This window comes from Podarcis raffonei, chromosome 7 (assembly GCF_027172205.1).
Source record: "Podarcis raffonei isolate rPodRaf1 chromosome 7, rPodRaf1.pri, whole genome shotgun sequence".
Lineage (NCBI taxonomy): Eukaryota > Metazoa > Chordata > Lepidosauria > Squamata > Lacertidae > Podarcis > Podarcis raffonei.
In genome coordinates, this window is record NC_070608.1 from 44,356,065 (window position 1) to 44,500,243 (window position 144,179).

Below are 144,179 nucleotides of genomic sequence, written 5' to 3' on the forward strand. Positions count from 1 at the left end.
TTTCCCTTTTAGCCTTCTGGCGCCCTGCAGAATTCGGCACCTGCAGACTAAAAGGGAAAAAACCAAGCCAACGCTCGCTCAGCGCGCTCATTCGGTGTTCCCCGGACTCTCGCCTGGCGCCCTCCAGAACTTGGTGTCCTGGCACCCCGCACCACTAGCCTCAATCGGTAAGACGGGCTTGGCTACTACACTATTAGCCCTGCCACTGTCAAAGCCCAGCTGCTGGCAATTTCCGAGGCAAAGGCAAGTAAGGAATACTTTGCATAAAGACTAGGGCCTAGTAATGCTTGTGCATTGGAAGAAACTCCATTTTGGAGAGGCATGGTGCACCCCACATTGCAATCTGTATTTTTGAGCTTATTCTGCACTCCTCAATCCCAAGCTTCCTCTTCAAAGGTCACCTCAATGTCTACAACAGATCTCAGTAGCTTTAACTGTTTCCCCACGTGAGTTCCCCAGATTAACCCCCTTTGTACATTTTTCCAGCTAAGATACTACCTCGGCTGTCTTCATCTTCTGCTAGTGGGTAGGTTTGCTTTGCTTGTAAGGGGATTTTCAAACCTCTTTCTTGAGTTAACCAGGGTTGGGGACCAGTCCTCAACTAGGAACACCAGGTTTTTACTATAGTTTCAGTAGCATCAGAAGTATTTAAATGTTCCACTCAGCTCCACTCAAAGAGCTTTCCACAAGTCTGAGGAGCAGAGAAAAAAATAATATTTGACTTGGAATTTGAAGCAGCCACTTCCAAGTTTGGTAGCAATATGCCACTTCTTCCTAAGGGACAGGTTTATAGAGTCCCCAAGGGCTTCACATAAATTTTTTTTTAAAATCTGCAGCAATAGTTGTTTTCGGATATCCATCATTGGGTATCCTCAGGCAATGAAAACACCAAGATGTTTTGCAGAAGAAAGGTCACAGGAATCAGAAAACAAGTCTCTTTAAATAGGATTTTATGCATTCAGAGCTATTCCTGCACAAACCTAGTACCATATTTAGGACAAAGGTTGCAAGCCTACACATATAATTTGCTCATTCATTCATACTTTGCCTTTCCCACCTGTAAAGAAGGGCTCAAAGTGGTTCACAGAAAGCATAGATTTAATGAGCAACCTATTTTTAAAAAAATACAAAAGCAGGTGAGAGAAATAGAAACATACTAGGGAGCACATCCTATTGAGCACTGGGATTTTCTGAGTAAACAGGCATAGGATTCTGCTGCAACTATTAAACTTGGGCATGAACAAATTAAGCTGACACCACAAAATGGTTGATTCAAAGGGCCAAGTGTAGGATCTTCCAAGTTTATCCAGCTGCTCTCCCATTAAAGAAACAAATCTCAGCTGCTGGACTATCCAATCCTAGAAGCAAGCTCATTTTCTCATCTAACAGTTCCCTTTTCAAAACTTGTTTTATATCTACACCTAATGGATTTGTAGGAGCTCCTAACATTAAGAAATGCTAGCTGACCGCAGGACCAACCCTCTGGCTATAGCAAGGAACCCATAACAATGTCAGCTAATAAAGAGATTTTGGGAATCTTTGTAGTCATCCTATTCAGACCCAAGCAAATCAAGTCCCAAGACCTCCAAATGAAAGTTACTGTTGTTATTGGAGGTAAGTTTATCGGCTTAAATTGCAGCATCAAGGAGTAAACTAGTTATCCCGATCTGAACAACCTGTCAGTCAATAATTTAAATAGTTTGATAATTAACAAAGTTACCACCAGGAAAGGACTTGGACCAAGCCCAAGCATAATCAGTGGAAACAACTGGTGTTTTGAGATACACCTCTGACCCAACTTGATTGGTTTCCTTCAATATCTGGTAGTTAAGCTACATTAAAATCAGAGGCACAGAGGCTTTTTGCACTGGTGGTACCAGTGTTGTGGAATGTCCTCCTTGCAGAAATACAGGCGGGCTTATTGGTAGGGGCATTTTTCTGAATCTTGAAGACATACCTGTTTCGATAAACATTCCCCTGAACTTGAACATTCTGATCTTGTTTTAACCCCTATACTTTAGGCAGGTTTGTTTCTGTATATTTTAATTGTGGGTGCCTTTAATGCTTTGATGGAACTGTATCCATATGTAATTTAAATACGGTCCCATCAAAACATTAAGAACACTCACAAGAAGAATTTAAACAACTAGATCAGAATCTTCACATTCAGGGGAATGACATCCCTAGGAGAACAGAGTTGCGAGTCAAGAAAAATTTGGAGGATCGCTGATTCCCTGTCCCTAGCATAAGGGATTACCTACTCACAAAGAACAACTGGAAGGTTAGAAGAGCCAATTGTGCAGAGCTGCAGCAAGTAGCCTTTGTCAGTGGGTACCTTCAGGGCTCACAGGGCACAATTTCACACAGCACACTTGCCCACCTCTATTGCAATGTTTGGGGATTGTTGGCTTGGCTTACGATGTGATAAGGTGACAGAAGACGTGCTTAATTCCTCCTTTCTCCTGGGCTTCCATGGGAGGAAGGCTATGATATACACTGGTTCTCATTAATAACATCAAATCAAACTAGATGTGTGGGGCAGTCATATAAGTTCACAAATGGCAACACTCATCTACCCTTATCTTATGGTGTTCTGCTGCTTTCAAGCCATTTTTCTGCAGCTCAGTTCCAATACCAAAGGTGAGCTAGGTAATGAGATAATTGCATAAAGCCCTTACAGGTCTAGTTTGAGGGCACATGGTGCAGTTACCTTGCAGAAGCTAAGCAGGTCTGAGTCTGGTCAGGGCCTGGATGAGAGACTGCCTGGGGGGGAGGGAGTTCCTTGATGAGAGGCAGGATATAAATGTAATTAAATGGGATGGGGGAGAGGGAAGAAAGGCCGGTTTCACTTCTCACACATGCACTTTTGAGGAAAAAGACCCCAACTCCCACCTTACATGTGAACAGTGCAGACAAAAATGCTTTAACACAAGCTATATGCAAATATTGAGCTACATTCTTGAAGTATTCTCTGCTATTGCGGACATTCTGCTTTGATGTGCTGACAGCTAGCTCTTCATGACAACAGTGCTGGATGCAATAATGCCATCTCTGATGTTTGATGGAGTAAATACTCGTTAACATTTTTAATAAAATAGTTATTTTAATGCAGTATTTAAAATAATTTTAAACATCTGTCAGCAAGACTGAATACACAACCAGGGAAATGCTGTACTTTACATAAATAGTAAAGCTATGCATTTTATTATACAATTATCTTTCTTCTTCTGTCTGCCTTATCCCACCAGTATCTTGCTGACATTTCACACACACAAATAATTCACTATGTAGGTTTAACTAACTTAGTTCAGTTTTTCTAACAGAGAAACTAACTAGATTAGAGCCTCTCAACATTCTGCAGTAGTCCTGGTGTCTTAAGTTAGACGGTTTCCCCAATTTGTAAGGTGGCATACCCAAAAGCTTTGAAAGCCTTTAAAAATAAAGACTTTAATGGTAAAGACATTCAGCTGCTATCTCTTACCCATCCCAGTATACACCCAACATTATACATTATGTGCACAGGGTAGTGCAGAATTTGTAGAAAAGTGCAAAAGGTGTCTTCATATGGCTCTCCACAACCAACTTCTTCTGGAGTGATTCACAGCAGGCAAACCGGCAGGCTCTCTTTAAAGTCCACCAGAACTATCACTTCAGCTCCTTGCAGAGTTTTGTGCCACAGCAGAATTTTTTTCCCTATTAATCGGATTTCAGAATCGCATCCAAACTTCCAGTTTAAGATCAAATCCCTGATAACTGTATGTCTGCTCTTTGATTCCCATAATGTAGGAAGCAGGAGATCAAATAATTATATTCTATACTTTACACAAAGCAGTGTTCCACACTGCAAGAGCCTCCAAGATAGTTCCCTGCTTTAAAGTCTGCACAGATGCAAAACCGAACGCATCCAAAGTCATTGTTATGCTGGAAATGGAATGGAAAGGGCAATCGGCCTGTGTTAAGTGTTCCACCAGATTTGCCTTTTAGATTTCGGCAACTACATTTCCAAAAGCTGCTCGCCCGAACTCTTACAGTTCCAGCTTGCTTCATCCGTCCAGTAGTACTGGCAGCACAAGCCATGCCACTGGGAAGTCCCCTTTCTTTGGAGGCAATAGATTGCAGATCTCACTTTGGCACTTCTTTGGCTTGCTCCCAAGTGGTTTCTCTTCCAGCTAGCTATAGCGAACTCTAAAAACTAGGACAGCTAGCGAGGTTGAATCCTGTAGGCAACACGCTAGCAAGCTGCTTGCCTGCTGGTTTGTGATTAAATACATTCGTCATACCACCCTTCCCCAACTGCAGCATTACAAGGCACAATATTCATGGGATAATATTGCAGATTGAAATACTGACACAAGTGTCGCTTATACTGAACTTCGCAGGCTCCTGAAGCCTTCTGTCTCCAGTGCATTCAGGCAGCATACATGTTTCTAGTAACCACCCTGTAGACTGTTCTAGGTGGTTCCCTTCGTTTAAGAAAAAAGGAAAAGGAAACAGGTGATCACTGTAAACCAAGGTTTCAAGATAGTGCAAACAGGTGTTCTTTGGCAACAAATGCTGGCAAGCCCAAACGCAAACTGCCTAGCCGTTACTTCAGAAGAGCTCGGTACAAGGCTAGAGAGTGCTTCAGCTCTTTTTCTTGTTCCATACAGAATATCAAGTCCCTGAGGCAGATGCGTGTTATTCGTGGATGAAGATTTGGTTTTGCAAGGCTGGGTGATCTGTTTAAGCCCTAGAACAGGAGAAAGGAGAGAAAAGGTGTAGTCATTAAAAATAAATAAAACTCACTGTACAACGTAAGTGCAACTCCAATAGGATCTTATACTGCATGAGCTTCACCCCTCATTATTTGCCCTAACTTTAGAGGTCTCCCATGCAAGCGATTGCTCGACGGGGCACAGCTGTCTTTGCAGGAAACACATGCAATTCAGTATGCTGAGACCCGTTTCTCAAAGAATTGTGTTCAGAGTCTTCAGGAAAAAATAGGATAAAGCTCTTAAATGGCCTCGTCCTGAATATCCGAAAGGAGACCTCAAAAAATTCCACCCCAGCCTTAAGATCTATTGGAGAGGTCCCATTATCAATACCCAGTTATTTAAGGTGTGACGGCCCATGTGCTGCTCCTCCATGGTAGTATATGGAACTTTCCTAGGGGTCGTGGGGTAGTCAGAGCCTCTTTCACTTTTAGGAGAACAGCAAAAAGCCTTCTTAGGCTTCATGTCAAGCTATCTCACACTGCTTTTAAAACTGACCATATAACCTTAGTATATGGTTTCATTATTGTTGGAAGCCACCCAGAGTGGCTGGGGCAACCCTGTCAGATGGGCAGCATATAAAATATTATTATTATTAACATTAGCTGCTTTAAGTGGGACAGAAATGTTTTTTTTATTTAATCCAAACCACCTTAAGGATATAGAACAAAAGAATTTTAGACTTGTTTAGAAAGTAGGGAAACAATACAAGCCAACACATTTAAACGCTTGGCGACTGGCATGAAGTATATCCATAGGAAATGCTACTGCTACTACTTTGACATCAGCAAACAGACTTAAGTTGATACCTGCTTTCTCTCCCAAAAGAAAGACTATTTCTCCCACTAACATGATACAAGACAACACCAGCTGAAAACTGAAATAAGAATGCCATCGTTTTGAAGCTTTCCATTTGTTCAATGGCTTGGAACAAAATAGGCATGGGAGAAATATCGTGGCCATGTACAGGGAGAGAGAGAGGTCCCTCTTGTCTTGGTAAGACACAAAAGGGTCACAGTTCAAAGTAAGACAGCCCCTTACGGGGAGGGGAAGCAAGGGGGGTGGCTAGCTTTGTAGCACAGCTGCCACTACAGGGTTGAAGAGGAGGTCACTCCAACAGGATGCAGCAGAAAGCTCAAGGCATTATTACAAATGAAAGAAGCCTCAGGGGATTCCTCAGCAATCCAATAGCCATGTCCTTCAGAAGTCAAATAACTTTAGGGAGGGGAAAGTATTTACTTTCTAAACAGAGACCAGCTTAGAGGGCTTAAAACTGAGCATTCACACACAAACCTGTTCATTCTCATGTAGCCCTTTGAAAAACAAAGTGTAAAGGACAAAAACCTCAAAATTCCCCATGAGCAATCTCCGTATCTGGATCCATCTCTCCACCCTTGAGAACAGTCATAGCTTGAGCTCATGTAAGGTTTACTCAGAGGTTTGAGTTCAGTGGGGCTTCCTTGTGGGATAGTGTGCACTGCAAGGATGGGGAATCTTTTCAACCTGAGGGCAAGCATGAGGGGGTTGTTTTTGATTTTCTTAAACCAGTACAACGCATGTGGATTATGGGTTTTGCCATATTCACAAAAGAGCACACATATTTGTGTATGCTTCTAATCATATGCAAATTTACATCCTCCCTTGCGTGGGGTGAAGGTGACAAACATAAATTAGGAGCCAAGTGCAAGCAAGCAAGCAAGGAATGTTTCTGACAAAACAATAATTGTATTTCTATACTAGAAAGGACTTCACCTGTTCAATTTCTGCCTGCCACACAGCCGTTCCAAGCACAAGAGCCCTGCTCTCCCCCCGGTGCCAACCCTAAACCATGCAAATAACACTCTCTTGATTTTCTCTGTAGATTAAGATAATGGAGAAAGACTGCCTGCCCTAGTTCTTCGCAGTTACTCAATACACGGCATAATTTCTGAAGCATATGTTACACCCTTTGCTCCGAAACCTCTTCCACTGCTTCCATGTTTGAAGGTGCTGGCTGCAATTACTTAGGGATTAAAATAAGTCACTCTGTTGTAAATCTGAGGAGAGTGTCTGAACATGTACATACATGCTGTAAACCAGTCCCAGCATAATTTAACTTGACTCTCTCCCTGTCATCTCAAGTTTTTACTGACCATATATCCCTTGGTTATTATATTTGTTCTGCTTTTTGTGTTGCCTTCATTTTAGCCTCTCTTTCACGGGCCCAATAAGTAGACTACTCATACCACTGGAGACAAGGTTGCCCAGTAATTTACATATCTTCCCCATGTATTCTCTTCTGTTCAAAGTACTGAATTTGCATCATTCACGTGTTGTCTCACAAAGCACAAATATAAGCAGTGCCTTTTTTGTGATGGAACAGAGTACCATCGCCTCTTTTTTTACTGGCCATGAGTGTTGGTTAAGGTTAAGTGAAGTTTTCCTCCAACATCTATTTAACCAAGCAACACTTGAGTCTCTCTCAGGGAACCTTCCCAAGGCAACAGATTTGAGCTTCTCCCACACTGGGTGTGGAGTTGTTTAAACTTTGTCAGGATGAGCCCGTCATTTTTATGATTATTTTGTATTGTCTTTCTTTTATATTATGTTTTATTGTACTTCTAAATGTTGTTGCATACACCCCAATATTTTATATGAGGGGCAGTCTAGAAATATTTTTATGAAGTAGATAAATATGATAACTTAATCAAATGCACACAATAGCCCATATAGCTTTTAGCTTACATGTAGAATTTGGAAACAGATGTGCAAACTGAACTCTAAATGGAAGATTGGCATAAAATCTGGGAGACTTATCCAAGCCTTTCATTATGTGCCAAAATAAAAGAACTGTCATGCAAAATCCTATCTAGGGCTCCCCCCAAAATAATAATATACAAAACCAGATTGGTCTCTGGTTTAAGCTGGTATGCATGTTATGTTTTTTAGATGCTTTAATTGCTTTAAAATGTTTTTAGATTGTTTAAAGTATGTTTTCATTTCACTTTAAATTGTATTGTTTAACATTCTGATGTTTGTTGCTCTGGCCTCCTTTGGGCGGCAGGGCAGGATACAAATTTAATAAATAAAAGTGTGCTTTTCCACATTGTGAGAATGTGAAGCTGTAGCAAGGTTTTCGTTTTTCCTGCTGCTGTATATGAAAGCTGATGAGTCGTATCACAGACACCATCCTTCCTCGAATCCAGCCAACAATTTGCTGCATTCTTTTAATAGTTAGCATGACAAATACAAAGTTAACAGACATTAGCAATAATGTTACATGGTTGATGTACTAAGCTAATCATCACTAGTCCAAGAAATACTCAAGGGCCAAAAATACAATTATATAGTATCCATTCTCAAGAGACGATCAGAAGAATGAGCATTAAATTTAAAGGTTCTGCAATTTGTTCCAAAAGCATTTATATAATGTTTTCTTATGCGTGTACAATACATACATGTAATGAAGTCATGCCAGGTAAGAGATCCACCCTTGTTTCTCATTTACCGTTGGCAGATAAGCTTGAGTTAGCCAAACAGTGGAATTTCTTTCACTCTCCCCATCAAGTCAATTGCAGAATATTCTCATGAGAAATCTACGCAGCAAACTTTGGCCAAATGAAACAATACAAAAAAAGCTCAACAGCTTTTGTGTCCGGATTTTTAACTTTTTGAAATATGGCAACCTTATGCTGTGCTGCATTTTGTTTTTTGAAAAAGTTTTAAACCTACACTGGCTTTTTAAAAAATATAAAATAAAACCAGTAGAAATCTCATGTAAGACAACTTCCTTTAAGGTTTTTATTAGCCAATGCAAGATTAGGGTTTCACAATGAAACCAGAATTCTGAAAACGAAACAAACTTCAGTTGCCAAGAGATTGTAAAGTGGAAAACATGCTTCAAACCAGAGAATTCTGCTTTTTTCTTCTTCTTCTTCTACAGGTCAAGTGCCCACAGCACCACTGTGAGGTGCTCCATCAATGTGCCATGTTGAAAAGCAACACTTATAAAGAACTTCAGTTGACCTTCTATTTCTTACTGGGATGAAAAAGTCTCCAAGACAGCTCTCTGACAGTAAAATAAGTAAATTCAAATACTATACAGCACTTTTGATTTTTAAAAAGGAGAATGAGAACTCTTAGGACACCTCATGGCATGACAGACATGTTTTCACTTGAACAATTTAGGAATAAATGTGTATGTTTATGATCCAATTATCTTCACTCATGCTGGAACTTCACTAAACTGTCAAAGATCTGCAAGAGACTAGGTATTAATATTCTGTTGTGTAGCTTTCCTCCCCCAACTTACATTGTGACATTTCTACAAGTCCTTTCAAATGTAACCAACAGAGTGTTTTACATATTGAGACAAATTACTGGAAATGTAGTGTCAGTTTACTCATGATTATGCCCAAGATTCATGCTTACATGTCACTATCTGTGGCTGCATCAGATCCTTAATCTGTACCTGGAGGTAACAAATACTGTACAAAATGTGTCATGTTAACTTAATAGACGATTATTAAACTGAAATATTCTGGCTCTTTGCCACATCATTTTAGGCAATATATCATCAACTAAATTATAAAACTCTTGACCCTTCACATGTCATCAACGTTTGTGTTATCAATATGTTTAGCCCAGAGCTACAATACAATTAGTCATTTAAATTGCAGATATCTTTCACACAAGAAAATAATTAAGTTCATCTCTGTACAGGAATGGCATTCTATGGGCCTGTGAGCTGCACTGCTTAAACCTATAAATGGCAGTCTAGAATATTTTAGCCAATTTACAGGCAAACATCTGACGTTGTGAGTGTGGCCCAAACTGACAACCTTCTACGAAATTCAGAGATGAAACTGAAACTCCACCATCCACTGACAGATGTGACATACAACACATTTGTTGCTTCCTAGTCTCTTCCAATGAGACTGTGTCTCAATTACAGAGAGTCCCAAGATGCACCAAGCACTTACAATTGAGGAGACTCAGTCAGCATGCAAGTCAAGGAAGCTGACAAGCTTCTGAACCCAGGAGTAAGGAATCTGCAATCCTCCAGAGGCTGTTGGACTATAATTCCTATCAGCCCAGTCAGCATGCCCTACGGTCAAGGATGATGGGGCAGCAGTAGGTTCCACAGCCCTGCTCTAGAATATACATTTGTCTGCACAATTAGCTGAAAGTCAGTCAATTTGTGCATTATTCCACAACCATGGGAGTCAGCGCTTAAGGGGGCTTGAACTGTTATGAAGACACAAGTTCCTTTCTGGCTACCCTGTGCCTGTGTTAAGGAGTACAGAACATTAGCACCACAATCATGGCAACAACCTGGTTGTCCCCATAGTTTTTGCCAATGCACCAATAGTGTCAAGTATGGTGCACACACTGATACCGAAGAGATAGCTATCAACCCTATTTCACATAGATATGAGCATATAGGCACAGTGCTGCAAATGTGATTTTTGAAGAATCAAATCAAAAGGTAAATCTTGCTTCAAACCTCTAATCTTCAGGAGAAGAGTGTCCAGGCTTATGCAGTCAAAATGGCAGCATCAACACAGAAGAGGGTACTCATAGGAACCCTGGGATTGGAACGTCACCACCAACTAATGTTCTATATGTGGCAATGAATGGGAAGACTTCCTTGGGCAGAGTTTAACTGCTTTCACAGGAAAGTGCCAAGGAGAAGTCTGGAAAAAGTGACCTGGCCCTCAGGTAATAATGGCAACCTTCCCAGGAGATGTCTACCCAAAACACTTGGCACGCTGGGAGGGGCATAAGCAACATAAACTAGTTCACTCCCCCCCCCAAAAAAAATGCTTTAGCTATCCATATAACTGTATATATATGAATTAAATGCATGCTTCTGGTGCATTACCTCTAGTTTTATTTAACACTTATAGAAAGATAAATAACTGGAAATGGTCAGATGTGTGTCAAACTGCTTAAGCTCTTTGACATTTAACAGCTTTAGAAAATAAGTATCTTTGCACTCGATGGATATAGTTCTACATATTTAAATTAGACATGTTTTCTCAAAATATGCTTTTGGTGATTCCTAGTGTGTACAGGCCCCCAAGCCATATTCTTCCATTTCAAGGCCATCCTTTCATCTCTGAACAGAACACTGTTTACTCATCAGGATGTTTTGCTTTCCTTGTTATGCGTATACTGCAAGCATTCTGCTTCTATAAAAAAAAAAGATTTCTCAGAGATTATTTGATTTAAAAACTACTTTACAGTCATAACTCTTCAGATCCATTTACAATACACCTCACCATTTCTAAACCCCAGCAAAGAACCAGGACACTTCAACACTGGTTGGAACAAACTGCTGGACCCTTTAGCACTCTAATATCCGACAAACTAAAAAGGAATTTGCACAGGAAGTCCCAGCATCTATGTAAAAGATTAAAGCTCCCAGAGATTTGTGTACTGTAAAATAATGTTACAACACATGCCACTCTTCCTCTCATGGTTAGAAATCTAAGCCTCTGCAGCATGGGCTGGCAAATATTGGTGGCCACATTCTCCCACTCCCATACCTAGTGATATTAAAGTTATGGCCTGTCTCAAATTACTTGGCAAAATTATATTCAAGAAAGCAGGCCCCATCACACTCAAATATTCAACCTGGGTCATGTTGCTTTTTTGTAGTTGAATACCAAAATATATTCTTCATACACCTAAAACTGTTAAGTCTTAACACAACATTGTGTTCCCACTTCACAGCTACACTTGCGGGTGAGCTGCAGTTGGTTGTCTCTCCCTGTTGAAAGTCCACTCTGGCCAACTAATTTCTGTAGTGCAGGGATAGGGGTCCTTCATGCCCCCAGATGTTGTTAGACTCCAGCTCCCATAGGTCCTTCCCAATGTGACCAAAGGCCAGGATGGTGGGAGTTGGAGTCCATCAACATCTACAGGTCCCCCACCTCTGCTATGTTTGGAGCATCACTCGTAGGTGCTTAGAAACCAAATGAATTAACTGACTTGCTACATATTTTATAGACACCCTTATAAAGATGCAAAGTGTAGGCATAGCATGCCTTAATGAGTGCTTCCCTTTATGTTGCACAAAATGTTGGATGCTATTGTTCTGATGTATAACTCTATTGCCACTGGCATTTTCATCTAGTGTTATGTAGGGTTACAGCACAAGTGTTTAATAAGGTAGGAACAGCATCAGTGACAGCAAGAATATGTCTAAGGGGCAGCCATTATATTATCCTCTAGAATTATAGAAAAGTAAAAGCTAAGAATAATTACTACCTTGCTCTGCTGTAGCCTTCACCTACTTAATAGTAAACACCATGATTTACCTAATGAAAGCCGAATGGTTAAGGGAGGGACCTGGGAAAGTTGTTATACCAAGCTCATGATTTTAAATCTTTTAGCAGTAATTAAGGTAGATAAAAGCTCATTCTACAGGCTGCAAGAAGATAGCCACTAATTTATTAAAATTTCAAGGCACACACCCAAGCTCAAAGGCAAGATAATATCCCTGTTGGTGGACTGATTCACTTTTGTTGGCTAGTCAAAAAATTATTCCACCATTCTTGCCCTGAGAAGCAAAATATTATACCAGAGCTCACTTGTCCCCTGAACATCCTTAAAATTCTGGGCAACATTGTTAGGGAACAGCCATTGGTTTTAAACATCCCATGTGGGTGTCCTCCATTCGAAGGCGATGGGTGCTCCAGTCCAACCTCATCGGGAGTACGCCATGTTAGCAAAGGCAAATAGGTATTTCAAGTGAACTTTTAAATTTCTTTGAAATAGCTGGCTAGTTTTATAATGTGGGGGGGGGGGGGGGTTGAAATGTATTCAGACGATCATTCTAGCTTTTTTTAAATATTTGTTTTATATCTAGACTTAACAGCAACCAAAATAGTTAGGCAGAAGAAGAGTTCTTGACTGACGGAAACCCAGGAACTTTCCATTCACCATCATGCAGAAGCAGGTGGGATAACAAGAGCAAATGGATTTTCTTTCATTATTCGGGAACTTATATATATATATATATAGAGAGAGAGAGAGAGAGAGAGAGAGAGATGAGATGAGATGAGATTCAGGATGAGAATTCTGAAATGCTGTGAGACATCCAAGATAGGTGGGAAAAGACTTGAGGCTTGCCTTAGATATCATACAAATGATGCCCATGACATTTGCACAACCACAGCCAATGGAAAAGACACTAGCCACCCCTGTCCTCTTGCTACGTTTTACTACAGGAGTAGTAAAATACCATTCCTTTTCAGAACACAACTCATAATCATGCAGAACTTTTCTGGATGCCAAGAGGCTGCTTCATTGCCGCTAAAACTGATAAATATCAAGTCGCGTGAAATTCCAACAATATACAAAACAGAAACACAGTTCAGCTGGAAGATACTAAACCAAGAAGGGTTACTGCACGTACCTCCAGTCCGGATGAATCCAGTGGCCTCTTTTTTCTTGGCCCAATGGCTGCCAGAGCTGCATGGTTAGCCTCCATTTGCTGCATTTGTGCAAGTTCTAATTGCTGCAACTAATTTAGGAAGAAAAGAGGAAGTTATGAGTAGGTTGATCTGCAGTACCCTGAAAGTCACGGCTCAACTTGAGTCAGTTAGTCTTAGCCTTGGCCAGTCTTCTACAGTTAGAAATTCATGAACCGAGTGTGTTCTTGTTTGCTTGTTATCCCATTTGTATAGCAATAAAAAGGTTCAACAAGAAGCATATTTAGGGACATCATTCTATAGGGCACTATACATTTGTTTTGGAAAAAAATACATACTTCAGTGGAATATTTACCATTTAAGAAAGTATGTAATAATCTCTTTAATATTAAGCATCCCATTCTCCATTTCCTATATTAAAAATACAATTTATTCTGAAAGAATCTATTAATACTATTTTAGCTTATGTTTCCTCCGTCTTGCAGGAAGCAGTTTTGATTTATGAATATTTACCTAAACCTCATTCTGGCTGCTATTTGTAATAGGCTGAGATGGCTAGAGCAATGCAGGTAGCCACCGCATACATCTCTTAGCACCAGATCACAAATACATACATGCAAAATACTTGAGAACTCTGCACTATGACAAGATGCAAATATATGAATCACTTCTACTGAGAAGTATTGCACAGGAGGTATCAAGTTCCAACCTGTTAAATCTGCCATGGCCAATTCACAAAAATAAGTTTAGTGCATGTTGCAGACAGACAGTTGTGCTATGTGAACCAGCTCCCATATGCCTTTACACCCTAAATTCATCCCTCGAGGGATGAATTCAGCTACAGCAGCTTACAGCAGGGATAGCTACATGCACTCCCGATGTTGTTGCAACTGCCATCAGCCCTGGCCAACATGGCCAATTGCCAGGGAGTATGGGAGCTGGGAATCCAAAACATCTGGAGAACCACAGGATAGATATGTTACTTATCCCTAAACCAGATGAAGCAATGTCCCACCAAGTCTCAAGACTAGTACTCTATAGACTTCTCAGCACTACTATATATTTGCTCAGAAGGCACAAGTCTTGAGATCAGAAGCCAGCCAGAAAGCATTTCAAGCCCATTTTCCCTTCTTCGATTTTTCCATCTGCTACAAGTACAAAGATTTTTTAAAAAACCTGTGTAAAGATCAAATTGCTATGAAAACGTTGCAGAAATTGTAAAATGGTCTTTGTTGCTGCTGGCCTTTTTAATAATAATATATAGGTTTTTTAAAAGTCTGGTCTTGAAGCAGTCAGGAGTTTCTAGGTGACACAATAACCATTTTAGTTAATCTGACCTGAAGCACAAATAAAGTGGAGGCACATTTTTTTAAGCCCTTCCCAATGGTGAAATGGCATTTGCAGCATAGCTGTAATCACATGAAGCAATTTTTAAGAAGGGGAAACTGCTCTGTTCTCCTGTTCAGTTTTAAGAAAAGATTTCCTTACCATCTCACAGAAATTGGATTTTTCCACTTTCATAAAACTTGCAGACACACACACACACACCACATTTCAGTACAAGTAGGAAGGGCAAGTATTTTAGTTTAGGAAGAAGTACATTGACTTGTTGCTTTTGACGCACTTAAACTCTTCAGATGCTAGGCAGTTGATGGTCACTTGAACTATTGTTTTATTTTGCCCATGCACCAGGGCATTCTGAATACTTAATGTGCTTTAATAAACAGAAAGCATTATCTACTTCACTGTGGTACAGAGCAAGCATTATCCACCTGATAGGTACAGAAATAATACATTCCAGAGGGCAGTGAAGGCTCCAAACAACCTTCAAGTGCCATTTTACATTCAAGGGAAGCTGGTTTGAAACCTTTAGCCCTCATAGGTTCATAATTTAGCCAGCAGAATTCCTCTCCATGTTGCCCTTCCAACAGGAGATGCAAATGCAACTAAACTATCCAATGACTGTTGCACCTATTACCACCTGTCATGCCATCTGATATGTAAAACGAGTGACATTAGTTCAGGTCAGATGCAATGGGAAACTAATCTCTCATGGCATGAATGAGACATGGAAAGTTTCAGGCTTGTATGCACTTCCCTCTTGTCTCATCTACTTGAACTTTCAATCCTGATTTTGAACTGTGCAGTTTTACATGGTGTGCAAATCTGACTTGGTGCATTCTCATGTAGGACAGTAAACAGCCCACAAAAAGAACAACTGCAGCTGAAAGTTTATAGGAACAAAGGCTACTATGTGGCTTTCATGGACTGATGGAAGGTTTTATTAGAAAATGTATACCTACTCCAAACAGAGAACTGTGCTAAGTCTGGGTGTCACAGTTTAAGGAGGCCTTTGGAAAAAAAACCTGTAGTGTGTCCAATAGGCAACCAGGACAAAAGGCTTGGAAACCATGTCCATAAAGAACTGTTCAAAGAACTGAGTATGTTTAGCTTGAAGAGAGTATAATGGAGAAACAGGATAGTGGCCTTCAAATATATCAGGCACGTCCAACCTAAAGTTGGTTGCGATCTATCAACAAGTATCAAAAACTGGCAGTGATCTACCACCCTCCAAAGTCATTTAAGTTAAATAAATAAATAAATGGATCTTTATTTCACAGATATAGTAGCTATATATGGATATCATTATGACAGATCCAAATAGCTACTAGATGGACAAGTAACTAAACAAGTGAGGAAAGTCAAACTATATTTTTATATTAGTTTGCACAGATCTGAGGAGCCAGCTTCTCTCTTTGTGTGTTAACTCTTTCCCTTCTGAGTTGCTTCCTTCCTTGTTCCGTGATTCTCCTTCGCTGCTTCTGTCCCCGCCCCCATCAAAGGGAGCCTTCCCAAGCAGCTCCTCCTTGCGCCTCCCTCTGTCTCTGGCAGCCGCCTCCTTCCCCATTGAGAAAGCCAGGCTAAACCCACCTCCCCTCTTCCAGCAGCATCACAGAGACCTCCCCCCACCTCCCTCGTGCCTCCCTCCATCTCCCCGCATGCGCTGCTCAGAGAAAGGCCCTGTGATTGACCAGAAACAACCTCGCGGTCCACCGAGGTCTCGCAATTGATGTGTTGTACATGGCTGAACTATATGAAGACCTGTCACACAGAAGATTGAGCAGACTTGTTCTCTGGTGCTCCAGAAGAGCAGTGCTAGAAATAATAGGTGGAAATTGCAGGGAAGGTGATTTTGGATAAGCATTAGGAGAAACTTCCAAATAGCAACAGCTTCCCCACTAACAGTGGAACAAACTGTCTTGGGAGTTGGTGGGCTCTCCTTTGCTGGAGGTGCTTAAGCAAAAGTGGGCAGGCATCCATCAGGGATGCTGTATGTCCTGCTTTTAGGCAGGGGGTTGGACTAGATCTCCAAAGTCCCTTATAGCTCAACCACTCTAAAAAAAAAACACCACACACAAACACACACAAAAAACCCAAACAAATACACAAGATGAAAAATGCAATAAAACCAAACACCATTTTACAGCCTATAATATTCACGTATGGACTCTGCAATCTTCCTGCTCTCTTTTAGACCTTTGTTGTCAAAAAGTTCAACTTACTGTCTAGCACAGTGTTTCCCAAACTTGGGTCTCCAGCTGTTTTTGGACTACAGTTCCCATCATCCCTGCTAGGTAGGGGTGATGGGAGTTGTAATCCAAAAACAGCTGAAGACCCAAGTTTGGGAAACACTGGCTTAGCAGCTTTTCCTGTTCCTGATTTATTTTTTAAAAAGAATGTATTCAGCCATCAGCTTCTCAAATTACTTCTTTGCTTGCTTCAGTTTATGCTCATTTATGAGAATTTCCCCCCTCATTTGGATAAGACTTCTATTTTTTAAGGAACCCTTCTTCCCATTTATAGCTTCCTTGACCTTGGCATTTATGCCTGCTTGAATCCTCTTGGCACTTGTTCATCACCATTCTAGTCTGTAGTACTACTGCAGTGATTTAAAAGAAACTTCAAAGCTGCCTGAAGAGGTCTGACCCACCTGACCCACCCCTTCAACTTCCTTTTAACTAATCCCCTCATTTGAGAAGTTTCATCTTTTGAAGGCAGGTGCAAGTGCTAAAATTTCCAAGCAACTTTCCCCTTACATATTGTGGCCACTTTCCCCAAGTGGTCCAGCAACACTTAAACACCATATCATGGGTAGGCAAACTAAGGCCCGGGGGCCGGATCCGGCCTAATCACCTTCTAAATCCAGCCTGCGGACAGTCTGGCCCCCAACAAAGTCTGTGGGGGGAAATTTGCTGACCCCTGCACTACATCCTGGGTACTGCATGACATTAGGTTAACACCTTGCCTCTTGCTCTGTGGCCTCCATGAGGAATGATTATGACTTAGAATAACTTGCAGCATCTTGAAATTTTGTCCAGCATTATCTTAAACCACATTTTACCTACTCAGTGTGAGGATTGTTGAAACCACCACCCACCACATCTTATGCTCTGGCTACAGGTAAGAGTTGAGAATGAAAGCAATATCTAAAGCTTACCATAAAGCCAGAGGAAGGGTGGTATTGGAAAGGAGAACAAATACCAGAAGGTCAAAGATGAGCTGTTTTGACCAACAGGTCAAACTTGTAATCATCAGGAATGGTTTCAACTTGGAAAGTAATCCCTTTTAGTTATTCCCATCCCAAAATCAACTTTGAAAGTTACGTCTCAAGTTCCGTTTCTACCTGGGGAAATGATGGCAAGGCAGCATGACAGTACCAAAGCACTGTTATCCATGGAGTTGTGCATATGCTGTTAGGAGAGGCTCAGAACTTACAGGGTTAAGAGTTCTGAGTGATGACGCCTCACATTCTGAGGGCGGGCTTAGAACACTGAAGGGAGTGGTTTCTCTGTGTTCTTTCAGTGTGCGTGTTAGCTCCGTTGAGAGAGCAAGCGACATGTCCGCTCTGTCGCCAGGAGATTTATAGATGTTGTGTTTTGCTAAGGAATAAAGACTTTAAGATAAGGAGACTGCTGCGTTTCAGCCTGAGTTATTGCCTTCGCACGAAGAACGTTCAAGCTTCTGTTCCGCTGTGTTTTACAAGCTCTGCTGAGTCAAAGGTCCCAGGGGGGAAGACCAGAGCGCAAAGGAAGTGTGCCGGACCCCCCGGACGAAATTGACCCTCAACAGGTTATGGAGATCAGCAATAAAGATAAGCAACGTTCGTGCGTGTGAGAGGCCTGCAGCCAAAGGCCAGCTGATGAGACGCTGGGAAGTGAAACTGCAGGCAAAGAGGCTGAGGAGCAGCCAAAGGCAGCTAAGGAGTAGCTGGAGCCAGCCAGGAGCTCGCTGGGAGGAGCTGGGATCTGCCGGACCGGGAGGTGCTACTCTACCTGTAAGTAGGCTGAGCCCCGGGGGAGAGATGGCAGACAGCCATGAATCGTCAATCCCTTTTGATAAGATGGACGGGAGCAAGGCCTGGGCCGGGAGAAGGCAGGCACTGAAGAAAGCAGTGGGAGCCAGGCCAGAGGGGGCTGAGAATTGCTCTGAGGAAGCTGCAAGCCCAGGAGGGGCTGGAAGTCCAGGAGGGGCTGAGGGACGCCCAGAAGGCCCAGAGGGGGCTGGGACTGTGTTGGAGGGCTGCCGGAATGCCCCTACACGTGAGCTGCATGCTGGAGAACAGCTGAGAGAAGAGAAAAGCTTTGCACCAGAGAATGGAGTTGCAGGCCATTCCAAGAGTCTTGAGAGTGCCCAGGCTGTTTGGCAGGAGCTGGAGGGGGTTTGCAGAGAAACCACAGCAGAAGCCAAAAGCCATTTTCCCAACGGCAGGAAAGCCTCAAGGAGGAGTGCTGCTGGAAAGGTTGGGGGGCCAGAGAAGACCAAAGGCAAGTTTGCAAAGTTTTCCACTAAGCGATGTTTTGTTTGTGCCTCGGCTGAACACCTGCGTCGCAACTGCCCACAGAGAGCAAGGGAGCCAGGGCAGGATGTGTTCAAGGTCGCTTCCCATGGGAACCAGCCGGGTTTCCATGGCAACTGGGCCTGCAAAGGGAGCAGGCGTGAGAAAGCTTATCAGCTGACTGCGTCGATGGCTGTTTTGGAGAACACCTGCAGCAAGAGCCCCAAGGTCGGGGGCAGCAGGAAGTCAGTTGCTAAGGCAACAAAGAAGGACAACTCCGGAGGGGGGAGAGTCCTACGTTGGGTTGTTGACTCGGCTGCGAATGCCCATTTGGTAACAGCGCCACCTGATGGACAAATGTTGAACTGCAAGGCTGTTTCAACTGAGAAAACAGTTAAATTTGCTACAGGTTCACAGGGACGTGTCACACTTCTTTGAAGTCTCTCAGCCCCACTCACCTCACAGAGTGTTTGTTGTGGGGGAGGAAGGGAAAGGAGATTGTTAGCCGCTTTGAGACTCCTGAAGGGGAGTGAAAGGCGGGATATCAAATCCAAACTCTTCTTCTTCTTCTTCTTCTTCTAACCCATGTTTCTAACATGTTTGTCTCTTTCTTACAGGCTGAATTGAAGGTTTATGTTCTCCCTGAGATAAAACATTGCCTGCTATCTGTACCGTGCCTTTTACTGGAGGGAGGGGGGAACACTCATGTTTCATGTGCATGCGTGTGGCACAAGAGAATGTCACATGGGTCCTGTGAGGACATTCAGATGTTATCAGAATGCACCAAAGGGTGCAAGGTAAGAGAATGTGGTGCAACCCTAAATTGCAGGGCTTGTAGAAAAGCCAAGAGCAAGGGATGCAGTTATCCCAGAGTGGAGAGGGTAACCACAAAGCCTTTTGAGCTTGTGCACGCAGACCTGTTTGGGCCTATGCCTCAGCCAAGTCTGGGCAAAGCCAGGCATCTGCTGATTTTGATCGATGATTTTACTAGGAACTCCTGGGCTTTTTCTCTGACAACGCAGGAGGAAGCAACGCAACTGATCAAAGCTTGGGTTGCTGAGGTGGAACTGAGGTTCTCCACCAAGGTGCAAGGGTTCAAATGTGACCGAGGTTCAGAGGTCACTGGGTCTGCTCTAAAGGGTTTCTTTCGCCAGAGGGGGATACGTCACAAGGTGACTTCTCCTCAGGAGAGTGGTGTGGCAGAGCTTAGGAGTAAAGCTCTGGTTCAAGCATCAGAGATTCTACTGGATGACTCTGGTTTGCCTCAAAGTTTCTGGGGGGAGGCAGTAAAAATGGCCAATTTCACGATGAACAGGTGCTACAATGCAGTGGTAGGTGACACCCCGTATTTCCTGCTTCATCGGCAGAAGCCGCTTGTGCATTTCTTTCGCACTTTTGGTAGCAGAGCCATGGTGCCTGTACCAAAGTTTCTGCAGCAGGAGGGTGGCCCAAGGTACCAGGAAATGATCTTCTGTGGATATGAGCCTGCGACAAAAGGGTGGAGATTCGCATACCCAAAAGGTGATCAGACCAAGCTTCTGGTCAGTAAACAGGCTGAGTTCTTTGAGCAGGATGGTTGGGCAAGGCGCAAAGCGCGCTCTAACGTTCACTCAGATTGTCTGTCTGACTCTGAGGAGGAAGGAGAGCCAGAGCCTGAACCTGCTGGTGGAGACCAGGTCCCTGAACAGAGTAGGGCGTCTCCACAGGTTGTTAAGGGAGTGTCCAAGAGTGAGCCCTCATCTCCTGTGCGCATAATGGAGAAAGCTCACAGACGTGTCAAGTCAGAGGGGGAGTCTTCTGATGAGGAAGACGCACATGCTGGCCCCAGTGGGTCAAAAGGAGCACCCCAGTTTGTGCCCAGGCGGTCATCGCGGGCTACAAAGGGAATTCCACCTGAGAGGTTTCAAGTCACAAATGCGTGGGTTGGTTTCGCACAGTGCGAACCTGAGGTTTGTGAGGTTCAACAGGTGCCTAACAACGATGCCAGGACGGGGCGGAAGGCAATGGGGAAGGTGTTGAACACTCAGAAGTCCTCTCAGAACGTGATTCGAGAGGGGGTGTTAGGAGAGGCTCAGAACTTACAGGGTTAAGAGTTCTGAGTGATGACGCCTCACATTCTGAGGGCGGGCTTAGAACACTGAAGGGAGTGGTTTCTCTGTGTTCTTTCAGTGTGCGTGTTAGCTCCGTTGAGAGAGCAAGCGACATGTCCGCTCTGTCGCCAGGAGATTTATAGATGTTGTGTTTTGCTAAGGAATAAAGACTTTAAGATAAGGAGACTGCTGCGTTTCAGCCTGAGTTATTGCCTTCGCACGAAGAACGTTCAAGCTTCTGTTCCGCTGTGTTTTACAAGCTCTGCTGAGTCAAAGGTCCCAGGGGGGAAGACCAGAGCGCAAAGGAAGTGTGCCGGACCCCCCGGACGAAATTGACCCTCAACATATGCAATATTGATAGATACAACCCTGAAAAGAACCAGAGTGACTCCTCCGGTTGAATGTGCTTCTGGTGTGGGCATGAGTATAGGTAACTGAAATGGCATATTACTTTAATTATTATTCCAATTCCCTCCCCCAGTACTGAATTTTGCATTGTAAGCTCTTTGGGGCAGGCAGCTCACCTTTTGCACTCTAAAGCACTACTGAACACTAATGGAGTTATGTATAAGGAAGTCAAAATGTTTCCATAACTGGGCACTGCACCATTCTCAAGTCACTCCTCCCAAGGTTTAGGGTAGTAAAATGCACAACTAGAGGTAAATATCCATTAAGAGTATCTTATAGGGAACTGCTTTCTTGATGGCAAAACTTAGAGGGGCAGAGATGAAGTAGCATTAGGCAAGTAACAATGGTAAGTTGTAAGTAATATGCATATTTTGATGTATAACGTCAATCCCACTCAACGCGCCTAAGGAAACCTTCTGATGCAGAGGGTCCAAATCCCCTCACTTATGCTCTCCTTGCATTCTGTGGGCATTCCTTTACTTTGGTTGAAGTCTGGTGCATAGATGCCGAGACCATTTCACAGGATTGCCATTTGTACTGCCTCTCCTCCTACATTAATCCAAACAACGAGGGCCCTTTAAAGCATTCATAAATAACCTGCTGCTGCTGCTGCTATTGGCACTTAGAAGCCAACCGTAGCAATGTTAAGCAACGACAAATTTGATAGTTCAAGAGGCACAGTTAAGAAAAAGATTGCTCAGAAAAAAACAAAACCACTCATTTACCACAGAGATCCTTAAAAATGGCATGGAATCAGTCAAGTAACTATAGAAACCAATTTCTTCAGCTCTGTATCACACATCTCACACCTCAATTGTCTTTATTATTGTCTGCTGTCAGATCCTTAATCAGAAATGTGAACAGGCTTGATTTATTCAGCGGGGAAAAGAATCTGTAGGTCAAGTAAAAAAAAAAAAATCTCACTCACACAGTCTTCAACCTTAGGTATTTTCATTTAATTCTGTTCCCAGTAGCTCTGGGGGCAACTCCAGTGAGATCCAATATTAAGGCTCAATTAAAATAAGCTCCAATTAGTGGAGCTTTTTTCTCTCCGGCTAGAAAAGTCAGGAAATGGATATTGGGAAATGTAAAAAGTCAGCTACTGAGAGGAGGCTGCAGCAGACATAAATGAACTTATTTGTTGATTTCTGCAGTTGCTATGCAGAGGCCTCTGGGAGTAAAAGCTTAACCAGTCTAAGCTATAAACTAAAACCCCTGCAGCTAAACATGAACTGCGTGAAACAAGGGCTCCATTCCAGAACAGAAAACTGCTGGGCCCAGAAAATTAAAAGCCAGAGGCGTTTTCCATTTAAAACTAAATCCCAGTACCGCCTCCCAGCCAAAGAATTATAAGCAGTATCAGATTTACAAAACGAACAATTACCCTGGAAAAATGTAGCCTATTGTACGGTCCCAGATGCTAAATCTCAAAGTGTCTTTTTCCCCCCCTAATCCCACATTATATTCCTACCAAACACACTGCTGTATAGTTTAGGCCTGTCTAGAAATAGTTCTTTGTAAACTATGAAAATAAAATGTTAAGAGCTCATAATTCATTGACCTCATTTGAAGTGCTGCCCTTGCCTGTAGCAGTTCCTGTCCTTCCCCAAGGCCTCTGCAAATGGTATGCAACAGCAAAATAAACCCTGACCTAATTGCCAGGAGAGGAGGGCTGCCAACCTTCCCTCAGAATACAAAGGCAAAGCGTGGGGACTTGAAAAAGTCATACCTCTTTTGCTTTCTGCTTTAATCGCAGCTGCTCCGGATCTTCTTTATTGGTACGGCTCTATCAAAAAGGAAAGGAAAGGAAAAGAAGGGGGGAGGGAGAGGAAGAAAAAGAAAGACGTTTAATAGAAATTACTAGCACCCAAACACAACATTATCTTTAAATATTTAATAAGTTACAATTTTCTCTTCTGATTGGAAACCTTAGCTGGAGGGAATGAATGCCTCAAGCCAGATTGGCTCTCACACACACACACAAACCCCCTCTCTTCATCAGGGACTCCATTCTAGCCCAGAGGAAGCTTGAACTAAAAATGATGCTAACATTGTCAGTCAGGTCCAGCCTAGGCATGATGATGTTCATGTCAGCAACAGACACTTGGGAAAATGAGAAAAGCAGCAAGGAGGGAGATAAAAAGATCCGGCACCATATTTGATGGGCATGCAGAAGACCTCCTTAAGGAGCCTATTTTTTCAGTTCCTATATTGGGCCATTTTAAAATAGGTCATTTGCAAGAGTTATAATAGGTTACGTTTAATAGGTCCCAGGCAGCTACCAGTGGATCATCCGGTAGGGGAAGGAAAGACTTCTAGGTCCATTAGCAAATTGGTGTAACCTTGAAGCTCCTAGCTCAGTGCATAAGCAACTTGCTGAAGGCCACACAAAGCTCAGTCATCCCCTGCGATCTGTAATGTCGGATAATAGGAATGTACCCTTTAAGTTAATTCTAAGGCATGTATGGGGAACCTCAGGCCTGGGGAGTCCAAAGGTGGCCTCTCCAGTCCTCTATCTGACCCTCAAAACTCTGTCCAGGAAACACCCATTTCCCCAGGCCATGCTGATCACCAGCCCTACTTCATACCTTCTTCTTGAGAGTTTTTGCCTGGCTGGAATCTGTCCTTGAACTCTGCTTGCTTGGTTGGAGTACAGGGAAAGGTGTGTGGGTGTGAACTGCCCTACTGTACAAAGGTAAAATTCATATTTGTTGCACCATTGACCTGTGGTTCCAGGAAGGTTGCCAGCAACCTTTGCAAAGCTTAATGCTGGGTCCTTGCAAATCATAGCCAGAATCCACCTGTCCCAAGATATAGTCCCCTGCCCAGTAGTTTGCAGGGGGCTAGAGTTACATCTTCATCAGACCCAAGTTAGACACACTGAAAGCTATATAAAGAGATAACTTCCTGCACTTCTATGCTTGGCTACTGAATTCTGCACAGACCCATGGACATGCAATATGGAAGTCTCTGGCAAGAGGTACCAGCTGCCAAAAACTGAGAAGTCTGGTGGGAGATGACTGAAATGGTTTAAGAATTGGAAGCAGAAGTGTCCTCTAGCTGCTGCTCATCCATTTTTGTCTTCAACATGAAGCAACAAAAAATAATAATAGAAGGATAGGCTACAAACTCCCCACCATCTAGTTCTAATTTTTGAGTGTTTGGCTCTGTCTTATTTCTGTTTTTAACAAGAGCAGCATTCAGTAAATGGTCTAGAGTCATACAGCCCAGACATAGGCTTATTACCAACAACTTTGAAATAGTGATAAATAGTAATATAACCAAAGTGTATGATGTTTTCCTATTTGCTTTTAACATCAATCTTTTTTTTCCTATGGGATATCTTTCCTAAGCATTTCAAGTGTCAAGGGGGCCCACTGGCACCACACAAAAAACACACAAATGCAAGAAGTGTCCATAGATTACAACATGTTTGGACTCAGGAGCCCTGTTTAGGGAAGTTTTTAATGTTTGAAGTTTGATTGTGTTTTTAATATTCTGTTGGGAGCCACCCAGAGTGGCTGGGGAAACCGAGCCAGATAGGCGGGGCATAAATACAATACAATAAAAAAATATTATTATAGAAAATATTGGAAAGATGGAGAGTAGTAGTCCACTGTTGCGGAAAAACTTTGCCAGAGTTTGAACCTTTTCGGTAAACCTTGGGATCCACAGAGTCCATGAGTCCCTGAATCCCTTCTCTGAGGTCCAACTTCTCAAGGTACCCAATTACTGTAAAATACCCATCCCCTACATGGATGTGCTTGTATAGTTCTTCCAGCTGCAGCAAACTGGCAGCAGCTAGGTCTAGGAATATTTAGCTGCCGTAAGTCTTCTGCAAATAACAATTCTCTCACCTTGGCTGCCCGGAGCAACACCTCTCTCTCTTCTTCATCCTTCCTCTGCTTCTCGATCTGGTCCAACTGCTCAAGAAACCGAAGCTGGGCCCTTGTATCACTAGTTATTGTGTACTTGTCATTCCCCTAAAAAGCGGGGGGCGGGGAGAGAGAATTTATGGTTGTTTTAAAATACAACATGGACCACTGGCCCCCAACCTAGATGTTAAAAGCAAGTCAGCTTGCATTAACGTAATAGACAAGTTTAAAATAAATTCAATGCACATTTGCTTACCAAGATTGCATCTGCTTATTTTATTATTTATTAAATTTAAATTCCATTAAAAGCTACTTTCCTCCAAAGTGTTTCCGGATTTTCAGTTAGCTTATCTATACTAGCTATTAAAACCAGCCATTTGCTCCAACCCTCCCTGCCACAAAAAACAACAACCATTTTTGCCTATGTCCAGTTTCAAGCTTCCAAGCTCAGAAAACAGGCCCAGCACTGAACTAAACTGATGCCTGAAGACACTTAAAGGCAGGGAAGAATGGGTGCATATAATTGGAAGCATGCTGTACCTCCAGTGACAGGCGTGCATGCTTGGGATTGTAGACAGTCCTAGGAGGAATCTCTGGAAACTCTAGTTAAGAGAGAAGCCTGGAACTGCTGCCAGTTAAAGCAGACATATACTGGTCTAAATGAACCAGTAGGTGGAATTGGTATGTGTTAGCTTTTTAGGGGACGCGGGTGGCGCTGTGGGTTAAACCATAGAGCCTAGGACTTGCCGATCAGAAGGTCGGTGGTTCGAATCTCCGCAATGGGGTGAGCTCCCGTTGCTCGGTCCCTGCTCCTGCCAAACTAGCAGTTTGAAAGCACATCAAAGTGCTCCGGCAGGAAGGTAAACGGCGTTTCCGTGCGCTGCTCTGGTTCGCCAGAAGCGGTTTAGTCATGCTGGCCACATGACCCGGAAGCTGTACGTCGGCTCCCTCGGCCAATAAAGCGAGATGAGCGCCGCAACCCCAGAGATGGTCACGACTGGACCTAATGGTCAGGGGTCCCTTTACCTTTACCTAGCTTCCTTTTGGTTATTGCCATTTCCATGACTGCATTTTATTCTTACAACTTAATAGCCAAGAACCTCCTGTGTCCATGATGAAGCATACTTTAAGGCAGATTTTAGATATAGGATGCCAATACAATTACTTTTTAATTTTTTTTAAAAAAAACCCACTGACTGGAACAAGACTGTTAGGAGACCAAGAAGCTTAATGATTATTTCCTTTACCTTACAGGTCATCGTACGATGCTGAGCAATTACAGTTAGTTTCTCCAGAAGCCCTCTTAATCTCTCTTGTGTAGCATGGGAGATCAAGTTCAGAACATCTGAATTAACTTCCGTAATGTCATGGCTTTTACCTGTGGAGGCAGAGAAAATCCATTACGTGTTTTAGTACTAGCTGATAATTGAAATAATTAGCACAGCAGGCATTCTGTTCCCCCTGGAAGTCATACCCATTATGAATAAAGGTTTGGGAGATTGTGATTTTCCTGGTAAAGCCACAACTTCAAAGATCTTAGACATTACATTAATAAAACCTAGCCTACAGCTTCAGAAAATAGACATTGTTTCACTTAGCCCCTAGAATCACTTTCCTTGCAAGGTCATTTATAGGACAAAGTTAATAAGAATACAGAAATCAAGGCTTGTGGTTGGGAGAAGGGAAGTAGTTGTAGCTGTAGAAATTAGTGCCATATTCGGTTAATTTCAGTAATTAAAAAAAAAACACAAAACCACACGCACAGTTACGTTTTGCCCTGTTTTGACACAGTGCTTGTTAAATCTTGACATGCTAATGAACTGAGTAGCTTTTCGCAACATACTGGGCCTTTTTCATACTCCAGTCCAGCCAACAGCATATGGCAGCTTGACCCAGTGTCTCAAGGCAACAGCTTGGAAAACAGCGAAGTCCAATAGGGCCTTAAAGCGGCCCCCTTTCCTCTTCACCCATAACTGCAGCTTGCCTGGGTGAGCTCTGCTTCTCTCTCGTTCTGCATCCCTTCACTCCCCCTAATATTTTCAGAGCAATGGCACAGAGGCAGACTGCTTTAAGGAAAGCTGCTTGAACCCTACACTAAGGCTAAGCATCTTCTCTGCCGTGCTCTGCAGTAGCCCATGTAACTAATGAAGGCTTCCTCTGGTTGACAACAGACCCTGCTTTCAGCACAGGCTTCGTAAGGTGTAGCAGCTGCCCAGGCAATTCAGTGCCATGGAAGCAAAATTACTATTAAATGCAGACCCAAAGGCATTTTCCTGAACCTGCACTCTCTCCCCTTCAGAGATTTGAGAACTTAAAACAACAAGTATACTAATGCAGAAAAGGCGTATTTCATGCCAAGAATAAAATGTACCCTCAAAATAGGTGTGCAAGGGGTTGCTGGCTGCTATCACGAACCTCGGCAGAGAGTAAGACAAGCTACTGTTTTAATATTAAAATGGTCACCTTTTACATTAAGTTGTTTATGGGCAGAAAGCATATTCCAACATTTGGTTTAGGCTGCACTTTACACTTCTGCAAAGCAGCTTCACTGTTGGTAGCTTGCAAACATTTGCGGAAATTAAGATGTTGAGATTTGGGAAAACAAAGAAAACTAGGATTTGTTTAGAGCAGAGATGGCAGATTTGCAACCCTTGGGCCAAATGCAGCCTCCAAAGCAATTCTGTTTGGCCCCTGGTGGCCATGCTAAATTTTAAACCAAGGTGTGTGCCCAAGTTTCATCCATGAAGGACAATGAAAAATGCTACTTGTACAGTATTAAATTCACACTTCTAATGTTTAACTCTTTGGGTTTTGCATGCAGAGTCCCCGTTACTAAACAGCGTCTGTGCTCTATATCTGAAACACTTGCAGCTAGATGATTTAGGGTTTGTAGGACCTAGCCACATAACTTCAGTTTGTGGCCATATGCTTCTGCCATTCTCCTTCCTCTGGCTGAGGCCATTTTGGGGCAGGGGAGAAAAGCTGGGGATCCAAGTCAAGGTGGTTTTGGAACAGACTTTCACATGACATACCGGTAACCCCTTTCCAGGAGCAACCTGTGGCCAAGACACACCTGCACCTTCTACCCCCACCCCAACCATAGGGGAAAGGTACGCACACCCAAAAAGATGTTTAAGGGGAAGACAACCCTAGAACATCCCCTCCTATTTAATTGTACCAATAGTGGGATTTGCTTTAAGCACTGCTGTTGGACCTCTTTGCTGTCTGGCTGATGAGTTGGGCACTATCCTTCTCATAGCTGCTTGGTCAAATGGCCCCAGAAGCCTATGCACCAGCACAATGGCTCATGGAACATTTCTCTGATCTACTGCTTCAAAGATGTATTGCTGGCCTGCTCAGAAATAGAACAAAACCCTCAAACATCAGTAAAAAAAAATCTCATCAGTAAAGGGATTTCACAAATTGGAAATCACCACCTAGAAAGCCCCATCAGCAATAAATATCAACTGGGTGCCACCAACAAATCAGGTCTCCCCTGTTGATTATAGGTCCAAGATGGCTTGCGGCCCGAGCCACATAGGGCTGTGTATGCTGGTATTAACACGCTAAACAGAGTCCAGTAGGTCATTGGCAACCTGCACAGTGCTTTCAGGACTGATGACAGTCACATTGTGTTGCCTCACTAAACTAGCAGCTGCATTCTGCACCAGTGGCAACTTCCAGGCAGTCTTCAAGGGCAGTCCCACACAAAGCACATTGCTGTAGTCAAGATGGGAGGTCAACAGAGCATGGACAGTTGTAGCCAGGCTATCCCAGTCCATAAACAGCCATAGCTGGTGAACAAACCAAAGATGAGCATAAACACTACTAGCCACACAGACTGCACTTGGGGATGCAGTGACAGGCTGGAATCTATAGGTACTCCCAGGCTGCAAACCTGTTCCTGCAGGGTGAATGAAGCCCTTGCAAGAACAGGTCATCCACCCAATTCCCATGTTTCTTGCTTCAAGATTTCTTGGGCAGGGGTTGAAGTCTTTGACTGCATGTGTTAACCAAACAGATTTGTGCAAAGCATTGGCCAAAATCTCTAGTTTCCCATTTATAAGATGAATATTGCTTCATAATCTCACTTTCAGTGCTGCTGCGATCCAAGCTAATTTGCTATTTAAAAATTTGGCTGCTTAAATACAAGTTCCGTAACTCAGTACAGAGCAATGCCAGTACATTCAGGAAAGAGGTGGTGTCAAAGTTAAGATTTATGCAGCCTGTTTTGCATTCTGAAGTATCCCACCCCCGCCCCCCAATTTTCTCACCCGTTTCTAGGATCTTCTTCTGCAGTGCATCTGATGAAAGGAAGAGTTCTTCTGGACAAGACCGGATAATTGCGCCGATTGATTGAGATTTCGAACCGAATATGCATGCACTCTCTTCACTCAGGTTGACCCCAGCCATAGAAGTCACATCGTTGATGTCATCTTCATCTCTACAAGCAAAATTTCTATTATATTTTGTATTGGGTTATAAAGGCAAACTGTTCTATTAAACACTGTGCTTACCAACATGACCGTAGGTCCTGTCACTAACTAGGCTGCTTTATTTCTTTGATCTGCACTAGCTAGAATTTAGCATTGCAAGTTGAATGTTTAGGTAAACTTGGCAACTTTGGCATAGTTCTCTACAAATGACATAAGCGGGAAAGTGAAGGCTCCTGAGAAAGTCGTCACTGACCATGATTAGAAGTCTGAGGGCTGAGTGAGACATTAAAAACAACAACAACTGAAGAGACTTTGTGGGTAGGGAGATTAGGATCAGAGAAGCAAGTGGGGACGTCCTTGTAAAGAATTCAAAATTCTGCAGAGGGAAAACTTGGGAAAGTGGCAATTTGAAGCACTGAAGTTCAACCTCATTTAGAACAGGTAAAAGACTTATTGCCTGGACACGAGAACCACTTGCCCACAGAACCACTCTCTCTTGTTAGGGCTTAATCTCAGTTTGTTGGGGGCCCACCATACAGCCCACAAGTACAGCCACACACAGCGGCTCTTGATCAGATACTGTGGAGAAACAGAGCTGTGTGCCACCAGCATACTGATAACACATGGCTCCATATCCCCCGATGACGGCTTCCAATAGGTTCATATAGATGTTAAATAGCACTGGGGAACAAGCAAGTTCCCTGCAGCACCTCATAACAAATGTCACAGGCCTGATGAACATCCCCCCATACCACTCTTTGGAACTGATGTTGCCGGTAGCATGAACTGGCATAAAACAATGTTCCTGACACCTATGTCACATAGCCAGTCCAGGTCCATGGTTGATGGTATCAAAAGCCACAGAGAAATCAAGCAAAAGCACAAAGGTTACACTCTGCTTGTTGCTCTCCCTTCAGGGAGACCAAGGCTGATTTCATCCCAACATCAGGTCTGAACCCAGACTAAAATGGGTCCAGACTATCGGTTGTACCCAATAATGCCTGCAGCTGCTCTGCCACAACCAGCCAATGACAACCACAGACTAGGGGATCCAGGGTGAGCTTATATATACCATATTTTTCGCCCTATAGGGCACACCGGCCCATAGGGCGCACTTATTTTTTTTTTTGGGGGGGGGGGGAAATAAAGAAAAAAAAATTCCCCGACCCCAGCCCCCAGAACGGGTCCGGGAGCAATGGCGAGGTTGAGCTTCGGGGTACAGGCTATCCGCAAGCCTAGGGAGCCCAGCGGGAACTCCAGCGGGACGCACACACATTTCCCCTTCATTTTTGGAGGGGGAAAAGTGTGTCCTATAGGGTGAAAAATACGGTGTCTGTGTGTGTGTGTGTGTGTGTGTGTGTGTGTGTGTGTGTATGTATATATATATATGTATATATGTATATGTATATGTATATGTATATGTATATGTATATAGATAGATAGCAGTGGACACAGCACCAGCTCATTCAAGGTAGGCCCAATACTTTAAGCTTGCCAAGAGCAAGATCGCATAGAAAAATAAGCACAGTCAAGTCAGAAAAGTATTCGATCTTTTAGTTTAAAAAATAAGGTTATCAGAGAAATGAAGGAGAAACAAGGACTTGAACTTGTCTGTGTAATGGTTAAAGGAACTTTACTACTACAACAAAATGAGTAACAAGGGTGTATTGCAACATGGGTTCAATTGTTCAATTAACCTAATATTTAAGAGAACTTGATATGCAAGCTGGGGCCATTCTAGTTCATTCCCGTAGAGCATTTGATATGGTACCACAAGGAAAAATACTCCTTTCAACAAGCAAAAAAAGAGTTACAAGTATTACAAGTATTGAAAGAAAAGAAGTGGGATTTTTTGGGGATTGATCTTGAACCCATTTGTTCATATTTTAGTGAACATGGTAATAAAAATGCACTTAAGGCTCACTGAGTAACATGCTCAAGATTAGGGGGTGGCATGAATTGATCTTTTCACTAGGACCTAGCAAGCAGGTATGCTTGGGACCGAGTCCCCAGGATCAGACTGTTTGCCAACATCAATAATATTTCCTCCTGTGGTAGTTATGGATTATCCACAGAAACCATTAATCTGGGACATTTATTTTGTCAGTTACAGAAGTTGCTTCTCTACTTAAGCATTTTATTAGTTTGGTTCATAACTATGTTCTTAAGTGTGGAGTACACTGATCTAATCAAACTTTCCAATTGAAGCAAGTCCCTCCTGGTTTTCTCATTTAGTATATCCCATTTAGTAAACTTTTCAATGAAGAAACACACACAAAAACTTGACAAACAAGTCTTTAGCACCCTCTGCTGTTCAAATATTGGCCCTGCACTTTTCACTATTTTAATTACACAATTGTTCTAAAAATAAGGACAGGCTTGAGCTAAAACCTGTAAGATGCCAGCCAGAGGCTGCTAATCAAAATCTGCGTGGAACAATTTAAAATTTAATCTAGGATTAGGTTGGTAGCAGCTATATACTCATCTGTGTTCATTGTCTTTCTTTCCATTTAAGAAAGCTCTCACACAGGTAAAAAGCAAAATTAAGACATCTGGACAAAAGTAAGATTGTTCTAGCTTTAGGATGAAGGATTTCAGATTACCATTCTTTTTACCGAAGTGTGATGCTGCAAAAACAATGGCTCCCAAACGCTTTTCACCATGGACCACTTGAAAATTGCAACAGGTCTTGGTGGACCAACTTAATGTTTTTTTTCTGCATCATGTAGTGATTTTAATGTGCTGTGCTAGGTGATGCATGATTTTGATCATATTTTTATTTCCCATATATTGTATGTCATTGCGTTACAATTTGAATTCCACAGAATTCAAATTGTAACGCAATGTAAGAAATGTAACCAAGAAATAGCAATTAAAATGAATATGAATATTTAACATGATGGATGCACCACCTTCCACATTCAACCACAGACACCCCATGGACCATGTGAATGAAGCTCTATGTGGTCCACAGACCAGAGTTTGGGGAAAGCATTAAGTCCCCCAACCCCCAAGTACATAGTCTCTTGTAGGTAGTGTAACTTCCAGCTAGAATCTGCAAACAGAGATAGTGAAATAATCTTCCTTAACAGCCATGAATTATCACAGTTATCTTTCAGTTTTAATTATATGGTAGAAGTTCAATAGAGCATTTGATGCTGCTAACTGCTGGGATGTCAGACCTTCTGCTACAACTTAGAAGTAGTAGTGAGAACAGAAACTTCCTGAACTACAGCTAAAGTAGCTACCCTAACCTTCCATATTTGGAGGGGGAAAGCTCCCTTGCTACAGTCTTTTGCCATAGTATAAAAGGTAAAGGGACCCCTGACCATTAGGTCCAGTTGTGACCGACTCTGAGGTTGCGGCACTCATCTCCCTTTATTGGCCGAGGGACCCGGCGTACAGCTTCTGGGTCATGTGGCCAGCATGACTAAGCCACTTCTGGTGAACCAGAGCAGCGCACGGAAACACAGTTTACCTTCCCGCCAGAGTGGCACTTATCTACTTGCACTTTGACGTGCTTTTGAAATGCTAGGTTGGCAGAAGCAGGGACCAAGCAACGGTAGCTCACCCCATAGCGGGGATTCAAACCGCCGACCTTCTGATCGGCAAGTCCTAGGCTCTGTGGTTTAACCCACAGCGCCACCCACGTCCCTGCCATAGTATACTAGCACTAAATTAGTAGAGTTGCTTTCTCATCTTATACCTACGGCCCTCCACCAGATATTGCCAGAGTCTTAGGGTTACTGGGCCTACCTTATGTGCATTGAAGTGTCTAAAACTTAGATGAATGCCATACTTATGCCCTACGGCCCCAGCCAGCATGGCTAATGGTCAGGGATGGCAGGAGTTGTAGTCCCAACATCATCTGAACAGCCAATGGTTCCCCTTCTGCACAAGATGCCACTGACATCCTTGCCTCCCTCCCCAAACCCAAAACATTTTATACATGGCACAGACTTGTACTAAATCCTCGTGCTATTACACCAAAAGGTAGCACAGCACTAGTTTAAGGGGAAAGGCTAGAGCCCAATAAAGGAAGGGGCCAAGATCTTCTGGAGTGACTTTTTGCCCCAAGAGTGGACTACACTAATGTGTCAACTTCTGAGCCTTCTATGCAACAGAAATCTGAAAGGGATTTTCCTTCCAGTTACTGGCCACATTAAAATGATTTTTTTCAGGGTGATGAAAACAAATACAGCTTCTTTTCCAACAATCACAGACAACTAGACACATTTGATTTCAATTGAAATCTGTTAATAAATCTCAAGCCTGTATTAAACCCTAAGATTCAGCTAACAGGTATGATACCCTTCTGAACCCTACAAAAATGCTGCTGGGCTATTTAAAAGGAATAGAGTTTGCCGACATAGAATTAGCTTAAATCTATCAGCAATGGGCAAATATAGTATATTTGACTACCTCAAACCCCAACAGAATAACTAAGAAAAATATGGTATGTAGAGTTATTAATGAAGCTGACTTATTTTCATCAAGGATCAGTGAAATACAATCTGTGTTCATAATTTATGGAATAATGTTGTATTACAATTACTTTTTCTTTAAGTGTTCCAACAAGAATTGACTGAATTATCTAATTTCATTAATATTTTTTTGAATGTTAAGTGTGCAATTAAAATTCGCTCACGTATACTTTACAATGTATCATTTGTTCAAGCATTTTATTCATTGCTTAGGATAAAGCAATCTCAAATCCAAAGATTGCTTAGGATAAAGCAATATTGCTTAGGATAAAGCAATCTCAAATCCAAAGATTTAAAATGTGTGAAGTTTTCGTTCCCACAGACTTAAATTGTATTTTCCTTCAGTGAGGTAGCAATACTGATATTTTGCAATGTGTGGATTCATTTAATGAGTTGGACAGTTAGAAGACAGGATAAGGAGTTCAAAATAAAAGAACTAGGATTAGCAACTAGATAAATGAAAGGCTGGACTTCAGGAGCATATAACCCAATCAAGCTCTGGAATGTAAATATCTGAAACAGCTGGCAGGGCAAATTCTAGGCCTTTCCTTTCATTAGCACTAAAACATCAGAACCAAGGAAGCAAAAACTCCCATCAGAAATCTTAAATATTTATTTAGGCATCACTCAATTCTCTGTGGCTGTTTGCTTCCCACCCACCCCCACACCCCACCTCCCAGCCAGGCTTTTGCATAGTACACAAACTTCCGACTTTGTTTATTTTTTACCTGAAGGATTTTGTTCCGTTCTCCCTTATTTTATTTCTCTGAACAGGAGATGCTTGAAGCGACAGAATTTTGTTTCCTGGCAGGGTAATTTGTTTCACAATGGAACCTAAAAAAAAAAGATGAACAATCCATAGCAGAAAGCAAAATCCTTAATGACATTCAGCGCACAGCGCACCCAAGAACAGATATCTGGAGAGACTGTGTCCAGGATTTTTCTTTTCTGTTTTTTTTTTTAATGAAAGCTGTGTATTTGCTTCAAGGTCAAAATGCAGTTCCCATACACATTATCTGCTCAAGTTATTTTATCAGGACATGGACACCTGGACAACTGTGTGATAGCTAAGAATATTCCAACATCAAAGGTATCTGTAACTGTTGCCTTTAACAAAGGCTGCTCCCTCTTGTAATTAAGAGAACTCTCCAAGTGATTTTCTAGACAACTGCTTTTAGCACAGTTAATACATTTGCTGTGCAAGGTCCAGCCATCTTTCTTAAAAGTTGTGGATGGGTCAATGGATAGTACTGTGCCAATATTCAAGAGATAGCATCTATCACTGGGAAAATGCACTTCTGGTATTCAGGATATCATGAGAAGGTAAAGGTACCCCTGCCCATACGGGCCAGTCGTGTCCGACTCTAGGGTTGTGCGCTCATCTCACTTAAGAGGCCGGGAGCCAGCGCTGTCCGCAGACACTTCCGGGTCACGTGGCCAGCGTGACGAAGCTGCTCTGGTGAGCCAGCACCAGCGCAGCACACGGAAACGCCGTTTACCTTCCCGCTATGAAGCGGTACCTATTTATCTACTTGCACTTAGGGGTGCTTTCGAACTGCTAGGTGGGCAGGAGCTGGGACCAAAAGACGGGAGCTCACCCCGCTGCGGGGATTCGAACCGCCGACCATACGATTGGCAAGTCCTAGGCACTGAGGTTTTACCCACAGCGCCACCCGCGTCCCTTCTTTCATGAGAAAGCTTAGGGTAAATGGTACAAGCCTGGGCAAGCTGCTCCTCCTCAAAACTCCTGGCCACCTTCCAGTGTGGCCAAGACGACAGAACAGAAGCTTTTGCTTATTCACAGTGTAGTGTTACATCTGAACCCTAAAATGGTTAATCTTATAGATGGTTTGTAATGGAAAGTAGAGCTTTGTTGAGAGGAGGGGAACTTCAGCAGCCCGAGGCTCATCCGGGTTCATTCCTATCATCATAAAACCATCATGATAGCCAAAGCTCAGCTATCATAAAGAAATACTGGAATTTGTTTTTCCATGTATCATGGCACCTATTATTGACATATTCATAGTTCAGACTTTCATAAAAACATCAAATTGGTATACAACATTTAGGAATACAATCCACACATTCATAAAAAAATTAAAAAGCACCAAAAAATACTGAAAGGTTAAAAAGAGATAATTCATATTAAAAAGGCCTGTCTGAACAACATAGTTTTCAAAAGACATTGGAAAAAAGCGAGAAATGGTTCCTGCTGAATCTCTTCTGGATGTGAGTTCTACAGGTCTGGAACTGCCACAACCAAGGTCTGGCTCATAGTAAAGGCCAAACAAACATCAGAGGTAAGTGGAACCACTAGAAGTTCGTCATCAGAGGATCTCAGTGATGGAACATAGAATCAGACAAACTCTTAATGTATTTTTGGCCCAAGTTGTTTACAACTTTGAGCCTGGAAAATTGGCAACAAGTGCCGGTTTCTTAGCAGCTGAGTAACATGTTGCAATTAACTACAGTGTGCAACACTAACACAGATGCCCAAGCCTACCTTATCCCCGTTTTAAACATTTTTGTGAACCTGGTGACTTCAGAGTTGAATTACTGCAACCAAGCAACTCTATGTGGGGCTTCCTTTGTGCTTAACCCAGAAACTGCTGTTAGTGCATACAGCTGTAGTTCACTTGGTGACAGGCATGAGAATCTGTCAGCATGCAACACCCCTGCTCAGAGATCTGGAGTGGTTGTCATTTTCTTACCTGGCCAAGTATATAAAGCCCTTAATGGATAGGGAGCAGTTCAGTTGCGTGATCACCTTAACCCAAATGTGCCCACTCAACCACTTTGATATGTGGAACTGGTGCCATTACAGGTGCCACATAATACTAGTTCCACAGCTGTAAGAAAACAATCTTTGGACACTTTGGAATTCCCTGCTTATTGACATCAGACAAAACATTGAGCTGTACCCACTGAAATGCAGGACACCCCACCAAGCACAGTGATACATTTGTAAAGTGGAAACAGCATGGTGTGCACTCAATGGTTCAAATCAATTTTTATTTTATTTATTTTTTGAATTTATATACTGCCCTATACCCGGAGGTCTCAAGGCAGTTCACAGAAAACTAGGCAAGCTATGGTTTGGGTATGAGGTCTGAAATCAGCCAGATAACTTTTAACTGTACCTGCTGGAAGCTGGCTAGACTGGATCAAAGTGTTTAATGGCATTTTTTCACCTGATTTGTTCACAGCATGGAGTGAAGCCTGTTCGAGTGTGACTTTTTTCAAGATACTTCCTGAAGGCTGCTGGACTATCTGGAAAAGTTACACATAAAAGTGCTCAGCACACATTGCAAACCTAAACAGTCACAATATTAGATCAAGTTAGTCATGCACATGAAAGTGCAAAACTTGCATCAGGGCTGACCAAGTCATCCAAGATCAAGCTTGTAAATGACATTAGGATGTCAAATGGCTTTAAGAAGTCTGACTACACTCCCCCTCTTCCAGCAATAATGGGTACAATCATATTGGCAGGACACATGCTTTGTGAGCATTCCAATATAAACTTATTTGCACACTTAAAAGACACCGATAGAACCACTGCTCAGTCTTCTCCCTTCTATCAGAGGCGCCAAAGTTTGCAATATGGAACAGGCCCTTCCCAGTGGCACCAATGAGATTATGAAACTTTCTCCCCCTGGTCTTTCCTGTTTAGGACAGCTGGAATTTGCTTCAGAAGGGATTTGTGGATCTGGTGAATTTATGAACTTGTGTCAAACCGCTGGTGCTCCTCTTCAATTTTTTTACTGATTTATTGGCTGTTTGATGTTGGTTTAAACACATGAAACTGCTTTGGGGATAATGTCAAAAAGCAGGATGACATTATCTTAAATAAATCTGTTTGATCATAAAATGAGATCAAAGCTACCTACTGCTACGACTCAAAAGGGCAAATATCAGAAGCCATTTTGCCATGGCTCACAGTTAAAGACATTATGTACCCCCAATGTTTTACAAGACTAAAAGTGCCTTCTAACCTCTCCTGCTCCCACATATTCAGCAGCTTTCCAGAATACTAACAAGTTTGATGTAGGGGTTCTGTGGTGAAGTTTGAATGGTATGAACTTTATGCCAAAAGCAGGAGATGCTTAACCCCACCCCCACCCCAAACGTGAAAAATCAGGGTAAAACTGTTCCATTTCCATGGGACGTAATTAGAATCTTCCCAGTGACGTGAACCTCTAGAAATAAGAACTAGATGGGCATTTTAAAACTGCCAAGCGAAACATTGATGTTTTCTTCAACTTTGGCTCTCCAGCTGGTCTACAGATCCCATCACCTGCTGTCACTTAGCCCTAACTCTCAGGAATTATTAAAGTAGCTGTTCCACAGCGTCTAAGGATCCCAAGGATGAAGAGCACCAATTCTAGAGACAGAACAGTCCAGAAAATGTTATAGATCAGACAGAAAAAACACCCCTGTCCTTAAGAGGCCGTATCTGATACCTAATAATGGAGCTCTTCACACACTGTGTATGTACAATTTCAGCACTGCAAATTTAATAACCTAAGAAAAGTCTGCTGGATCAGGCCAATGGCCCATCTTGTGTAATATCCTGTTCTTGCAGTAGCCAAGAAGCAGATGCCTGTGGGAAATGCACAATGAGGATCTGAGCACTCTCCTCTCCTGTAGTTTCTAGCACACTGCTTCCAACCGTGGAGGCACAACACAGCCATCACAGTTAGTAGCCACTGGCAGCCACTGAATTTGCCTGAACCTCCTTTAAAGACATCCAGGATGGCAGCCATCACTGCCTCCCACGGGAGCAAGTACCATAGCTTAACTATGTGCTGCATGAAGTAGTGCTTTCTTTTATTTGTCTGTGAAAGGTTTCCTGCTCTCCTTATCAAACAGAAAATAACTGCATGGTAACTTTAACATCTCTTTCAGTTGGTAGATCAGGGAGAAAAGGGATGTCCAACAACAGTACCTATGGTGACTTCAAATGAGACAGACTTAGCAGTGGGGAGCTGAGTCAACCATCACCATTTAACATTTGTACAGCTCTTGAACATTCAAAGTATATAACATAGTCTTTAATCCGTACAATAACCCAGTAAAGTAGACCATATCCCCCCAATCTGTATTATGGGAATGAGGCCAAGATATAATGGTCTGTCTACGGTCAAGTACACAGAATGGGTGAACTGTGCAAACACACACGCAGTTCAAGTATTCATGCTCAGTAAAGTTCTGGTATTGGAATGCTTAGTTTACATTGTCAAATACCTAGAAAGCTGCTCTGTTTAGTATCTGCCAGAGTTTTATTCATGGAGATGGGTGCTAAACATTCCTGATTCTTTGAGTGGACTACTATCAGACAGATATATTCCTCAATGTTGCTTAGTACTCACATATCTCCATACTGCCCCTTTCCTCATATATTATTAACCTTTTACAATGGACATCTCAGGTGTCAAGTTATGCAAGGTACGTAAGGGGCAAATGAACAAGTGCCATTTTAATTATATGCTGATAAACTGCCTTTGAATTGCTGGCTCGGCTGAACTGCTAAGGTTAGAAAACTTCAGAGCTTTACAGATCAAGAGCAAGATAAACTTATCAGCTACTTTACCTTTACAGCCTGTGTCTGAGCTGAATGGGAAAGGACAGAACTGGGGTGGACAACTCTGATCGTGATTGGTTTCCCAGCAACTGGCATTATGGATTGGAGAGACGTGGTCACTGCTGTTGTAGCAGTTGGTGCAGCAGTAGTCGAGGTTGGCTTCAGAGCTTGTAGAGATGTTGCTGCAGCAGAAGATGGCGGCTTTACAGAACTAGGAGCAGTAAATGCAGGTGATGACGACATTGCAGGGGTATGGACTGGTTTCACAACCTGGAGAGAAGTGGTACCAGTTGCCACCATTGCAGTGGAGGAGACTGGATGTACAGCTCTCACAGTAGTTGGTTTAGTGGAGGGAACGGGACTGGCACCTTGAAGGGAGAGTGTCCCTGACAAAACAGGCGTGGTCTGAACAAGCTGAAGAGAACCAGATCCTCTTGTCACTCCTGATGTACAGAGGACTGGGCCTGAAGTCTGTTGGGAGGGTATCCCCGTCAGAATTTTAAGAGAGGTCGCAGTCACAGGAGTGCTGGCAGCAGGTACCGAAGAAGCGGATGATGCTGTGCTACAAATAGGAGGAGCTGTTTGTGGTCCTGATTGTTGAAGACACTGCCGTATAAAGGCCTGCGCGTCAGGCATTAATTGCCGTAAGGCAAGCATACTTTTCTACGCAAGGAAGAAAGCAATAGAAAAAAATTAAGATCCTGCATTTTCCTTCCACCAGTGACACCGCACTGTGTCTCATTGAATAGTATCAATGTCACCGCTAAAACATTAAAAAGATAACTAGCAGACCAGCTAAACAATACGAATTATCACATCTGATCTTCAAGGAAGATTCCTAAAGTTCAGGCTGTTTGCCTTTGCAATCATTAACAAATCTGCATTTTGAGAGGAGACTTAAGCACACTGGACAACATCCCAGACACATTTATGAAGCTGGTCCTGAAGTCCTGCTCTTGTTGCATGTGTGAGAGCCACAAGAACCTGAATGGGCAGGAAGTTTCCCCTGAATGGGTAGAATTTACCGAAATTGTACATGCAGGTTTGTGCCAGCTAGCCTCACACTACATGGTCTGATATCACAGATTTGGGGAGTCCCAATTCTCATCACAACACCATGGAGGCATGGACAGAATTTCACTGGAGAGGCTCATTTTCCCACACCAACCACTTCATGCTGAGTCCCAGTGTGTTTTGCTTTACAAATTAATTCTCCTGGCATTTCAAAACAACCTTTCACCCACCCATCAAGGACCATCACCACTTTGATACTTAAAATGGGGAGCAAATTCATTTAGACATACCTTGAGAAAAGGGAGAAGATAGGGCTGAGGGGAAGACTTTAGCTCAATGTACAGTTTTCTAGTAAATTCTTCAGGTTCCATTTTGGCTTCCTAGATAGGAAAGGAAATGGTTGCACAAATGTAACGTGTCGTTTCTCCAGATGTGCCTAAACTGAACCCACCAATTCACTCACTTTCTTGTACTAACAATTTCATACGCTGAATATTCTATTCAACAATTAAATTGAAGAAAGTGTACAGTATCAGCAGGCTCCCAAAAGGAATCTAAGATTAAATCTTCACTGGTTTAGAACCAGCAACTGCGGACAATAAGTTAGATTTCTAAGTTGTTACTAGAAACTTGGAAATGTACCAAGGCGGTAAAAAAATTGTGCAATATTTCTGCCACATGACTAGAGAGACAGACTGCAGAGAGTCAAATTTCTCCTAGTTTGTATCCAGAAGCAGGTAAAATAAAACAAAACCCTTCCTATTTGTTTAGCTTCTCTTTCCTGTTTCCCACCTGTATTTGCAGCATGTGTTACTATAACAGGCAGTATTTAACTTGCCTATTCTGAACATGCTCAGGAAAAGCAAAAACAGCTTCAGAAGTATTGCCATGTCATACACTCTACACCAGTCACTCTGTGAAAAAGAATGGGATCAGCTTCTGGCAATTATGACACTCCAACATTAAGGCACATGCATATTTAAACATGGTATAGAAAAACTTATTGGGGGAAAAGGAGCCTTTCATTGTTTGAGAGGTCTACAAGAGTGCCTCACATGGTGTGCCTGAGAATCCTGCCTCTCTCTGAATGTTGTCCCAGTACTCAGGCTAGGACTGAAACATTGGCCTGCAGCCAGGCTGCCTGATGACTGTGATCCTTGCCTTATGCCATGCCCCACTGTGCACCGTAGCCAATGACATTGTGGCCTCTAGTATGCCCCCATGTAATTAATCCATCCCGTACTTCACACCCTTATTTCCTGTGTGCACACAAATCACTTCTGAGTAAATACATTTAGGATCAGGGCACAAATACTTGCAGATGAACTTTTACCAACAGACTTTGTACCAGGTTCTTCACATTCTGCCCCATTTCAGGTGCTTGAGGCCCACTGGATGCCAGTTTTATTAGTGTTGCTAGGAAGTTTTTGCACTTTTCCACATTTTCCAGCATTTCCTGGTAGGAAGCCAAAAGAGTAAATTAACTTCTGTTCAGTTCTGAAATACTGGGAAAGGTAAGCAATCTTAGACTACTTTGCACTAACCTGAGAGGTGCTGACCTGTGCTACTGTCCTACTTTCTGTGTCAGACACTGGCTTCGTAGCAAGAGAGAGCACAGAAGAATCAGAAATAGGAGGCTTTGCCACTGGTCCGGTAACCAAAGACTTTGCAGCCACAACTGTGGTGCTGCTATTATTTGTTGATGCTATTGACTGGAAGAAATTAAACATTTAAGTAGCTAGATTCAATTATGACAGGGAAAAGCAAAACTAAAGCTGCTACATTAATATTAGTATCAGGAAGGCACCTTTGTTCTACTGGTGTTGGTGCCTACTACCCTCCAACACAACTTTCCATTAATGTCTCCCATTCACACTTTTAGGAGAAAGCAAACAGCTACACATAACATCATGCATGCAGATTAGCTCATGTGAACCTACATTTAGATTTAGCAATAACGATTTTGTCTGACAGGTAGTAATCCTAACAACCATGCACATTTCCATCAACCACCAGGAGCTGAGAATGACCATCACTGAAGACAGCTCATAAAGCATGATGTTTAGAGGTAGACTCCTTTATTGCAGTCAGATTCAGGCATTAGACACTACCATAGGCTGGGGAATATGGATGACTAACCCAACCCATATGGCAACTTGAATGAGGCAGATGACCAGGGAGGGGGTTAGTTTTCCTGTTCCTGGGTTGTGGGAAAATAGCCATAAAGTCAAGTGTGTAAAGAGCAAGTCAGTGGAGTTTTCCATCTGGAAATAATTCCCGTGGGAACGACCTTGGGACATGAGTGGCCAAGAAGATGAGATGAAAACAAGAGGTAAAACAAAAATTGCACAAAGGAAAAGAGGTTCTATATCAGGCTTAGCCCTTGCAGGTGTAGAAGGGCAGGAAAAAGGGATGGATACAGTGACACAAGCATTAATAAAAATTAATGAGTCCTTAGAAGCTTTGACCAAGCAAGGCACAGAAAATTCTAAACAGTTGACAGAGTTATCAGAGAAGCTAGATTTAAATACCAAAAGTGTTGCATCTAATACAGAGACTATAAATAAATTAATTGAAGAAAACGTTGCAATTCGTAAGACTGCTGAAGAGGCAAAAACCATTGCAGAATCCACACAAGTAAAGTTAGAACCAGTTTGTAAAAAACTGGAGGAACATGAGGCGGCCCTGTCTTTAATGGAACTTCAGAGAAAGGAGAGGAATCTGAGATTGAGAGCAGTCCCAGAAAGTGAACAGGACAATTTGGTAGGGTTCCTCACAAAAGAATTTTCGGAATTTTGGCAAGTAAATTTGAAAGAGGAGGAATTCAAGATAGTCACGGCCTTCAGACTGGGCAGAAGACAAAATAAGAAAAACCCAAGGGACTGCCTGATAACTTTGAGATCTAAGGAGGAGAGAGATAAAATATTAAATTTACAATTTCAAAGATCTCTTGAGATTGAAAATTCCTTTGTGCAGATTTATAAGGATATTCCTAAATACATCTTGGAAGCGAGAACTTACTACAAGGACCTGACCACTTTGTTGAAGAAGAATAACATAATATACAGATGGGAGTTCCCACAAGGCTTGTCTTTTAATTACAAAGGGAAAAAAACCAAAATAAAAACAGTGCAAGATAAAGAACAATTTTTGGAAAGAAACGAAGAGGACCTCGTGAAGGAAGTGGTGGACCTGACTACTGAGGCAAAGGACTTAGCGGATATTTCGAACTTGACATTTGGACTTAAAACCCCAACAAAGGAAGAACAATTGTTGGGGGCAGTTGGAGGAGTAACCAAGTAAACAACAAGATGGCTTTACAATTTTTAAGTTGGAATTGTAATGGCTTGAACCTTCCCAGAAAAAGACGTGAGGTTTTTCATATTTTTAAAAAAGAACAATTGGACTTGATTTGTTTACAAGAAACCCACATGACTAGAATACATAGAAAATTACTTGTTAATAAAAGACTGGGACAGGAATTTATTTCATCAGACAAAGTGAAAAAAAGAGGAGTGGTGATTTACGCTAAGGAAAAATTGACCCCTAAGTTGATGTTTAAAGATGAACAAGGAAGATATTTGGCAATTGAAATACAAGTCCAAGGAGAAAAATTATTGATAATTGGGATTTATGCTCCGAATGAAGGGAAGTCAGAGTTCTTTAAGAAACTACATGGGACATTAATGGACTATTTGGATTACAATGTAATTATGATGGGAGACATGAATGGAGTGGTCTCTACAAATATGGACAAAGCATTAAGACAGGTGGTTTCTAAGGATGGGAGACTACCTAAGACTTTTTTTGAAATGACAGATAATATGGACTTGATTGACATTTGGAGAACAAGAAACCCTCTGGAGAGAGAGGGAACTTTTTTCTCAGAAGCAAAAATGACCTGGACCAGAATCAACCAAATTTGGGTAACTAGTGGGATGGCACCTAAGATAAAAAAAGTGGAAATCTGCCCAAAGACTTGCTCCAACCATAATGCTGTAAAGATGGAAATGAACATAACAACAGCTGGTTCCTTCAGATGGAGGATGAATGACTCCCTATTTAGAGATGAAGAGGTGTACAGAAAGGCCCAGAAAACTATGAAGGACTATTTTGAGATAAATCTGAAAACAGAGGTGGAGAAAAGAACAATTTGGGACGCAAGTAAAGCCGTTATGAGAGGATTTTTGATACAGCAGAATACTTTAAAAAAGAAGAGACAGAATGAAAAGAAAGATAGGATCTTGGAAAGAATAAAAGAAGGTGAAAAGAAATTGAGATCAAAGCCAAAGTCCCATGAAATTTTAAGAGAAATAAAGTTTTACCAGAGACAGTATATGGAATTGATGAACCAGGAGATAGAATGGAAAATAAAACAAATGAGACAAAAGACATTTGAATCGGCAGATAAATGTGGGAAACTTCTGGCATGGCAATTGAAGAAAAGGCAAAAGTTGAATATGGTTACAAGCTTAGAGGTTGAAGGAAAGAACATTTCCAGGCCAAATGAGATTAGAAACTGCTTTCAGAGTTATTTCAGAAAACTTTATGCACAAGGGCCGGTGGACGAAAAAGAGATAGAAGAATTTCTTTAAAAATATGGATTACAAAAAGTATCTGAACAAAGTAAAGTGATTTTGAACCAGAAAATAACTGAGCAAGAAATAGAGGGAGCCATTCAAAATATGAAATTGGGAAAATCTCCAGGACCAGATGGCTTGACTTCCAGATACTACAAAGTTTTGAAAGACTGGTTGATTCAACCGTTTAAGGAAGTCTGCAATGAAATTTTAGAGGGGAAGAAGGCACCTGAATCGTGGAAAGAAGCATACATTACACTTATACCAAAATCTGAGACTGAAAAGAACCAGATTAAGAACTACCGCCCTATATCATTGCTCAATGTGGATTACAAAATTTTTGCAGACATTTTGGCAAAAAGATTGAAGAGGGTTTTGGTGGGTGAGATTCATAAAGACCAGGCAGGCTTTCCTCCCGGGAAGACACTTATCTGACAATGTGAGGAAATATAATAGACATTATGGAGTTACTCGAAAACAATATTAATACGAAGGCAGTATTAATATTTGTGGACGCTGAGAAAGCCTTTGACAATATCTCTTGGAGTTTTATGAAAAAGAATCTCAAAGGAATGGGGGTAGGCCAGGGTTTTGAGAATGGTATAGGTGCAATCTATTCTGAACAAAAAGCAAAACTAATTGTAAATAATGTGGTTACTGAGGAAATTGCTATTGAAAAAGGGACACAACAGGGGTGCCCGATATCCCCATTACTTTTCATATCTGTTCTGGAGGTGTTATTAAATATGATTAGAGGGGACCAGCTGGTTAAAGGGATTCAGGTCGGAGCTAAACAATATAAGTTGAGAGCGTTTGCAGATGATTTAGTACTAACTTTGCAAGAGCCAGACACTAGTACTAAAAGAGTTTTGGAGATAATACAAGTTTTTGGTCGAGTAGCAGGTTTTAAGCTAAACAAACAAAAAACAAAGGTACTGGGGAAAAACCTAACAGTGGAGGAAAGAGAGAAGTTTCAGAGTGAAACTGGATTAATGGTAGCAAATAAAGTGAAATATCTGGGGATTAATTTAACAACTAAGAATGTGAACTTATTTAAAGATAATTATGAGAAATGTTGGACAGAAATTAAGAAAGATTTAGAAATATGGTCGAATCTGAGACTTTCCTTGTTAGGCCGAATTGCTGTTATCGAGATGAATGTTTTGCCGGGAGTGTTGTTTTTGTTTCAAGCATTGCGGATTCTGGACGGAATGGACTGTTTCAAGAGGTGGCAGAGGGATATGTCTGGATTTGTCTGGCGGGGCAAAAAGCCCAGAATAAAATTTAAGATATTAACTGATGCAAAAGAAAGAGGGGGGTTTGCCCTGCCGGACTTGGGACTGTACTGTGAAGCAGCGGCTTTTTGCTGGCTGAGGGACTGGCTACTTCTTGGGAATACAGACGTTTTGGACTTGGAAGGGTTCAATAATAGGTTTGGTTGGCATGCATATATATGGTATGACGGGGTAAAAACTCACAAAGGTTTCAGGAGCCATATTGTTAGGAAAGCACTATACAATGTTTGGATTCGTTATGGGGATCTGTTGGAAAATAAAACCCCTAGGTGGTTGTCACCAATGGAGGCTAAGGAAGTCAAAAAACTTAATATGGAATCTAAATGGCCAAAATATTGGGAAATTATAGAACAAGAAGGTGGAAATGTGAAACTACAGAGCTATGAAAAACTGAAGTCTAAAGTAAGAGATTGGCTTCATTATTACCAGATAAATGAAGTATTTAAACAGGACAGGAAAATCGGCTTCCAGGTGGAGAAGTCAGGGTTGGAAACAGAATTGTTAGAACCCAATACTAAGAGTTTGTCAGGAATGTACAACTTGCTGTTGGGGTGGAATACACAGGGTGAAGCGGTTGAGTCGGCAATGATTAAATGGGCACAGGACGTTGGACATGATATTGTGTTTGCTGACTGGGAACAGTTATGGACCACCGGAATGAAGTTTACGGCATGTAATGCCCTAAGAGAGAATATTATGAAAATGATTTATAGGTGGTACATGACCCCAGTCAAGCTTGCAAAAATCTATCATTTGCCCAATGATAAATGCTGGAAATGTGGTGAAACTGAAGGTGCGTTCTATCACCTTTGGTGGACGTGCCCAAGGATTAAGGCCTTCTGGGAAATGATTTATAATGAAATTAAGAAGGTGCTTAAGTGTACCTTCTATAAGAAACCAGAGGCTTTTCTCCTGAGCATGGTAGGCCAATTGGTGTCAAAGAAAGATAGGACGTTTTTTATGTATGCTACAACAGCAGCAAGAGTTCTACTAGCAAAGTATTGGAAGACACAAGAACTACCCACACTGGAGGAGTGGCAGACGGAGGTGGTTGACTACATGGGACTGGCGGGGATGACGGGCAGAGTCCGTGGCCAGGGGAGGGGGACGGTGGAGGAAGATTGGAAGAAATTCAAATTTTATCTTAAAAATTCTTGTAAAATTAGTGAGTGTTAAAATGTCATGAGTAAAGCATAGCAGATTTGCAGAGATAAATGATTGGATAAGAGGAAAGAAAAGGGTTTAATGAAAGGAATTTATAAATAATTTAGATCAGGGGTTGCTGAAAAAGTTTAAAATAGGGATGCAGAAAAGGGAGGCATGGGGAAGTCGTTGAAATTGGGTACATGAAAAAATTTATGAAATTATACATGTTTTTATGTTTGTTTGTTTGTTTGTTTGTTTGTGTTTGTTGTTTGTAGTGTCTTATAATATATGTTGAAAAGCCAATAAAATTTTTATAAAAAAAAAAAATAGTTTTCCTGTTCCTCAGTATGTTTTGAGTTCCATTGGCAAGTGCACCATTGGGTACGTGTAAAAAAATAATAATACTACACACAGCATGATTTATAAAGCCACCTGGCCATTTATTAGATTTGTGACTCAGTGGGCTAAAAGGTTTAAGTGCCAGAAAATAACAAGGAAGTCATACCTGGATTACAGCAGGCTTCTTAACATTAGAATTAACAGAAGGAGTTGTCCAAGTCACTGTTGTATGAGGAGCAGCTGATACTTTCAGTACTTGAGTTCCAGAATTCTTTCAGAAAGATAATAGAATATACAATGTTAGGTAAAAGCCTCAAAAGGAAATATCGGGTAAGCGGCCGAGCACCATTTCCTTCTAACTGGACACAGCGTTATTTGTCCCAACTGCAAGTATGCTGGGCAAAAGTCTTTCCTGAACAGGAAGATGCAAATGATGCAGAAGAGGATCCAGTAGCATGCCAAGTAGATAAGGCTTCTTTCTATGGATAGGCAGAAATGCTATGACTTAAGAAGCATTTCAGGCTATGACTGTTCAAGTGTTTTTATTTCTAAGTATTGAAATTTTTCCATCCATGTAGTAACAGTGATAGCTGGTATGAGCAAGTTGAATGCAGAGGAAAGGACAGAAAATCACTGTACTATATAGGCAATTAAGGCTTAACATTTTAAAGTTGTTTAAGCTCCTACGTACAGGCAAGTGGTGCCAGCAGAAAATGATTCCTGCATCTAGACTAGATTCACTTCACTGCTGCACCCACATCCCTGAGAGTGACATACATTGGCCCAAGTCCTGTGAAAAGCTATAGTAGCAGAAGAAATACACAACAAAAATGCTATTACAGAGGTATTTACCTGTACAGTCTGTATTTTGACTGTAGGTGCATTTGCAGGCAATGATTGTCGTACAATTGAGTTCTTTTGGGATTGGCTTTGAACTTGAGCAAGTGCTTGTTGGGACAGCAGCATTAGCTGTCCAGTGCTGCTTCTGACAAGAACCGTTCCTGCAGGAAAGAAGATACTATCAGATCCTTCCACTGCACAGTCTTAAGAGCAAGTACATAAATCTGAGTTTGTATAATTCAAACTTTTAAGCAAGAAATCGGCAGCATAAACAGTACATGAATTATGCAATATTACACTGCTTCTATAGTACTGCACATTTCCCTTCTAGGTTCCTCTGTTTAAACACCAGACTACTACATTCCTGCTGTGCTCCAGTTAGTGTTATGACAGACGTAGCTTTTTGTTTGACCTTTTAAAAATCCATCAAACATATTTAAGAATAAATTCTGAATTGGTCTAGTTTAGTCATGCATCTCTGCTCTCACAGCTTGCAATATAAAGATGTTAAGAAAACGCCACACCGCAATGTTAGTCCTGCAATGGCTTCTGTATTAAATATTTTAAAATTACACATATTTATAACCCTCCCCCTTTCACTCAGGGGTCCGAGGGCAGGGTACAAACACTTAAAAATCACGAATATATAAAATCAACACAAAACAATCATGAACAAAATCAAACGGCAACAACAAAAAAATGAAAATGCAGCCAGGAGAAACAAGTCAAAATGCACCTCACACCCAGCCCCAAAGGCCTGGACAAAGGTGTGTTTTCGCCTGCCTTTGAAAAGACCAAAATGTTGGAGCATGATGCACCCAAGGGGAGGTCCTGCCTTACTTAAAAAGTAATTGTCATAGTCTTGATAGACAATGCTGTGTGACTGCACACTTCTGAGACCACCTATGTGTTTCTTTTTAGGCAAGAAATCTCATGCTTGAGATTCTTCACCAGACAAGGTTCATTCTAAAAAAAAAGGTGAGGGCCTTCTTTTGCTCAAATCAGGAATTTTTAATTAGATATACAACTCTAGAATCTAACATTTTAATACTGATTTTAAGGCACTTATCCATGTTTATGATATTAAAGTAGTAAGGGGAAGTCTGCCTCATAGGCACACCCCCCTCCCCAGAGAGCCAGTCCGGGTTCGCGTCTCCGCTCCTCCACATGCAGCTGCTGGGTGACCTTGGGCTAGTCACACTTCTTTTGAAGTCTCTCAGCCCCACTCATCTCACAGAGTGTTTGTTGTGGGGGAGGAAAGGAAAGGAAAGGAAAGGAGAATGTTAACTGCTTTGAGACTCCTTTGGGTAGTGATAAAGCAGGATATCAAATCCAAACTCCTCTTCTTAATCCTACTTCCGCAAACTATTCACTGCTGGAACAGGGGCATGTTGCCAACAACAGGATTTAACCCAGCCCTAGTGCCCATTAGCTGATATCACAAACCCCACATTTGGGGGAAATGGCCTTGCAGGCCAGGATTGTCCTATGGGCCAAAGGTTCCCCACCCCTGCTAAATATACTTTTTAATAAGACTTCCAATTCATCCTTAAAAGGGCCAAGAAACCATGCAGAAAGGTATGTTCCTCCTTTCCACATAGGGCAGTGAGCGTTTAAAGTTACAATCATTTCAGGAGTAATAGCTGGGTACTTGTTAAATCCTCTAAATGGTAGGTGCCGTTAGAGAACAAGAAGTTAGAGAGCTGAAAGTGCTGCTCTGTTGTCACCTCTAACCAAGGCAGCTTCAAAACCAACATTAAACCTTGTGAAACTTGTTTGTTTCTAAAGAGAGTGGTATGGCTGTCTATTACAACACCATCAAGTGATCCTTCTTTCAAATCCCCCATTAACTCTAGGGAGAAACAACTGTCTCAAAGCTCTTGACACCCCCACAACACTTCCCTCAGCTATTCTGCAGGTAGCAAGTCGAGAGCCTAACAAAGGCCAGCCTTTGATATCTTCTCTCAGCTACAGACCACTGCTAGAGAAAAGGTTTAATTGGTATGTGTAGTTCCAAGTTGGGGGAGGAAGAAGGATAAACTAGGGCACAAGTAACAGAAGAGAAGGCAGAGGAGGGGGACTGGTAAACATACGGGAAAACTACAGCAACTGTGGCTTCAGAGGAGGAAATGCTTGAAACTTAATTTATTGTTGACTTTATAGTTCACCCTTCACAGAAACTGTAAGATAAATAGCAAACATATAAAATTCATTAATAAAAAAGAGCAGCAGTGTGTAAAGAGGGGTAGTAAGAAACATCCAAGTGTTTCCAACCATCAGCAACTCCCAAAGGTGTGAGTAAAGAAGTGCTGGGTACAGGAGTATAAATGAAGACAAAATTGCAAATTAAGGGTCTCATGCTCATCTGCAATTTGCAAGCCTGAAACTGCAATCCTAAACACACATGTCTAAATAAGCTTACGGTGCACTTATTCATAAGTATGCATGCACAGGACCTAGCTGTAAAACACACACACACACCAAAAAATGCTTTGACATCTCAGTACAAAATGCACAATCTACATAGGGTAGCCTGGGTGCCACAAAGCTTTGGTGCCTTTGTTCTACTTTCTACCCTACATTTATTTTCACTTGTATACATGGGCTGCATAAAAGGCCAAGAGGCACTTCACATCATGTGTCCAAATGTCCTTAAGAATGAAGCACATGGCTCTGCAATAGTTATAATCCTGTCCGCTAACTGCAACATAGTTGTACAACACTGCCATCTAATGGTGCAGCTAGTTAAGTGTGTGTTTTCCCTTCATGAAATTCTAAGCATGTGTCACAAGTGCCTGAGAACATGGATTATCTAGCGCTGTTCTACAACACTCGCCCACATTTGAACACCTGCCGGGAGAAACAGTTCTAGGGTTGAACCGAAACAAGCGCTCTGTGTGGTGGCCTGATAACTGTTGCCTTAGAACAGCTGCATAGGAGGTTGGGTGCCCCTGAGCATAGAAAGGAAGGGGACACTGCACATCTGGAAGAATCCCAAGAACAGGTAAGCAACACATAACCAGAAGAAAACCTATTTGCTACTTCGCTCCACAGGAGGCAGTGTTTGGTAACGGCAACAAAAGTGTCACTGCGCAGGTGCCCTGGCTATTGCTATCTTGCTCATCAGCTTTGAAAATCTTTCTAATAACTGCTAAGCCTGCTCAGCCATCCCAACCCAGGAATTATCTGAACAGAACTATATGTGCAGTAGTTTGTATATGCTTCAGCTTTGGTTTTCAAAGAAAGAAGCTATTATTGTGCCAGAGAACTTAAGATCAATTTAATATTTCCCTCTGTTGCCTCCACTAAAATGCCTGTTCCTGCATTTTAGACAGGCATGGGGAAGAATAACTATGAAAGTAAGTTGTGGAGAACACTCGGGTCCTCAAAACACAACCCAGTAAAATGCTACTGAGTGACTTAATCAGCTGAGACCTCTACAAAGGCACTTATGACAAGTTCCCTTTGAATGCTAAAGGCCGAAAGTTCAATGGTTCCCACCGTAAGATTTGGGAAATTAGGAGGGGTAGGGTTTTTTTTTAGAAATTGGGAAATTCTGAATTGGATAAATTTCCTATGCATCAGAAAACTTTCTGAAACCCTTGAGAAAGCCCCTAATGTTTTAGCCTTTCCTCATAGCAGAAAGTTCAGACCCCACATTCTTAAAATGTGAAATTAAGGGTTTTCTGCCACAACTTACATCACTTTACACTTGCTTACACAGAATTGCATTAGCCATTCTACCACCCATTCATTACATTTGGAGAGATCATTTAGAGCTCTTCACAACCTATTTGTTTTACCCACCCTGAACAATTTAGTGCCACCAGCAAACTTGGCTACCCTGCCCCTGCTCAAGGGCAAACTTTGCCCAACCTGGTGCCCTCCAGGTGTAGACTATGATGCCCATCACCCCCACAGCTTCACTGGCTGCCGCTGATGTGAGGTGAGTTCCAGTTCAAGTATCTGGAGGGCACCAGGTTGGGGAATGTTGCTCTCTAGGGCCTGGCTCATAAGCTTCCACAATTTTGCTGTTTCAGAGCACCAGCCTTTGCTGACTACAAAGCAGAAAATGTTACTTCCCAATTCTTCAGCCAAGTTCAAGAATAGTTACCTTAGTGAGTAATGGCAATAATAGTGTGGAAGAACAACCATTCCCAGTGCAGAATGCACATAAGTTCTTTCAGTACATTATTAATCCTGTATAATGAATACAACTTTCTCAATAGCAGGCCCCTCCACAACTCTGGAATACCCTGGCCTTTGAGGTGCAATCAGTACCAATGACAACAGACTTTTGACAGCATGTAAAAAGTGGCTTTTCACCCAAGGATTTGGCTAAAGTGGTGCCAGTGTATTCGATGATATAGTAAGTTGTATTTTAAAGAAACACTGCTTTATTGTGTTTGTGTGTGCAACTACATGAACAATGAAAATACAAGTATTTTAAATAAACATCCTACTGGCTTTATGAAATTATTATTCATGTGCGTTACTAAATGTCCATTTGGTCAGAGGCTCTTCTTGAAGGTTGCTTTGAGCCTTTTGAGACACAGGCCACACTTGCAGCAACTTTTCATCTTGTATGCTGCTGTCCTCTCCCCCCTCTTCACCCATTCATTTCTTTCTGTGATGACACAACACTCTTGACACTCCCTGCAAGATAGTTAAGAGAATTGCAGCTCTAGCCTGTACTAACAGTTGCCACCAGCATTTTAGACATCCAACTCTCCAAGCAGTCAAGCACATGTGCTATTCAGCCAACTGTTTACAAAAGGAGTCAAAAGAAGCAAGTTGCAGAAACAGTAGCAAACAGAAAGCAAGAAAAAGTAGTGACCAAACAGTAGCAAACAGAAAGAAGAAACAAAGCCAGTAATTTCTAGACGACCTTGCTGATACAATTTCTAAGTTGGTTTCAGCATACAGCCAGCCTTATAATTAAGCACTAGCCTGCTGGTGGACCACATGCTGCTCATTACGGACTTCACTCTGGGTCACATGGACTTTACAGTGCAGTGGAGCGTCTACCCAATATTATATTTTACCCTCTTTTTTGGCACTATTGCAGAATCCCATTTTTATTAATTGACAAGTTTAGCTGATTTTAAAATGCAAGACTAAAAAGATGCCCCCAATTAATCAGAATGATTTGTTTTAAATGTACTAATACTATCAGCATTATGGAAGAGGCATTATTCCCTAGTAGAAGGGGATGATTCTTCCGCGATAATGACTACTGTAGCTCATGCTTGCATCTGAACAAAAATTTCTTCAAAAAATAGAGAGTGCATGTGTTAATTAGGTAATTGTCCTAGTCCTCACATAAGTCACTTCTAATGCCAAAGCACAGTAAGTAGATTTCATCCTATGCTATCCCTAGAGATGCATGTACAGGTTCTTACTTGTCTGCCACTCTTTTGGATTTTTTTTTTTTTTAGACACAGAGGGAGACTGCAGATGCATAAATTCATGCTGCCAATTTAAACTGTTGTAGAAAGCATGACAAAATCTGGAAACCATCAGCACAGTTGGGTTACGTAATTGCATTTTGTCTAGAATAAAGGAAATCACTGTGGCGGACAGGCAAAGGTAGAGACAAGGACAAACAAGCTTTGCCTACATATGGCAATCCATTGAGGCTGAGCATTCAAGGATGTCTCGCTCATGTGGGTTGCAATATCAGCTACAGTTTTTCAAAGCAGTGCAATCTTAGTAAGAAAAACAAAAAATATTATGGCTATGTCCAACAGCGATGTGGGACTTTCTGGAAATTTTTGAATCAGAAGATGTTTCATCGCCCTAAATTGATGGTTTGATGTATCACGCTTAACTACATTATTAAAAAAGAAGAAGAAAGGAGCTCAGTGTTAATTTAACATGCTGTATAAAAACCTCAACTATTTCTAGCAGCTCAAAATAGATGAATAGAAATATTTGATTAAGAACATGTTATGTTTCAATAAAAATAATGAAAGAGAGCTTTGACTGTATTTAAATGCTTGTAAACACTATTCTATAGCAGCCGCTAATCCCTGGAACTCCCTTCCATAGGAAAGCCATATGGTACATTGCTTGATTTTTTAGGAGGGCAGTTAATTTTTTTTCCTGTTTGGACCAGCTCTTGCAGCCCTCATTATTTGGGGTGCTGTGAATTTCTGTGCACATGGGATTTTGTTTCTTCTCCTTCCCTAATGCACCCCCGGAAAAAAAACTGCTCTGGAGGGTCACCCAAACCCTCTAGAGCTGATTTTGAGGGTGTCAATTGCATGTACATTGAGAAGTTCAATTGCTTGTACAGAAGTCTGAGTGAGCAGAAATGCAGCTTTTGATACAGCTCCAAAATATTTTAAGATGTTACAATTCACACACTTTAGACTTGAGGGGGAAAATTAAGGTGTCGAAAACTGTTAAATACTCATTTTAGCATGCTAGAATACTTGTATGCATAAGTAATTGTGTTTTCTTGGGAACAGTCATAAGAAATTATGACTTTGGTTGCACATTTTACTAGCATTATTATTCATTCTAGCTGCCTAGCTCAGCATGTATTTTTTTCATGCAGCCAATCCCATGAAATAATGAATTTCTAAAACTGAAAACATTATGTAGAAAAATATGGTAGCGATATTTTTTCCAGCAAATTCTCCCTATCACTGATGCCTTCAGTAATGCTCAGATGTTGTCAGTGAAGACACACTACAGGTTGCCTTGATGTAACAAGTCATCCTTAACACAGCTAGCAGCATGGACAAACAGCAACAATTAATACTTGGATAATATGGTAAGGTACATTTTTCAACTTGTTACTTGCTCTGGGCCTGCAGCCACTCTGTCAGTCAATGGCACTCATGGCAAGTAATGTTTGTTGTGGCAAAGTTTTTGTGTGACCAACAATAGCCCTGCCACCACTATGCAGGAGTTTTTTCTGCCACTAGTGTTAAAATGTACATGAAACAAATGAGGAGGAAATAAGCTGCAGCTGCTCTGGAGTCTACCAACCTGTGACCTTCCTTCAACAGATACATTGGCGCAGATTCAAAATTAGGGCAGGAAAATCAGTGCATTGCCATGTTTCCTCAAAAAGACAAGCAGCACCATGAGATATAGATAACTACCAACTCCAAGGTCACCCACACTCAGTTTGAACTGCAGGATCTCCTAGGATGATCACTCCCTTTCATGCATACCAAGGAAGCAATGAATAAGACTGAAACTTATCAAGTTGCTCCTGATTTCATGACATATGTTGTTGGTGACAAGAAGAGCAATGTCTGAACAGGCCCCTGCAGTGGCACTCCTGCCAGGGGTGCTAATTAGATAACTATTTTCGTATTGTCACATTTGCTACACAGAAATTCTGCCATACCAAAGTCTAACAGCTAATATTTAAGTTTGTTCCAACTCCTAATATTCTCTCATTTTAACACCTGCCACCTGCACCTGTCAAGTAATGAAGAAGTCTGGGTAAATGAGAGTAATATCAATTTCTCAAAAAGGTAGAACTTTAATTAGAAAAATATGATACCAATTCAAAGCTGAAGCTAGCGTCAAATCACATTTTAATAGCACAAGATATCAAAACTTTGACATTAAAAGCTTGGGTGTCAAAACGTTTTGAAAAACTTTTGCAAGTATATTACATCTTTGCAAGCAGGCAGGGAGAAGAGAAGGAAACTAAGCCTACCTCAGGCAGGCAAAAAAGTTCATGTCAGTTTATTATATGTGGCACAAGCATAACTTAGATGAGCAATTTAGCAACAGTTCAGTGGAATCATTTCACGCAAATATGCAGTTGTGTGAGTGCACTGGGAACTTTTAAGTCACTGATCTGCGATTAGAAAGTGAAACTTTAAAGGGCTTACAATACTAACTTTCTCCCTTTACTTCTATGATAGTCTATGTCACACTTCTAGAACATAAAAAAGTTCACTTAATATTGAGTCACTGTTTCCATATAAAGACTTAATGCTGTGAACCATACAGTACAGATACTGTAGATGGGTTGCTGGAAACATTTTTTTAAGTCCTATCTGATTTTCCCAAGGAATCTGCATTGAATGCGGGGGGGGGGGAGGGAGGCAGAGATACAGGCTGGCATTTTGGTGCCAACAACATTCAGTGGGCAGGTGCTGCGAAAGATCGGAAGGGGTGATGAAGGCTACTCCATCCCCACAATAAACACCATTTAACTTGCTTAGGAGTTGTCCTCCCCGCCCCCACCATAGCAGAAATTGAACCCGGGAAAGTCTGCATGAGAATCAGTTCTTTGCCACGAAGCAATCGGCCCAGCTCTCATGTTTAGAAGGCACATCCCACCACGATGCCCACAACTCGCCACTAGTTCCCTGATGACTTGACCCGTTAGCTGAAAACAAAACAAAACTTGGCGGCGCCTGGCCTCATCCAAGAGGAGCGCTGCCAGGAAAGGGAGAAGGCAACTCACCCGGCGGGATCTGGAAGTTCGCAGGTAGCTGTATCGTCACCGTCTGCGGGGCTCTGGGGGCTCCGGGCTGAGGGGCCGGCAGCCTGGTCCCCGCGCCGGGCGTCTTGGGGAGCTGCTGAGCCGGAGGCGCCTCTTTGCCCGCCGCGGGAGCGGACGCCGCTCGAGGCTGCTGGGCGACGGGAGGAGGGACTCTGCTGAGGGGAACTTCGGCGTTCAAGGCGACCGCCGCGGCGGGCGGCGCCGTGCTGTGGGCGCGCAGCGCAGCCGGGGCCTCGCGGAGCCCCCCGGTCCCATTCAAGGCGGCGGCGGTGGTGGCGGGGCCGGCCGCCACGGCAGCGAGCTCAGGAGACCCGGAGGGCAGGACCCTCCCCGGCGCGGCTGCTCCCGGGGTCGTCATGGAGGAGAGGGCGCGCGGCGGAAAGTGCGGGAGCCTTGCGGAGACTCCGAGCGAGTCCACAGCATAGCAGCCTCCGAGGGGGCCCGGGAGCCGGCGAAGCTTCTGCAGCTGACGATGCGGCAAAAGCAGCGGCAGCGGCGGCAGAGTCCCCAGCGAAACAAGCCGCCTCAGAGGCTGCACCGCTCGCGGACCAAGCAAGAGTTAGGGGCACGGCTGCAGAAAACACATGGTCACGCAGCCGCTGCCGGCTTCTCCTCCTCAGAGGCGCGCACGTGTAGCGCCAGGCACTTCTCGCCTGGAGCAGAAGGCTCCAGCCAGGACAGCGGCGCACGCGAGCCGGCAACGCCCTACGAAGCCCTGCGCCGCCTCCAAGACCCGCCCCGAGGAACAGCCCCCAAGCGGCTCCGCTCTCCGTTAGCCATGTTTATATAGCCACGCGGGGCTCCCCGGCGCACGCGCCCTGGCTCTCCTGGCGGCTCATTGGCTACACCGGGCAACCTCGGCTGGGCGGCGTCGCGCGGCGTCACGCAGAGAGCACGGGCCCACCGCGCCGCTGAAGAACGCCGGAGGCGGAAAGTTATTGGGGAAATCGAATGCACTTGTTGGTTTTCTCTCTCTTACACCCAAACACCCTCACTCACCGAAGGCGCACGTTGCATTCGAGGAAGTAAGTGGAGTTGGTAATGCCAACAGAATGCCTATAATTTAGGGATTTGTACTTTTAAAATGAAGAACATAGGTTTGCTTTGGGGTGGTGTTTTCTTTTAATTGATATTACTTGGGGAGTCAGCGGAGTGCACATCCACAGGCACCCCTGCAGCCTTGTAAATAAGCACCCCAAAAGTTACTAGCATGCAAAGAAGAAGAAGCTTTTTACTAGTAACGGAGGAGTGAATAACACAGCAGCTTGCTGTTTTTCCGTACAGAGTCCAGAGGAAGGAAATGGAGCTCTAACCTTCCACCACCCACCTGCTCACTTCCCTGCATAAAATTTCCTGCACTGAGCTGCATGCATTTCCTTGTTACTTCCGGCTTCCAGGCTAGTGGCTAAATACAAGTCTACTGTATTAGGGCTACTCTTAACATAGTAGTTAGTGGTTTTCAATCTTTGCCATGAGGCTTACAAAATAAGCAGGGTGAGGACAGGCAGCCTGTTCTGCTTTGTTGCAGACATTTATAGATTAATGAAATGATCTTAAATGTGCTCATTTTGCTTTTTTAAAAACATAAGCATGGATGTGGTCTTGAGAGAGCAAAAAGACTGTCAGGCAGTGCAATTTTATGCTGCCACTCTTATTAGCTGCTGCAACAACTGAAGTGGCACATTATATCACTGCAAGTGGAGCAGAGCTGTGCATTTGCAGAGACTGCTTGACCACCTACTACTGAACTCTCTTGTGATGCCTGTGTTAATAATCACACTGATGTGTGTGTGTTTTTCCTGGATTTTTACTTATTTATTTTGGTCAATAGCCATTCTTGTTGCTCCTCAACAAACTGCTGCTGGACCACTGAATATATTTTCAACTGCAACTTTTTACACTTACCTAGGAGGAAGTCTAAGGGACGCGGGTGGCGCTGTGGGTAAAAGCCTCAGTGCCTAGGACTTGCCGATCGAAAGGTCGGCGGTTCGAATCCCCGCGGCGGGGTGCGCTCCCGTTGCTCGGTCCCAGCGCCTGCCAACCTAGCAGTTCGAAAGCACCACCGGGTGCAAGTAGATAAATAGGGACCGCTTACTGGCGGGAAGGTAAACGGCGTTTCCATGCGCTGCGCTGGCTCGCCAGATGCAGCTTTGTCACGCTGGCCACGTGACCCGGAAGTGTCTCCGGACAGCGCTGGCCCCCGGCCTCTTAAGTGAGATGGGCGCACAACCCTAGAGTCGGACACGACTGGCCCGTACGGGCAGGGGTACCTTTACCCTTACCTAGGAGGAAGTCTTAGTTATCTCAGTGGGACTTACTTCCCCACAAATTATGCCCAAAGTAGCTTACAGCATTTCACATTTCAAAATAAATCTTAGAAACATTTAGAAATAACGTTAATTTAGCAAATAAATACAAAAAATAAATCCATACAATGCTTCTTCTTCTTTGGCAATCACTCTTAGCCGAGTAAACAATACAAATGTGGTAACCTAGTTTAGCAGCTTCAAATTAAACAGAAGAGAGAATAATCCCTAATTCAGAAATAAGAAAGTAGATCACATGTTGCAGACAATGCATTTGTATCCAATAGTGTGGGTCTGAGACTTCATCTTTAAACATCCAGAATCTCCACCCCATCTCTCACCTGGCTTTCACCCAGAAGGGCCTTATGCTCACCATTATTATGGGCTCTCGCCCACAGTAAAGCAACCAATAACTTTCCCTCCACACTCCCCCATCAATAAAGGTATGTTCTTCCAGTCTGGAAATCATAAACAAAGTTTCAGTGTTGTGATGACCCCCAAAGTAGTGGACCTTTTAGCCTTCCTCAAGGACAAGTTTTACAAAGAAAAATAAGCAGTTTCAACATTATCAGTTGAAACTACAATTAAGCATTTTAGAACATTGCCAATTCTGTGTCTGTGGTTCATGCTGTTCATCATCTTATGCAGACCCAGTGTGTTAGTAATTTAATCCTTAAATGTTTCCTATTACTGTAATCGGTTAACACAATCTAGCATTTTTCTGCTTATCTGCAGCTGCCAATTCCTAATCAACAAGTAGAAATAGCGGCGTGGGCCTGAGAGTGGGAACAGTTCCTGTGTGGGAGCTGCTGCTGCTTTTAGTCACTGGCCTTCCAAGCCCTCGGTTCTTAGTGCTCTCGCGGAAACCTCGCCAAGATGTTCAAAAAATTTGATGAAAAGGAGAATGTGTCCAACTGCATCCAGCTAAAAACGTCTGTTATTAAAGGCATTAAGAACCAGCTGATAGACCAGTTTCCTGGGATCGAACCATGGCTAAACCAAATTATGCCAAAGAAAGACCCTGTGAAGATAGTACGTTGTCATGAACATATAGAAATCCTCACAGTAAATGGAGAATTGTTGTTCTTCAGGCAAAGGGAAGGACCATTTTATCCCACGCTCAGATTACTTCATAAATATCCATTCATTCTACCACATCAACAAGTCGATAAAGGAGCCATTAAATTTGTACTTAGTGGAGCAAATATCATGTGCCCTGGTCTGACGTCTCCAGGAGCTAAACTTTATCCTGCTGCTGCTGATACAATCGTGGCAATAATGGCCGAAGGAAAGCAACATGCCCTGTGTGTTGGAGTCATGAAGATGTCGGCAGAGGATATTGAGAAGGTCAACAAAGGAATTGGCATTGAGAATATCCACTATTTAAATGATGGTCTCTGGCATATGAAGACGTATAAGTGAAGCAGCAGGAAGAATCCATTGCCTTTCAGCTGGGCCTGTTTTTAATTCTTCTTTTAAAATGTGTGGCTAAATGTAAACTTTGTGGTGATGCTAAATAAATCAAATGAATGCTGGGGGAAAAACAAGTAGAAATGGCATGTAAATAAAAGTTTGTTTCGTCAAACTACTTTAGTAATTCTTCAAAAGAATTGCTGTTATTGTGTTCAGATGATATGCTGTTTAACTTATATTCTCCTGCTGAATTGAAATTCAGTATATTGTTTTCCATCTGTCTGAAGTGCTCAAGACTGGTGAATTCCCTTTCAACAATATGAGTCCCTTGGTCTGAGCTACTCAGGAAAAGCAATTACAATATAATTGTAGGTGTTTTTCCCCCCTCTTCACTTGTGCAGTGCACCTAAATTCTTTTTAATGAGAAAAAAACAAGACATGCAAGTTTTATGCAGCTTTGGGACATCATGAACATGTCACAGTTACTATTCAATTATTGAAAATGGAATTGGAATCAAGCACCAAATATTGAGAAGTGTAAGTAAACCGTACCATGATCATTTTTTTAGGTTTGTGTAAGAAGCTTGGGTTTTACATGTTGCTTTGTCCAACAGAAATATAAAGGTGATAAGAAATAGGGACTCTTTTAAAACATAAGCAATAAGCCAACCTGTAAGTGAATTGACAAATCCAATTTAGTTGCTTTTGCTGTATGAATTTTTTATAAGCCTATCCATGCTCCTTAGAGAGTTTGAAAAATTATGACATCCATTTAATGGTGATTCCTAGGGAATATTCATGCAACTATTTTTTTGAAGATACACAGGCTTCATCTGGTCTTCGAGCCAGTGGTCTTCGAGCCCCCCCAAATCTACAGCTCCTCCATCCCACACTTTAAACTGCCTTTAAAGACAGTTCAGAAGCTTTTGCTGGTACAGAATGCAACAGCCCAGGTATTGGCAAGAGCCAAATTCGGCATGGGGAACCTGTGGCTCTCCAGATGTTTCTGGAGTGCAGCTCTTGTCTTCCGGGGTCCATTGGCAATGGTGTCAGGGGCCAAGGAGAGTTGGAGTCCAACAACATCTGAAGTGCCACAGGTTCCACATTCTTGGGCTAAATGGTGCCTGCACTGATAACCTCAAGGCTTGATTACCATAATGTACTTTATGTGGGGCTACCCATGTATTTCAGAGGGACACGGGTGGCGCTGTGGGTTAAACCACAGAGCCTAGGACTTGCCAATCAGAAGGTTGGCGGTTTGAATCCCCGCGACGGGGTGAGCTCCCGTTGCTCGGTCCCTGCTCCTGCCAACCTAGCAGTTCGAAAGCACGTCAAAGTGCAAGTAGATAAATAGGTACCGCTCCTGCGGGAAAGTAAACAGCATTTCTGTGCACTGCTCTGGTTCTCCAGGAGCAGCTTAGTCATGCTGGCCACATGACCCAGAAGCTGTACGCCGGCTCCCTCGGCCAATAAAGCGAGATGAGCGCCACAACCCCAGAGTCGGTCACAACTGGACCTAATTGTCAGGGGTCCCTTTACCTTTACCTTTTCCTACCTGTGTATTTCAACCAGAAGCTTTAACTAGAGCGGAATGCAGCAGCCAGACTGCTCAAAGGAGCAGATTACTGGCAACAAGTTACCCCATTGTATTATTGCTCTGTAGTAAAGTTCTCCAAGACAACTGCCTTGCAACAGTCCGTTTCCCCCCCACACACACACTTCTTCAGTACTGGACTGAAATAATTTCTGTTTGTTTCCTCTAAATCACCAGGCCCAGACAAAATGAATGTGATCACATATCTCAATTGTCCAAAGTTTATAAAACTCAGGGCGCTGGTGTGCAACAGCCTTTGCCAACCTCATGCCCTCCAGTAATTTTAGAAAATTTGTATCAGTCTTATTCTTTATAGCCATGTTGGCTGAGGTTGATGGCAGCTGTAAGCTGTAAGCATCATGAGGGCAGCAGATTGAGGAAGGCTGTTGTGCACCAAGCAAAAATTATTAAATGAAACTTCTCATCTTTCCTCACCTTACCGCCGTTAAGTTAGTATGCTTGTTCAGAGGATAGTAATACATTCTGAGGAAGTATATTTAATAAAATGGCCAGTTGTCTCTTTTATTAGGATCTTTTGATCCTAAGAGCTCTCAGGGTGCAATCCTAGACACACACATCTTGGATTAAGGCCTGTTGAACTCAGCGAAGCTTCCTTCTGAGTAGATCCATGTAGGATTGTAGTGCACTTTACCTTGAGCTCAGTGGGAGTTACTTCCAAGTAAACGTGATTAGGATCAGACTGCACATTACGTAGATCTATGGCCAGACTTGTCTCAGTTCAGAAGAACCAAAATTATTGACTGCATGAAGAAAAACAAGCAAATTGACACAGAAGCTGTTGCTACTCACAGCTTGTATTAACAAAATAGTTTACATGCTTCAAGTGAGGAAACTGCTCCCCTCCCCTAAAAATTCTGTGTATGTGCCATATTTTTCCATTTAATTTTCTTATGCCTTGAGTATATCTTTCCCACTGTGGCAGATGCACAGAAGCAATCATGAGAGCTGCAGTATGTTTTCCCTGAAATATTAATTGTAAAAACTATTCTTCAGAATTGTATGTTAACAAAACTGATTGTCACACTGTGGAAATTAGGATGGTAATTTCCCCCTAAATAATACACAAAATTATGTTTTCATATGCTTTCCCAGAACCCTTTCATACCCATAATGTTCTCAATATGGGGCTTCTTACAGTATATTATAAATTTGCATCAATTACTATAGCTCACAGCATTGTCAGTCTAGAGACAGAGACAACAGAAGTCACATAACGTTGTACCACCAGATGCTAGGGGACACCTTGTGCACTTCATGAATTTTCAATTGAAAGGCACAGTTGCCAGTTAGAATAATTTATATCAATTCTATACAGGTGTAGTTTGTTTAGCTCCTATTTAGCCAATCACTCATAACCATAATAGCTGGTTTTGTTGCACCAAAGCAAATGCTAGGGTTTCCTGTTGTTGCTTGCCACACTGTGAAACCTAATATACAACTGATACATGATTTTATGATTTGAGGTGGAGAAAGCAAGTAAATTTTATAGGGGTTATTGGCTGATTCCTAATTGGTCCCAAGACAGGAGCGAGCTAACAGTAAATCACACCAAGAAAGTTGGAGTTAACTCTTTATTAGCAAAAACAGGATCTACACAGGAGTGTCAGGCCTAATGAGTACAGCAACTCATTTCTGGCGGGACTTGCCCCCATGAAGCAGTTGCTGAGACTGCAAATTCCCGCCTCCCCACAGCTGCCTAAGTGCCCTCCTCTCCAGGGTTTTCCCCAAGCAATCTAACTTCTCCACCCTTTTTATGACTCTCCTGGTTCTGGGAGACATGGGCGGCAGGGGGTGGAGGTGGCGAGAAAGGAACTTGTTGCAGCAGGAGGGGAAGACACTCATGCCTCTTCAACAGTTGGACTCATCTCTGCCTCTTGACCTCCCTCCTCTCCTGCTTCAGCTTCTGCCTCTGCTTCTGGCCGCCTCTCTGCCACAGGTTCTCCCAGCTCACTAAGCCCTCCAGCTTCTGACACCTCCTCCTCCCAGGCTTCTTCCTCTTCTCTCTCTGACCACTCATTGTCATCCCAGCACCAGTCCCTGGACTCTGAGCCTTCTTCCTTTTGGGGGTTCCCCAGCTGGTTCCTCCCACCATTCCTCTTTATCCAACCAGTCCATGATATCCCATGATTCTTTGTGCCAGACCATTCCAAAACACACTGAGTTGGATCCAGATTTGGGCTTGTATTCAACACTGTTGTTCCACTTGCATAATAGGCTTTTGCTTGCACGATGGAACTTCCCTGTCCTTTCTTCTGCAGCCCCCACCTGTTCACTCTCAAAATGTTTTTCCACGTGGTTGAGAAACCCTGTAGAATAGTTTTGTGGGTCCTTGAGGAAAGGTGAGGAAGAAATCCCACTGCACAAGCAGAAGTCTTGAACAAGTAGTACAGCAGCATTGAATACAACTAGTGCTATTTTTCTAGAAAAAGTAGTGCTGGAACTCACCATGAACATCTCCCTCGTTCTCTTAGAATGGCAATGGCACCCACCTGAGAGTTGTCAGAACTGAGTTCTGGCTGAGAAAAGCCCTTAGTTTATTGCGCTTGGTCACCATTGAAATCAGCTGGGCACATTAATAACTTAAGTCCCAGAGATTTCTGTCTCCTAGATTTGAACAGACATATCCAGATGACTCCATGCTCTAGAATAATGGCTGGAAAGGGAGGAGAGATGTAGAGAAATGCCAAAATAAAAGGCTACAGAAAGAATAATCTCATTATCTGGACAAGTCACTTCTTGTACACAGTAAGAAGCTATTTTAAAATGTCCCCAGGGTTGCAAGTGAGGATTGCTCATAGAAATAAACTCAGAAATCCAAGATTGGGAGCCACTGTGTACTCACACAAAAGACTGCACAAAAGACCTCAACAAGGAAAATATTTTTTTCTGGGAGGTTGATATATTTTTAATATTGCCATTTCAGAACTCACGTTTTGAGTCTATTCTTTAATGTAGAGATTTGCCTGTTTGTCCTATGTAGAATGTGGAAGGGTATTTCTGGCAGATGGCATCTGACATATCTGTTATATGTCTTTTGCACCTAGTTGGAACATCTTGGGGGTTCCAGTAAAAAGTAAAGTCGATCCAAAAGTCTGCCTACCCCTAACATAGTTGGTAGCAATCAACAAGAATGTCACTGGAGATAGGAGCAAACATTAAACAACATTTGTGCATGCATCTACAAAGCAACCTCATCAGTCTGAAAATTCTGTGCACATAATAAACTGAGTCTGAGAAAACCTTCTAAGGAAAGCGACACACACAAATTGTAATGCAGTCAAGCCTGAAGAGTAAACACACAAATTTGTATTCGAAACTACACACTATAGTGACATGTCTAGCAGCCACTATTATGATGATGATTTATTAGTCACATAAACATAAGCACACCACTGTCACACAATCCTAAGGAATGAAGGAGTCCCCATTTAGGATCTGTGAACAGTGATTAGTGATTTACATGGACCAAGTCTTCAGCACTTCTCTTTTGCAAAGAGAACCCCATGGCAGCTTTTCCCAATCTGCTGCCCTCCAATTGTTTTGGACTCCAACTCCCATCAGCCTCAGCGAACATGTCCTGTAATCAGAGATGATGAGAGCTGTAGTTCAGAACATCCAGAAGACGCCAGGTTGGGGAAGACTGCTCCATGGTATTCATTACATGACAAGGGCACAATACAAAACACATGCTTCAGAAGTCACCCTATGAAATCAGCAGCAGTAGGTGGCTTGTGATGTAAGCAGTATGGAAAGAGCCCAGTTCCCAACCCTGAATCATACAAAACATGCTAATATATGTTAAAACAAGCTTGGGTCCCCAAATGTTGTTGGACTACAACTCCCATAATCTCTGACCACTGGTCCTGCTAGCTAGGGATGATGTCTTGAATGGAGGCAGTCTAAAAAGAGGTGTCATTGGAGCATGTGGGGATAACATAGGTTCACTTCAGAGTTGGTGCCTTCTGCTGGGATGAACTGGAGCCAGACTTCGTTCTGGGTTGCTAATGGAGGCAGAGGAGAGGCACTGACAAAGTATGAAGTTTCCCTCTCATGAAAGCAAGCAAGTGTAGCGTAGCAGTCTGGGAAATGGATTCACGTACCTTTTCAACCATGAAACTCAATGACCTGCTTTGAACACCATGGTAAGCCACAGTGTCTTACTGACACCACCACCTCCATCTCACTAACCTGGGGGGCCTGTGAGTCTGTGGTTTGCCTCAGGTGCCAAAATGTATTGGGCTGGCCGTGGACACCACATACACCACCATGAGCCCTTTGGAGAACAGAAGGCATACAAATGTGATTAAGAACGTAGAGCCTGCTGGATCAGGTAATGTCATAGCATCCTGCCCTGACATTGGCCAGCCAGATGCCTGTGGAAAGCCTGCAAGCAGCATTCAAGCACAAGAGCACTCTACCCTTGATTGATACATAGAATTGATTGATACATGAATTGTAGAAAAGAAGAGAAAAGAAAGAAAACCTAGGTAGATTTTAAGACTTGGGGGAAGTTAGGCACAACACTGCTGTATTTTTTATTTTATTTATGTATGCATTCTTATGAGTAGGAGACTCCCTTTCAAAAAATAAAGTCAGGCCTTTGGAAGATTTTGTCACTAGGACTGTGCCACTTGTTCCCATTTGTGCTGACTGGTGAACGTGGCATGTATTTTTTATTCTAAAATATTTATATTTGCAAACTAACGTGTCACAGAACAGAATCAAAATTTAGCATCGCGGTGACTGTCTCTTGTTTCATTATTATCTCTCTGGAAGAGATCTCAGACACTGATGCCCTTGCAAATGTGCTGTGTTGCTTGGTAAGTTCGTTTTTATATCAAGACACAGGGGCTCATATTTCAAGTGTTACTCTCTGAATATTCCACCCAATAACAAATGTAAATCACAAATGTCAGCACTGAGAAAGCTGGGCAAGACAAAAGAAACCAATAAATGGAATAAACTCAGGGCATATTTCCCTGTTCAGAAAATCCCTCCAATGCAGTAAAACAGCATCATAAGGAAAGTACATCATCTCACCCTACAAAGTTGCTCTCGTGAGCCAAGCTATGGCACCTCATTATCTGTTAAGCCAGTGACTATGGGCACAACCCAGAGAAAGTCAGGAATGCTAAATCGCAAGGAGATCAAGTAGTCTTGAGCAAAGACTAATTGCCAAAGGCTGCAACCCTAAGGTTATTTGGAAGTAAGCTCTACTGAAACCGCCGGAACTGCATAAACATGGTAGGATTTATTTTCATCAGGGTGATAAGTTTATCTGACTTTCTATTGCACTCGGTTTGAAACAGAGATCTTAGTTTAAAAATTAAAAATAAAATCATGCACAGCCACCCAAACCCCCACCCAGGGAACACCACAGCCAGCAAGCTAGTGTGGCTGAGGGATCCAAGGATCAGGCCCCCCCAGATTTAGCACAATGTTTCTCAGACAGTGGACTAGGACCCAACACTGGGCCTTGGGTCACTTTCAGGAGGTCCTCAGTGCCACAACCTATCCAGGGCTTCCTCAGTTGCCTGTTCCATCCCCCAGCTGTGACTTGGGGCTGGATCAACGGGCTCCAGCAACTCCTTGCATGCTAAGTAAATGTTGCTAGGAGAAATGTGGGGTGGGGAGGAAGCTAGCTTTCCCTCTCCTATGGGGAAAGGGCCAGAGAGAGGAGGTTAGAAAGTCACATGTAAGGTGGTGGTTATCTTCATCACCACCATCATCAGCATCTGGGAATAGAAAGGAAGGAGATAAGAGGCAAGCTGCTACAGAAGGACAAAGTGAATGTAAAACAGCCAGGAAGAAGGGATGAAAGAAACTTGCAGGTGTTGTGGGGCGGGGAGGAAAAGGTACACTGTGTGTGTAAAAAGAATAGGAGAAGAAAATACAGGAGATGGATAAAAATATGCTGAGACGCAAGTGTATGTGGGAAGGTAAAATATAAAAGCAAAGGCCTTCTCCACTTACAGCCTTTAGATCATAGAATCATAGTATTAGAAGGTACCCTAGCCCAACGCCCTGCAATGTAGGAATACGCCACCATCCCGTACGGGGATCAAATGTGCAACCTTGGTGTTATCAGCACTACTCTCGGTATATTCTGCTGACAACAGCAGAGTATCTCCTGAGTAAATGCATGTACTTAGCTTGAGGGAAGATGTGCTATGGAACTGCTTACCACAAGGTAAATACTGTGGGAAAGAATTTAGCAGTTTTCAAAGATGGATCACATATCAGAAAATTCCAGTGATTTCCAGCTGATTGTGCCAAACTCTCTGCTGCTATCTGCCACCATTTTGTGACAGGTGGGCCTTGGTAATTTTCAGTCTTCACTAGGTTTGAGAAACCCTTTACTAGTGAAACTCCTCCCTAGCAGCAGAGAGAATAGGACACGGCATCCTTACCCCCTAGCTATCAACATGGTGAGTGGTGGTGGTGGTAGTTAGGATTGAACTTATTCAAAAGGAAGCCCCTTTGAAATAAATAGGACACGCAACCTGATCTACAGTTCCTCAAAAGTTTTGGTGTCTTCAGTCGCACTTACTTCCAAATATGTGTGCATAGGATTAGACTCTGATCATAAGAACTTTAAAGCCACTTTTCATTTTGTGCAGCAGCAAAGGAAACTTGATGTGCCATCTGTGTAAAGCACGAAACATTACAGGAACTTCAGGCATATAACTGACACACACAAGAAAACGATTTGGCCATGGTGTGTTTTGTGTTTTTCTCTTTAATGGTTTACATGTTGCTACAGCAAACACCAGTAGGACAATAATGACCCAGGCTGTCATGGTCATTCATCCGCTTGTCACAAAATCCAAAATGGATTTGGATGCCAATCAAATTATTTGTAATGGGGAGGCTGATTAGTGATGATTTCTATACCACTTTATATATTTAAAATATATCTAAGAACTGTAGCAAACAACTGAAGCAACAACAAACAACTTAAACAAAATATTACAAAAATACAGAGTTACATATACATATAAAAATGTTACAATAATACAAAGTTACTAATATTGATGTATTGTATATATAAGTAACTTTGTGTTACTGTAACATTTTAATATGTAACTCTGTATTTTTGTCAATCAATTCATTTACCTTCTGACACACCCTCCCTTTCAGGCTCTGGGTTCTTGCCCAGGGTCCAAACAAACTTTCAGCTCACCCACAAAAGTCTCACAATGAGAAGAGTTCATGGAAACAGCAGACATTACCCTAGTCTCTCACTCTAGATTTGCTTTTTATGGGCAGGTCCAAGTTGGGCGGTACATCCTTAGGCTGCCCACAGCTGTGTCCCATTCAGCTGCACTCTCCACACCCAGTTCAGGTACAGCAGGTTAGTTGAGTGGTCCAGGGGGTCCAGAGGATGGAGAAAGGACCCCCTTCACTGACAGCTCTTTCCTCATCCTTTGTCCTCTTCTCCTCCTCCTCCAGATGCTGGCTGAGCAAGTGGTAGCTCAATTGCTTTAGATATACCTGTCAGGTTGTGTGCCTGTGTGGCTTTCCTCAGCGATTTCTGTTTCCCTGGGGATGCCATGTGTCCTCTTTTTCCAGGACGCATCCTCTTTTTGAGGGGTAAAATTTGAGACAAATCACATTTAGAGCCAGTGTGGTGTAGTGGTTAAGAGCGGTAGTCTCGTAATCTGGGAAACTGGGTTCACGTCTCCGCTCCTCCACATGCAGCTGCTGGGTGACCTTGGGCTAGTTACACTTCTTTTAAGTCTCTCAGCCCCACTCACCTCACAGAGTGTTTGTTGTGGGGGAGGAAGGGAAAGGAGAATGTTAGCCGCTTTGAGACTCCTTTGGGTAGTGATAAAGCGGGAGATCAAATCCAAACTACTCTTCTTCTTCTTCTTCTTCTTCTTCTTCTTCTTCTTCAGTTGCTTTGAATAACCATCATAGCATCCTCCTTTTTGCTCTGCAAATTAAGGCAACAGGAGAAACTGTAGTCTGTGGATGCCCTTCCACCTTTCTGCAACGTATGATACCACTGGACATGAAGACTTGGTGACACAGCCGCAGAAACTAACAGACATTCAGATGATCACAATCAAATTGTTCTTCTGGGTTCCTAAACGGGACATCACAGAATGTAACAATGATAACTGCACCTTCTCTGCTGGGTGCTACATGGTGCTACATGGGTTCTCTGCATGGTGCTACATTTCAGAATGTGTACCATTCAGCATCTATATATGCGGCTGTTGTCAACATTCTGCAGACTGGAGGCACGGCATTGGTAATGTCTTTACAGTCTTTATAGTCTTGAAGTTAGACTGCTGCAATGCACTCTTTGCATGGCCAGCTGTAACACTATTAATAAGTACAGTAAAAACAGGAATATACTTGCAGAATTGATAACTGACTACTCAGTGTGAATTTATTGCCTTAAATTAAAGCAAGCGAAACTGTTTTGAAGGCTGCAGCTTAAACAGGATAATTGTTCTGTCTCCTGCTTTTTACCCTGACATTTGCCAAAACTCATGACTTATTTTTTTCTGTTCTATAAAATTTGTTTTTGCTGTCTGATGCATGTAGAGATGCAAGATTTCCCCCTTCCCATTCCCTTTTTGACTCTAAAATGAATATAATGAAGTACCAATGGAAAGTAATCAGGTAGAAGCAGAGGAAAACCTCCCAAAATAAGGGCTGGAAGCAAGTTGTTTGCTGGGTGAGGCACCTTACCACAAGAAGCAGTTTTCAGCTTACCAACTTATAAATCAGTTCCTGTAGCTGGGAAATTTTTACTTGTGGCACCAGAACATAATGGGACATGGACCTGGGCATTTTCCGTTGTTGCCCTTAAACTTTGGAATATCCATCCTTCTGTCATATGTGAAGCATCATCCACTATTTGCTTTGGACATCTTATAAAGACTAAACAAGAAATCCTTGTAAGCTGCTGAAAGAATAGGTGGAATTTAAGTAATTTTTTGTGTGTGTATATTATTGTGGTGGAGCTATTTCTTTTAACAGCACCCTGGCTGGTAGAAATATACAGAAGTTTCCCCTATAATTGTGATTCCAAGGCAGAAAAGGCTTCAACTCCTAATCTTCTACCTGGCACAGGAGCCCCGCCAGAAAATATCTGGCAACCCTAGGCGCACAACAAGAAGTTCAGCTTCAGTTGCTGACTTGGCAGGCTGTGCCAAAAAAAAAAAAGTTTTGGGGGGGAGGGTTGGCAACCCTGACTCGCACCAACGTATTTGAATAATTATTAATAATAATATTATTTGTACCCTGCCCATCTGGGTGGCTTCCAACAAAATATAAAAAATTATAAAACCTCAAAAACATTAATTCAATTTCTTAAAATGTAAAACAACATTGTAAAATGTAAAATGATTGTAAAACAACAATAACAACCTCAAGGCGGTTTACAAAAATAAAATTCACAACTATACTTTTAAAAAAATACAAAAATATGGCATGTGTGTTTTAAATTAATCCCGCGCCCTTTAAAGCCAAGAAGCAAACAGTGCATTGAAGGAGACAGCAAAGATCCCACTTGATACGGGACTGAGGGTTTCGCTTAGACGTGCTTTGCCGCACGAGCTGGAAGCTCGCTTTGCTTCTCGCGACTTGAAAGGGAAACGCCAGGCTCAGAAAAGAGTGGGCTGGACCAATGATGCGAGGAACTCGGGGGGAGGGGGCAGGAACAGATCAACAGAGAACTTCTCTCCCGACCGCCCCCTCCTCTGGGGCTGTAACATTTGTCATCGCTCGAAGGAGGTCGGGTAGGAACGTACCATTGTCGCAGCGAAGGGGTGCGCTCGCTAACAGTCCTCACGGGCGCATTTTCCGGACGGCAACGGGGACCGTTCCGTTTGGAAACGGAGCTACGGGGAGCTGAGTCGAAAGCAGCGCCGCGCCGCCGGGGCACGGTGGCGCCCGATGTCGCCGTTGGCCAGGACGTTGCCCCGTCCCCTCCCCTGTTTTGAGAGTGGCGATGGCTCGGCCCAACGGGTAACCGCTTCCTCCTCCACAGCTCGCTGCTGTTCTTCCCAGGGCTTTGCCGCCGCTGTCGCCGCTGTGGCCTCAGAGGTGGGAGGGGGCAGGAAGGAGAAGGAGGAGGAGCGGGGAGCCGCCGCGGTGCGCGCCGAGGCCCGTCTTCGCGCGGGGGCCCAAGATGTCGGTGGCGTTCGCAGCCCCCAGGCAGCGGGGGAAGGGCGAGATCACGCCGGCTGCCATCCAGAAGGTGGGCTGAGGGGCCTAGGCCGGGCCAGGCAGCCGGGGCTGGGGCTCATTACAGGGGGGGCGGGTGAGGGAGGTCGGAGCCCCGGCTCGCGCCTGGGGCTGCTCGGGACGTTGGGAGCCCCAAAAAGTAGTCCTTAGCCGTTTTAATGTGGCGCTTTTCCTTTCTCTTTCCCTGTCCCAACACCTCCCCGCTTAATGGAGGGGTTGCAGTTGTGGCAGCCCTGCGAGGTAGGCCGCTATTGTGACTTCCCCTATGAAGGGGTTGAAGGGAGGGGTGGGGTAGAGGTGGCTTGAATATCCAACACCGACTTTCCACTTTAAATAGTAGTAACGGTAGTAATAATAATAATAATTTATACTCCGCCCATCTGGCTGGGCTTCCCCAGCCACTCTGGGCAGCTTCCAGCAAAATATTTAAGTACAATCATTCATGAAATATTAAAAGTTTCCCTAAGCAGCGCTGCCTTCAGATGTCTTCTGAAAGTCAGTAGTAGTAGTATTGTGACTTGCATTCGTCGAGATCGGCAGTGCGGTTTTAGTAGTAGGTTTAAAAGTGTGGGATTAGGACCTGGGAGACCAGGGTTCAAATGCCCACTCCGCCTTGATGGCCTCTGGGTGGCCTTGGGCCAGTCACTGCTTCTCAGCTCAGCCGAACTCAATAGGGTTATTTGAGGGTGGGTGGGGGTTAAATGAGGAAGGGGAGAGCCATGGCATGCCACTTGAAGGCCCTGAACGTGGGATAGAAATGAAATAAATGATAATAAATGTTGGAAATCGGGAAAGCTCAAGCAGTGGCCCCACACAACATAATCATGGAGTGGAAGAGAAGCGTAGAGCTAAATGGATTATAGGGGAGGGGAAGGAGGAGTGCATTAGCTGGAATTGCTCAAGAAATTGCAGAAAATCTTGTTACATGCATGTGAAAATGTCAGAGATGTCCCACTAATTATAAGTGATTCTCTCTCCTACCTCTTCTCCCCACCCCGAAAGCCCACAGCATCCAGCATGTTGCTAACTCATGATCTACTGAGGTGGGGGGGGCACAAATCATTAATTACTGAGTAATGTAAGAGCAGGCATTCAGGATTAATGCAGTGGTGAAGGCAGAGTATAAGAGAAATCATAGCTCTTACCTACTGTTTCAGTATGAAAATTGGGGAGCAGTTGATATTAAAAGAACTTGCAACTGGAGGTGTATGTTTCAGCTGAAGTACTTTTACAGTAAGTTAAGTAGTTTAGAAGAGTGAAGATTTTAAAGAGTTGCTGTAAGTTAAATCGTTATGCTTCAGGGAAAATGATGGAAAAGGAGGGTGGGCTGGTAATGGAGAGGTTAGTAATAGGGTATGGGACTGTTAAGATGCTAAATATATATTTGTGATGCAAAAGTACTGTTGAAAACTTGAGAAACCTGATGGTGGAAACACTTGCAGAACTGGAAAGATCACTGTGGAAAGCATATAGATATTATGGTTTCTGGTGTTGCTTAATTCATGGCAGTGGTAGTTAACTAAGAATTTGATGGTCTGCATTCTTTTGAAGACATTGAGGCTACAGTTTTAACACCAATTCATTGAAGTCCCAGAACTGTTTCTAAATGGCTGAACTAGAAGTTACATTTCTTTTTGGGCGTGGTGGATTTTTTAAACCATACAGTTTCATCTTAAGTCACCTCCTCCCCATCTGCAATATGGAACTAATAAGACTGATCTATCAGTGGTGGTCTCACAATTACAATAATATAATATATGTGAAGTACTTTCATTTGCTCAAACTGGTGCTTGAGTATTGATTCTGTTTAAGTAAACTACACAGTTTTAAGTTCTATATTATCTCTGGTAGCTAACTTCATAAGTGTAGAATCAAGAATTTGATGCTTTTAACTAACTGAAGTAATAGAAGTAGTTATAGTAGATTTTTTTGTCTTTTACAGTGACTGCATAAGACAAGAAAAATGAAGTGTCATAGCTCCAATTGACATTTCTTGAACGCAGAAATTCCTATTTTTTTCCTTCTAAAAATTATGAGTAAATAATTATTGTGGGGGTGGGGAGGGAAAGGAATAATCTATGTATGACTAGGAAACTAAAGTGTTCCAGCAGTTTTACTGCTTCAAAATACCTACGGTAATTGCCCGCACTTACTCAAATGAAGCTTCTTTGATTTTAGGTTGTCTGACTGTTCTAATTCTGTCATTCTTAATACCACTATTAAAGTTTAAGTATGCTTAAGATTCTGGTAGAACTTGAAGTTCTTGATAGCTAAAAGGGAAACTGGGAAAATCAGTTACATAGTTGCTGTACCCTCCCCCTTATTGAGGAAAAAGTACAACAGACAAATAGCAGTGGTAATGAAGCTGAACTTGGGATTCCACAAGAGGGACCAAGAAAGTTTATGATCTGGGTTGAAAAGACAGATTGTGACAAAATCTAGCTCCAGTTGAGATCAGTAATCCTGTTGCTATGATAGGCAGCGACTCTGAAAGAAGGAAAAGGTCTTTTGCTAAACTTTCAAAAAGAGATTCGGAAGAATAGAGTTCAGTGGGTGCTTGAATGATTGACCTTATTGAGAATCTGTTTTATTATTACAGTTGTTGGATGAAAACAACCATCTCATTCAGTGTATAATGGACTACCAGAACAAAGGCAAAACTTCAGAGTGCTCTCAGTAAGTTAATTACCTGAATGTAATTCATGTTCACTCTTGCCATGTTCACTTTAACCATGCTCTAAAGTAATGTGCTGTGCATACAGAACAGGTTTTTCAGGTGCACAAAACACATTATGCAAGCAAGTGCATAATCTCTAACTTCTGTTTATATAGCATTATTGTACAGTATTGGTTGGTACAAGTAATATTTTTTATGTTCAGTTAGCTGGTTAGTATATCTCAGACATATCCAACTGTTCAATTGTGATCAACCAGTAGATTGGGGGAGTGATCCTGGTCAATCGCGGGAATGTTGTCGCCCCCTGGCACTGGGTCCTGCCACCGCCACAGCAGGAAATGCCGGGCTGGACGGGAAGCGCAAGGGATGTTGCCCGGCCTGGCCGTGGCAGCGGCAGCTACAAGACCCAGCAGCGGGGGGGCGGTGACATTCCTTGTCTGCTTGCCTGCCACGGCCTGGCTGCTGTGGCAGCCCCGGCACTGGGTCCCTTTGACAATGAGGGGGAAGGTGGGAGGGGGAAGGAGGGAGGGCAAGTGTGATCGGAATCCACATCAGCTGTGTGGCTCACTGTGATGGAGGGAGGAGGGGGAAGGAAGGATTGGGTTTTTATACTGGGAGTGGATCGCAGTCTCTTGAAAGTTGGATGTGCCTGGTATATCTGTTTTGTGACATGCACATACATATGTGTGGGCCATCATGGTGTAAAATTTTGAATAGGCAAGTTAAGACAATGGTGTGGTCCCTACAACCAGCATTACCCAAAAGACCTCATTCAACTATCAACCATCTACACAGGAATGTACTTTGGATATGTGGGAATAAGGCTTTTAAGAGCTTTAAGATGTCAGAAGCAGCACCTAGAAGTGGTGCCTAAAACTAATTAATAGCCATTGTGTGGAGACCAAAATTTGAGTGTTCTATACCAATTCCTGTTTCTGAGTTGTTTTTAAGTGTAGTCCAGTACAAAGTCTTCATAAGAGACTGCCGTTAGAATAGCTACATGGCAGTTTTTGACAGTAGTGACATGAGAATCTTTAACCTTAAACTGTAAACATTCTCTGCTTTCTTATAGTTATCAGCAATTGTTGCATACAAACTTGGTCTACCTAGCCACAATAGCAGACTCCAATCAAAATATGCAATCTATACTGCCACCAGTAAGTACCTTGTAAAGACAATTGTGTGTGTTCTTTCTAATGTAAAAAATGTACCTAAAGAAAAGTTTAATCACAAATATCTGTACTAATTTTTCTGCATGGCATCTTCTACCTTGTAACAAACATCTCTGCCCCATATATCTCTATTTGCAGTATATTACTAAAATAGAACCTTGTGAATAACACCTGCTTGATTTCATTGAAAAGGCTGTAATTATTAATACAGGATCAGTCATAATTAAAACCAGCCCAATTCAGATTGCTGGTTTTGACTTATAAAGTCTTAAATGGCTCAGGACCGCAATACCTGAAGGACCGCCTCTCCCCATATAAATGTCCCAGATTCTAAGTTCATTGGGGGCCCTTTTTTGTGTGCTTCCTCCATGTGAGATCTGAAGGGTGGCAACATGAGAACGGGCCTTCTCTGTAGTGGCTCCCCATTTGTAGAATGCTGCCCCCAGGGAGATTTGATTAGCACCTTCACTATATGTTTTTAGGTGACAGGCAAAAGCGTTCCTTTGGCTGATTACTATTCCACAGCCTTTTAAATGTGTATGTGGGAAGGGGGATTCCTGTTTTGCTGATTTGTTTTACTTATTTACTTGTTTTTATCCTGTATTTTATTCTGTGAACTGCCCTGAGATCTTATGATAAAGAGCAGTATATAAATCTAATAAATAAAATAAATGATTAGATTGTACCTTTAGCACAGATTACCAAGTCTCTTTATGGATATGGTACAGTGATACATTTTGTTTTTAAAATACTAACTCCATGCAACTAATTCTTCCAGTTGCTGAAGGGCATAAGGACATAAGAAGAGTCTGCTGGATCAGGCCAAAGGTCTGATTCTCTTTTGAAGCTGTCCTAGTTTGGTGGCCATCACTGACTCTTGTGGGAGTGAATTCCATAGCTTAGCGTTATGAAGAAGTACTTTCTTTTGCCCTGTATCTTCCCTGAGTTCTAGTGTTACAAGAAAGAAATAGAAAAACTTTTCTCTATCCACTTTCTCTATACTATACTTAATTTTATACAGCTCTATCTTCTCTAAACTAATAGGTGCAAAGGTTATAATCTTTCCTCAGACAAGTTGCTCCATCAGCTTGATTATTTTGGTTTCCCTTTTTTGATGCAGTTTGGGATCTCATGTTAGGGTTTTCCATGGGGAAAGTAAAGCTAAATTCAAAGGTGTCCTTTTTTTGCTTGCGTAAGAGGTTGCATAACTACTTGCACAAGTGGAAGCATGATAATTGCTATAGAATCTACTTAGCATAGCATTGCATGAGCTGTAATACAACTTCTTCTCCAAGCACTTGCAGCTATTTTCCTTCCACCCACAGTTATTTGGAGCCAACCCATTTAATGCAACTTACCCTAATATTCAGTTGGTTGAAAATGCCACTTAACACACTACGGTTGTGCCCTATGGTTTCATAGTACCTCATCACAAACCTTACAAGCCTTACAAGAGTTGTTAACCAAAAACACATCACTGTTTTCTGTTACCTCCATGCTAGTTTTTGTTGCTGATGTCCCCAACACACCCTTTTCTTTACAGCACAGTGCGGCACCATCAACATCGTCTCCCCACTGCCCCCTCTTTTTCAAAAAATATTTTCTATGGTGGCAGGAGCACCACTGCAGAAAACTTCTCTGGCACCTTGGTTCTTAGAGAAGACCAAAAGCCATTAACGAGATCCAGCCTTTCTGTGCAAGAATGCCTGTGGTGGTACTGCAGTTTGCCAGAGTGGCTTAAAAGGACTTTTAAAACAGAAAAAGTAAGCTTTAGAATTGTTAAAGTCTATCTAGCTGCTGTGGTCAACCAAACACCTAACCACCTTGCCCAAATGCCTGGCTCTGTGAAGGAGGCCTTTTTCCATTCTCAAGAAACTCCCAGGCCAGATAGGGAAGTAGAGATGGGTGGCTAGCCAGCTGCCATGGATGAGAACCAAACTCGACTTCCACACGAAGTGATGCCTCTACACACCACCAGCTGGAGCCATTGAGTTCGTAGGTAGCAGGCTGGTCTGGTGAGGGGCACATTTTTAGCCAGTGCCTGACTTGGGCAACAGTTGGTGCCAGACCTGTTGTAATTGGGAGGTGGCTGAAATGGTGCCCTCTAGATGCTGTTGGAGTGCCACTCGCATCAGACTAGAGCATTGGTCATGCTGGCTTGGGCAGTGGATGGGAATTGTAGCCCAAAGCTTCTGAAGAGTACCAGGTTGGCTACTTTTGTTATTCATAATAAATTTGAACTTTATCCAAATACAGCTTGGAAGACTAATTAGGTTGACTTCTATTCTCCACCTATAAACTGAGCAGGAGAGGAACTTGGACTGTCCCTTCCTCCCACCCTCTTAAATATGCTGCTCTGGCAGGGAAGAAAGGATGCTATTGTGGCTGCGTGCCAGCTGCAAGGTGTTCTAGGAATTCTAGTTATGCCAGTGTTGAGAAAGTTGCACTACACAGTGCTTCTTGCATATGGTATGGAGCCATAGCAAAATACTAGATGTCTCTACCTCCCCTTGCTGTTGCCACAATTCTTTTTGTGCGGTGGGTGGGGAGAGATGGATAGATGAGTGGGAAGTGCGATGGGTTGTTGGGCGATCCACTTCTTTCTGCATTTGAGGAGAACATTTTTTTTAAGACAAATTCCAAGCTTGGCATGGGGAATTTGCCCATCTCTGCTTGCAACTACCTGAAATCTTTCTTGTACCTAGAGTTAAAAAATACGCTTATTGCAAAAGAATTAGAAGTAAGGCGATAAATAGACAATGGATGAAAGAGTGGAAGAAATGTACAGGCTAGGGCTTTTAAAAAATAGCTGAACACCTAAAGAAGAAATCTGAAAACAGATTCATTTATACTTACCTGTTTTTCTTTATAGACTTCTTGAAGCAAACAAATTATTTGTTCAGCCCTGTCCTCTGGGAAAACCTTACTAATATTATTCAAACTTAAACATTCTGCTAATGTCTGAAAGAATAGTTGTCTTGACACTTTTATGCAAATGTTTATCTTAATATAACATCTTTAACATCCATGAAAGTCATAGCTTGTTTATTTAGTGTTTTTAGATGCCTTAGCTTTTTGAAAATTGGATCCAAACATGTTTTCCCTTAAGCATGAATAACTGTATTTATTGCATGGTTATACACATGTAAACCAAGTACGATTTTAAAAATGTTTCAAAAATCCTTATCCTATACTGGACTTCTCTATTTAAAAGAATTAACATGTACTGAATTGATGCAAGTTTCAGAATCTTGTTTCTCTTGTTCATGTATTTATCTACACACATTTAGTTCCAGTGTCTTAGTTAAAAGTGAAACTCATAGTTTCTTTCCTGTTATGTCTGCTTCTGGTAACTCAGTAACCCACTCGCTGACTTTCATGATCTGATAGTGGGTACCAAGGAAACTTCAACTCTTTAGGTAAAGAAGTACACTTAATAATCTTGTTTGTGAAAGATGTGTAAGTTTGAAACCTCAGTCCTGAACTTAGCTGTTCCACAAGAATGGCTATATAGTTTCTTCAGGTCTAATATGCATTTTAGAAATGAAACTTAGGAACATAGGAATCTGCCTTTTACTGAGTCAGAGCATTGATCTATTTAGCTCAGCACTGTCTGCTCTGACTGGCAGAAGTTCATCAGGGTTTCAGGCAGGGGACCTTTCAGGATTTTCCCAGGATGGAGTTAACACAGACAATGACTTCTTTCCAGAACTGTGCCACTATAGGGCATGACTAGATTACATGTTTCACTGCCACCCCTGGTGTGCCACATTGATAACATATGTCTTTGGGTTCAAGATGCTTCAGGTAGATGTGGTGAAAAAGGCCAAGTTTTGGTGGATTAGGTATAATAGAAGGTCCAAGAAACAAAATTTAATAGGGTCCAAAACAGTTTGCTATTGTCTCAAGTGTATAGGGCAGGCCAGCTGTCTATGCATCCCTCACATTGGCCATCCACATCACATTTCCCATTACCCAGTAGGTTTTTTTAAAAGGTAAGAGTGCGTGGGTTTTGAATAGTTTACCGAGGGTATGTGGTCCTCCAACAACCCCTGGGTTCAGAGGCACTTAAAGCTGCTGGGCCAAAACCAGAAACTAAAAAGTATTAAAATTGCAACTACTGTCATTCTGCTGCAAAGGGCAGGGCAGAAAGTCTTCCTCTCTAGGCTTACCTTTTTTTTTTTTAGCATGGTGACTCCCACCACCACTTATCACTTCCATTGCACCATCATGCCCCCTGTATGTACAGGGTTTACACCAGATGGTAAGTTTCCCCTGGGAATAGTGTCTCATGATTACTTCACAGGTCTGTTTACACAGCTGTATGATAAGAGCCTTCCCTGTTCGTGGGAGATTCTCATGGGAAGTATGATGGGTAGTCTGTCCTTTGAAGTTCCCTTCTTTGACTTTCCTAGAGGAGACTGCCATGCATTTATATACCTTCATTTTGCTTTCCCTCTAAACTTTTGCATTAAGCCTTTTGCTGATGTAATAGGGGAGTTGATTTTTGAAGATTTTTCTCTGAAATTCTGCATACCACCTGCATACCACCTCAAACACCTCTTCAACCCTCCGGAGCAGATTTTCAGGTGGTTGGAAGTAGAGGGGGGAATCAGCAAAAATTGCCTGCTTCCTCTTCTTTGAGTGCAATAGAATGCTCTTCCCTGAGCAGAATTTTTTTGCTCTATCCCAGTGTCCCTGCGGGAATTTATGGGATGACTCACTTAATCATAGAATCATAGAATTGTAGAGTTGGAAGGGATGACAAAAGTCATCAAGTCCAACCCCCTGCAGTGCAGGAATCTTTTTGCCCAACTTGGGACTCAAACCCACAACCTTACAATTAAGAGTCTCATGCTCCCCACAGGCACCCTGAAGTCAGCTAGTTCAACCCCCTGCCACGCCAAAATCTCAACTAAAGCATCCATGACAGATGGCCATTCAAACTGCTTAGAAACCAGCACCTTCCTAGGGAGTCCAGCACCTTCCTAGGGAGCCTGTTTTCATATTCAACATTAAAGCAAAATCCTGAATTTATTTTGTAGCAGGTACAGATAAAAAGGTTGACATTCTAAATAAACAGCCTGAATTGTGAGGAGAAAGTCTGTGTTGGAATGGTCATACTGGAAGATAGTGCTGTGCTGCAAAGTCTTACCAGTCATTGAGGGAAGTTTAATATATCAGGAGAAGCAAGGCACATGCTGAAGAACTTGGTTAATGTACCACATGTATATGATGGGTATTTATTGTACTAACTTCTTCTGTTTCATTAAATTGTCTTTCAGCCACCCACACAGAATATGCCAATGGGTCCAGGAGGAATGAGTCAGAGCGGCCCTCCCCCACCTCCACGTTCTCACAATATGGGTTCAGATGGTATGGTAGGTGGGGGCCCTCCTGCACCGCACATGCAGAACCAGATGAACGGCCAGATGCCTGGTAAGTTTTTTCTCCAAGAAGACATTAACACCAGGGTTGCTCAGCAACTGAAACAACATGTGGGCTCAAGGGATAGAAGATTGTTGATGACAAAACTGCTTTGAATGCCCCCTGAGTACAAGCTCTCTAAGTTTGTTAGCTACAGAGCTATGTGACCTGTATTCTGTGTTTATCAGGCTGCCCTTGGGCTTTGATGTAGCTGACACACAGCATTCCTCTGAACAGAACTGGCTAAATTTAGTCTGTCTGAAACCATACAGTTACAGCTGTGTTTAGAAGGCTTTCTGAAGAAAGGTACTGGCCTGTGGTTGAATAAATTCTCACTGAAAGATTATCTCATGCTATCACATCTAAGTTAGTGTGATATGTAAGAGGTGAAGCTTAAGGAAAAGTCACTTAGACAGAAAATCTAATTTCTACTAATCTTCTCTATGGTACAATGGCGGGGGGAGGGCTGTATATCAAGCAAGTTGTGTACAATACCTCAACATGATTTTTTCCGTTCTAAACTTGAAGTCAAGTTTTTATTACAGAATAAAAGTGTGTGACATGTCAGTGCTTGCAGGATAAAAGCAAAACAGTGTTTCATGTTTTTATCAGTTTTATTAGGCTGTATTTTTCTGGGGAAAGATTGGCAATAGCACACAAAATGTCATTGAAGAAGGAATCCCACCCTACTGTTTGAATACCATAACAACACAAGAAAAGCCATGCTGGATCAGACCAAAGGCCCATCTAGTTAAGCATCTTGTTCTCACAGTGGCCAACCAGATTACTGTGCAAAGCTTGCAAGCAGGATGTGCAAACAACAGCATTCCCTCCACTTGTAGCTGGTATATGGAGGCATATTGCCTCCAAGGATGGAGGAGAATGCAGCCATTGATGGTCCTATACACCATGAATTTGTCTAATGCTCTTTTAAAGCCATCCAAGTTGGTGGCTATCGCTACATCTTGTGTCAACAAATTCCATTGTTTAACCATACCACTGTTTTAACCATTTCGGGTATTAATTAAAATGTTTCAAATCTGTATAAACGTGACTTTGGGTCATCAATAGAGTGCTACATTCAGCATGTACAAAGCTTTAGTCAATGTAGGAAATGCTAACAGTGATGCAAAATGTTACTTCTTTTGGAAGGGCAGTATGACTAAATATGCAGGAAATTTCAATCTTCTAAGTGTGTTGTGTTTAAGTGACAAACCTTATTGAGCAGCCTAGATGATTTTTAAATGAGCACCATAGCCCTGTGATTGTGTGTTTCAAGACATTAATATAGAAATTATTTTTCTTCAAAGGACCTAATCACATGCCTATGCAGGGGCCTGGACCCAACCAGCTCAACATGACAAACAGTTCCATGAACATGCCTTCAAATAGTCATGGGTCCATGGGAGGTTATAATCATTCAGTGCCATCCTCTCAAAGCATGCCTGGACAGAATCAGATGACAATGAGCCAAGGACAGCCTATGGCAAACTATGGTCCTAGACCAAATATAACCATGCAACCAAATCAAGGTAAAAGAATAAATTTCTACTCTTTATTATTATTTTATTATTTCTCTTTATTTAATTTGTATACCACCCTTCATCCGAAGATCTCAGGGTGGTTCACAGCATAAAATTCCTCCTTTTCATCAAATAAAATAAAATGATTTCAAGGTGTTTATTTGGAACTGAGTTATGCTATTGAAAAGTAGAGTTGGTTTCTGATCTTTACTTGTTGAAAAAATAGGTTTTTTTATCAGTTAAGAGTTCAGAAAAGCAAAGTGAGCCAGACAGAGCAGCTGTGAATCCAAGCAACTTGGATTTTCTACAGTTTGCCACACAGTGAGAACAAGGTTTTTGTGAACAACTGTTTAAATCATAGCAGGTTTTAGTCTGTAGGTAGGAAGAAGTAGAGTTGGCACACCACTGTGATTATAATAAAGAGAAAAGGTACCTAAAATTATATGTTGACAGGTTTTCCAAGTCTTTCACACAGAGGACCTGAAGCAGGGTTTTAGCAAATTGTTAAAGCAAACACAAGGTTGTGTTGCAGGAAATCTTAGATTATAGTCTTCAAGATCCTGTACTATGCTAGATCAGCTGAAGCCAATGAAACTTTTCTAGCATATTCAACACTTTACAGTATAAGGTTTGGCCATCTTTCTTTTTGAGCAGCTTCTGCCTATCCCTATATGTTTTTGTCTATTAACTACTATATTTTTCATATTAGCCTTAAACTACTTTTTGTTTATCTTGTAGAAAAAGATTTGCAATACATTTTGTGTTTCTGGTGCCCCAAAATTGTTATTTGTCAAAGCTGATAATTAGAAAAGCTAATGTTTCTTTTTGTTTGTCTTGAATGTAGGTTATAGTTAGAATGAATGCATAAAATGTTGCTATGGCTTTTCTCACTGTAGGCCCAATGATGCACCAGCAGCCGCCTTCTCAACAGTATAACATGCCCCAGGGAGGTGGGCAACATTATCAGGGACAGCAGCCACCAATGGCAATGATGGGTCAAGTTAACCAAGGAAACCATATGATAGGACAGAGGCAGATTCCTCCATACAGACCACCACAGCAAGGTAAGATTCAAAGTTGCCAATTTGACTACTTGATTAATTAACACATAAGAAAAACTTTCAGCTGATTTTCTTACCTATATCCTGTTCTATCTATATTCTTGACATACATTCTGTATTTATCTAAACTTTTCAGAGAAGGGCACAAAAGTTTATAGTACACAATTTTACGTGTGCACCTGCCTGCTCTGTTTATCAGGCCTAAAAGAGTTAGCTTTTGCAAAGCTTTTCTGCCTCAGAACATGAAGGCAAATCCCCAAACAAGTGGCTATTTCCAATCCTGTACTATTATGTTTTCCCCAAAATAGTACTTGAAGCCAAAAGGTCACAATTTTGGAATTAAATGTTGAAAGCTATATTTTTCTCTTCTAATTTTCTTTTTTGAATCAAAAGTTATATAAAAAAGATAAAACTTCGCTTAAATCTATGTTCAGTATATGGAATACTGTACAATCTGTACTAATGTAGACTGGAATTGACCAGTTGCACACTAGACAAGATGAGATGGTTTTCAACAACTATCTACTTTTTCTTTTCTTTTTTTAAGAGCAACAAGTATGTGTATATATATACATATATAGATATTGTCTTTCTGTTTTTAGAAATTTATATTCGCATCATCTTGGGTATATAATTCAGTCAAGTTGCTGTATATATATAATACATACCTGTTTAGTCACAAGCATTAAGTATGCTTTCTGAAACACAGTGACACGGGTGGGGGAAGTCTTAGATGAGGACTGTTTCTCATAGTAAACTGAGAAATTAGTGAGCGTGCTAACAGAGAAAATAAGTTATTTACATATTGACTGGTTGTGGTTTTTCAGGCCCACCACAGCAGTACTCAGGCCAGGAAGACTATTATGGGGACCAATACAGTCATGGTGGACAAGGTCCTCCAGAAGGCATGAACCAGCAATATTACCCTGATGGTAATCTCTCATAATATTAATTTTCCCATTTTACATACCTGCCCATTATATATAAAGCTATTTGATGAACAACTTTTAGCAACTGATCACTAGAACACTTCTTATATTTACTAAAGCTTGCAAGTTCAGTAATCTGAAACCCTACGGATAACTTTATTTTACAGCTCACTCAAAGTATAAACTTTGTAACTTCAGTTCTAGTACCCTGATACAGATTTTATCAGAATTCCCTCTTTTGGCTCGAGATATCTTAGATTCTTCACTGTTTGTAGGACACTTGATGCAGTCATGTATTATGTCTGCTTTTCAGTATCATTTTGCTTATAAAAAGAAATTTTAAAGCTCAATACTTACTTAAGAGCTGTTAAAAAACAACCAATATGCTTTCAAAGTCTTTTCCCTCTGTGTGTTTTAAAGAGCAAGCTGTGGCTGAAATTACTTTGACTCAGTTCATGGCTGCATTCTATGCTTGTATTGCAGAATTCTAGATAATTCAATTTTTCCTTTAAACATTTTTCTCATTTTGGAAATCACATAATTTTGGGAAGTACAAATTCTTAGCATTGTAAAATTTTCTCTTAAATTAGAAATTCTTATCGTATATTATAGGGAAGTGTAAGGATGTTCCTCAGGAAATGAAATTTTTAAATTCAATTTTAATGTATGGTAGCAAAGGCAAAATAAAAATATATTGATGGATTCATTGCTGCTGTAAGAGCTAACATGACACTTTGTGCATTAATTTGTGGCACACAATATAATACCTTTTTCAGAGCAACTATTTGTTGCAAATTAATTGTGTGGTGTGTGTTTTTTAACGTGTTCAGATAGAATTTGCTGGTATTTTACCACATTTTTATCATTCATCACCATCATTTTCATGGTTTACTTAATCCACATGTTAGGAAATCAGATTTCCACACCCCTAATTATGGTTCAAGTTAGAGCCAGTTTTGTAACATGTAAAAAGTATGGTAAGGCAGAGTCACACAAAAGCATTCTTGCAAATTCTATCAATCACTGCTACAACTTCCCCCTTGGAAGTCATACTGTGTCTTATCTGGCTGCTAGATGTTATGCACAAGACCAAACCAAAAGTGTAAGCCGCCAAGAGAACGTGAACTATAGAGTGGCTTATAAATGGTATAAAATACATAAAATTATGTTTTCAGCTGTGGCATAGGTAACTTTTGTGAACATTTTGGAAAGTCCATTTGCAGCTAGATGAATTAGAGCCACTATGTTCTGCTCTGTTCTTTTCTGTTTGGCAAATGCAAGAGTTGTCTTGTATAACATGATCTGCAAATCATGTCTTTAATTATGAAAAGGCATTTTTAACTGACAAAAAGTAGCAGGATATGGAATATGCAGTTGATTAAAATTTGGGATGCCTGTGATCAGGAATGATTTTATATACAGATAGTAGCCACAAAAGTTGAAAGCATTTTGAAAAATGTAGTACTACTTTTTAACTAAAAGAAGCATATTATTACTGACCATGGTCAATATTACTTAATGAAGTAGATTTCTAATTACAAGCAGAAGAAATATGTGAGAACTTAAAGCAAGCATCAGGTAGGATGTTTCTTTTACCAACTGGATCCTAATGGCAGGTGTCCATAGCATTTACTCATTGCGCTTATACGATAAAGGAGAATTTGGAAGGAAAGCTGTCCTTTCTCTTGTGTCCCCCCCCCCAAAGGATTGCTGTGGATAATAGTTACATTGGGGCAGGGGAAGATAAGTATTATTTTTTAGATATGCCATACCAAAAAAAAGCAATGAAGTTTTTTGGAAGTTCATTGTAGTGTATGCTACTTTTAGCAGCATATGCTTTTGAATTGGAAATCAGTAGAACAGGTGTATGATAATTGGTTTCTTTGTTCATTCTAATTAAATTCAGGTTATTTACATGTGAAAGGACTAAATGCTTTCATTTTTATAAAAAAAGACAAAAGTACTCCCCACCCCCCCACAACAAAGATGATCAGAAGCTTAAGACTATCCCTCACTGTGAAGTTGCTAGAACTACTTCATTAGCTGACTTTTTCATATCACGTGTTAATTCCGTATAAAAGGAAATCCTATTGGTAAATCCTTCTAAATCAATTTGAAGGTTCTTTTTAATGTATTTCCAGCTGACACTGATTTTTCAGTAAGATGAAAACTTCTTAGGATTTTCACTCAGAGGCCATTAACGTTTCTTCCTGTCTCTTGTCGAATTGATGTAGGTCATAGTGATTACGGTTATCAGCAACCGTCGTATCCTGAACAAGGCTACGATAGGCCTTATGAGGATTCCTCCCAACATTACTACGAAGGAGGTATCTATATACCTTCACACACACATGCGCACATACATTCCTTTTCCTCTTCCCTTCCACAAAGGAACGAAATCTTGCACAACATAACCTATTTCCTGCCCATGCAAAGCTCTTGTAGACTACTAGTCGCTGGCTGTTGAGAACTGCAGGGAACTTGAAGCATTCAAAATAGTTTCTTGCAACATCTAAACCTTAATTTGTCATTTCTAACAGCAGTAAAATGACTAAAACACCGTTAGCATCTATTCAAATCGTACCTTTTTATTTAAACATAAATCCATTGGTCCAGTTGTATATTTTGTGTGTATGTGTACATACAAATATAGTGCCATTAGGAAACAGCTTGCTGATTTGTGTAGCTGGTTTGTGCTCTGTAGCTGTCTTTAATTTTGTCCTTTTTTTATTTATTTAGCATAGTCATGGCATTATCAAGTCATGACATCACGTTCCAGTAAACTTAATGCTCATTTGGCAGAGATGCTGAAAAATGCTGCAGTTTAGCCTTGCAAAATCTGGCTTTAACTGCAGTTTGTTTGGCCTAATTCCTTCTGTTTTGGTTTGTTTGTTTTCTTGGTTTTGTTCAGTTTTTGAGATCAAGACTGGATTTTCATTTTGTTTTTGTGGTGTTCACTGTGCATATTAAAACAAGTGGGGAAAGAACCAGAAAAAGTGCCTTTAACTGTCCTTGCTTAACCTCATGTTTCAGGAAACGCGCAATATGCTCAGCAGCAAGAAGCCTACCAAGCACCGCCTCAGCAGCAAGGCTATCAACAGCAGCAGTATCCAGGTCAGCAAGGTTACCCTGGGCAGCAGCAAGGTTATGGTGAGTAAATATATAGTCAGGGGTATACAACCTGTGGCACTATGAGATTGAGCTTCAACTCCCATGAGCCTTGGCCATCATGGCCAATTGTCAGAGAGGATGGGAGGTGAAATCCAGCCATTTTTGGAAGGCTACGGTTTCCCCATTACTGGGCTTTCTGCTTTTAGTTTACTCCTTTATCTTTTTGTAGCTGTCTGTGGAACCAAAATGTCAATTTACCAGCAGCAATAGAGCATTTATGCACCAACAGTCACAGAAGGTTCAAATCCACAGGCAGTTTATAAAGCAGGATTATACACACACTCCCCATGTGGCTATGGGGAGAGGATGGGGAGTTTTCACTTCTGTTATTAAACTAACCAGTAAACCATATGCCTTGAAAAATTTGTTTTCAGATAACACTTCTCCACTCTGTTAAAAGTAACATTTGAAAGCAGCAGTTTCAAAATCATTTTTGACATCCTTTGGCTCAGTTCCCTTCCTACACAGTAATTGGGAAGGACGTAGGTAGAATATGCCTAATACACACATTTGAATTGCCATTATTTGAAAGTTAGTCTTGTTTATTTCTGTATAACTTCCAAGTGAAATAAACTCAACATCACAGCCTTCACGGCGTTAATTTAAAACAATATTTTTGGTCTCCTATAAGTTCTAAAATTGAAACAGACTGTGATAGAGTGCATTTGTGTGTTTTATCTTTTGCTTTTATTCAAATTGAGCAACTCTCAAAATCAGTGTTGCTGATGTGCTAGTTTTTCTAATTTCAGCATCTCTTAATATTTTCTACAGCTTTAATCTGTTTCGTACATAAATAGAAAGATCAGTGCCTAACCTTGCTCTGAACCATTTTGCAATATGAAGTAAACATAATATAGATATTTTCATCCTCATTGAATAACTGCCTAAGATGCAGACTGCAATCTGTGCACGCAAACTGAAGGTCACTGAAGTGAAGCTTCTGTGAACAAATTTCTGCCTGGTTAAGGAATTCATTGGGTTGTATCCAATGCAATATTCGTACAAGGATGCTTATATAAAGGGAATTCTGAAACACCCCCCTTCCTACTGCAGCCCCTTTCACCCTTGAAAAACTTTTCCCAAGACAAAGGCATCAGATGCCATTGGGGGCGCTGGCAGAGAATTAGGTAGAGGTAACTTGCACTCTCCCAAGAGTGGCTGGTTTGGTGTGGTGGAGCTGCCCTCCCAACACAGCTGTCACTGCCTTCTTACCTGAACAATGCTAGGGCAGGGTGGGACCATTGGACGGACACTGCCAGTGTGCCTGCACAGCCCTGCCCCTGCAGCATCTAGGTAAGTGGCAGCAATACCCACCCTGCTGTTGTCTCCTGCTCTTTCCGATATCCAGCCTCCCACTGCAGCCCTCTTGCTCCATTTGCCAGGCCTCAGGAAATGCTTTTCAGGGGGCTGCAGTAGAAAGGAGAGAGTGGGGAATTTAATGTGTGTAAGCACCCTTTTGTTCTTACAGCATTGAATAGACCCGACTGGTAACAGTCAGTGTTGCCTATTAAACAAACATGAGGCTGCCTCAATCATACCAGATCTAAAAGTAAGGGTGTTGTTGTTAGTAAATTTTTATACCACCCTACATCCAAAGATCACAGGGTGGTTTACAGTATAAAGTTGTAGGTCAAGGATGATGGGAGTTGTAGTCCAGAAACATCTGGAAAAACAGATTCCCATCATCCCTGAATGCCAGCTGGAGGAGATGCTGCTGCGGAAGACCAGTACCTTCTTAAAGTCAACTTTAGATAGCCTTTATAGTGTGACTGCTATATAATAAACATTGGTCAGCATCCAGACTACTGCAGTACTAGTACTTTGTGCCCAAGAAGGCTTTTAGCAGGTGTTCCTTGAACACCAGTCTTTCCTTCCACATTGCTCGCACCATGTCTAGTTTTGAAACAGATGGGACTTCCAAGCGTAGTTTGTGATATGGCATGAGAGTTTGCTGTTCAGAAGAAAGTTGTCAGACATCACGCTGAGCATCCATTTAGGTGTCTTAAGGTACACCATTGAAGTGATATCCTCTATAAGGCAAATAGGACAAAGTGGGCAAATGCTGTCATCTCTGGAAAGCCTTCCCTCTACAGCCCTTGTAGCATTGGCAAGCAGTGTTCAGTAGTGTACTTACATTCATTGTGAGACTTGAATTTTAACTTAATTCCTAGCTGCTGGATTCCATCCTAAACAGCATTCTCTTTTAAATAAGCCAATAGTAAAGTAAAGGTACCCCTGCCCGTACGGGCCAGTCGTGTCCGACTCTGGGGTTGCGCGCCCATCTCGCTTAAGAGGCCGGGGGCCAGCGCTGTCCGAAGACACTTCCGGGTCACGTGGCCAGCGTGACAAGCTGCATCTGGCGAGCCAGCGCAGCACACGGAAATGCCGTTTACCTTCCCGCTAGTAAGCGGTCCCTATTTATCTACTTGCACCCGGGGGTGCTTTCGAACTGCTAGGTTGGCAGGTGCTGGGACCTAGCAACGGGAGCGCACCCCGCCATGGGGATTTGAACCGCTGACCTGACGATCGGCAAGTCCTAGGCGCTGAGGTTTTACCCACAGTGCCACCCGCGTCCCACGAAACAAGCCAATAACATAGTTTTATTTGAAATGTTAATATTACTGTATTTGAGAGAGACTAGATGAATCAGTGATCTGACCCAGTATGGAGGCCAAGTACTGTGGATGTAAACCACACGTTTGCAGCTTTTGTTGAACAGACTTCTTTAAGCAGTATGTATTTTTTTTTCTGGGTAGAGCAAAGAGGATATTGGAAGGTATCGGTGTCTTTCACCAGTGCAAAATGACAAATGTGTCAGCTTGTAGATACATACTCACTATATGATATGTAACAAATATGCTTCCTAGTGTTGGATCAAGTTAAGTTAATAACTGCGTAAATGGACTTGGCTATATACTAGAGTTCCCCTACTGATTTTTAGATATTCATAGCTCTTTTAGTTTAATTGGATCCTGCAGAGTCTTTATAGGAGGCATCAAAGAATTTGGACACTAGATCCCAACAGCTTTGTTCTAATGTTTTTCCCCAATTGTAGAACAAAGAGATTCCGCCACCAAAAGCTATTGAAAAGGCGGATAGATTGGAAAGTGACAAGTAAAGCTTTGAAAAGAGTTTCTTCACTTGTCTTTGGTGGGCATCTATCTGCTAGGCTCATACCCACACTCTTACTGCCTGCCAGAAAGCAAAAACAACAGGGTGTATTTATTAAGGGGGGGAAAGGGTTGTATTCTTTGTACTTTATTCCAGAGTTTAAACAGAGGGACATGGTAATTATAATTTGGCCTTGTTAAGTCACTGCTATGAGCTCAGCTTAACAAAATTGTCATGTTTGTAAAAGAAGAAAGATAACCATATAAAATGACTTGTATCTTTCAAATCTGGATAGGATAGCAGAAAAAATTCTTGCAAACCTGGAGTTATAATATTATGCAAGGAAGAGTCACGAACTTTATATGATTCATGAGGAAAGGTTGTATCATTTAGGCCTTCCTTGTTTAGAGAAAAGGTGAATAAGAAGGGACATGATAGAGGTGTAAAATTATGTGCGGTGTGGATAAAGTGGATAGAGAAAAGTTTGTCTTCCTTTCACATAATAGTAGAATTCAAGAGTATCCAATGAAGCTGATTGTTGGAAGATTCAGGACAGACAAAAGTATTTCACATTGTATTTAGTTAAACTACAGAATTATCTCACTTAAAAGGTAGTAATGACCACTAACTTGAATAGCTTGTAAAGACGATTATACAAGTTTATGGAGGTCAAGGCTAGCAATGGCTACTAACCACAATGACTGTTTTTTTACCTCCACTGATGGAGGCAGTAGGGCTCTGAATGCCCATTTTTGGGAATCCCATGCAGGGAAAGTGCTGTTGCACCCAGTCCTGCCTACTGGTTTCCTCATGGCATCTAGTTGGAAATATGAGAATTGGATGCTGGATCAGAGGGCCCTTTGGTGTGATCAACAGCCTGTTCTGACTTTTTGAAAGAAATGGTTTGATGATTTGTTTCTGACTTTGTAGTTTTAATGTTTGAGTTGATCCTTGTTTAATTTTGCTCTATAAATTATTTCAGGTCCTTCTCAAAATGCTCCAGGACCTCAGTATTCCGGTTATCCCCAAGGGCAAGGGCAACAGTACGGAGGATATCGGCCTACGCAGCCTGGGCCCCCACAACCACCACAACAGAGGCCTTATGGATATGACCAGGTGCAGTTTTTGTAATCCCATTTTAATATTTTAGCTTTCAGTTTGTCATTTCAGGTACAAATTATTACACATTTCAGTTTTCAGTCTTTGCAGGCTTATTGTTTTATCCTCTTTAGCCCTCTTTGAAAGAACAAATTGGTTACAGCTAATCTGACAAAACTGATGTGTAGTGAATTTAATGAAAGTCAAATTCTAAAACAAAATTAATTTAGCTACTGGGCTTTGGTGCTGTTTTTAGATACAGGTTGTATCAAACTTGCATTTTACTCAGTGTATACACATTGAAATTAATCAAGTTAGTCATGTTCATTAATTTCAACTTAAATTACTCAGAATAAACCCATTGAAATTAATGGACACTAAGTTATGCCCATTAATTTCACTTGGTCTGCTCTGAGTGAAACTTAGTTGAATACATCCCACAGGGTCTACTAATAGAAATACTTTATTGTCACTGTACCACTTGTTTACAGTGAGATTAATTATTTATATTTTAATATATTTATATACTGTATTTTTATTTTAATTGTAAGCCACTGTAGGAACACTGTAGTTTTGAAGGTGCAGGGTTTAAATATGGTGAACAAATTCAATCTGCTGGTTTTGTTGGAATGTCAGAACAATAAGTTAAAGTCTGAAGGTCTTTATTGCCAGTTCTAGTTTCAAAGAAAATCAATAGTGTCAAGTTTACATTTGAAATGTTGAAACAAATCCCATTTGCCATTACACTGGCGAGAGCCAGTGTGGTGTAGTGGTTAAGAGCGGTAGTCACGTAATCTGGGGAACCGGGTTCGCGTCTCCGCTCCTCCACATGCAGCTGCTGGGTGACCTTGGGCCAGTCACACTTCTTTGAAGTCTCTCAGCCCCATTCACCTCACAGAGTGTTTGTTGTGGGGGAGGAAGGGAAAGGAGATTGTTAGCCGCTTTGAGACTCCGGAAGGGGAGTGAAAGGCGGGATATCAAATCCAAACTCCTCTTCTTCTTCTTTAGCTTTATAAGAAGTGAAAGTTCAGGAGTATGTGCAAGTCTTATGACTTTGGGACATATTCCAAGTGTGTTGTTTTGTTCTAGGAAAATAAGGAAACCAACAGTATATTTACATTCATTCTCTCCCTCTCTCTTCTTAGGGGCAGTATGGAAACTACCAACAATGAAAGAAAAACAAAAATCAGGAAATAACCAGTAAATTTTAGCAGCTGTATTGCCTCTTCAGTATTGTGGACATCTCCTTTTGAAGAGAATATTCTAGTCTATCTAGTTTGGGAAACAAGAGAAACAGAAGAAAAAACAACCCTGCATTGTTGATAAATGGCTGCTTTTCAGTATATTGTCTGTCTGGACTAGTTTATAAACAAAAGTGATAGTCTTTCTAAAATAATTTTGCATCTGTACTCTAGATGGCAATATTGGACAGAGAATACTCAATTTTGCAAGGAGCTTAGAACTGTACATCAAACAAACTGTTACAAGCTGAAATGTGTGAACAGCATTGTATGTTTATGAAGGTTAAGGGAATTTGATATTTTTCCACAGATTCTTTTGTAAGGGGAAGGGGAAAATTTTTACAGCAGCAATATTTTATATATTATGTTTTTCATATGGAATATGCAAGGCAGTACACTACGCACTGGGCAAGGTCAGAAACCCATATAGATTGGCAAATGATGCATTCTTTATTGTGTTAGTCTCATTGTTGTATGAGAGAGAGATGCTCAACATACATTCTTGACAGACTGGTATGCAGAATTAATACCCCATCTATTTAATGACAGGATGATCATGGACAATAACACAGTCTAGTATAAAGAATTAATTTTTAAATATTTTGTGCAAAGCTCTTTTGTAAAAATGGTTTCTAGCAGTGGCAATTTTCTGTAATATTATTATTTTGGTAACAGGAAAATGTTCAGATTGGATTTGTAAGTGTCTTGTAATGGTTTCACATAAATCAAGCTGTGATCTTTTTCTGATTGCAGTAACAAGGAATTTTAAAAAGTGTTCATTTAACCTGGCTTGAATATACAAAGTATTTAAAAACAAATTATAGATAGGTCGACATGTATTTTATTTCATAAGTGTATTTAACTTTTAGTTGGATCATTTCTATGTAACAAAAATAGTATAGGCGCTTTTGTAAAACTCTTGTCTAAACTTTATCATATGAGAGTTAAGAAAGAAGGCATTTGTTGTTTTATGTCCATTTTCGTACTGGTTAATATGAGACCAAGACCAAGTTCTAGTGAGGTTTTTTAAAATGCCAAACTCCATTGTGAACTGCATTAATTTTTAGTGTTGCGTGTGAGTTAGCCATCACTTGGATTAACAGCAGAGCCATAGAGAACACAAAACTGTTTGAGATCAACCTGCAATTGTTTTCTCAGGTGCATCATCATAGAATATGTTGCACAGAAATACATGCATTTAGGCTGTCTTGGTAAATATTTTTAAAAATATAACTAAAATTGGCCCAGGAGTTAGATATGTTTATTATGTGTTGCTATATTTTTACATGATAAGCTGTACCTGAATGCATAAGACATAAAAAGATGCATTCCTCCATAATTTTAAATTCAGAACAAATTTCTTTTTTATATTGGTTGCAAATTTAAATCAAGTTTTGAACTGAAAATGTGAGGAACATAGGTATGAACTAAATGCTTCTAGGTTCTGTGCCAATTTCCCACCACTGTGTACTTCATTGCTATTTAAAACTCTCCTCCATCAACTCTTAACAGAAGAATAAATTATTTGTGATTTTAATTTTTTCATTTGCTCCTTTAAATTAGATCTGTTTCACTCTGATATTTCATTTGCAAGCATTGCTGCAGTTTTTTATTTTGTAGTTGTTGGTGCAGGATAACCAAATAGTATTTGTATTCTAGAACTTTATCAAAATTCTCTTCCCATAGCCAAGTTAATTAGAATTAACTGTTCAGTAATCAGTATGTTGTTGTGCGTAGGCTGTTTGTTACAAAATTCTCTCTGAAAATGATGGTCCATGAGACTATAATCAAGATGACTGAATTAGATAAATGAGTTGAGACAAAAAAACATGCTGAACCCAACCTGCTATAGATATGTTATCTCATTTAAAATAAGCTCAACTGACATTAAGAAATAATTTGTCTTTCCAGCCGATCTTCTGTTGTCTTACTCTCATTTTTAATGGAAACTAAAATTGCAGTTTTAATAAGCAGAATTTCCTCTAGGGTTTCTCTCCAAGGGAATAATGCATTTTCAAGGTTTAATTGTTTTATAACGGTCCTATTTTGTAAAAGTTTTTAATTGGTGGTGACAAACATTACCTTATTCCTATGATATTGTGTTAAAACAACAACTTAGGAGATGGCTTCCCTTTGATTATTGGCATTTTGTTTAATGTATTTTGAAATCTAAACGAAGTAAAATACCAAGAGAGAAGAATACCGCAAAATGACAAGTGTGATAAACGGTTGATGCAAGTGGCTATTATTTAGCAAATGAAAATCCAACCCAAAATTTGCTGCCAGGATTGGCAGAAAAATATAAATTACATAATTATGGGCAGAGGAAATCAATAGTGGTATATAATTTGGGGGGGGGGTTCAACAGAAGTATATTATTTACACCTGAATTTTTAGGGATATGTATTATATATACACAGCAACTAGGACTGATGCAACTTGGGAGTCCAAGAATATCTGGAGGGCACCAGGTTGACTACCTTAGTTTTATACAATCATGTATACACACATGCACACACAGAATGAAGTTGATGTAACATGATATCCTATGTTAAGAGTAGGATTTCACCATTCTGTTGTAGTGAAGTGAATTCTAGTGTGCTATACTGGTGATTTTTATATTTATCAATATAGATTGTCAAAAGGCCTTTGACAAAGTCCCTTGCCAAAATAAATATAAAATTGGAATAAAAGCAATGAAGGAAGATTAGGATTTTACATAAAACAGAGGAGTTAAAGGGGGAAAAGATAATTGAAATGTACTACTAGTCTATACTAGTCTATATAATTACTGGTTTCTAGTGTCATTTGTTGAAATTTTATCCACAGCTTGGGTTGTAGGTCTATAGTAAGTTATTTCCAGCCTTCCCTGTTGGAACATTCTTTTCCCTGGAAAAAGATAGCCATGTTGTCACCAAACCTTTGGTGATTTCCTGAACACATAAACTTAACAGTGCTCACAGTGGAGCAAGGATAGGGAAGAAAACTTCACTGAAACAGTTGTAATTAAGTAACGGGATGCAAAGATAATTAGGAACTTGATACAGGTAAAATCATAAGAGGGACTGGATACAGTAATCATATCTGACCTGATTGGTGGCTTTCATCACTGGGAAGCGATGCTAGAAGATTGTGCTGGTTATGAATGCTTGGCTGTGATCTACAGTATAGCCAACAGGGCTAATAGTGTCCGCTTCTGATCATGAAGCCATATTGGTTTCCTAGATTCTCTAGGAACTTAAAAAAAGAAACTTGCCCCAAAGGCTCCAAATGCCCTTCTTGCACCTCCTTTTTTTCTGTAGTCAAGGTGCCTGTTCACTAGCAAGTGCTACAAAAGCCAATATACTCATTGGTCTAGCTCAGAATTGGGGAACTTGTAGCCCTGCAGTTGTTGCAGCTCCCATCAGCCCTTGCTGAAATAGCCTGTAACTTCCATCACCTCTGACCATTGGCTAGCAACATCTAGAGGGCAACAAGTTCCCCCTCCTGCTGCATCTCGTCGTCCTTAAGTCCAGCAGCTGTGCATGATTGTCTTTGAAGGGGCATGACTCCTTGTTTGAGCACTTTGTGTGTCTGTAATCGTCCTGTAGAGGTATCCCACTACAGGATACCTTTTGTACAGCTAACTTTTCTATCAATTTTTGTGCTAGCCACTCTGCTTTGGGGTGCTCAGGTACTTAGGTCCAGAGCATTAGTATGAATTCTTTGCATGGTGTCTTGCACTTGTTCTCAGACCTGGCAGGCACAGTTGATGCACTTCTCCCTTTTCGCTGCATGACAACGGGTAGTTTCAGTGCCAGTGCTGTTCATAGCTAAAATCTGCCCCATTGCACCGCACTTTTTGGGGTGCCCATATTGTCCTAAGGCTCTCGCCTAGGTGCCTCCTTCCATGCAAGATATTCTACAAATCCAAATGAAAGATTCCTTTTGCACAAGTACTAAGGCAAACGAGTGCTTCCTACCTACCTTTTCCTTGGTACTCTTGCTTCATAGTACGTTTGGATAATGGGCTTCCACTTTCAGGTTCAGGTCTCCCACTGCTATTGAGCAGCCAGACTCATTCCACTTGGAACTCGTAAGGAGTTCATCTCTCCAGGGCCCTTGAAAGTTCTGCCAGAAACAAAACCCTACAGGAAATAGGCACATTAAAAAGGTCTTCTGGAGATAAGTGGTAATAATGAGGTCAGCCTGAGACTGATCATGAGATACTGCATACTTTTGCCAAAAAAGGACCTACCATGGTTTGGGCAGGAGAGCAGTCTTTCCTGTTCAAAGCAACATGGGTAAACATGCTTTGGAATTGTGTTGCTAGTAACCTCCACAAATAATGTACATGGAGGGGTGGTGTTTTTTATATATATCTCTGTTCCCCCAGCATCTGCAACAGCTGCTGTCTCTGAGAGTTCCAAGAGCTAGGAGCTGTTGCTACCATCTGCCCAGTGAAGCCTACAAGACGCAAGGAACATCCTATTCCATAAAGAGGACAGAAGAGAAACTCTACCAAAACAGAGTAAAATTATTTCCCAGTTTTACTCTGCAAACCTTTGAAAACTGTTCCAAATAAATAAAATGGTCAGGCAGGTAGAGTGCTCTCTCAATGTTAAACAAAACAAATTTCATATGCTATATAAATTGTGGAAGTCATTTCCCCTCCCCCTTTCACCAGTAGATTTCCAAATGGACCTTATTAAGTCATTGAATGGGAGTAAGAACCACCGTGTGATCAAAGTGTCTATCACTACAAACCTGTGGTTTTGGAGCTATTCGTGATAGACTTTTCACATACGCTGTCTTCTAGTTTAGTGATATGATGATGGTGATGATAATAGGATTACAGCTCTGCAGATCAAAATCACTGAGATGACTTCGAAATAGATGCTTCCCATTGTAACGGTTTCCAGTGCTGGTCTGCCTCAGCAAAAGCAGCAGATGTGTGGTACCTTTAAAGGCCAACAAAATTATTATGGCATGACCTTTCATGGAGTACAATCTAGTTCATCAGATACATGAAGTCTTAGCTTCAGCTGCAGCCATATACCAGTAGTTGTGTGTATAATGAATGAAATGAAACACAGCACAGACAACTGCTATTCAAAGTGGCCATTCACAGTTCTTAGCCTAGTTTAGTAACTGCTGTTGTGCCACTGATTAGAAAAAAAATTCTTGAAGCACATGAAGCAAAGTTACAGTGTAGGAGAGAAAGAAACCCAAAATGCTGTGGTGCCTTCAATACTTGTTGATATATTTTGACATACAGGTAACAGCTTACTCTCTCATGAAGTAGCAGTCAAAAAATAATAGATTGACTGATTTAATGGACTGGATTCTGAGAAAGTGTTTTCAGTGACCCAAGCTGACCATACTTGCTCTGAATCCAACCAGAGGCATGGGACCCACACTGGAATCTCACGTGCTTCACCGATGAACATAAAACCCATAAAAGAGTGGTGGCTACTTAGCCAATCTCACATATTTGTCCAGTCTCAAGCTGCATGGGGAACCAGTCCCAAATCTGACACAGACTTTAGCTGGAGAGTTTGCCCTCAGCAGAAACATGGGTAAGCTCTAAGACCCATATGTTAACCTGATGCTGTGCTTTGTGGGGCTTCTTGGGTTGGAGAAAAATGTTCTACAAAACAGTTATAATGCGCAGTTTTAGTGTTTCTTAATGGGATTTCTGAGGCCCATAAGTAAAGAAAAATGTCCAATTTTTGAACCCCTAGGAATATAGTTCCCCAAGAAAACATTTAAGCTGCTACATAGCAAAGCACTGAAGAGCGAGACTAAATTCAAAAGAAGATCTCTGTCTTTAAAAAGAAGGGAAAATCCTGATTTGCATTACTCTTTATTTCTGTATTTCCCTCTTCACCACCTCCACAGCAGGTATGCCTGTTTTAATCCATACAAGTTAGTACTTAGTCTTCACTCCCACATAAACACAATCATTTTGCAAACATGTTCTAATATTAATTACCCCCTTGGCACTAAAAGTCAGGATTTCCTGATGTAGCCCACTAATGTAAAATGCATTAGTGCAAATGCTGTCTCCAAGAGTTTAGATTTAGATTCTCTTAAATAAACAGTGATTACTTCCCCCCTCCCCGCTCTCTCTAAAGGGGGGGGGGAGGAGATCTATACTATTATCTGCTCCAAAAGTCTAGTTTCTCAAACAAAACTTCTGCCAACCATCACCTTTGATCTTTAAAAAAAAAAGTTTTAAAACCAATTCAGTATCTAGAGAGAAAATTGTATTTGGCTTCTCTTAAAGAAGGTGGTGCTCAAGTTTTGAAGTCTTCCAAAGGTCATCTTGTTGGCCACTGTGAGAACAGGATGCTAGACTAAGTACGGACCTTTGATCTGATCCTGCAGTGCTGTTCTTATGTTCATCTTAGATAAAATGCACTGTAGGAAGAAAAGGCTTCAAATTGAGACTGTAGGGGCTGGAATGAGACACATCTGCCCACTCCAAGTCGCCATATGAATGTGTCCTCACTGTCATGGGATTAAACTTCCAAATTTATTTTTACAGTCAAGTGGGGTGCATCATAGCATTTTTGTAATGTTCAATAACAATGCAATTCTTTAATATAACTTTTAAACAGTATACATAGAAAGATGCATACAAGTAATCACTCGTCAAGATCAAATGACAATCTAACAGACTGAGATTCTGCAATGTATTATGATTATTAATTTTATTACTTGCGAATTTCTAAAGCCCTGGTTTACAGGCCTACTCAACTCTTTATAATCAATGCTCTGTGACTGTATAGATCCATCTATAATCATGCAAAAGACTGCAGCCATACAGAAAGCTTCCAGAGACTTCCAAGGTATTTTGACACCCAGCGATAGCACAAATATTGCAGTTTTCCAATATTCTTTTGCCCTTTGACAAGCTCACCAGCAACGTAGATGACTTGCTCCCATAAAACTACACTTCTAGGCTGTAATGATTTAATTTTAATGGGTTTTTTAAATGCAGACATGATATTTAAGGAAAGTGTTTAAATGAGTTCCTTTTTCCTCCTTCTCATTTGGGCAGCAGAAACAGTGTGCAGGGCCAGAGTTGGGTGCAGCCGGAAACAGCGTCTGTCTGCACAGGTGAATAACTGTCTTAAAGTGTGTGTGTGTGTGTGTGTGTGTGTATTCCTTTCCCATTTGAGTTGTGTGTTTTTGTGTTATTTTTAGTCCGATCATACGCAGGAGAGGGAGCCGATGGTGCCAAAGCTCAGATTAGAAATGGAAAGCAAAGCCGGAACTGCTCTGAAAATCAGTAGGTGCTCAGATACTACTGTGCCGAGTGTCATAGAAATGCCTATTAAAGCACCATCTTCATGCTCGGAAGAGCAGAACGAAGCAGTTAAAACCTTGGGCTCTGCCAATTTCCCCCATAGTTTCTGTATGAAAATAATATTTAAGCTGAGTTCTACAGTTCCAGATACTGCTTCTTTCTCAGAGCAAGGTGGGTGCGGGCAATGTTTTGCTCGTGAGGCAAGCGGCGCGCACACCGAGATGTGCCTGCAATGGCAGCACTTTCAGGCAGGAGGGCCACGAGAATAGAGAGATCTTTCCTACCAAGCCTTCAGAATAAGAATAGAAGGCTGCCTGAACTCTCGATGGAGACCTTAAAGGGAGAGTGAGTGGAAGAATGATTGGCAGCAGGAATCGTGGGTGGCATCGGAGTGAATGATAGCTGGAAAGCGTTGAGGAGGAGGAGGACAGTTAGGAAACAGCTGGACATTGAGAGGAGACTGTCTTCAGGGTTAGTGAGCAGGATCTGAGAGAGAGGAAGGATTGATTAAAAGGCCAGTGTTCTAGATAGCTGTTGAAGAGGAGTGCTAGTTGTCAAGCTAAGGCGTTTCAGAACCATTATTTCTTATTTTATAAAATTACTATATCTTTTAGGTGCTATGTTCTATACAGTGGTACCTCAGGTTAAGAACTTAATTCATTCTGGAGGTCTGTTCTTAACCTGAGGTACCACTTTAGCTAATGGGGCCTGCCGCTGCTGCCATGCCGCTGCCACGTGATTTCTGTTCTCATCCTGAGGTAAACTTCTTAACCTGAGGTACTATTTCTGGGTTAGTAGAGTCTGTAACCTGAAGCGCCTGTAACCTGAAGCGTCTGTAACCCGAGGTACCACTGTATGTTCAATGCTTTTAAATGTCTGAAGGTGCTCTAGTCTGGAGGATTCTGGGAGAGCATATTGCACCCCCTGAGCTGGTTTTATTTTACATAGACCAACCTATACCTGAGTCCTGCTGCTCTCTGTAACTCACTATGTGGTGGTAGCAGGTCATTTGGGACAGCTTTAAGGTAATTCTGTATTTCATAGGGCACCTAAATGGCTGACCAAGTGGCCTCCAGTGGCCAGGACCCTGTAGAGGACTTCTGGAATATCACAGAAGGTGAAACAATGGCTCTTTCAATATTAGCAAGTAAAGGCACGAAATAGATGCTCGCTGGAGAAAGGTCCGTCCGGAAGAGATGCTTCAATGGAACACAAGGGGCAGCCAATCTGCTCTAACAGAACTGTGGCTGGGTGTATGTTTGCACAGGGGATAAGCGGCATGGCTGGTTCAAAGGGATCTGCCTGCCTTGAAATGACCACGACACTGCAAATGGCTTCTGCCACCCACAGCAGATAGCAACAGCTGGATGATTATAGTAGTTGGCATCTATATTCCGTGTTCAGACACATTCACTTTTATTCAGCTATGCATTTGAAAGAGAGTGGGAGAGAAGAATTATAAGTGGTTATGGGCTCATATTTTAAGTACTGCATCATTTGTCTACTAGAACTAGAAAAAGCTGAATAAATAGGGCAGATTGAGCTCCAGAAGGTTGTGGTGCGACCAAGCTTGGCTCAGCCCTGAGACATTTTGGTTGCAGGATCCAGCACAGCAATACCTTGTCCCTCATGTTGTCTATATGAAATGGCTTGGAGAAATCATTAGTGGATTGTGGGTGAAGAGTAATTGGTATGTGAGAGACTCCTAGCTCTAGGTTCTTTTTTGTAAACTGATTATGGCGAGGCAGTGAAAATCCTGAACAGTGAAAGTCATAGCTTGGTGGTAGAGCTTCTGTACTGCATGCAGAAGGTCTCTGGTTCAATCCCTGGCATCTTCAGGTCGGACTGGGGAGTCCCTTGCCAGAAACTCTGGAGAGCAACTGCCTGTCCTTGACTAGCTGGACCAGTGGTCTGACTCAGTGTAAGGTACCTTCCTATGTTCCTATACCAGGAGTTATTTATGGACAGAATGAAGGCTAATAAATTCAGTCTGGACATGGTACAGTTGATGGACTGAGTTGAGGAAGACTGAGTTGATCCTATCGGCATCTCATCTTGAGCCCATGCTTCTCAAACAATTTGAAGTGGAGCCCACCTGAAAATTTACTCAACCTTCCAGTACCCACTTATAAATTTACTTTCACTTTTCAAAACAAGACACAGACACTGTTAGTGGGTGGTTCTCTGGCCCAGAAAAGTGGAGTGCAGCTGGGTTTGGAGTTTCAATCAAGTGCCCTCAGACCACACTCTAGCTACCTATCTGACTGCTATGAAGAATCACTTTTTGTGGTACGGGACTAAAAGTGAAAAGTCTGGAAACTCATCAAAGGATAAATTTGGTATAGTATGTTAAGATTAAATAAGTATTTTTCTTGGCCTCTTGTAGAAAAGAGTATGAAATGGTTCTTATTTCTTATTACACTAAGGTATCCTCCACAGGTAACAGATAGCCAAGTAATAAGAAACCTTCCACTAAGGATTTAAAGCAAAATATGTTTATTCTCCCTCAACATAGACCATGCAGTAATAGCATATATTGGCCCAGTTTGCAACAATTCAATCTGCCAGCTCTTAAGACAGTTTTTTCCCCTTATAGAAAAAAAATGGTATTCCCATTACCAGATTATCACCCACCATCTGCTGTATAGATTCTACAGCATTCTCTGAATGCATGCTTTGTGAGGATCAAAAGGCTCAACATTAAAACAGTAAATAGCAATAAAATAATAGTACTTGGTAGTAACCCCCCCCCAAACCTGGCAGTGCCAACCCCTCTGTCTTTGAACTATAAACTACTTCACCATTTTACCCTTTGATGACTGACTACTATAGAAACTCGAGAGCCAGCCAAGTGCAGCAGGATCACATTTTTAATGGGGGCAAAAAAGAAAAGCACACCTTGATATTTATTGTTGAGCACTGGGTCAAGACTAAGTTCACTTCCATTTGGGTGTATTTTTTTCCAGATCGCAGGACTATTAATTTAATAAACCAGATGTGACAGTCACATGGAACCTATGCGTAGTCCACATGTTCATTTACAGACGTCTGTATATGGGAAGGATGACATGGCCAAGCTCTGCCTGTGGTTCTTATAAGGGCATCAGAAGATCCCTGCTGAATTAAACCAAAGACCAACTAGCCCAGCATCCTGTTCTTGTAGTGACCAACCAGATAACTATGGGAAGCCCACAAGCTAGACATAAGTGCAAGGGTGGTCTCTGTACTTGTGATTCCCAGCAACCAGTCGTAGAGGCATATTGTCTCCAACTGTGGAGGAAAGACATAGCCTCCTTGTCTAGTAGCCATCGATAGCCCTATCCTCCATGGGATCTGCATTCTTTATCAACTTCTTGATATTGCAATGGCTGTTTTACATATGTGAGTCACCCTTTATCGTAGCACTCCTTGATTTGTATAGTGCCTATAATGTTCCAGGGGATGCGGGTGGCGCTGTGGGTTAAACCACAGAGCCAAGGACTTGCCAATCAGAAGGTTGGCGGTTCGAATCCCCACAATGGGGTGAGCGCCCGTTGCTTGGTCTCTGCTCCTGCCAACCTAGCAGTTCGAAAGCACGTCAAAGTGCAAGTAGAAGACAAGGCTCCAGCGGGAAGGTAAACGGTGTTTCCGTGCGCTGCTCTGGTTCGCCAGAAGCAGCTTAGTCATGCTGGCCACATGACCCGGAAGTTGTACGCCGGCTCCCTCGGCCAATAAAGCGAGATGAGTGTCGCAACCCCAGAGTCGGTCACGATTGGACCTAATGGTCGGGGTACCTTTACCTTTATAATGTCCCAGGCTTTATAAAATAAAATAAAATATTCGGAAGACTCTTTATTATGTGATATTTGATTGAAATGTAGCTTGATAGGCTGTGGTTACACATTTACAATCAAAACAGACATATTTATTTTATTTGCTTACCTAAAAAAATTCTATCTTCGGTCCAGCAGGACTCCTAGAACAGCTTGCGGAGAAAATGTAAAACAAGGAAAAAACCAAAAATCAATAAAACAATATAATACATTCCTCAATGCAGCAAGAAGCATTCTAGCATTAAAACAGAACTTTACACTAATAGTCCTGAAAGGGTAAAACACTCCAAACTGCATGCTGAAAAGAAATTGGACTTGGCAGCCAGTAAGTAGGACCGGACCGGACATAACATTAGGCACAAGGTGGGCAATGCCTCAGATGGCAGATGCTAGAGAGGCGGGGGTGAGTGGTGGCAGTGCATTGGGAAGACAAGGCTATGTGTGCCATGTGGCTTGTCATTTGTCCCCTAAGCTAGTCTACTGCCTTCAGGTTGAGTGGAGGTGTAGCAGACTTGCCCCGCTAACTGCCCCCAATTAAATATAGTGGACCCACCACACAATACACCAATTAAGCAAATTTCTACAATTTAACACAAGCTATCTTGTGGGGGTCCTGTGTGAGGGAAACTTCAATTCAGGAAGTCTCAGGCAAGGTCAAACAAGAAAAGTTTTATTTACAAAAACAAAACAAAACAAAACCAGGGAAAACTTATTCACAATTAGGTTCACATTTGGACAAATCTCTCTGTGGATGGATTGAGGGGTACAGAGCGTTGAGGGACTGAAGTAGCTCATAGGTCTAGAGCAGTTCTTCAAGCATATCCCATCCAATTCCAGCTGGCTAACAAGAGTGAGGGAAGCTGCCAGCCATCCCCACAGCCATCCCTGGGTGGACTTGAACCACCAATCTTTTGGCTAACATCCAGGTGCACTGACACATTGCATCAGCTGTTGCTGCAGTAGTTCAAATGATAGTATTGCCAGAGTGTGAATATTTGTGACTAAGCTCTCTTTTTCCAAGTGGGGCTGCAGCTGGTACACCAGTATTAGTTTTGTGCAACTGAAGCCATTTGGGCACCTGTGAAGTCAAGGCTGGATCTAATAGAACACCCCTGTTGTGAATCTGATCCTTCAGCGGAAGTGCAATGCCATCCAAAACAGACTGAACATCACCTCCCATTGAAGATATTGAAGTCATCAAGCAATGGACTTGCTCATGTGAATTCACCTTCACTCTGTAAGCCGTTTAGCAGAGTCTAGAATGGCAGCTCACCCCAATGGGCGATTCTATGCTAACAATCTCACTGGGGAGAAGAACTACCTTCGAAGAAGAAGCACTGTGCCCTGCAACTGTGTTAGGGAAACTCCACCCTCTTCAGGCCCAGCATGGGTGCCAATTTGGCTTGGAAGGTCATTCTGCACAAACCACACCCACCTGGCCTACACCTGATATCATACATGACATCAGGTGCAGGGCAGGTATAGCTGGGAAGGAACATTTGGCAGCCTAAAGTGAACTTGCAAGTGGGACTCCCTGCCAGTGTCATTCAGGTGATTGGCACTGGCAGAGAGCCCTGCTGGTATCAACTACACCAGGGGCTTGCTTTCTTCATTTGTGGGAAGCTGTTTGGATTCTAACCACACGTGTTTGCAGGGCTGGGGTGGAACTCCATTTAGATAATGTGGTTAGAGAATTTCTTCATTTAGAGCAGGTTTGGTGAACTTTTGGCCTTCCGGATGTTGCTAAATTACAACGCTCATCATCCCTGACCATTGGCTACTCCTCTGTAGAGGAAACTATATTTTGTTTGAAGGACAAATTCAAAGTGGACCTGTAAATGGATTTCATAGAGGCTCCCTATAACTATTTTTATGTTACAGTAACCAGGTGGTTGGTGCTAAAAGTATGTCTTCAAAGGAGGTTGCTGTATCCACTACTGTGTCAATGAACTTCAGGGTCAATTACAGGTGTCTTTAAGAGGGCAGGTAACTGACAGGCAGTCCACCTGTCAAAGTTGGCTTGTGATGGTTGGGAGACCTCTGGCCTGGAGTTTTGCTATGATGGCTGTTCATTTTGACTGCCAGACCCCCTGGTGTTCCTCCTGCTAAACTATTTATATTAGCAGTGTTTGTCTACCTTGCTATGTTAAAATTCTTACGATTTAAAAAATGCATGGCTGTTTCTTATTATGCCAAAAGTTGAGTTCAAAAGGTGTATATTCACTTTCTGCAAGATAAGTTGTTTGACTCCATATTTCTTATTCTCCAGGTCCATGCAAAAGAGTTTTGAGCCAAATTATTATTACTTTTTTTTTTTACTGGGGATGCTCTGCAAGTGTCACTTGTGATTTTATCCAGGCTGATCAATATGCCATTTACTTTTAACTACTGCTTTCTTCCGGAGAACAAGATGCTGGAAGAGGCAGGTGAGTAAGGTCAAAAAGAATTTAGATAAACAGAGGTAGAAAACTACAGAAAAACACAGCAACCAACAGTCCTTCACCAAATGTAAATCCTCCCCCACCTCAAGTTCCAGGCTACAGCAGGTCTTTGTGTAATAATTCTGTTTACATTTTTGTCTCTCAAAGAAAACTTGTGTGCAGTTCTGTTTGGGTTTAGCTACAGAATCTCATGCAACAGAAGACTTACTGTATGCAAAAGAGGTGATCCTATTGGGGCATTTTCTCACAGCCAGAAATAATAATAATAATAATAATAATAATAATAATAATAATAATAATAATAATAATTTATTTGTATCCTCCCCTCCCCGGCCGAGGCCGGGCTCAGAGCAGCTAACATCCTAAAAACAACACAATATGCATAAAAACAGACATCAATTAATTAAAATGCATCTTAAAATTAATTCAGACAAGTTAAAATCTGGGCAGGTGGCAATTATCAGGTTGGAATTGAGAGTGATTAATACTTGCCAGGACCAACTGTTTCCACTGATCATACAAGGACGTACGAGCAGGTTGGGGGCTTCCTTTGGGCTTGTTTTATACAAAGGAAAGTAAGTCAAACTGCCCAAAGGCCTGGCGGAACAGCTCCGTCTTGCAGGCCCTGTGGAAAAATGTCAAATAAGAACTTTACCTTAAAGAAAATTTCAGTGAAGCCACAATGAGCAACTCAGTTATTAGATGCATGAGAACAGTTCGCAACACCAGCTCTAAATGAAGAATTTCTCTAATTTCTCCCTTACTTTCTTTTAGAGAAACGGGGGGAGCTTGGTGCTAACTCTCCTATCATGCATGCCTCAGCACATTATTGTTTTATATTTATTTTTGTTTTTCCAACGTAAGTCAACTCAGCAGTTTCAAGAAGTACATCTTCCATTCTGTCTGTCTATTCAATTGGCTTTTTGTTGCCCTATCTAACTATGTAATAAAATTGCAAGAAAGTCATCACATTGCAGTACATGTGGCTGCCAATAAGCAGCCATGTGAACTGCAGTGTGACAACAAAACAGCAGGTGGGGATGGCCAAGGCAGGAGGGTGAACAGGCAGCCCAGACAAGCCACAGAGGAATGGGCAGGGCAGTTCCACAGCAACTGCCCTGCCCCTGCTACCTTATCACAGTACAGATACAAAATCTACAACAGGTCTATGGAAATGTGCATATCTCAACTGAATTCTGTGTATTTTCTGGACAATATATACATTCTGAAGTCAGTAGGCACAGCCTCCAAGATACATGCCTTTTTTCTATCTCTATTCTGGAAGTATGCAAATGAACTGCACCCCATGAACTGCTTTTGGCCCACTGTGTAATCTTACATGTTTCACAGCAAGCCCTCCCACTCATCACCCAAGCAGCAGGAGAGAGAGGTAGGGCTCAAGAAAAAGATTAATATTTTTCTGCTGTCCTGCCTTCTTTTCCCCACCCTCAGGTGCTTCCCAGTCACCTGAGCACCACAGGGGGCATTGTAGGGAGAAGGAAACCTTAAACCACCCCTCTCCTTCCACAATCCTGCTGTAATTTCTACTCCCCCCCCCCTTTCAAATTTGGAGAAATGGCTTTTGTGCGGTGGCCATTTGGTTCCAGCTCTATGAGATAAGGACCACCAGGGCTCTATTTCTCTTGGAAGAGGTGCATCTCAGATTGTTATTACACCACGGAGATGAGGTTTTAGTCCAGCTGGTAAAATTGTATGTCCCAGAGAGGAAAAATAGTTGTTTTCACCAATTGGCATTTAACCCAGATAAGCATCAGACCTGCTGCACACTGATGCAGTTTAGTAGAGCCTACAGATTATTTTCACACACTTCCGGAGTGTTTTCAAACACAGTAATATCATCCAAATAACACACTGGACTCCATGCTGGTTCTTAAGAATTAGCAACATCATTCTTTGAAAGGCACTGGGTGCTGATACAAGTCCACATGGAACATCTTTAAAATGAAATAGTTCATCAAGTGTAATAAATGCTATGAGGCTTCTGTTGCGCTCATGCAATATAACCTGGTGGTGAGCATACTACAAATCAAGCGCAGAGAACATGTTTGCTTCATAGAATATTATAAATATGTCTGTGGATGGCTGTCAGGTTTATTGAGCTCACTGAAACCCACACAAAGTTCCATAGCCTCCTCTTCATATAATGATCACCAACACCATTAGAGAGGAAACCCATTCAGCCAAATCAATCTATTCAGTAATGTTTGTATCTAGTAGTTTCTTAAATTCTTCTGATATAGCACCCTCATCTAAAAATGGTATATGCCATAACATCTGTCTTACAGATGCCACATCATAGTTGCTCAACCAAGTTTCTACTCAAAACGATCCTCCATTTCAGCTAAGACTGATGTTTGTACTGCAGTGGCATTTGGCTCAAAAAAAGGTGCAGCGTCTGTTAAATGCAACAAACACCTTGATGAGCTGAGATTGAGAAAAGCACCATGTTATCTGGTGAGCTTATGCCATCAGATAGTATTTTAAGATGGTACAATGCTCTTTGTTACTACTATTTTAACACCTGCCGCTTTGGAAACTAATGGACAGTGGGGAACTTTGCAAGCACATAACATGCACTAAAAGTCACATTTACAGCCACATACACAAATTTAGTTGTAAGCTGTTATTTCCAAATAGCATGACATGTAGCTTTGCTTCAGTCAGTGACACGTTTCTAAAATACGGCAAGTAGACGAGACAGAGTAGTTCAGAAACAGCTGAGCCGGTGTCCAACATTTGTTCAATAGGCTGTAACTTTTTCCTGAAGCTTGGCAAAACACATGAACAGCGCACACAATTTGTTGCTCCTGCTATATTTGTGAAGCTAATTTTCTCCCAACTTAAAGCAGTAGCATTTGGCACCACAACTGCATGCGCTCGCTAGCTGGCTGGACTGGCTGCTACAGCATAGCTTAGCCCAATGTTCGCCATTTGTTTCTGGGCCCAATTCAAGACACTCACACTAATGCTTAAAGCCCCAGACAACTTGGTTCCCCAATATCTGAAAGAACACTTCCTTCCTTTTTATTAATTATGAGAATATCCAGCCTTAGTACAGTGACTGCACTGAACCGTCATTACAAGATACCTTATGTAGCTTGCAATATGCAGCATAGGTCCACAATAAAAGCGTGTGTGGTTTTTTTTAGATAGACATGCACTCTTTCTTTCTTGGGGGTTCCCTTTGTAACTATTTGCCTGGGTTGCCATTGGAACTTCTGCAGAGATTCCAGTACTCGCACTGTACCCCCTATATCCAGCCTTACTGCTCCCCACTTTCTTTCTTTTTACTTCTTCTCTAGCCACCCCAGTTTGGCTTTGGCTTTTTCCAGTTTGCTTCTAAAGGCGAGCCTTATGTGAGGCATTGTGTTTTCTCAATACGCTGATCTCTAATCATCTCATCTGCCGTATTTCCAAATTCACATGTAACAATTAGTTCCCTCAGAGCAGCAATAGACTGTAATGATGATTCCCTTGGTTTCTGTTCACGCTGGCAAAATTTGTAGCAATTAGCTACCACTTTCACTTTGGGCACCAAAAGAAATATCCTTTAATGCAGTGAGTGCCGACTCATATTAGCATCCCCAAGAACAGAGGAGAATATACATTGTCCCCTTCTGCTCCAAAGAAGCAGCTAATCTGTACAAGATTTTACCTCATCTCTCTTCTCCCTCCCCCTCCTTAATTCATTCAATTTATTACATTCATATCTCACCTTTTCTTCCAATGAGCTCAAGGTATCAAACATGATTCTAACCATGTTAGCCTTACAACGTCCCCATGAGTTAGGCTAGACTGAAAGACAGGCAAGTCACTAAGTTCCCTCAGTCAGCTTCATGACTGAGGGAGGATTTGAATCTGGACCTTCTTAGTCAGATTTATTGGGGGCGGGGAGCCGGACTACAATTCCCATCAACCCTAGCCGGCAGGGACAATGCTGAGAGATGATGGGTGTTGTAGTCCAGCAAGACTAGGAGGTCCATAGGTTAGCAACCCGTTCTTAAGCATCCAAATACAGACATTGAAAGCAGTCAGAGACTCACCTGAGCCTTGAAAGAAGGCTATGAATGGGTTCAGAGGCAGAACAGCCACTTTTGCCATCACAATGTTGTGACAAGAGGCGGAGGCCCAGTCTATGTTTCAACAAGGCTAATTTATGGCTCCTTAGCTCTGTAACTCTGCCTAGAATCAAGTAAGCTCTTTGTCATCTCTGCTTTCTTCTTCCTCTGTTTTCATACTATGCCTTCTGGTAAGCAGAGCAGCCAGCCCTGTTTTCAAGACCATCCGCTCCACCTGTGTAGGAACATACAAAGCTGCCTTATACTGACTCAGACCGTTAGTCAATCTAGCTCAGGTGCAGAAAGATTGCTTCAGGTGTGGAAAGATCAATTTAAAGGCCAAAGCCATGTCATGTTAAATGTGTGGCAGAATTTCATGTATCTGGACTGATTTAAAACATATATATTGCTGGAGAGCTCAATGAGGATTGGAACTGTGGCACTGTGGCACATGGTAAGGGTTTTAAGCACTTTCCTTATTCTATAGTTCTAAATAAAACTGCTGTGAGCAGGAACTGGCTGAGGTGTGCACTTGCTCTGTCCCCTTGGCCTGATATCTAGGGGTAGGTGCAGCTGCAGGGAGGCAGATCAAGGTTCAACACACAACTGAGAGCAAGTTTCCCTCGAAGGAGATGAATAGGGGAATGCTGTTGGTACATTAGTGCCATGAACCAACCTTGAAGAGGAACTGATCACAGGCAAGTGAGATACTTACTGATAAGCAGAGTGAAGTTAACCCCATGAGCAAAGGACATAACTGTGAGGGTTCTGTAACTAAAAAGGAGCAGGCATATACAATACAGTAAATATAAGTGCCCTGTAGTGAGAAGAGTCCTGTACAGTACTTTCTCCAGGACGAATAAAGGGCACACCAGAACCCCTGGGAGGGGAGTGTCAGTAAGCCTAACCAAAAGTCTTAAACCAAAGGGAAGGAGGCAGTAAGCACTCTCACAGTTGCCCCCCTAAATCTGCTATTTACCATGGGAAGAAAGCTACAATTGGTGCCATTTTGGTTGTTGTTGTTGTTGTTTATTAAATTTGTATACCTCTCTATACTCCTTCCCCCTCCCTTCCTCCACACCCAGCCTTTGTCACACACATCCCATCCAGTGGCTGCTTTAAGAAAATAGCAACCCAGATACATTGAATGCCATCACAAATCTATTGTAATTAGTCAATTGGAAACTTCGGGACAATGCAACAAGTGTTTTGCTAGCATTTTGGATCAGGGCAAAGGTGGCTCAGGTAAAACAAACGTTCATTAGTATAATGTTAAGTTAGCAAGGGCTGTGATGAGACTTTTAGCAAGCCCCAATACTGCAAGATATTTGCTGGGCCGACTTGATTCTATGACATTTCAGTTGGCAGGTGAGTGACTGGCAGAGTGACAAACAGTCAAAAATTATCACACCACACCACCGGCAAAAACGGTGAAGCGGATGCAGGCAGCTAAGAGCATGGTGGATGGCCATCAAGAAGGGATGCTGAACTGTTGATGGAAATCAGAGGGGAGCATATACAAAGGTCTGTGTGAAGTTAAATGCAGGTTACTCCTGAATCCAGGAAGCTGCAAAGAGAATATCTGTGCAGGCAGAATGTCTGTTCCTTTTAACTGAAATGGCTTCGTTGCAAAGGGCAAGGCAGCGTTAGGTCTGCAAAACTCTTGCAGGGGGACCTGGATGGATCCAGCTTCTGGAGATAATTAGAAACAAACCAAAGTGAAGGCTGAAAAGAGCTCTGTATTTTGGTGCGAAATCAGGATTATTGGGACCAGAGTTCAATAACAGGGCACACAATTTTCACCCACAACTCAAAGGCCATCCCTTGCTGGCACATCCAGTTGAAAAGGCCTCACCAAATGACTTTCAGAATGTCTTTGCCGAGTCCATCTGCCAAACCAGAAGAACTAGGAGGCACAGCACAGGAACCAAAACCTCTCTAACCCAGCGTTTACTTAGCTAAATCCTGCACACAACATTGATGTTTGCTTATCTTAATTTTTACTTGAACATGTAAATTTGAATACTGTTTACTACTGTGTCAAATGGCTGCTTGGCAGACATGAAAACGTGCTTACTAAAAACGACAAGGAGAGAACAGAGGGAAGGAACACATGGCGGAGGCGGGGAGATGAAAAACGACCCATTTTAAGGCAAATAGGTGTGAACCCTAGTCAGCTCCTTATATACTGACCTCTGAAGGAGAGGGCCTCCATTATCAGGAGGTATGTTTCACATAGTGTTGGAACAGGGCCTTTAGTGTGGTGGCACCTTCCATTTGGGACTCATTCCCAACACATACCTGTCATGTGCCCTCCTTATCAACACGCCACCGAACACAATGCAGATCCCAGTTGGTACCTGCATTGGATTGAAATTGCTTTTATATCTGCATTTATTTTAATTGTTTTAAATTGCTTTTTATGCAGGCAGTTTGTTTTGGATTTATTTTTGCTGTATTTAGAAATTGCTTTGAGATGCTTCATAGTCAATGGATGGATGGATGGACTGATGGACCACACTGAGCCCCAACCATTTAGAATGGGAGCAACATTGAAAGGAAGGGAAAATGTGGGTGCTTCCTCTCCTGAGCAATTCTATTTTGGGTAATAATAATAATAATTTATTTATACCCCTCACAGCTGGCTGGGTTTCTCTAGCCACTATGGGCAGCTTACAACAGAATATTAAAAACACAATAAAACATCACACATTAAAATCTTCCCTAAATAGTGTTGCCTTCAGATGTCTTCTAAAAGTCAGATAGCTGTTTATTTCATTGACATCTGATGGGTGCCACTACTGAGAAGGCCCTGTGCCCCGCAGTGGCGGAGGAAGCCACTCAGGCGCCTGGGGCAGTATGCCCAGGGGCGGGCGAGCTGCCCATAGGGGCAGGATGCTCCATGGGGCCTCTGGAGTCTGCCTGCCTCCTCCCACTCAACTGCCCTACAGCTGGGGGGGAGGCAGCGGGAGGACCGTTTGGGCAACGTGGAACCTGCGCGCGCCCAAGTCACCGCATCTCTCCCAGGAGAGACGCATGGCTCGGGTGTGCTGCAGGCCCTGTGGTGAGTGCTGCCTGGCATTTTGTCACCCCCCTCAGTGGTGACACTTGAGCTGCCCCGCACCCACCGCACCCCCCTTTCTCTGCCCCTGTGCTCCTCTTCCCTGTAACTCACTTCTTGCAGTGAGGGAACCGCCAGAAGGCCTTCAGAGCTGGACCTCAGTGTCCAGGCTGAACGATGGAGATGCTCCTTCAGGTATACAGGGGCAAGGCTGTTTAGGGCCTTAAAGGTCAGCACCAATACTTTGAATTGTGCTCAGACTGGCATTTTCATGTCAACAAGGTTATGTGGATGTTGCAAAAAAAGGGAAGGGACATGCGTAAGGAACACCCATCCTACAACAAGCACTTGTTGTCTGTGAGTGCCCCCAGAGCATGTCGTATTTTGGCCGGGGGAGTCATGTTCCATCTCAGTGCAAGGTAGATTCTTATATACTCCCACTTCAGTTATTATGGATGGAGTAGCAAAAGCAACCTGAACAGCCTTTTGCGCTTTGTAAATTTCAGCACAATTCATCCGTATTCCTGTTGCAGGGCATCATTTAGCGTTAGCAATTTTTGGATCCATCAGTTGCCACCTTTGTGAATGTTGTATACTTGAGCCCTGCTGAAGAAACTGACTGATGTCAACGCTCACAATAAAAGCGGCATGCTTACTGCCGGGAGTTCATATTGTGTCCTTTCCACATCTGTCACTGCAAATAGCCTAACTGTGTATCTTTTAAAGAGACAAATACAGCCGTGTGGCATTACTTTAGTACCATTCTTATTCTAAAGGGAGAGGGTAGAGGTGTCTTTTCTTTATTCTGGGTTGATTTAGAGGAATGCAGCCACATTCCAAGATATTTTCTGCTCCTGTTAAAACTCACAGAGTCACATTAAAATAGTGGTTCAGAAAATAAACTTTTAAAAAACGCTCCCTTCCCTCATGAGGTTGGCCTTGGTTAAGTGAAAGGGTGTTGTTTCTACATTCTTTCTCTGCTGTAGCTCTTGGGCCAAACTAGCTATGACTTCAGTTTTTTAAAGAAAAAATCAATAGCAGGCATGGGAAGGCCCAATTCTCTTCAGGACGTCTGTATGCAGGGCTAACCTTTTCTTCCCCATTGCAGTCTGATTGTGTGACTTTTATCAGGATTGCAGTGAGGTAGGAAAGAGTTAAGCCTCCTTACGCTCTTCACTATCAAATAAAATCAGCCCTGCTACAATTGCTACCTTTAGCCCCCCAGTTACCTCCCTGATCACAGAGAGCCACAGAACATGTTCTTCATTGGTCTTTTCTATCCATCTATCTAAACCATTAAGAACATCTAAAAACATTTAAGGACAGCCACAAACCCTGACAGCTAATAATTTCAAGGTTGTCCAGAACAGTCTCTTTCAGCCATCAAATGTCTGGGTCAACAGGAATATATTAAAAATTCTTCCTGAATGTTGTTAATGAGAGAGACGGACACACCTCACCAGGGATGGCATCACACAAATGGGGAACCACCACCAAGAAGGTCCTGTATTTGATCAGGGTCACCTTGGCAGCCCCCTATGGTGGCATCAACTTTTTCCTGCCTTTATAGCATCCATAGCTTTGCTGAGCAGCTCACACAAATGCTCACACAAAGACTTCCTGCTGGCTCAAAGGAATCAGCTGCCTAGGGAACAGGCAGGTACCTCTTGTGCCTTTCCATTTTTCTACTCAGCCTCCAGTCTTCCTGAACTACCTCTGTTCCCCTACTTCTGGGCTTTAGCAAGGTGAAGGCCCCCTCTTAACCCCCCTTTCCCCAATCAGCACACAATCTGCCTATATTATAACTTTATTTCAAAATAAAATTCCACAGTGTTGTGGTTTTTTTAAAAAAAATTTAAACTTGAAAGAAAACTTTTTTTCATATGCTGAATAAAGATATCAACTCAGTGTCTTGGTTTCCTTGGCACAGAGCGATAGTTTAGTTCTTAATTCCCTCTCAAGTGACTTAATGGTACTGTATTGCTTAATTATAGCAGTTGCTAACTCCATCCGCTAAGATGTAACACTGGGACCCAAACATCTGCAAGATTGAGGCAGAAGAGGGATGCTGCATAATAAGATCCCAATTTCTGTATTATTTTCTTTTTACTCATGTGTCAACTAGAGCTAGCAGGTTTATGGACCAATGCAGTAAGGATATATATATATATATATATATATATATATATATATATATATATGATATTGTCAAGGGTTAAAAGTATTATATGATGCAAGTGCCCATTCTTGCCTTTTAGACTACAAGGTTCTGGTTTCTGGGAGAGAACATGTCTGGCCAAATCCTTTTCACAACCACTGCCGTTGTGGGTAAGGAACAACAGCTTCCAGTTGGCCAATGTATGCTGCTTAAGACCTGAATAATATTGTGGATTTAAAAAAAACTTTTTAGGCCTGAAGTCATTGCATTTGAATGTGGCCCAGCCATTAAGTTATTCTGTGAGATGGCCTGCCTCAGAAGGGAGATTGGAAGGTATTATAAAATGGCAGAAAATGTCAGGGACCAGGAGTCAGATTCCTCTTCATCAGGTGGTGGAAGCAAAGACTCCAGACCTGAAGGGAAGGGAATGCAGGAATAGCCCCAGACGCACCAGATGAACTTCTGGGGCTAGTGTGTCATCCCACTTCTTGGCCCAAGGATAGGGTATCACCAGGTGTTATGTACTGAGTTGAATAGGATCCAAACTGCAGCAGTCTGATTGGTCCTAGAACAATAGGATCCAAAAGGCAGCAGTCTGATTGGTCCTAGAACAATAGGATTCAGAATGCAGCAGTCTGATTGGTCCTAGAACAATGCAGCAGTATGATTGGTTGGCAGGAACCACCCAATCATGCTCCAGATAGAAGTGAATCCACAACCTGATTGGCTTACAGTAGAATTCCAGAATTAGCCAATCATGTGCAGCCCATTGTGTAAATAATGTATATAAAGCAGATACTTTGAGGGGACATTCATTCATTCCTCCTCACCACTATGAGCTAAATAAGGAGCATGAAATCACTTTGCGACTCTGAGTATATTTCACCATCCTTTGACTCCAAGGTCATCAGAAGACTGAAGCTTCAACAACTCATGTGCCCTCCACCAAAGTACATACAAAAGCCAATTGGACTGGTAGAGGAATCTTACTTCAATATTGGTATAAGGCCAGTATCTTCACTGTACCTGAGGGCCTCCAGCTAGTGTAGCAGGTACAGGGCAGACCACATGGTTTTCACTCTCCACAGCTCAGCATCTGCCGCCTGAGGCAGGTGCCTCGCTCTGAATCATCGTTGAACCAGCCCTGTCCCAGCTCCATCATGATAGGAGAGTGATAGAGAAGACTGGGCCCCTTTACGTAGAGCAGCCTGTTGCAGCAGATGTGGTGCTGACAATCAGGCTGCTCCTGCTATTACTATTCCTTGTTCCTTTGCAGGAGTAACTTCAGAGCACCTGTTGCATCCAGCCTGAACCCCGCCATGTCCAGCAGCCTGGTAGAGCCTTTCTACACCACAGAGCAGGTCAGAAGTAGTCAATTAATTTCTGTATTGCTATATTTTTTGCCATTGGGGTGGGCAGGGTCACTATTTATGCTTTGTGTTGAGGAATGTCGGCACTGCTGTAAACCATCTGTTGCAACGTCTCCTGATTCAGTCAGGGCATTTGAGATTATTTTTCCTGATCCTCAATGGTGTGTTGTAATCAATGTGTATACTTAAATGTGTATACTCAGAGGACCTGTTGATGGCATTTTACCATTGTACTGTTGAGAGTGTATTAACTTATGGTCTGTGTGTGTGGTTTGGGAGCTGCATGGTCAGGGGAAAAACAATGCTTTCCAGGGTTGTAAAGACTGCAGAGAGAATAATTGGGTGCACTCTTCGCACCTTGGATCAAATCTACGCTTCCAGGTGCCATAAGAAAGCTGCAGAGATAGTGCAGGATAGTGCGCACCCCGGAAATGATCTCTTTCAGCTTCTGCCTTCTGGAAGAAGGTACAGGGTTATAAAGACCAGAACTAGCTGCCTGAGAAACAGTTTCTATCCAAATGCGATTTTGGTTTTAAATGCAGTGTAAGGTAGTCTCTATGGGAGTATATTGTATTTAATGTGGGGTATTGGAGTTTTTAGGGGGCTAACCAGGCTGGGATAGCTGGGATAGCAGGCTTGTTGGTTTTTGAATGTCTGATGTAGATTTTTTCAATTTCGTCGTTCTGTATGGGACAATGACAATAAAGATTATCGTATCATATCATAAATCCAAAGACACTGGTTTGATTCCATAGAAATGTGAATAAAACTCCGTTTTGCCCTGGGCTTTTCTTCGTCCCATGGCTTCCCACAGGGGCTGCCTCCTCCTCCAAACTTCAGTCACTTACACTTGACTAAAAGATTGTGGGACCTTCCAGAGCAGTATGAAATGTGATGTAGGGTCTACACAGGGATGGGGGGATGGACAGAAAGATGGATTCAGTGGGAATCACAGGGCCACCTTGTGCTTTCCCCTCCTGCTCAAGGGTCTTTGGATGAAAGTCTTTGACTTCAAAACACCACTTGTTGCAGGATATTGTATTCAATCAGCCTGTTAATTAGTAACAAGCAAAACAGTTTCCTAAGACTGTCAGTCTTAAGGGCAACAATTTGGCATCCAACAGCATTAGGTCTCTATAAATGTTAGTAAACAACTACAAATAAAGTTTTATTTATCCTTATACGTAGGGTTTTTTTTAATGATTCGGAGAAAACTTGTTGCATTTTTAAGTAGTGTTGCTATAGAAACTGTTTCCTGGGCATTGGTGAGTTCAGGCCGTTGATAATCTGTTTTTGTTGGCCATCAAAAGCAGGAGTCATAAGTTTGTATGTGTGTTCATCTGCAGCAAATGGGGGGGGGGAGTAACAATGTGAAAATAACTTCAGACTCTCAAATGTGGGTGTTTTCAAAATATATGGAATATTGCTCCCCAGCTGCAAAAGGAACAAATTGACTTGAAGATACAGTTCCAAATTTAGAAAGACTTTTGGAGAGTATAGTGCATTGACTAGGTGAATGAACTGTGCAGTCCCCAAGTAAGATCTCATCTCGGCAATGAACTCACTCTGTGGCTTTAGGCAACCTTCTATTTTTGTATCCTCAGCCCCACATATACCATTTGGGAGTTATACTGATGTAGCTTTCAGGTTTTTGGACACACAAGAGTGTTAACGGACACGTGAGTTGCACAGATCTGATTTTTCTGTGTTGTGCAGGTTCATGCACACTTGAGCAGTTTTAACTGAATTCTGTCTCAATGTTTCCCCTCCACACTAGTGGACAACAGTGTGAATGAATTCACTCTGTGTGCTGTTGCCCCCTCCCCTCAATTGGTAGCTTGTCATCTTCTCTGAGTTTCAGAAAACTGTGGCCCATTGTGGGCAGAGGTCTTTGTTTACATTTTTAAAATTTATTTTGTTGATCCAAGTTTTTTGATGTTCCAGATTTGCACAGAACAGTGGGTTTAAACCCCCCCCCCAAAAAAACCCAAATATGTGTCTCTCACCAAGCCCACCAGCAGACTACACCCCTGTCACTACACAAATAAAAATATCACACACACCTTCCCACAAAATCCATTACAGGATGTCCACAGTTGGGTAATATACAATTTTATGTTGGATTCCCCCACCCCTGACTGCATTATTTGCGGATTGGGATTGAGAAAATCTGAATTAAATAGGGATGGGGTGGGGAATGCCAGTTGGATGAGGAAAATGTCGTGTGGAGGATGCATGTGGATATGGGCTGCACCAAATCCATCTTAAACTGTCATGTGTACACAGCCTACTGAAATAGCTAAAGTTAAAGGGAAGGGCTGTAGCTCATTGGTAAAGCATGTTCTTTGCACGCAAAAGGTCATCCCTGGCATCTCTGAAGAGGATGGGTAAAATCTGAAACCCTGGAGAGCTCCTGCCAGTCAATATGGATAGTACTAAGTTAGATGAATGGATGTGTCTGAAGGAAGCTTCCTGTGTTCCTAACTGATTTGAAGTGCTCTGAACCCTTGAAAGCATGATAAAAATGTTAAAGCAGGAGTAGTGCCTAAATTTTTAAAATAAGGCAAACTGAGGCTCAAGCTTTCTGGGAAACATATTCCCTTCTCAGGGCCATATTTAAGGGTAGACAAGTGCCCCAGAGTTGGGGGGCCCATGTCATGGGCAGTGGCGCTGTGGTCTAAACCACTGAGCCTGTTGGGCTTGCTGATCAGAAGGTCGGCGGTTCGAATCCCCGCGACAGGGTGAGCTCCCGTTGCTCGGTCCCAGTTCCTGCCAACCTAGCAGTTCGAAAGCACGCCAGTGTAAGTAGATGAATAGGTACCGCTGTGGCAGGAAGGTAAATGGTTTCTGTGTGCTCTGGTTTCTGTCACGGTGTTCCATTGTACCAGAAGCAGTTTAGTTATGCTGGCCACGCCACATGACCCAGAAAGCTGTCTATGGACAAACGCTGGCTCCCTCAGCCTGAAGCAAGATGAGCACTGCAACCCCATAGTCACCTTTGACTGGACTTAACCATCCAGGGGTCATTTACCTTTACTTAACTATCCGCCTAGCTGGTGAAGCAAATACGTAGTACAAGCAGTTCATCTTTACTTGAAAGATAGAAATGCAGAGTTGCATAGTCAGCATTACATTAAACTACTTCTATAATTATTAATTATATAAGGTTAAGACCTTCCTATTCAGACAGTCCTTTGGAAACTAGTTGCAGCTGATGTTGACCAGTGGGCTGCTATCAGGGCAATTGGTATGTAAATATGTTAAATAAATAATAATAAAAATGGTTGTTGCTGTTGTTATTTCTTAGAAACGTGCAGCTGTGCCCATTAAACAGTGTGTATGTGTAAGAGAGAAAGTGTGTGATTGTGAGTGCAATATATATATCCATGAGTGAATGTGTTATTTTACGTAACAGAATAAATTACACACGCAAATTGTGCATTGACGTTGGGAAACAAGGCATTATTAAGGTATTTTTAAAAAGTTACACGAATGGAGGAGAGATGCTGAAGATGCTCTTTGCCTGAGGTACCATTTGGTCTAGTCATCCCTGACCCCAGCCCGAAACATGTGGATGTCTACTCTGGTTAGAGGAGGCCTGTTCTTCTAAAACATGCAAGGACCCTTCATGAGTACAGAAGTCTTTCTTCTTCAGAAGTTAACCGTCCATGAGTTGGAGGGTGATGGGAATGGTGCCAGGGGGTGAAGCCAGCTAGCTCCTTCCCACTGCCCCTTCTCCTGTGTTTCCATTGCACCTGAAGAGGGATTTATTTATTTTTTAAACTATTTCCCATGTTCCTAGGTCAAGCCCTTACCCTGTTCTGGAACTGAGCCTGACATGCAATTGTGATGGCTGGATGAACACTGTGCTTTGCGCATGGCTTAATGGCCTTGCTGTTGTTGTTTTAACAATATGAGCTGAAATTCTACAAATTACTTACTCAAGAGTAGTCTTTTGAGACTGTTCATGGAGCTCTCTGGAGCCAAGTGGTTTTTAAAAATGCAGCCAAGGGAGTCCCCCCCCCCTTCCCTTTTTGTTGCTGTTGTTACAGTTTAGCAAATAATCCCTAATATGCTGATGGTGGAAACAAAAGCCACTGGAGACTCTCACCCAACTTGGCTTCCCTTCCATTTCCCTTTCAGCAAGAAGTGTGCAATACGTTAAAACCTGTTGACGTATAAATTTCTCCCAGGAAGAGCTTGTCTATGCTTAGTTTTCCTCGGGTCCTAAGTGGATGGACAGCTTTGCCAACTACATAAGCCTTAGAATGTAAGTGCAGCTGGACTCAGGAGAGATCAGCGGATACATATTAAACATGAAGCCAAAGAACCCTCTTATTTCCCAGATGAGGGTCAATTCACACTTAAGGCCAAACAAGGCTCTGCACTTAAACACACAGCAGCCTGCTAGGGAGCTTATTTTCTTTTAACTAATTATGGGGGGCGGGGGTTGCTTTCTGCTGTAGAATAAGCAGATAGGTGGGGAAGCTTGTCTCTTTTCTCTTCCCCTAGTGGCAGCCAATAGAGCAGGGAGAGGGAACTTTGACAGAGCAGGTCACTCAAGAAACTGGGGCAAAACACAACTATGGGGCAAAGTTCACTACTACTACTACTACTACTACTACTACTAATTTTATTATTGATATGCCAGCCACTCTGGGCGGCTCCCAACAAAATATTAAAAACCCAATAAAACATCAACCATTAAAAACTTCCCTGAACAAGGATGTCTTCTAGAAGTCAAATAATTGTTTATCTGTTTGACATCTGATGGGAGGACGTTCCACAGGGCGGGCGCCACTGCCGAGAAGGCCTCTGCCTGGTTCCCTGTAGCTTCACTTCTTGCAGTGAGGGAACCACCAAAAGGCCCTCAGAGCTGGACCTCAGTGTGCAGGCTGAAAGATGGGAGTGGAGACACTCCTTCAGGTACAGGGCTGAGGCTGTTTAGGGCTTTAAAGCTGAACACCGACACTTTGAATTGTGCTATATAATGTGGAATTGTGGGGGGCTTAAATTTTAGAGCGAAGCCATTTTACAGATTTTACACTTACACATAAGAAGTTGAGACACAAACTTCTGGTCGCTCACTAGCTCACTCTCCCTCATGTACATACATACAATAAACATGTACAGATATTTTCTCCCTATTCCCTTTTCCCTCCTTGCCTCCCATTGGAACTGGCCCGACTGCTACTGCTGGCTGTTCCCTTGGGCTATGCAACACTCTCTGCCTGAGTCTGCCTGTGCAACACTGCCTCCAGTCCAGCTAGGATTCCAGCCTGAGCCTGAATCCAACCTGCTAAGATAACAAAACTCCAACATGCAAGCCATTTATTCCAAAAAATGTACAGTGGAGATCTACAAATAATTTCAGGGCAGTACTTGTATAAATTTCAATTAGAGGTGCTCATGTTACTGCTTAAAGCCCTAAGTGACTTAGACCACTTCCTTGGGTGTTCCTTGGATCAACAGAGGGGATCCTCTTTGTAGTTCTACAACCCTCAGAAGTTCAGTAGGTGCCAGCCTGGGAGAGGGAATTTTCTGTGGCAGCCCCCAAGTTGTGGAATTCCCTTCCCACAAAGGTGTGCCTGGTGGAGGGTGGGCAAAAAAAAATCAAATAAATAATACCTACAATACTAATATTACTATTTCAACATGAATTTTTGCATTGTAGACTGGGCATTTAGCTTTTTGGGAGAACCAGTAGAAGTATCTGGTTCTGTAAGTACTGGAAGGAAGCAGTGGGAATCTAGAGTTGGAAGTGGAGGAAAAGGCCCTTTGTTTGCCAGGCTCTTGTCAGGAGCTTGAGTCGTGGTGAAGAGTAAATGAGAAATCAAAGCACTAAAGCTTTTCCCATCTCTTAAATTGCTCCAATATCCCTGTGCTATTTATGATAATTGCCTTTTTAAAAAAGGAAAGTTTTCCACAATGTCTTTTAAAGAAGTAAAACAACTCTAATTTCTAGCATTAAAACTCACAGCTCCCCCAAACTGAACAGTGAAACATTTCATGATTAATGCACATGTCAAAGATGCTAGTAAATAAATAAATAAAAGGGGCACACCTATATTCTCTCAAATGCACAGAAGGCTTGCTTGTTGTTAGCAGTTCAGTAAAAATGCATGTTATGTTGGGAGCACACAGAGTGTTTCTTCTCCTCCAGTCACCCGTGTTGCCACCTTTGCTCGCTGTTCCAAAGCTTCTGCTATCTTTGAGGCTGCCCCAAGAAATCTCTGTCAAATTTTCAAAGACCAACAAGTGCTAGCTGTGAGTGCAATCGGACAGAAACTGACAGCGCAAGAAGCATGGGCTGAAGAGACAATCTGCCTGTTGGAAGGAGATGGACTTTGTTGGTGGAGGCAGGGAGACAAAAATGGGACAGGCACAAATCAGAACAACACTGGTGTAGCTGAGGAACTCTTCAACTAGGGACTTTTCACACAGACGTCCATAATATTTGAACAGTTTTAATACGTTCTGTGTAATATGAAATCCCCTTTATGTCTGACATTCATTCAGATGAGGCAGGGAAACAAACGTGTTAGGATTTTTGCAGAGAGAAGTGAACAATGCAGAGGTTTCTAAAATGATCTTAAGAGAGAAATATTTAGATTGCTTAGAATGCTGTTGCATTCTTCGAATATGGGTGTGGCACTGATGGTGCAAACGCTCTCCAAACAGCTAGCACAGTAGTTTGATATGCTACTGTCAAAATAGGAATGCTGGTAGCTCTTATTGTGTCAGCTTGGGTTGGGAGAAGTAGGGGCATGCAAAATGGCAACAGGATGTCTGTTGGGAAACATAGAAAGAGGCCTGCTGGGTGAGGTTAAAGGTTCATATGGTCCAGTAGCATCAATAGTGACCAGTCAGATGTTTCCAGAAGCCCACGAGTAGGGTATGTATGCAACAGGCCACCCTCAAGATTTGACTCTCAGCAACTTCTGTTCAGAATTACATGTGTCTAGTTAGGAGTGCTAACTAGACAAAGGAGTGTTGAGTACTCACTGGAAGGACAGATCGTGAAGCTGAGGCTCCAATACTTTGGCCACCTCATGAGAAGAGAAGACTCCCTGGAAAAGACCCTGATGTTGGGAAAGATGTAGGGCACAAGGAGAAGGGGATGACAGAGGACGAGATGGTTGGACAGTGTTCTTGAAGCTACCAGCATGAGTTTGACCAAACTGCAGGAGGCAGTGGAAGACAGGAGTGTCTGGCGTGCTCTGGTCCATGGGGTCACGAAGAGTCAGACACAACTAAAAGACTAAACAACAACAGTTAAGAAAAGCTGTTAATGGTATGGTCAATACGATAATGGAGAGGAAGAAGATAAGGGAGAGGAAGAAGATAAGGGAGAGGAAGAAGAGTTTGGATTTGATATCCCACCTTTCACTCCCTTTAAGGAGTCTCAAAGTGGCTAACATTCTCCTTTCCCATCCTCCCCCACAACAAACACTCTGTGAGGTGAGTGGGGCTGAGAGACTTCAAAGAAGTGTGACTGGCCCAAGGTCACCCAGCAGCTGCATGTGGAGTAGCGGAGACGCGAACCCGGTTCCCCAGATTACGAGACTACCGCTCTTAACCACTACACCACACTGGCTCTCAAGGAAGGGGCTGCTGTCAGTGGCTGGAGAGCTAGGCAAAGGCAAGAGAGCCATCAGCTGAGGATGTTTAGCTCTGGTTTGGGAGGAAGCTAGATGGCAGCTCTATCATTCTTTTAATATGGAGCTTGTACTCAGTTATCGTTGCTAATAGCCATGTAATCTCCATGAAATTGTCTATTTCAGGTTGGAGAATATATTTCAGTCTGAGCTATGCATTCCCTTCTGGGTAACTTTCCAGGGAGCATGGCCTGGGGTGTGGTGGCTGGGGAATGGGTGTGGCCTCAGAAGAGTCCATGGGCCAGATCAAGATGCCTGGGTAGGGGCTGAATTTGGTCCCTGGACCTGAGATTCCCAGTCCTTGGTCTAGTTGATGCTCCTTACTTTGGCAGTTATCAACAGTGAATTCCATAATTATTATGTGGAATTATTATGTGAAGAGCTATTATGGCGCCAATCCATTTTAGTGGGTGACCCCAAGTATTTAGTGTTATGAGCAAGAATGGGGGGGGGAATCTTTCTTTCTCTCTCCACTTTTCCATTTCCATTCATTATTTGAGAAATATTTATTATCTCCCATGTTAGTTTTCTTTGGAATGAACATTTGAACATTCTTTCACCAGTAGGGATTTTTTATTTATTTAAAAAAACTAATGATTAGGAGCTAATGTCTTTATCTGGAGCCAATACAGCAAAAACTCTTTATCCCAAATTCTGAAATATGTAGAACCCACAATACCACAAGTAGCTTTTATTGTAAGGATATGAAGATCTGCTGATAGCACAAAGGGGATGGAGAACTTGTGGTCTTCCAGATGTTGTTGGACTCCAGTGCCAATCAGCCCTTGCCAGCCAATGGCTGGATATTATGGGCATTGAAGTAAAGCAGCATTTGTGGGGCCACAGATTTCTCATCCCTTTTCTGGACGAGAAGTAGAATTACTCTCCTGTGCTGCCATGCCTTGGTCACAACTCTGCCCCATTTCAGACACAGAGTGATTCACAGGCATACTGGTGGATTTCTGCTGACACATCTGTCTCATGGTGGCAGCATATTTTGTGGTCTGCTATGCTGCAAAGCCTCTGACGGGTGGATCTTCAGTACAGGATTGTGCCTGCAATTATCCACAACAATGCAAAAAAAAAAAAGGGATAAGCATTTAAAATCCCTAATGTTGCTTTTCTGTAGAAAACCATTATTGTAGATTGTCAGTTTGTCCTGTTTGTTTACTCTTTCCTTTCCTAAACGTCAATTTTTTCTTTCACAAGCTTTTTATTTTCATTTTCCGCAAGGCTTGATATATTCTTGGAAGCTCCTTCTACCACTTCTTAGACCTTAGCTTCTTAACTGAAGCCATTTATTGATAAACAGCATCTCATAGTGAAGTGGTACATCAATAAATTAAAGATTAGTTCAACGTGTCAGGTTTCCCAATGCATTGGGCAGGGTCGGGGGAGGGAATGCTTTTTTAGATAAGTCTGGAGGCGGTGAAATAGCTTCACGCAGAAAGAAAACTCTGAAAAGACACACACACAAAGACACACACACACACTAAAATGATTCCTCCCGGTCTATACTTTTGAAAGTCATGTTTTAAGAACAATGGCTACAATCCTATATATTTTCTATAGTAGGCTGGGACATGAGGAAAAAAATTGCTGCATGTATTGGGCGTTTTCATTTGAGAGCTTAATTTGCACGGAGGTTGAAGAGATATTGCAAATGGGTTGTTGACAACAGCCTTTTCTTTTCTTTTTTACTTACTGGATTTTCCCTGGGAAGGGTTATCTAGATCAAACGGAAAAGAAATTTGGCCTGTCATTCTGATGCCAGTGACATGTAAATGTTGCAAGCAAGCAAGCAAACACACACACACACACACACACACACACACACACACTGCATGCATGAGAAGCACCCACCCCACAACAAACACCCACCTTGAAGAACCTCTCTCCCCCAAAGAATCCTGTGAACGGTAGTTTGCAAAGGATGCTGGGAATTATAGCTCTGTGAGATGTAAACTATAGTTCCCGGGATTATTTGGGGGAAGTCATGTGCTTTAAATGCATGATAGGCATGCAGCCCCAATAGCAAATGGGGTTTCGTGCATATTTCCTAGCTCTGACTTGGAAACTATTCTTTTTATTACTGAACTCGAAATAGCATACATTGCCAGGCTCCTTTTTCACACAGAGCCTTCTCAGTATCCATGACATTCATCCTCAAAAGTAGAAAACAAACTATATAGTGTTTTAAAGCACTATATAGCACTATAAAGTTTTAAAGCATTATATACACCCACTAACGGCTGTGTGACAGGTACATACTGTATTCAACAGGGCTAAATGGTCAACTTTGGCAGCCCTGGCCATCTTGCACCTTTTCCCTTCCTTCCCTGTTAGGAAGCTTAGATTAGGCTCCTCTTCCTCCCCCCAAAGTGACTGATGCCCATATTTTGGGCACACATGCCTGCAGGCATTAGACCATTGCTACTCACGGGTTCCTCTAAATATCTGGGTTCCAATCAATAGCCAACAAACACAGAATCGGTTTCATCCATTAGGAAGGTGGCTGCCCTTCCTTGTTTGTTTTGAAATTTTGCAGACAGTGTGCTTAAGTAAGTGTCACTTTCCCAAACATCTGTCCACTTTCATTGATTTCAGCAATTTTTTGAAGGCTTACAATGAGATCCTGCAATCATCTAAATATCTCATTCAGTATCATTTGGTTGCTTCAGCAAACTGCTGTAAATATTAAAAGTACTGTTGTGAGGGGTTTTTTTGGGGGGAGGGGTGCCAGACCCATCTAATCCCGGGATCCAGCAAGTGTTAAAATCTAATGAAACCTTCTAATTCCAGGAAACAGGTTAACTAGCTTCCTGGTGACGTGATGGGAGATCAAAGCATAGCTGTCAAGTGTCCCTTATTTGAAGGGACAGTCCCTTATTCCAGGGCCATGTCCCGCTGCTGTCCCTTATTGATGGATGTCCCTTAAATGTCCCTTAAATGATGTCCCTTAAATTTCAAAGGAAGCAGCTCCTCTCCCTCCCTGCCGGCCGGCCAGGGAGGAGGGAGGCTCCAACTGTGTTGCTTGGCTGTGTTGCTCACCCAATAAGAAGTCCAAGAACGACTGGGGGGTGGAGCTTGCATGCCTTGTGTGTGGCTAGTTAATGCAAACTGAGGGGGTTTTTGAATGCTGGACGCCGTTTTGTTGCACGTGCTGCTGCAAACTTTGCAGTGCAAAGCCAGGCTGTGGAGCCATCTTAAGTTGAGGCTGCATAGGCCTTGTGGTGCATGTGATTCAGATTCTATTCAGTTGAACCTCTGGTTACAAAGTTGGTTGGACAGTGTTCCCGAAGCTACCAGCATGAGTTTGACCAGACTGCAGGAGAACAGGAAGACTGGAGGGCCTGGAACAGGTGAGGCCGCAGGTCCCTTATTTTGGCTGCTGGTCCCTTATTTTCAAGGCTGCTGGTCCCTTATTTTCAAATCTGTAAATTGACAGCTATGGATTAAGGGACTTGGTGCAAGACAGCAAATGGGTGGGGCACCCTCCCTCAACAGAAAATAAGAAGAGCTGAGAACAGAGTTTGGCAGTGATGTGAGCCAGAAGAAACAGTAAGCTGGAGAGAGTCAGGGCCATGTTTGATTTCTGTTTGAATCCAAGTCTGCAGCTATGGGAGAAACAAGACCCTTTAGGGGTGTTACTGCTGTGAACCCCTCCATCGTAGGCTCAAGTTATTTGAGATGAACCTACCCAGACTTCAGTTTACTTGGAAAGAAGGTCAGCCCCTAACTTGTGGATCTCCCTCCCCACAGAGGCATGTCTGACACCTGCACTGTGCAGTTTTTGGTGGATGCTGAAGACACTTTGACACCAAAGATGGGTGCTTTTTGGACCACTACTTTTGTCACTGCAATTTGCTTTCAACTGTTTTAATTAATGTTGTATTTTAAAATTCTGTAACGTGCCCTAGAACTTTACAGTGAAGGTGATGACGGCAATAAATTAAAAGGATGAGAGTACGTATCCCACTTACAATGAAGATGTGACTTTCCTTTTGAATATTTGCTGATACGTAGTTGGTTCTGCGGACTCCTAATTGACATCTTCATTTATTTGTTTTTAATAGACACTGTTTGACTTTCAATTACCATGCAATTAACAATTCTAGAAATGCTTTTAATTGCATGGCCAATAATTTCCCCACGTGCTTTCAATTTACCAACATAGTGTGTCCTCTGCTGAATCTGGATTAGACTCCAGTATTCTCCCTCCCCTGCTCCCGCAACAATGTGATTGTCTTTCAAAAGGTGCAGGTAGAAAGGCAAAAAGCCTGTAACACGGTACGGAAGCATTCCCAACCGCACCACTCCATCAACTCTCTCATAGCTTTTACAATGTGGTGAATAGCTCGTGATGAGCCATTGCTCCCTTCGCTTTTCTTTAATGGCAACTTTCATGTCCTTTACTAAATTACTTCTAATTATTTGAAATGAAGCACTAATGTGCTTGGCAGCAGCCAAGGAGACATGCTCTTTCCTCTAATTTACAGCCGGATTCTAGACTCCTAACTCATGTTAAATAGTGTCTTAATCTTTACATGGATTCATTGGGATGGGTTTGGTATATCTTGGCTGCAGGTCAGAAACCTGCCAATGATGGATCCTAAAGGCAGGTCCACACCATCCAGTTCTGCCATTGTGAATTCTAGTGTACCTTGCTGTGTCTACACCTAATAGCGCTCACAGCTAAGCAGTTTACTTCTCTGTGAACAGGAGGGTGATAGCAAAGAACACATTCCTTTCCTAAATACAAATGGGGGGAAGTATTCTCTCCCAAATGACCTGTTCATACTAGTGTACAGAATCAGTGCATTGAGGAAGGGTTGGGATGGTGCAGACCACAGGGCTGGCTGAAGGTTTCTGAGGGCTCTCAGCTGAGATCAGGCAGGCCCTCTCTCTGACTTTCACTAATAATCTCACTTAATTTAGATTTCTCTGGAAGTATGAGATTTCGGAATTGCAGCTTCAGGCTGCAATCCTCTTCGCATTTACCTGGGAATAATCTGAGTAGACATTCATTGGGTTGTGCTGGAAGTGAGCTAACTTTGCTAATAGCAGTTGCTCTAGCAGCAACTCCTGATCTTTAGAACCAGGGCTGAATCGTTGTCAGTCTTGTAGTGGGAGTAGAGAGTGGAAATAACAAAATTTTATTTTTAAAAATGCATTCTTCACAAAAATGCTTTTTGTCATCTGGTGATTGTTTCATTGCTTCATCTGGTGTAATGGCCCTTGTTAGACAGAAGGGTGCTGTTCTTGAAGAGAATTTCAAAAAGTCCATAAAGTGTCTGTCTGCTGGAAGAATTACAAAACAGAAGCATCTGCCACAGATGGAGCAGGCTGCCAGCTGAGTAAAACAGCAGGGGGACCCGCTGTTGGCCAGATTTGACTATATCAGTGCAGGTGTCACTGCAGTTAATAAGAATTACTATTTTGGCTTGTTTTTAGCAATTTTGGAGGCATGGGGATAATATAGAGGGAACCTTTAAAAGTCTTAAATATAAAGGAAAGGAGGGGAACCTTTGTAAGCCCTAAAGTGAAAAGTAGGTCTCTCTCTCTCTCTCTCTCTCTCTCTCTCTCTCTCTCTCTCTCACACACACACACACACACACACACACACACAAACACACACCACTCATTCTATTGTCATATGCTTATTCTTCGGTATTTCAGAAAACGCTGCAGTGGAACAATGGACTGGACCTGTAATATGCTTTGGAACTGCTAGGTTGGCCTGAGCTGGGACCGAGCAATGGGAGCTCACCCTGTCGCAGGGATTCAAACCACCGACGTTCTGATCAGCAAGTCCTAGGCTCTGTGGTTTAACCCACAGTGCCAGCCACGTCCCATGGCTTTTGGTGGCTAGGCAGACCTTATTATCTACAGTAAGCTCCAGAGTATGTCGAGGAGCCCTAAGAATATCTTGTGAGTTAATGCAAATCTGTGTGTCCAATCTACATATAAGATCCACCCTGAAGTATACAGTGCTGATCTGAGACATTTCCTAAGAAAACTCAAATAATATGGCACTTTATGGCCATTATTCATCTGGGCTGCATCAGGATTAAGCAACTTAAGAACTAGAGTTTGAGTTCATCTCCTTCCTCCCAATCCCTTGTTTTTGAGAAACCCATGCTGGGTCTTATTAATCACAGCATCCTTTTCTAAGTGCTCACAGACTGACTGATTAATTCATTGGAAAGAAGAACAGTGGTATAGGAGCAGGATATGTATCTTCATGCTCCCAAGTTTTTAAAATTCATTTCCAATTAAAGTCCACTAAAGTTCCCATTGCTTTCTTTTAGAAAACTATACAAAGCTTCCCCCACCACGCAGCCAACTTGAGCACTCTGCAATAGCTATCATTTGTTGTTTGGCTCTTTAATATTTAATTTCTATAGGGTGTCAATGGACTGTTTCTGTTGTTTTTTTAAAAAATACAAAAATTATGTTCAGAATTTTAGTTACAATAATGAATTTCCTTAAGGCAGATGTGCAATGTATCATTTGAAGAATGGGGAAGCACAGTTTGTTGGCTTTTACAAAACACACTTCTGATTTTGATAGTGTTGAGTAATCTTGAGAATTACAAATGAATGAAGAACCCTTAAGGACACTGTGTGTGTGTGTGTGTGTGTGTGTGTGTGTGTGTTTTCATTTCTGGGCAATGAATGATGAGACCCTTGATACCACTAGTAGAAATGGTTACCACTTTATGTAAAAAGGCTAATTTCACTTACGTTAGCTGAGTTTTGCCTCTCCAAGTGTCTTACTCAATTCAGCATTTCTATATTGCATTCTTGGTTTTTTCTTTCTTTCCAGCAGCAGGAATTGTAGCCGTAAATTCCAAACCACTCCCGTTTCTTCTCTTTTGCAAAGTAGAAAGAGGTTAGAATAGAAATGGGGTGCCTGTAGCCACCCAGGTGTTACTGGGCTTCAGTGCCCAGTGGGCCCAGCCAGCAATGCCAATGATCAGGAATGATGAGAGTCCAGACACATCTGCAGGACACTGCGTTGGCCACCCCTTATTTCAGAACATGCAGATTGAGACATATGTAGAATATTTTGAGACCTAAGAGATTAGTGAAGGCTTTTTGTGGACACTGTAACTGAAATAATTCATAAATAAGCAAAATGTAGCTGGCTGCTAAGTTAGCTTTTGAATTATGGTGCTGGAGGAGACTCTTGAGAGTCCCATGGACTGCAAGAAGATCAAACCTATCAATTCTTAAGGAAATCAGCCCTGAGTGCTCACTGGATGGACAGATCGTGAAGCTGAGGCTCCAATACTTTGGCCACCTCATGAGAAAAGAAGACTCCCTGGAAAAGACCTTGATGCTGGGAAAGATGGAGGGCACAAGGAGAAGGGGACGACAGGGGACAAGATGGTTGGATAGTGTTTTCGAAGCTACCAGCATGAGTTTGACCAAACTGCGGGAGGCAGTGGAAGGCAGGAGTGCCTGGCATGCTCTGGTCCATGGGGTCACGAAGAGTCGGACATGACTAAACGACTAAACAACACTAAGTTAGCAGAAATCTCTCTTTCCTTTTCCATGTCATTCAGATTCCAGGGTGGCCAAAAATAGTAGAGGGCTCTCCTACCTTTAATCCTTCTGCACAAGAGGCAGTTTTAGTAGCCGAAGCTTTTCTCAGTTGAGCACAATGAGACGCACTGGCTGAAATTCCCTCTTCTGTGCAACTCTAAAAGGAAAAGTAGGCCCACTTACACTAGGGGAATCATGCTTACCAGTGAAGGCAATCCATAAGGCATTTGCTGACTGACAAGTGACAGAGTGTTAAGTTCCAGGCACCTTTACCTTTTAAGGCTCTCCATTCTCCAGGAAGAGACAGCCTGGGAAGTATACTGTAGCTTGACCCAAGGAAGGCCTCAGCCTGATCTTGCCAGAGCAAGTGTCTGCTTTGAGCTATCCAAGGTGCTGAAACTCCATCAGAACCTTTCATGCTAGTTTTCTGACAAAGCTACCCTCAGGTATGCATCATGCCCCTTGGAGTCCGGCTTGTGGTCAGCATAGAACGGGATGCATCTCTCAAGTAAGCACATTTAAATGGAGCACATCTAAATGAAGCACATTTGCACAAATGAGAACCACTCTGAATGACCAGCAGGGAATTATATGCTTCTTAATCTGAGCAGCTCGTACAGGTGTTTTCCGGCAATGAAGGGCACAGTACAGAGCTGGGTGAGGGGAGATGAACAGATCTGAAGCAGATAAATAGAGGCACCCATATCTGCATGAGAGAAAATGTTCCTATCCTATGTTTCTATGCAGGAAGTAGGTGTTAGAAAGATGTGGGGTGGATACTTTTAGAGAAATGGTCCCATGGCAAACACTAGCTGCACCTCAAATCTCAGTGATGATAAATGATCCTTTAAAAGTATTAATTCTGTGATCGTTGCCAGTCTTGCAGATTAAAGATTGATTGACTGGGAATTCTTGGATCACACCTGCAACATAGATTTAGCTGCTTTGTTCTGTAATGTCTGGAGTTTCTCCAGCAGCTAAGCCCTTGTATTAGAAGCATAGCCAATTCATTGATGGATTGATTGATCAAAGCTATGCAAGCTGTGAATTCTACTGCTATGGGAGTTCCTTGAAAGGAAGAGAAATGTAGTTAAATTACTGCTGAATTTTTGGCAGATAGCTGCATATTGGAAATACTGTAGGCCTTGTTGTGCCCTTTCATTAGAGAGGTTACAGTGTTTCCAAGAGAAAAGAAGAAGAAAAGAAAAAACTAAGGCTGCATTCCAAAATATATGTCCCAGAGAGAAATTATCATTGAACACAGTGGGACTTACTTCAAAGTCAGCATGCATAGGATTGCATTGTAACACCATGTACAGGAATCACATTCTACAAAATAGAAATGTGGTTTTAGTAGCAGAAGCTTCAGAGTAGATATATGGTTATTAACATAAATTCTATCAAGGTAACAAATATGATATACTTCAGTTTTGCTCTTCTGAACGTTCTTCCAAGAAATCAGAAATATAAAGCCAGTGCATGTCATATCAGTGTGACTCTTTAACGTGTTAAATTCCCAACTTGGTTTGGTTCAGATCTCTTTTTAAATATAACTTTCCTTAAAAGCTACCTATGCTGCTGTCTTTTTTAAGTTTACAAAATTCCCTAATTCCTTAAGGATATAATCACAGGTCAAATAAAAATATTTCACATTATTCATGATGTAACAAAGAGGTGGGGAGCCTTAGGCCTGGGTGCCAAATGAGGCCCTATAGGTCTCTTTAGCTGCTCCTCAGGACTCTCCACAGGCCATATCTCACTGCCCATGCTCCACATTCTGCACAATAATTTTGTCTGGCTCAGATGTGTTCTTGAACTGTGACAATGCCTCATGCTCACCTGGGTGGAAAATGCAGAGGGGTGTGTAGAGACCTGTGAACTTTGTATGTCCCCCTTACAAATCTAAGAATTGTAGCTCATGTTGCTCCACTCATTTTTGGCCTCTGGTCCTGCCCACCACTGACTAGTTGCCCCACAAGGAAATATGGCTAACCAGGGTAAAACAATAAAATAAAAATCATATCCCTAACCTAGCATCCTCCTTTCCCCCATTTCATCTGGAAATTCTGGTTCTCAATAGTCATTCTGTCATATGCATTTCAAACTGCTTGCTTAAAAACCTGGATACAATCCTCTCCATCTCCTTGAAAAATATGTATCATGGTTAAATCCATATGCTTCTTCACCTTTCCTTGTTTAGTATATTGCACATTTTATAGGAGATGAAAGAGACATTAGGCTATCATTCAAGAAGCTGCAGAAATAGTTTTCTCCTGGTGCTGTGAGCATAGCACCTCCACTTCTAGTTATGTCAATGGCTTCATCACTCACAGAAAATATTATTGAAACAATGCAATAATGGCTCGGCTAGTTGCTAGCATATATGCTAAAAGGTGAAATTTGAGTGCAAAACTAGTTGTAATTTATTTTCACCCCAGCAACTCATCATTGTCAAACTGACAAAATATGTCATAAGTAGCGTTGTAGGGATTGCTGCTGACTCATTAGGATAAAGTCTAAATGTTTATATATCAAAAATATCAAAAAAGTCAAATTGAAAGAAAAGTCCAAGGAGGTTATTTCATGTCATTTCAGTGGGGGAAAAGATGTGTGCATTTCACAATATTTTACTAGAACTCTTAACTTCACTGAACCCTCATCATAGAAATTTCACCACCAGTCCGTGCCTCTCCTTTGAGCTGTCATTGTCTTTACAGATAACAGAGCTGTTTCAACATTTCAGAAAAGTTGATCTCAAGATTGGACATCTGAATTTCAAAAATGAAAATTGACAAATTCAGCAATTTAACTGAATGAATACAGTTAAATATAAAACCTACTAAATGATATAACTATCAGGTACTGTAAAATATTAATTGCTACTACATATTCACTGCCATGTTGTGAAATGTTGACTGCTTCGTGCTAGGCACTTACCATACTAGGTATTTACTGGTTGTTGTTGTTTAGTTGTCTTAGTCGTGTTCGACTCTCAGTGACCCCATGAACCAGAGCATGCCTTGGAAACTCTCACTTTCTTCTCAAAGCTTCTCCTTTTTTATGTCCATGGAGCTTTCTTGGCAAAATACTGGAGTGTTTTGCCAGTTCCTTCTCCAGGTGGATCACATTTAGTCTAAACTCTTCGCTATGACCTGTCCGTCTTGGGTGGCCCTGCATGGCATAGCTCATAGCTTCTCTGAGTTCTTCAAGCCCCTTGCCACGACAAGGCAGGGATCCATGAAGGGGACTTACTGGTTAGGCACTGCCAAATGAACTCTTGCTGCAAAATCTTTAGGTGCCAAAGGACAATAAATATGCTGAATAACTGCAGTTGCCTTGCCTTCTCCTTCTGGGCAGAAGATTGATCCCAGAGGGATAGATGATGTTTGCCATCAAAATTCACAGTTGAGGGTTTAAAAAATTAAACAAAAAATTGGAAGCAAGTTCACACGAAGCAGTATATCAGCACAGATCTGAAATACTACACGTATACTGAACTTGAGGGATGACCACTTGCCTGAGGTCACCAAGGCTGCATTCAGACATGGGGCTTAGTTGTGTTGGCTTTACTGGTTATCATGCTAGTGCTTCTGCCACAATTTCTAACGTTCCTAATACAGCACTGCTTGTTGCATTATGAATCTGTGGCTTTTGGTTCTTATACTTCCATGTCATGCTAAAATTTAAATAGCAGGAAAGACCTGTATGCCAGGATACATCTCCAAATTTCATCACATGAGCGGTGTTGGTGTGATAATAAAAACTGAGAAAATTACAGTATGAAAATCCTACAGTTTTCTGAGTTATGAGGGTTGCAAATTAATTTTTTTCTGGGGGGGGGGGGAGACAGAAATGGGGAAAAATGGAAAAAAATGAAAATTTCAAAAAAATAATAATCAGAAATGGAAAATGGAAAAAAATTAAGACAGAAATGAGCCCTGCTAGATTCCACTACATTTCCAGAAGTGGGTTTTACATCATGTGAAAGATCATAAAAATTGATATAAGAAAATTTCAGGCAGATGGAATAAAGGGCCATCTGAATGCAGCCCTTGTGAGTTCGGGACTATGGTGAGATTTGAATTAGGGGCTTCCTTGTCTTCCTAGCCAAAACACAACATGAGATTTCTAGTTGATTTCCCTGTGGCCTACCTTTAGCCTGGATGCAAAAGGCTAGGCACACACACCGGGTTTTCTAGTGTCCTGCTGTTCAGATATAAAATAATTAGCAACATAATTACAAGTAATGGCTTTTCCCCACCTCACACTTTTATACGTTTCAGTTTTTCATCAGAAACATTGTCTGAAAGGGCATGCCCTAAGTCTAAGATCCTCTCTCTCGCTTACAGAATGCTCCGAATTGACTCCTCTGCTTTGCCTGCTGCTGCAAATTGCTTCCGAGGACACAAAATGTGTCAGGGTTGTCTATTCTCTTTCTGTTTTCACCAGCCTCCACTGGGCATATTGAAGAATAATAGGATGAAATTGAGCAAAGAAAAATTTGGACTGAACATCAGGAAAAAATTTCTGAACAGTGTGATCTATTAGAATGGGGAATAGATTCCCAGGAAGTGTGGAAGAGAACTCCATTGCTTGAATCATAAAACAGGACGGAGGGGAAAGTGTGCTTAGAAACATGAAAACAATTGTACCTCCATCTCTAATTTCTGTTCTGAAAGCACTAGCATCACAATCCTAACTATGTCTACCCAGAAGAAAGTCCTATTGAATTCAGTGGGACTTATGGCCAGGTAAGTAAGGTTAAGATTGCAGCCTAACTCAAAGTCAGTAATACTTTGGGCTTGGAAATTCTGGGCATTTGCATTTTCTCCAGTGTTGTCCTTCCTCAAAAATTTACCTCATGGTTCCTGTTTGTGAGAGGTCTACAGTTCTGCTTTCTCTGGCATGCAAAAACAACCTCAGCATTGTGTTGCTTTTCTTTTTGATACACATAGACACAGGCAAAAATGCTTCTCCAAGCAGGGGCCGCCATGCAATGAGCACGAAAATTGCCACCCTAAAGCTACTGTTTGCCCCAGGAGAGCAAGCTGTTTGGATCCAATAACAGATTATCTCCCAGGGGAGATTTTCATTGGGACTGTTGCACAGGGAGGAAGGTTAACCTCCCCTTGACCTGAACCACAGACCCAGTCATGGCTGTTTTTTACAAATACACTTACACAACACAGCCTCGGTTTCAAATGGAAAAACAAAAGTAAAGTAAACTTCAACTGTAGTAGAAACAATATTTAAAATATTTCTATTCAAAAGAATTTAAACACTCTGAAGGCCAAGTTGTGTTGGAAATTTCATTGAATCTTAATGTGACTGAATCTTAATATCTGTTAATTTTTCTGGCACCACCTTTACTTAGTCACTATCACTCGATCAGTGCTTTTTTCTGGTGGTAGTCAATGGTGCGCAGTTCAGGCACCTTTCCCCCCAAAAAAACCTTTTGATAAGGTAAATGGAGGGTAGAAAGAGCAAGCAACTGTGGCTAAAAGCTTCCTGCAAAAAGCAGGAGGCTGAGGCAGTGGTGGCAAGGAAAAGGAGGCCCTTATTTGGGGCTGTAGCTACCGCTCTCAGTCAACAGGTTGCACTGTTCCCCCTCAGCTGCCCCTGGATGCGTTGCTATGCCGCTGCCTCGCTGTGCTGCAAGTGGCCAGACAAGCGCAAGTGCCACTTATCTTTCATCTCTGCTCACTCTTTCCATGTCTGTGGGGCAGGGGGAGGGAGAGGGAGAGAGAACTGGAAGGAGGTAGCAGCCTCTGCTGCTAGCATCACCACCCTCCATTCTGTGGATGTGGAAAGCTGTAGAGGTGAGCACAGACAGTGGGGCTGGCGGCTGGGAGGAGAGGAAGAGAGGAGAAGGAGAAGGGGTAGGCCAGGATGCTGGGTGGGTGAGAAGAGCAAATAGGGAGAGGTTGAAGAAGGGAGAGGGGGTGCACAAAGTGGGGCTTTAATTGAAGGGGAACAGGAGTGTGTGTGTGTGTGTGTGTGTGTGTGTGTGAGAGAGAGAGAGAGAGAGAGAGAGAGTAAAGGGGGGAGGAAGAGGATCATGGTGAGTACTGGAACCCCTTTTTCTAGGGAAAAAAAGCACTGCTTTCGATATGGATTGCCATTTTTGTCCTGTACCTAAACAGAGACAAAGAGCTAGTTTTATCCTTCCAACTTTTTTTTATGTAACTATTTTTTAACCTTCCTCAACCTGCTGCTGACGGGGCTGTTGTCCAAAACATCTTGAGGGCACCAGCTTGGTGAACCAGGCTGACATAGTGCTAGGAGTAGAAAAAGACAAAAGGTAAACAGAGATGAGGGCCGTGAACTCCTGTATTCTTCTTCTCAGTTCAGTCTGGTGCATTCGGTTTATTTTGTGATGTTCTCTTAATTATCCACAGAAACATACATAATGTGCCAAAATCATGCATGAAAGACCAAGGCTCAGGGAGCTGAAGACAACTCTGGTAATGAGTCCCTGATTGATGCATGATACATGTAAATACCTTTTTATTCAGAGAAAGGGGGCATTTGTTACCACAAGTGTTTCACCTTCAACACAAATATGTGTTACCCTTACATTTACTCAGGGATTATTGCAGCGCTACAACTAATTACTTCCCAGCATCTATTGGCCTCAGGTTAGAGACAAGCCATTTCTGGCAATAGGCAGAATGAGTTCATGTAAAAAGGGGGCTTTGGATTATCTTTGTCTGGGAAGATAGTATTACCTGGGTGAAATACCTGGGGTATAGAGCAAATAATTTCTTCCATGCATGTAGGAATGTGGAACCAACTGCAACTGAAATAGTCACTATTCTACCCTCACTTAAATCAAGGCAGTTTGATAGGCAGTGTGATTTCCTTCTCTTTCTTTCTTTCTTTCTTTCTTTCTTTCTTTCTCTCTCTTTCAATGTCATTTAATTATTCACATTTCTAAGTGGTGTACATAAAAACAATCCACAGAAAATGGGTTAATAAACAATGACAATTAGAATCATGAAACCAAACACCACCTTAAAATATCTGCCAGAACAAAAAAGTCTTAGTCCAGCAAGGACAATGCTTGTCTAATCTCATTGGGATAGAGTTCCACAGGCTCGCACCCAATATACACTGCATGCATACGTTCTGAAAGGTGCGAAACCAGAAGAGGTGTGAGAATGAGGGTGGTTCATATAGATGCCTTTTTCTTGTGGTGGATTAATGGGGGGGGGGAGAGACAGGCCCACACTATTTTGTAATTCTTTTTTTCTGCTCTTTTACAAGTGATAGCCATTTTACATTATGTAGGGTTGAAAATATGGACACAAAATATGTTGAGCTTGAGGGTTTGGGGAAAAATGGGGTGGGGTATGCCGTTTTTTAGCTATTTCTATGGAGAAATGGCTAAAATGGCACTGCCAACATGGCCTGCCATACATCCAGATTTCCCCTGACAATTTTCCCGATTTCCACCCAGACATTGCTACTGACTGCACTATTCTGGATATGTCCGGGAAAATCTGGACCTATGGCAACCCTATATGCCACACACCCCTCCAGCACCCAATTCCAGATGTGCCCACTGACCCCAAAACAGGTTCATTAGTCTTGAGCTAGAGCACTGAGCTACCAGAAGGGAGGTTTGGGCTTGAATCCCTACATAGCCATAAAGCCTACTGGATGGACTAGGACCAGTCACCACCTCAGAGCCTAATGTACCTAACATAGTTGTTGGTGAAGGAAAAATAGTGATGGGGGAACTGCTCAGAACTCTTCCAAGGAAGGATATCCTGCAAATTCAATAAATAAATAAACAGGCACAGAAACTATAAATAATAAATGGGAGAGGAGGAATATATATATATGAAGGGTGATTTCTGTGCCCATACATCATTTTTAGCAATTGGCCTATTGGATTATATGGTGGGCTTGATTTTTAGAACTCGAGCAGAGTTTTCACACATGCCAATTTGGAAGTAACTTAAGCTCTAGGCATTCTTAGATGTTACCTGGGAAGGAGGTACATAAGCATGTGCTCCAGCCCCACCTTCTTCAACCTTTATGTATTGAGTGGGAAAGTCCAAAGGTGGATGTTAAGTAGGAATGTCTGAGAATTCTGGACTGGTATTGTTGCTTTCGGTCCACAAAGAAAAAGTAATTGATTACATTCACCCCATCCCCATTTTTACTGTGTTTCCTTTGCATGGAAGTAATGGGGTGGAATAACGTAATGACAATGTAACGTGTAAATTATGTGAGTTAAGCAATAATACCACAGCAGGCAGTGAGATGAATACTGTAAGCTTTTAGCAGAAGGTGAACTGCAGCAAAACAGAAATGCATGTGATGAGTATAGGAGGGAATGGAAATTATGCCTCCTTACATCCCAAGCATTAAGTGCATTTGGCTGAACATGGTTAATATCCACCTACAGTTGGGAACGGGTGGCACTGTGAGTTATGGGTGGTGCTGTGAGTTAAACCACAGAGCCTAGGACTTGCCGATCAGAAGGTTGGTGGTTCGAATCCCCGCGACGGGGTGAACTCCCTTTGCTTGGTCTCTGCTCCTGCCAACCTAGCAGTTTGAAAGCACGTCAAAGTGCAAGTAGATAAACAGGTACCGCTCCGGTGGGAAGGTAAACGGCGTTTCTGTGCGCTGCTCTGGTTCGCGAGAAGCGGCTTAGTCATGCTGGCCACATGATCCGGAAGCTGTACGCCGGCTCCCTCAGCCAATAAAGCGAGATGAGCGCCACAACCCTAGAGTCGGTCATGACTGGACCTAATGCTCAGGGGTCCTTTTACCTTTACCTTACAGTTGGGAACCCTAATCACACAGGAAGGGGTGCAAGTGTGTTTATCCAGGCTTACAATTCCCTTCAGACTTTCTCAACACAGAAAGACCAGTGGGTGGAGGTTGGGGTGGCATATGCCCTGCACTTCCTCTATGGATCAGATTTAAGAACACCTGATAAGTGTTCCAGAATAAATTGCAGCTAATGAGAGCTGTAACAGAATTGATCAAAGGCTGTCCTTTGGACCTGGCCCTAAGAAAGTCTATTACACATGAAGCGTTATCTGAATCTTGCAGTCCACTGGAAAAATCTGTTTTCTGCAAAAGTGATCCTTTACCAAAGGTCATGTAAGTATATAATAGAAACCTCTGTCACCTTCAATGTGTTTCTGCTGTAAAGACCACTTGCTTACTTCTAGTATTTTCCCCCAAAGCAACAACTGCAGAAGTATAATGACAACACCATTCATTACTGATAGGACACAAAGGTCAACTAATACAAGCTCTCTTTGGAGGTATTGGTTTGTGCCTTTTCCAAACATGTAAGGCACAGACTACATGGCCAATAAATAAGAAGAGAACTCTGTAGGCAATTTATCTTGCTTTGAAATAATCCATCTTGCATGAAGTGGTGTTTTTGCTAAAACTGAGCTGTTTTGCATGCACAGAACATACAGCTAGGGTTATGTGTTGTTTATGTATTTGGACAACAAGTACAAATACAAATGAATACGGAGACAGTGACATATATCTTATTGGTGTGGGCAGAGAGCAAAGGGCCACAACCATCACCCTCCATGAAAGCGGAGAGCAGCCATTGTATCCAAACATAGATGAAAGAAGCTCCTTGATCTAAGGAACTACCATGCACAACAATATCTTGAGAGGTATCCATATGCATAGCAAACAGACAAATAACTTTCCAACATACATAGCAGATTAGAAATATCTGTATAAACACCACCAAAGACTGGTATTAATGCTTCAGGGAATTTTGGTTAAAGCCTTTGATAGCTTTTAGTACATCACTCCCTCTGGACTGTAATTCATGTCTTATAATTTGCTTAGCTGTTTGACACATGGAACATGCAAATCTGGATGCAGAAGTAGGAATTCTAACACAGCTGTTGTGTGCTCCAGAGGAGCAGGGCCAGCCCTACCATTAGGTAGACTGAGATGTCTGTCTAAGACAGCAGTGGGTGGGGAGCAACAGTGAGGTTGTTGGAGGCTAGAGCTGTGTCTGCCCTGTGTGCCCCCTAAGCTGATTTAACCTTCCTCAGATAAGAGGCTACTGTCTACCCAGTCAGCTTTTGTACTTGGCAAGGAAGGTGGGGTGCCATCTTGGCCCTTGCCTGGCAGTAAAATGTCTTGGGTTGGCTCTACAGAGCTGATTAAATATGTCCTTTAAATGGAGCAAAAGTCATAAGACTGGCTCCTCTACTTCCGAATAACTTGAT

The 144,179-nt window shown here is 42.1% G+C and overlaps 3 protein-coding genes across 10 annotated transcripts; 2 read left to right on the plus strand and 1 right to left on the minus strand.

Moving 5' to 3' along the window:
• Window positions 1-3,677: 3,677 nt before the first annotated feature.
• On the minus strand, window positions 3,678-58,369 carry TAF4B (TATA-box binding protein associated factor 4b). Of its 4 annotated transcripts, none has more exons than XM_053396339.1 (15): window positions 57,542-58,367; window positions 49,111-49,259; window positions 48,425-48,529; window positions 42,443-42,610; window positions 42,232-42,354; window positions 41,189-41,278; window positions 39,894-40,547; window positions 37,492-37,570; window positions 35,029-35,134; window positions 29,655-29,824; window positions 26,628-26,758; window positions 25,363-25,488; window positions 23,235-23,291; window positions 13,156-13,263; window positions 3,678-4,729 (listed from the first exon to the last, which is right to left on the minus strand). In XM_053396339.1, exons 1-15 carry the CDS (start codon window positions 57,936-57,938, stop codon window positions 4,586-4,588), a joined length of 2,607 nt encoding a protein of 868 aa, XP_053252314.1. In that variant the 5' UTR covers window positions 57,939-58,367; the 3' UTR covers window positions 3,678-4,585. The 4 variants fall into 4 exon arrangements, with proteins under 4 accessions (XP_053252314.1, XP_053252313.1, XP_053252315.1 ...); XM_053396338.1 differs by having other exon boundaries at window positions 37,441-37,570; XM_053396340.1 differs by lacking the exon at window positions 3,678-4,729 and adding an exon at window positions 8,812-10,924 and having other exon boundaries at window positions 37,441-37,570; window positions 57,542-58,369.
• Window positions 58,370-60,671: 2,302 nt separating this feature from the next.
• LOC128417540 (malignant T-cell-amplified sequence 1) lies at window positions 60,672-61,471 on the plus strand. The gene has a single exon (XM_053396343.1). The coding sequence runs from the start codon at window positions 60,763-60,765 to the stop codon at window positions 61,306-61,308; it is 546 nt and encodes a 181-aa protein (XP_053252318.1). The 5' UTR covers window positions 60,672-60,762; the 3' UTR covers window positions 61,309-61,471.
• An 11,262-nt stretch (window positions 61,472-72,733) lies between these two features.
• Window positions 72,734-96,064, plus strand: SS18 (SS18 subunit of BAF chromatin remodeling complex). 5 transcript variants are annotated; one of them, XM_053396344.1, is made up of 11 exons: window positions 72,734-72,898; window positions 75,717-75,793; window positions 76,867-76,951; window positions 82,252-82,405; window positions 83,704-83,925; window positions 84,813-84,980; window positions 85,805-85,909; window positions 88,141-88,233; window positions 88,940-89,056; window positions 93,171-93,304; window positions 94,432-96,064. In XM_053396344.1, the coding sequence occupies exons 1-11, from the start codon at window positions 72,827-72,829 to the stop codon at window positions 94,456-94,458; spliced, it is 1,254 nt and encodes a 417-aa protein (XP_053252319.1). In that variant the 5' UTR covers window positions 72,734-72,826; the 3' UTR covers window positions 94,459-96,064. The 5 variants fall into 5 exon arrangements, with proteins under 5 accessions (XP_053252319.1, XP_053252321.1, XP_053252320.1 ...); XM_053396345.1 differs by lacking the exon at window positions 72,734-72,898 and adding an exon at window positions 72,929-73,130; XM_053396346.1 differs by lacking the exon at window positions 88,141-88,233 and having other exon boundaries at window positions 72,744-72,898.
• Window positions 96,065-144,179: the final 48,115 nt, after the last annotated feature.

Excerpts from the sequence above, each read along its gene's own strand:
- LOC128417540 (XM_053396343.1), top strand. The coding sequence starts at position 60,763 with ATGTTCAAAAAATTTGATGAAAAGGAGAATGTGTCCAACTGCATCCAG.
- SS18 (XM_053396344.1), top strand. The coding sequence starts at position 72,827 with ATGTCGCCGTTGGCCAGGACGTTGCCCCGTCCCCTCCCCTGTTTTGAG. Across the intron at positions 83,926-84,812 it reads AACCATGCAACCAAATCAAG|GCCCAATGATGCACCAGCAG; the intron begins GTAAAAGAATAA and ends TTCTCACTGTAG. Across the intron at positions 85,910-88,140 it reads CCAGCAATATTACCCTGATG|GTCATAGTGATTACGGTTAT; the intron begins GTAATCTCTCAT and ends GAATTGATGTAG.
- TAF4B (XM_053396338.1), bottom strand. The coding sequence starts at position 57,938 with ATGACGACCCCGGGAGCAGCCGCGCCGGGGAGGGTCCTGCCCTCCGGG. Across the intron at positions 40,548-41,188 it reads ATCTTCTCCCTTTTCTCAAG|AAAAGTATGCTTGCCTTACG; the intron begins GTATGTCTAAAT and ends TTCCTTGCGTAG. Across the intron at positions 25,489-26,627 it reads ATCGTACGATGACCTGTAAG|GGGAATGACAAGTACACAAT; the intron begins GTAAAGGAAATA and ends CCCGCTTTTTAG.